We start from the raw sequence: 121,896 nt of genomic DNA, 5'->3' as shown, positions 1-121,896 counted from the left end.
TTTCTGAACCTTAATGTTCTCTTCTTGACAGACATTTACACAAAGAATTTCCAAGAATCAGACACTTGTACAGTTCACTGTTGCATATAAATGAAAAAATGTAGATAACACAAAATCGAATTGAAATCTGATCCAAAAAAAATATTAATGTTAACAAACATACATTGGTAAATTGTATTTAATTGCTCTTGATTTGATTGAAAATTAAAACAAATAAACTTTGATTCGATTCGTGTATTTTTTGTTGTTGAAAAAATACAAATTATAATATTTTTCTTGTTGTCATGTTTTTGTTTGTTTCATAAGTCATATGGCACCAAAACAGGAAAGATGATTATGGCTAGGCTCAGTTGTAACAAACTTAAAGCAGTATTGTTATGTCAGAAACGTAGTTTTGAGTAACTTATTAGTATACAAGTAAATTGACGTACACAAGTTTTACCAAAGTATGATCAACTAAACAGTGACTACTTAAAATGTTAACAATCACATTCTATTAAAAGTCAAAACACATTTCATAGGCTAAACTGTTGAAAATTCACAAAATTGATTTTTTGATTATGAAAAATAACCGTTAACTCTCAGTTATAAAAAATTTCAAAATAAATGTGCAAGAAATTCTTAACAAAAGGTAAATACTATATATCTATTTGTATATGCTCATAAGAAGATAAATGAAGATTTTTTTTTTTTTAAATAATGTTTATCTCTTAAAACCCACTTCAATTACCAAGGTTACACTTTACCAAGGTCATATTTTATCAAGATAACCTGAAGGATATAACGACCACGAGGATAACCGTTCTGAGGCTGACAGCGATATAGTGTTATACAAACAGCAAGGTGAAAACCATGACTGTCTAATGGGTCCAACACATGAGAGGTATCATTCCTTTATCTTAATGTCAAACCTTTCCCTGCTGATTATGTAATCAATCACTCATCCCTGGTTAGAAAACCTACGGGTTTAGTTCATTTTAAATGTTTTTTTAGACATTACGACATTTGTTTGTTTGAATACTACAATTATTGGTTGACTCACACGTGTGTCAGTTGTGTACCCGGGCTCCGTGTCAATATTTGTGTCAACAGGAACTACATTAATAAGATAAAGTCTTAGCTCGCACGCAAATCGGACGTTACCTCTTAAATGCATTAACCCAGCGGTGTAGCCGCTTGTCAACTGTAACGTGTTAGACACAGTGAAGTTATCGGCACAGCAGGTCGTTTTTATGACAACTCTACCACTTGAATATAATCTTAAACTCTTTAAAACCCAAAGACCATTATCTCACATAAACACAAGTTTAGAAGGAGTTTTCAAATCATTTCATCCACTTAAAACTAAACTGAATATTATATTAATTTCTTATCTGAAAATATCAAAAATCCAATTACATAAGAAATTTATTCTAAAACGAAAAAATCACTTGGTGAAAAAAAAACAACACAACAACATCCATATACATTACGTCATCACAATTTCTCCATCAATTTTGCAAATATTACTAGAAAAAACAATCATTTACATCTAGATATTGTTAACTATATCTGCCCTTTTTGTCTAAAACTTATGAACATCAACACAGAATCATATCAAACTTGGACCTGACTTTAAATGTAACATTTCACACTCTACATGCTTTTCAAAAAAAAAATATAAAAAATACCCAGTTACTCTATGTATTTAATACACAACACTAGCAATACATGGTATCCCATAGAAATCATTCATTCTTTTCAGTTTCTCTATTCAACCAAATTGTGAAACACTCGATTTATGTCAAATTACAACCGTAAAGTTTGTGTTTTATATGGCAACATGCAAACTTTTTGGCATATGAAAACACCAAAAAAACAACAACAAGAATCTTACTTGTGAGCAGCCACAAATCACTTTATGACCCTGATTAAGTTGAAAGTTATTATTAGTTAAGAAAAAAATCATCATTTGGAGACCAGTCTCCAAATAGACCACTGCAATTGGCTGAATTTAAATTTGTGTCAATAAACATCCAATCAGATGTCTAGAATTGGGACTGGTCTACAATTTCAAAGCATTTTTTTTACCCTTGAGGTAAATGAGCTATGGTTGAGTGAGAAACAAGCATTTTATTTTCTCTAGCATACATTATATACACTGGAGCCGCGATATAGCGCTCATCGGTATAGCGCTTATCTCAGTAGAACGCTCATATGCCTTGGCTCCCAAAAAAAAAATCGTATTTTTCGCCCATTATATTTTTTTTTCATGTATATCAATACCGCACCTTATCCACTATAACGCTTGTTCAATGTGTCAGTCGAGTGCAATAAACAGTCATAATTACGTCACTCATGATAAGAAGGTGTGAAGTCATACACAGGTAAGCGTTAATCCGCTCTTTTGTTCATTTTGAACTGTTGATCAGTCAGGTATCAAACTGTTAGCTAAGACATGCAAACACCGACGATTTAAGTAAATCACCCAAGCATACAATTAATTTTAAAAAGCATGCACTTTCGATCTATCTGCAAAAAAGTTGTTGAGGATGACTGATTTTTTTCACAAGAGACAGCAGGAAAGACGATTAATTTAGTCCCATCCACTAGGTATCAATTTTCATGACCACACATAACTCACGTTAACACCGCTGTTTTACTGGAAATTTATAAACATTCATTCGTGGTTTATATTTTTAATTCGTAAATTTCATGTTTATATTAAAGATATTCAGTAATGCTTTACAAAATAATTAATAATAATATATAAAAAAGCTTGGACTGATATCCATTGGAAGGTAAGTAAACAATCAATTCCACTAACAAGCGTTATATGTTTCGGCGGTGGGTGGGGTAATGCGATATTTTCGCTATAATTACAAAATGAGCGTTATAAAAAGTTACTCGTTACAGCGCTGTCTTGAGATCATGGACCCCAACATGAGCGCTATATCGCGGCTCCAGTGTATTGAGTAATGTTTCAATACAGATATACATCTGCACATTAATGAACAGTTTTAACTGGAACTACAGTATTTAACTCACGAAAAAAGTTGAATGTTTGCCATTTTGAAAATTTCTGTCACCTGTGCACAGATAAAATGATTTTAGGACCAACATACATACATGCCTGACCCGGCTGATTTACAACCAAGCTTTAAGTGTTCAGTAACAGTAAATAAATGCAAAATTTTAGAAATCCACCAATGACTTGGCTAGTTTATCGAAGTCCCACTTACTAATGTATTGACTGAACAGAATCTAAAATGACAAAGCCATGTTTAAACTAATAGACAATGTACTAAGAGAACTTGGTCGTGAGCGTACCACGGTTTTTCAACTCAACAATGTCGTAACCAATGATAACCATAGAGATAAAGTTACACCAGTGCCGAGTTTGTACCGTTACATGTGAATAAAATTATTTTGAAAAAAAAAAAAAAAAAAAAAAATGTGGCAGACGACATATTACAGATTATGAAAATGGTATGGTGAATGCACATGGTAAAGGGGAATGGTGGTGGACATGGATAAAATGACAGGGAACACATGATACTGAAAATTGTACTCAAGCACCTATGTGCAACTTTAATTTACGTTGCACGTGAAAAAAAAAACAGCATATTTATACCAAAACAAGTGTACTTTGTCAAGTGTACTTTGTCATGATAACACCCTGGCTAACCAGTATTAAATTCAAAAGCGCGCAATACCTTGCCTTTTGAAATATATAGATGAAATATCTAGGACCTTTTCACTAGTACGGGATTTCACAACAGCAAAGATAGAAGAAAAAAAACATTACATCACTGTACGAGATATCGAAAATAGCCACTTGTATCTATATAACACAACATTTGTACATAGTTGAGAACAGCAGAACTCTTCAAATAAACTTTCCTCCATTTTTTTTCTACATATCTTACAAAATTTTTGAACAACCTGCTGTATCTCTTCTGTTCCTTTAAATACAGCACTTTTTTTGTGTGTGTGTTTTCTACAATCCTCAAATCCAACTTCCCATCTTCATTCAGCTGCCACTAATTCACAGAGTGAGGTACTATTCACTGCTTTTCTCAGTAGATCTACTAAGAGAACGCAACTATTCACTCCATTTAATCTCCATTAAAGGGGAACAACTCCTCTATAGGTTCACAAATATGTTTAAAGCTAAGTAGCCGGTTCACATATAATTTTGAAGGAGATTTTTTTTTTTTGTACATCAATGGCATAAGAATTTTTACAGGAGGGGAAAATCCACTGGAATTTTGTACAACATAATGTGGAACACTTGATATATTTGTTTTCCCCACTAAAGTGCCATAACTCAGAATATAACTTCATACAGAGTTGCCTTTTTATCTCCAGAGCCTGTTACAATATATTTATCATCTGTTGAAATGTCACAACTTAACACTGAAGAAGACTCTTTTGACTGAAAGAAAAACAAAACAACACATTTAAGTTGAATTATATCAAATATTCATTATAAAAGGATCTTAAACATTTAGTTATATTATAACAATTTAGTACTATCCATAATATAACGATTTTAGGCCAAATATTCTAACAAAGTGGAAAGCAAATAAAAAGTTTCACGTTGACATTTTTCAAAATGTTTTAATAATGGCCTACATTAAAGTTTTTGATCAATGACAACAACGTCATTGCAACCATCATCATAGCTCTATTTTTTCTTTGGAACAGACAAGCTAAATGTTCTAAAATCAATAAATTGTATACAATTTTTAAGAAGCTTAAAGCATTTTTCCAAATGACAATTTATCCAAATGGTAAACATGATCAAAGCGTTTTAATAGCGTTCATTTTTTTACATATTAAATGAACAATTATCCAGGAAAAAAATGACAAGAATATTATACAAATGCAACATATTGGTTAAAAACTTGCCTGGTTAATGGGAATGTTTTACAGTTTCTGAGAATAATGTAAAACACGAATTTTTTGCACCTTGAGGATTTTTGCAACATAAATATTCTCTAATCAAATAATGAATATCATATAATTTAACAGAACTGAAAGTGTAAATGAGAAAATATTTAACCTCTCCTATAAGTCCAAAATATTAATTTTGCCAAAATATCTGATTTCACAGTAAAAATGTTTGATTATTTGCAAAATGTACAAAAACCTGTTTCATTTATTTTCATCAATAATTTTTTCTTATAACAGGGTTATTAAGTTATAATGAAACTGTTTGAAGGGAGGGGGTTCGAGCTTTACTGTTGGAGAAAGAACTCAGATGCCAGTACAAATTTTACTTAACCCTGAAGTCTGCTAGGACCTAAAGTGATCAGCCTTTGCCACCAGTAAAAGAGCGAGGCCGGCCTGCATCTCCATGGACCAAGCTCTAAAGTGTGGTAGCTTAATTTTTGCATTCTAATATTAAAATCCCTTTTAATTTTGAATGGGGTGCTACCCAAAATCCATAACAACAACAAATGTGACCATAGGACACTGATACTCCCTTGTTCCACTGTTTTGTCTTTCTACTGAACGACAGAGTGACAGTTCGACAGCATGACCCAAGGACATGGGCAAATCTATATTTGTGTTAAAGCATTGACCTATTATGCAAACTTGCTAGATAACTCCTAATAAAAACCTTAATAAAAGTCTATCAATTTTCTGCAAGCAATCTAGATGATACAACAAAAACCTAAAATAAGTCACGATAGTATTTACCTGAAATATGCTAGCTCCATACGGAGTTCGCCATGCGTTTAGCAAGTTGTCTTTACCCGTACTAACAAACCATTTACCACAGTAGGCAAACTTTAGAGAGAGTACGCAACTTTCATGTAGATGTAACTGATATTTATCTGGCTTTGTGTGGTGAAGTACCTCTACATTGCTACTCTCCATTCTGCAAAAACAAAAAAAGAAAATTAAAATTTATCGGCTTGTTCCGTTTCGTTTAAAATCATATTCATTCCAAGATATTTCTGGCTAGCTTTACCGGTGGACAGAGTTGAAAAAAATCCACATGACACTCATATTATGCATAGAATCTGCAGCAGAACAAAAAGATATGTGTGGTTTGCTCATCTGATAGGAAACGTGAAAAATCTATGAAGCAAAAGACTGCCATGATAAATATATTTTGTATGATTACATTAAAAATTTTACCGAAAGAAAATTTGAAACCTCATACAGGATGAGTGGCTCTGAAATTATTTTTTCTTTAACCTGCTGAATTTCTTAAATGGACTTTTCCAATTTCCATTTTGGAACAGTCCATGATCAATTTTAGGTATATCAAGGTGAAAATCTGAAGTTAGCCAGCCAACAGTATAGAGCCTGGTCAGACTGCACGGATGTGCAGGCTGGCCTGGCTCTATACTGGTGGCAAAGACTTATCATTTTCGCCTTCAGCTTGGTAAGGGTTAACTAACCCTGAGTGATGCCTTTCTCTGCCAATTATTCTAGGCTTCATAAGAGCAACCAATCATTACCTTCTGTCATCTAGTTTACAGAAAAACAAATGAGGTTCAAAAATTTGTTAAACTTAAAATGTCAAAATACAACATACCCAACTGCAAGCCATTCCCCTGTTGGACAATATCCAAGGGAGAAAATCTGTGAACTGAAATCATGCTGCTGGAGTTGTCTACCCTGTAACAGATTAAGCATCATCAAGTTTAGAAATATGTTAATTGGGCATTAAAGTACCCACAATTCACTGTGTTTTCATACTATGGAAAGACAGCTTGATTGACGAACAATGCAAATCTATAATATTATGCCTTCAACCCAAGAAATGTACACATAAAAAATACTGCTCTAAGCTGTAAAGGTTTTGTCATTTTCCATGCATTATATTTCAGGTCCAGGTTGGCAGCCTGGGTAGAACCGCCACTTTTTTTCCATCCCGACATGAAAGAATAAAACATCCCTATTTAAAATTCAGCCTGACAATGATGAGGAGCAAGTAATACCTTCACTTACAACTCAATCAACGAAGCGTATAAAGTAAAGTCTTTCGCATTCATTCTTTTTTTTTTTTAATTTTCATGATAGAAATTTCATTTTTCGACAGTTTTTTCAATTCAGAAAATAACTATATTAAACCTGTTGATCCTCTTATGCTGAAAACAAATTACTGTCACAAATGTTGAACAAACCTCTCTGAGATCCCATGATCGGACTGTATTATCAAGCCCACCCGTCCATAACTTGGTACCGTCTGGTGATATATCTATACAGCTGGCGCCATCTGTGTGACCTTGAAACTGCCTGACTAGTGTTTGGTTGTGGAGATCCCAGACGGCAATGTTACCATCGCTACAACAACTGAAGCACACTTTGGAATCGGGACTGATGGCGAGGGCGTAACATGCAGGAGCACTCGACGTAAGCTCTGCCTTGATTCTTGGGGTCGGCTGTAATACAAACACATTCATTATTATTATTTCTAAGTTCAATCTATATAACAATGTCTCGTTCATTCTATAAATGTACCTTTCCTGTATTACACAAAAAATAAAACAACAATAAACAAAGAAAATATATTCAATTTAAGTAACCTCAATCATCCTATGTCCATAAAAACTTGATAGTAACCAATTGAACTAACAACTAACTAACTATTTTTGATGAATATCAGAAGCATAAAAACTGGATAAATCAGCTTATTTTAGATCATCTTCAACATTAGGGGTTTGCTTTCTTTGCTTTGTTTGGTTTTACAGCGCAACAACACAATTTAGGTCATATGGTGCCGAAACAGGAAAGATGATTTTAGCTCGACCTCACGTGCTGGAGCTAAGAGATGCATAAACTCCAGTAATTCATACCCACTTAGTTGCCTCTTACATTCACACAGGGTTTGAACGGTGGCTGCAATTTTGGTGCCTCAAACCGTAAAGACAACCCCTCAGCCACAAGGGGCTCAACATAAGGATAATGACAACATCTGCATCGGTAAGCTTTGCTCATTCTGTATCTATATCACTTGTAAGCTTTAGTTTGCAATCAATGCAGACCAATGATTAGCCAGCACATCAGATGCCGGCCGATAATGGTCTGCACTGTTTGCTTATCAAGTCAGAATGTATTTTGAAATTTTCGCTGAAAATGATGAATGCTTTAATCAAGACTGAAAGATAGACATGTCCCTTTGAGATGTTAGGATTGGTAAGGGTTAATCAAACTATAGCATATAAAAAAAAATCCCATTTTCACTCCATCTGTGGCAAAGAAACTTTGCGCACAATGAGCATTTTTCCACATTATACAGATTAAAACATTGATATTTCTATAAAAACTGGGAGATTTTCAAACAGATTCTTTTATAACTAAGACAGGTATCGATGTGAATTCCTTAAAAAAACTCCATTGTCTAGCCTTATCAAATGAACATTCTCTTTTTTTCCATTTGATTTCATGAAAATATTGTCACGTCGGTCCTTTCTTCTTACAAAATTCTGATTTAATCTTAATCTACTTAAAAATTAGCACTCCGTCTTTAAAGGCAGCTGTTATCTTTGTATGAATGGGTTTTGACTTTTGTGAAAGAAACTCAAGAAAATCTGAAAAACTTTCAACATACATTAAACAGCTGTTCAAAATACAACAATTAAAACAGCCATGTAACATATGCATCATTATATAAAAAATCGTTTTGCATTTTAAAGGTATTTTAATGCATATTTAATACATGTGGGAAATGAGGTCATCAGAATATTTTCACAGTGAGAAAGAAAAAGAAACAATGATATGTTTAAGGCCTTCCAATAATTAATTTTTCTACAGGTCTTACTATAAATAAACAGAATCCATTGTCAAAGTTTAATACCACAAAATATGTACACAAGATAAAAATTTGAAGGCTTAAACTTCACAAGCAGGTCAATTTTTGAATTGCAAGGTCATCTTAAAAGTCAAAATTTATTTAATACAAAAACTACATGTAAAGTAAACTGGACAGCAAAAACTAAAACTGTAAGTCATGTTCATTCCAGAAGGCTAAGTTTCGCCACAATTTAAAATGTAGTTCCGGAGACGTTGTTTTAAGAAATTGTTGATAACAACGCACAACACTGGACGGACATCAGGCAATCACAAAAGCTCATCTCTGAGCAGAATATCGTCACCTTAGTGCAATAACTGGTAACTCCTATTTAATTTCGAAGTACTTAACCCATTACTGCACTAAGCTTACATTATGTTCAGGTGAGCAACAAGAGAACAGAAATGGTGTTAAAATTACCGCAGCTAGATCCCATATTGAGAGTGTGCTTGCCTCCCCGCCTACAACCAGGGTACGACCATCTTGTAATAATTTTATAGACCGGATATAATTATCTCTTTGCTGAAATAAAAACAAAAACAATTACACATAATTTCGGTGAATTAAAAACTTTTAATGAAAGTAAATGTGTTAGCTTGGCATCTAGTTCAAGTTGGGTGTATACAAATGCTTTCTCTGTTAAAATAACTTCTCACGTAAATTATTCCACCTTTCCAGATTATTAATAAATATGGGCAATTGCATTGCTAGAAACCATTGATGTGAGAATAACAACTTTACAGACTGGTGTTGATTAAAAAGTTCTGTTGGTTTCTGGTTTTTACTTTCTGCTTTTAACACAACTATGATCATGTCTCAGGATAACTAACCAGAAATTACCGATTTCTCCACAAGTAATTACTAATTCAACATGATTTTCTGACTAAGGAGTAACAAAAATACGACCATGATTAGACTGAGTGTCTGAGATCAATTTTAATAAAGTCCAAAATACAGATAGGATGGTCCCCTATGGTACCATTGTTCTTATTATTTCCAGCAAAATGTACAAATAAAAAGATCTTGTATTAACTATTTTATTGAGTTGTGTTTAACTGTCGCATCTTGACTTCAAAATACACATGTCATTCATAGAATAACTCTATGATTTAAATTAGAAACATCTATGATCAGTCAGCCATGTTTTGAACGGGAGCTTAAACAAAGAGTACTATGATACTGTGGTATGTAAATTGATGGCCCTTTTTGACTTCATTAGAATTTTTTTCAACAGAATATGATGTCACTACAGTTTCAGCAGACGACCTTTACATATCAGAACATGAAATTATCAGCTTAACTGGTAAATATGGGGTACAATAAAGAAGTATTCTCAACACACACGGGGAGCTTTAGATTTACCTATCATTGACAGAAAATTATTTGAAATGAAAATATTTCTAACAATTTTTATCCGAATTTAAAAAAGGAGCACCACTTTCATTTTCATGGTGAAAACAGTCGATTGGTGGTGTTCCGTGTGTAAAGAAACACATTTTCTGATTACATTGGAATGGGCAAGGACGCGGTACCTGCGGGGAGTACTATATATCAACAGAGTGTGTACTATCAAGCTGGTAACAATAAATATGGAAATACTTACAAGACAATCTAACTGTGAGATAGGGCTCTTGTTTCCTGGTTGACTGATATCCCATACTTTTACACAACCCTGTAAAACATAAAGAAAAATATTAACATTTTTACAATGAAAATAAAGGAACTGGATTAAATAAGTTTTTTAAAATAATAAGATATAAACCAAGTGCTTCGAAATTTAACATAATGTGTGTATCCAACTTGCTCCGTTCTGCAACTGAAATTGTTCCCTTGGTAAATAGGGCAGCCAATGATGGAAAATTTTGTATGCTTAATATCAACAGTATACCAACTCAATGGTTTGTACATTTGAATAAGTGTAATAAACCGTTATCATTGTGTATGTAAGCATATTTTATACATCACAAACACAGAATACCACAAGAAAGTATGTTTTCTTATTATCATATCTTATAGATTTCAGAAAATTAAATCCAGTATTCAAACTAGGCAAGAGAAAGGGAGTAAAGTAACTTTTTGCCTTTACACCAAGTAGAGTGATATTTTCACAAGACATGAAGAAATAGGTTTTATATTGAATCAATATTCTAAATTGTAAATCAATATTGTATCAATTATTGATTATAGATGATATATCGATATTGCACAAATTCAGCCAGTCAAGTTTTAAGAGACTTCAAATGATGATCTCGCCTACCTTTCCACCTGTATATACATGTCGTGTTGGATTACTGATGGTCACAGCACAAACAACTTCCCCGTGATTTAATGTATTTATTTGTCTAGCGTGTCGTGGTATACCAGGACCAATCAGAGCGTCCGGTGGGAACGGTACCGGCTGCATCTGTCCGTCTGCACTGACATGGAATGAGTAAGCTCTGAAATACATATTGCACACTCAACTATTAATTTAAATCTTTTTTTTTTTTTTTACTTTTAAGTTATCAAGGAAAGCTAAATCTTAATTGCAAAACACAGTGCAAAAGTTTGAAATAGATGTCTCAGGCACTCAACTAATAATTTAAATCTTTTCATTATTTTAGAAAAATTTTAAGCTATCGAGAATAGCTAAGTTTTAATTGTAAAAAATATATTGCCAAAGTTCATAAAAAAATTCTGTTATTAAACAAAATAATTGTACAGTTTCCATTAAAAAATGAAAAAATAAATAAAAAACATATCCACAATTATCACGGTTATATTTCAGTACTTAAAAGGTAGCTCTTTTCAGGCAGTTATTTGACTCCGAATATGAAGGTTGTGGTTTATAATAGTTTATAGAATAAACAGTTTATAGCCAAGGTTAAAGTTTTTTTTTAACTAAGAGACTACTTCTATTGTGTCAAATTAACTGTCATATTAATTGTTCAAAAACCATAGAAATATCTTCACTTTTCAGAAATAAATAAAACAGTATATTGTAAAATGACTCCTAGTTTAGCTAGAACTGACTGTTTCAAAATCAAACCTAAACGAAAGAAGAGGAATTTAGATGGCGCAACCATCTTTTTTTTTTTTTTAATTATGACCTTCAAGAGATGAAATTCCAATTTAATTGAATTTAAATTGTTGAAAACTGTAATTAAAAATGAGTTTTGCATATTAAGCAGAATCGCACAATAGAAAATCCGGCAAATTTGATCAAATACAAGCAATTACACAATTATCTCCCCCATATACAATTAGATATTGGAAACTGAATATGCATGCATTTTAACACTTTCCTTTCGAAACCCACACCATTTTACCTTTCAAAATATTTTTTTAAGGCAGGTAGCACAAATCTCTTTTTTCCACCCACTTCAAAAATGGACCCTTGTGAATTTTTGATTGTGTATAATTCAAGAAGAAGCTAAATTTCCCTGAGAATACTAATGACAAAGGGCTTTATTACTACAAACAAAAGAGAGGATAGGAGATAACAAACTTACGGTTTTCCTCCTGGAATGTTTCCGTTTAACGCAGGTCTTGTATGCGGATGAAAGTCCTGGAAACGGAAATTATATTTTAGTTTATACCAATTTATTATAGTTTGTGTTGGGAGCTATAAGCTTATTGACACACTCTCGGATCCGTTCCTGGAACCAAACCTGTACTTAGAAAAAATATTATATAACCACTTCTAAGAAATGAGTGTAAAGTTTCTTGCTCAGGGAAACAACAGCAGCTTGCCCTGACAGGGTTTGAACCCACTTGGCCAGCAATTCTTAGATTACTGAAGTGTTAAACACTCGGCCACTCCACCACTCGCCTATCATATTTTGATTACATTGTTTAAAATCATTCTCTTGAATTTCGCACAAAGCAATTAGGTAAAGTTAAAGCAAGGAAAAGGGTAATTTTTTCAACATAAATACTGACCACCTTTCTCTGTGAAATAAATGTACATCGACAAGTAAATTAATTTATTAAGGACATACAATGCTTTCATTTGTATTACTAGGCAGTTTATCAAACCCAATTGTGACATCATCCTGCTCTACTACTGGTATATATTATTTGTAAATGATTTTTCATATTTTGCAGTTTAAAACAATACATCTCACACAATATTTTCAATAAATGCAGAAGTCATTTCAACATAATAATGAATGCATTACAGATTATAAACATTGTTAATTTAATAGGGTAATAATTCATACCATAGGAGCTCTGGGATAGCTGCTGAGTGCATTAGGTGAGATGTTGTTAACATGAGACCCAGAGTACGCTGGACTCAAGTCCGATGGCATGCTTGGCCCTGATGATGGCATGAATGGGTAGCCTGCAGCTGAAATATACAAGAAAACAGACCTTGCAACACTAATTATATTTCGGCTTATAACCAACCGCAAGAATGATAATGTATGCAAAATGGGCAGGTTAATATATTTCTTGGATTATACACCTTCACGTGTAATTGTTCTTTAAATATTTGTGAATGAATGTGGTCCCTGAATTTGCTTACTTGGGGACCACTCACTTTCTCATCATGGCTGTGAGTTCAAATCCTAACGTCTTTCATCTGAGGAAGCTATCCAGCTAGCTGATAGGTGAGTGGTATATTTTTAGCTATCTCAAGAAAGCGTACAAATCATCATTACAAAGGGAAATCCATTGCAGATTATAAGCATCAAAAGTACTCTTGTTTAGGGCCGCAAAGGCTTATCATTTTGCAGGCTAAAGGTTAACAACAAGGCCAGGGAGGCCCTGCATCTACTACATGATATAATGTCATGACATACCTAGATGTGGTGGTTTAAGCACAGCTCCAGGCTTGAGAGGTGCTGAAGGTCCAGGTGTTGTACTTCCTGAACTTGTTGGAGTGCTGGATTTTGGAACAGGTGTGGCAGCTTTTTCACTCTGTAAATGATAGAATACAAGTATGAAAATGGAAAACAAATAGTCTGTTAAAACTAAACTTTAATGTGAAAACACCGTCGTTATCCCATTTAGGACTCAAACCCGGTCACCTTGCTCAAATGAATAGATAGGCATTATAGCAGAACCTTTGACATTGATCATTAACCCATTTAGGGCTCGAACCCACGGTCACTTGATTGTTATGAATAGGCAGGCATTCTAGTATAACCACTGACATTTGTAAGACAGCGTTTACTAAGAAAGTAATATTTTGATTTCGGTGCATAATAAGTGCCCTAGTAGTTTTATCACTTTATCAACTTTGCAATTTTTGCTCATTAACATGCTTAGAACATGGAGGCCAGATGACAGACATATGAAACAAACAAAATAGCTCACCCTTAAGCATAACATGCTCATCTCAGCTACCTACATTTGTATTTAGCAATTGTTTTGCACTTTTACTTCTCTACATTATGTTAATAGATACAAAAACAAACCATGATTTCTTTCAAAGCAATACTTTAGATATTTGTGAATATTTTTTTGTTTTGTTGTGAGCTATAGTTGCCATGGTTACCTCTTTATTATGTTTATTAGATGCTGATGATGAGTCACTCCGTGGGCTGGCACGATCACGGTCTCGCTCCTCTTTTTTATGGTTCTCAATCACCGATGTTTTCATCTTCTCACGAGGTGAAAGGTCACCATTCATAGGCGATGTGTTCTCCTAAAATTATTTCACAAGTCATTGCTTAAATGAGCCGTGTCACGACAAAACTAACATAGTGGTTTTGCGACCAGCATGGATCCAGACCAGCCTGCACATCCGCGCAGTCTGATCAGGATCCATGCTGTTCGCTATCAGTTTCTCTGCTTGTTATAGGGTTTGTAAGGGAACAGCATGGATTCTGATCAGACTGCGCGGATGCGCAGGCTGGTCTGGATCCATGCTGGTCTCAAAACCATTATGTTGGTTTTGTCATGATGCGGCTCAAATACAGATAAGAAAGTACAAAATAGTCTTATAATAAGTAATCTTTCTTCTTACAATCAGTGTACTAGAGTATATTACATCTGACTGGCCATCAAAACAATGCATCAAGTCACATAAACCTAAACAAAACCATTTTATGACCTGCCGCAATAACAGGTTTACCCCAAACAATATCAATCTGCAAACACGTGCACTCTTGCCAATACAGTCGGCATCGTACTTGCGTCCACCTTTATTAAGCGACTTTTAAGCGACTTTTTTATTAAGCGGCCGCATAAAATCCCTCCCGATGATTTTTACTATATAATTTAATTCCATTAAACGACGATTTTATATCGCGGCCAGCGGCCACTAAATGTCGGCCCAAATGTACAAAATTAAGTGTTAAAGTATCTATTAAACGGCCGTGACAAACAATCGTCCCTACGGGTATTCTCACCTGTGTAATCAGCGAGTAGGTTTGATGTGTACAAGCAAACAAACAAATATTTTTCATGGTCATTGGTCACAAATAATTGTAGTTTAAAAAATAATTGAATAACAATTGCAATCGTTTCAAAATCGGATTTTCCGATCGTAATATTTATTGTGACATATTTTGTCAGAGCAATAACGTATCACAACACCGCATTTGCATAGTTTTGTCATGTGCTCAGAGTGACCTCCCTTATCGAAAATGACGTCGGAACGAGCGAAAAAATGACAGACAACTAATAAGACCGGATAAATTGAATGAGGAAATCGTGCATGGAATTGAGTCTGAGTAAATAGCAAATGTCATCGTTTGTAGTCGAAATAAAATCATGAAACGTAATGGACTAAACATTACAGAAACGAGCTGAGGGTGTAGGTGCTCATCTGATGCTTTATAAAATACATGTAGTCTACCCAATTAAATATGACCCTTCGAAAAATAATCATAGATCTCTAAAAACCTTATTGAATTTGAAATCAGGGTAGTGTGAAAACTAATTGCTGAAAAATTCAAGAAGTTTAAAACTCATTGTATAAAAAATTATCTGGAGCTCTGGCTGATGATTCGAAAGTATGTTTAGCAGGAAATGTGTAAATATGCAAGACAATATGCTTTGTTTCATGGTCAAAATGACCTGTTAATAGTATTATGAGGGTAGATCACATTTGTACACAAATTTCTACTAAAAACAAACACATATTGATTACTTTTATAAAAAAAGGCATAAATGTAATTATAAAACTGTAATACATACATAATATTGTACAGTTTTTGTTTTTATAAAAAGATGTTATTATATCAATGACTTGTAATAAAAAAGTCTCGAATTTTCCAGAATTCTATTGAGAGACCACTTTATTAAGAGACCACTTTTTGGCAGTCCCTTGAGTGGTCTCTTAATACAATGTCGACTGTATACAAAATTTTTGATACTAAATTCTTAACATTTAAATATTAAAATCCCGAAATTTAACAATGGACTGTCCCAAAACCGAAGCAGGAACAATCCATTCATAGTAAGGATTTATACAACTAACAGCTTACGATTTCTTTCGTAACATGTCTACAATGTATCATTTTTATAGCACTATAATATCGTACTGGATCACCCAACTGACGGGAACAATGAGCCAAACTGATTACATCATCACACAAACACTTCTGTGTTAGTAACACATAGTGACTGTGATATGCAGATATAAGAAAAGTTTAACATGAAGTTAATTACCCCTTCCTTTCCGACATCCACCACGAGATCTGTGTCACTTTTCTCTCCATCACTCTCCTGAAACATGTACATAGCATATGTGTAATGAACGCTGCAACATATGTGTAAAAAAAAATACATAAATACATGTGTATATACAAACATGTAATAAACCTTTGAAATTGCATGTTATAAATACTGTGCATAACTATGCTTCTGTTATTATTCTGTAATACTCTTTATCAGTGAATGAAGACTATAGGTGCCCCTTTCAAGCATTATTTTTAGCACGCACAGGCACCTGTATAGAACCAACGGCCAATCGTGACCACACTGAACACCTTTCTCAAATGAAAGATTTCAAAGTCCCTGATGGGGTTCAAACCCACAATGATAATAGGCCAAGTGTTTGGAAGACTGCTACCTCAACCACTCAGCCACGATTGATCCATACATAAAATTGCATAGAACATTGTACACATAGAAGTTATATCTTGAAAAACCATTGTGCAATTTGATATACATCGTACACACGTTTTCATGTACAAATATTTATTCAAATGTACTCATCTTACACTACATGCATATTATTTGTGTAAATGATGTTTATTTGACAGTATATACAGATACCATATTGTAATTAATAGGTCTTCTGACATACAAATGCACACTTCAAACAATACATTAATTGTTCCGTGTTCAAATATACATCCGTACATGATGTTAGGCGGTGTTAACAACATAGCTATATATGCCATTAATTTTTTCTTAATTAATTGGACGTTTTTCTTTCTGTTAATATGTAGAACATCTTCTCTATCCTAGCTTGAATATGGCAAGAGATTTGAGCCTTCATAAAGCAAGTTCCTGGAGTAAAAGTGCAAATGTCATTTGAAGAAGAAAGGTTTTAACCCCCCACTAGGCTTGAACTCTGAATTCCTGGGGTTTAAAAAGAGACACATTTAACACTCTGCCAACACTGTTTGTTATTTTGCTTGGTATCTTACCAGTAATATTTACATTAAGTGGTTATTCAAGCTAACAATAAGAGATGCGATGGCCTGATGGTTTGCTTGCCTCTCAACCCAGGGACTGTAGGTTCGAGCCCTACTGCAGTGACAGCTATGATTCCTCATATGTCAAAACCACTTACAGTAGCAGACGAAAATTAGTGCTCCACGAATAATGATGATTTTGCAATATGTTTTAACTAAACAATTTGTGACCAAATATTCATCTAAACCTAGTCAACCACAATTTCTTTCAAGGCTTATGCTTTCATTTTTATTTACACTGAAATTTTTTCTATAACAATTCAACTTCAAGTTGAATCAGTTAGTGGTAAACAAACAATAATACATCATGTACTTTCATATATAACAAATAAACAATTTCGGATTTTAATACTTAAAGTACTGACTAATCAATACAAATATGCTAAAGTACATTTATATTGGGTTTTCAGTTGTTGTTTTTTATTTACTTAAAAAAAAAAACAACAAAAAACACAAATTATAAAACATGTCAACAATAATTGAATGGGTGGGGGGAGCAAAATTTAGAGGGAAAAAACACACACACAACAAAATCATCCTTTATATGCAATAGAGAAAGACGACCGATTCATTCAGAATAATTTCAGAAAGAAAATCATCTCTACATTACAAATTTCCATCAATGACTGTAATTAGAGAACAAAATGGTCGCTTATTTCTCGTTTTTTTAACCTCAAGTTTCCAATTTAAAATAAAATTGGAATACATTTAATAGCGTTTTTTTCATAATGGCGTAGCAATAAAAAAACCAACATGTTATCATTCTTCATTTCAAATTAGTTTGACTTTTAACCAAGAAGTTTTCTCTGGGAAAAAAAAAAACAAAGAAAGGAAAAAAACAATAAAGAAATCTACGCACAATCGAAAGTACAAATATCAAGTACTTTAAACAAAAACGACGGTTACACCTACTTTTTGTATCAAATACACAACACTAACAGCAGTTTTACGCTATATGCTCAAAATATGTAAATAAATTAAACCAATGAAGTGAAAAAAAACTCGGTATGTAAATCAAGTCGTGAATCATCAGACAGACAGTTCCCATCTGTTTAAAGCAACTGTTAAATATATCAGTCGTTCTGTTGTCAATATGCTTGGTTAAACATGCATACTGAGGTTAAATTACAAACACTTTTTTTATTTTCCACGATGAATATCCCGTTTTCACCAATTTACTACCTTGCGGCACTACTTTTTCTGTCAATACAGGTACTACTTTCCTGCCCATTGCAAATCCATATCACTGACCTCAATTTTGGGTTTTGTTGGGTTTTTTTTTTTTTGCTTTTTACACACAAATTTCTATAAAATCTTTCATAATTATTAACATCTACAATATCAAGCTTTCGCAATCTTAACCACAATTAAGAAAACTTATAATAATAATATGTCTGTGATTTAAAAAAAAATAAAAATTTTCATTACAAACTAACAGTTGAGGTAAAGTAAGACGGTAATGACAAAACCACTGAATGTCTCCTATTTTCAATTAGACAAATACTATTAAGGTATTCATTCTAAAATATAAATTTAAGCAATTTTTTCTTCTCTTTTTTCTTTTTGCTTATATATCTCCCCTTTTATTTAAATTAAATTGAGAAAACAAGGTAACCACCTCCTGTTTGTCTCAACAGTTATGTTCTTTTATCGAAACTTGCAAATTTTACCTTAATTCCTCTTTTCCACCTTTTTATTTCACGAATTCCTATTTACTAATTAACAAAAAAGCTTAATGTTAGAAAATTTGTACTTCTGCCCCAGAGAATTCAATGAAGTATGTTATTAGGTCGAGTGTTCAGTGGTGACACTTGCTTTGTTAAGTTTAGGTAGTATAACAACTTTCAAACTGTTACAAGCAGTGATAGGTACACCATGATTGCTTACTATTTCAGACATGCCAACACAACTACCAGGCTGTTCACTAGCCATGAAATCCTGAGGGTCATTTTGAAAAAGTTTTACCGACTTACTACAAGGTCAAATCCCCATGATTTTAACAAAATTTGACCCTCCAGTTAAAATCCTGAGGGTCAAATCAGGCCTTTTTGAAATTTGAAGGGTCGAGGAGTCATTTTAAGGGTCAAACGGACACCCTGACTACTACAGGTAGGACCTCAAACCTTCCATACATGTAAATTTAAGTTTAACGAGTGTCCCTCCACCCAATAACACACACACACAAAAAGGAGCTCTTGCTATCAAGTACAGATCCGACTTCATCACTTACTATTTCAGACATGCCAACACAATTACTACAGGAAGAACCTCAAACCTTTGATAGATGCAAATTTATGTTTAACGAGGGTCCTTCAGCCACACCCTCAGCCCACTAAAGTACACAAAAAAAAGCTTTTTCTATCAAGTACACTCCCTGACCGTCAATTATTGCCATGATTCTGTTGGCATAATTTGAAGATTGGCATAATTTGAACAAGTTATAAATAGATCCATAACTTTTATCTGTATTTTCTCTTAAAATTCAGCCCTGTTTTATCGTGTTCTAAGGTGTTTATGATATCTAAAATTAAGACAACACTGGCTTTTACCAGATGGTCCAAGATTTCAATACATCTGGTGATAATACGCCATCAGCAATTAGAATAGTTCGAGAATTCCGCACAATGGGAACAAAAATTGACAATCATTGCATTCTAAGGCAAGAGGTATTTTTGTTTTATTTTGGCGGAAGGGAGAAATGCCTAAAGGCTATAAAATGTGGGTCCCCCGTAATGTTTCTTGTCAGACAACCATCTAACCTGAGCTAGTAATTTCTTCTTATAACTGACAGTGATTTTCTAAAAGCATAAATAGTAAGGTTTCATTACATTTGCGAGAAATTAATGCAAAAAGTAGTTCCAATAAATTGGGTTTGAAAAAAAAAAAGTAGTTCCTGACAAAAAGAAGTGTTATATGTGTATGAATACCTGAATACCGAAAAAGTTGTTCGTGGTTTCATGCTATATTTATATAAGATTTCTTTCTTCATATCATTAATCAGTGGCCACCTTAATAAATATGTGGTTAACTTGCTTGTGGTTAGATCTTATGCGTGTAAGCACAGGCAATACTTTATCTAATGGTTTGTGGTAATTATATAAAATCAAATCAAGGATATATAAAATCTTTACAAGGAGTTATTTTAAGATTATTTTCCCCAACTGTTACACTTCTTAAAGTTTTTTAAGATATATTAATATGTTCAATTGATTCCTCTTAAATAGAAACTTACGGTGCCTTTCTCTTCCGGTCTTCGCTTTTTTGCCGGCTCGCCAGAGACATCTGGTGGTGAGTGACTTCTGGGCCGATACTTGTCCCGGTCAGCTGGTGAGGCAGATGATCTCTGAAAGGTAAATAAGTACATATTTACATATATTAGTTACATATTTGTAAAATGTTTCACTCTGATTTCCATAGCAACCATTCTAATCATCATTGTTTCTGCCGTTAATGTCAAACATTGTTGAGAAATTAAAGAAAAAAATCATATAAAATAATTTTGAGATCATGATGGCGAAACAAAAACTATTTATGACGAGAACAAATTAAAATCTAATACTACCCCCATGACACCTCAAAAACACCCAGAAGATCGTGCCACATGTACTTTCTTCTCTCGGGCATGGAGAAACAAGACCGTGTCATATTTTTCCAGCTTAGCCTTTCCTACTCTGTCTCCCTTGTCAATAACAAGTTATTTCTCCCATTCATTCATAATCCCAAACCTCCATGCATAATTCAGGAGCGGTGTTAAATTTCAATAGAGAGTTGCCTCCCTTGGACCACAGCTTGCGTTATTGGTAAAGTAATTATAGCCTCTCGCCAGACAGCCAGACCAGTATTTCAACATAAATCCCATCTAATGTGATATTGATTTTCTGTACAGTATAATCCCTGAGCAGCGTTTCTGCCAGCAGTGCTAGAGAAGTGTTTGCAGGGAGGAATTAGTAATGTCACACCAGCCTACATCGTAAGAATGGCAAGGGGAGGGAGAAAAAATCTCTGCGCCGCATACACTCCACATACAGAGAAGAAGGAAAAAAAAAAAATCTGTGCACACACAATCATCATAGGCAGGAGTTGGAACTGGATCAGTAGATACAGACAGTTTTAAACATGTGAAAGCATTCATGTCAATGAGTGTTTGTTTATCTATAAGACTTGAAAAAGATAGGTGTATGTAACTGGCAGATATGTAAATATTTATCTCAGCCTAGTGTTAAGATGAGGGATACAGTGCAAAAGTCCAGATCTTGATTTCTGACAGAAACTGAAGAGAAGAAAAAAAAATCCAGAGCATATGTGAAATACTGCAGTAAAAAAACTTGGAATATCTCCATAGATAATCTTTATACCACCTGAAACATCTGCTCAAAACATCATTGTTTTAAAATTTCAACCCCATATACACCCACTTAATGTGTAAAATGAATTGGTCCCATTTATGACTTTGATATTAGAACACTCAATCTTTCAGTTGAAAATACTATAAAAATTATGCATACAACAGCAGCAAGTCTGGTCATACTGTAGTATCAATTAGTGGGTCAGGCTGAAGTATCAAGTTGGGCCAGGCTGCAGTATCAAATGTGGTCAGACTATAGAATCAAGCATGGTTAGACTGCAGCATACAGTTGGGCCAGACTGCAGTATCGAAAGGAGTTGCAATATCAAATCTGGTCAGGCTGTAGTGTCGATTGTGGTCGGACTGAAGTATCAAGTATGGTCAGACTAAGTAATTTTGGTCAGGTCAGACTTTAGTATCAAGTCAGGTCAAACTGCAGTATCAAGGATGGTATGACTGCACAGATTTACCTCTTTCTATAAAGTGTAGTGAATTTAATTTTGTTTACCCTTGCCACTGGATAAATAACCATGGTCCAGCATCTATGACCGACATATGGCTTTAGACAAGTCACTACCTCCACTAGCACTATTGGTATTAATAATACAAGTACATGTACAGATTGAACAAGCATATTTCTGCCTTATCACAACATACCATCTCATCTTGATTTCATATTGCACTTCACAGCTAATTTCAGTCCCCAAACAAAACACGAATTTAATCAGCTGTTCAACACTACAGATCATTGACTGTATAAGAAATTAATTTTATTGATCATTAGATAAATGATTAATATTCACTTGCTTTTTTGAAATAAAAAACGAAAAAAAGTTATGTTATAATATAACACTACTCTTCCTAACAAACGTCAATCCATTCTTACAATACACTTTTAAAAATTTTCTCAATCAGAAAAAGCATAAGTTAAGAATTTGTAAGAAATACATATTTTTCAATACCCCCCCCCCCTTTGCCATCCTCTTAACCTCCCCCAACCCCTACAAAACCTTTCCAAATAAATAATAACACACCCTATCACCAGATGGTACAGTCTGAGACATTCTTTTTAAGAACCCCGTAAATAAAATAAGTATAATCACAAAAGCCATATAGCTGGTACAAGACAAACTTGCCAAAAACCTAAGCCCACTGGCTTTATAACGTGCTGTATGAAAAAACCATGTTCAAATTATTTTACCAGGCTAGATTTGTACCACATGCATATCCCATCAAAAACACAGAGATGTTTTCTAGCCTATAACATGTGATTAATTAAGAAAACAGATCTTGGCTCAGCTGAAGCTTCTGCTGCTATATGATCCTGCCTCCACTCACTGTCAATAATATGAGAGAAGAATTTGATAACCAATCAACTTACTGATAAAACACACTGGCACACACAGAGTGGGGTACCAGTCTGCAGTGGATAGCAGTCTATACTTTCCTGTTTCGTTTTATAAGTGGGTTTTTCAAATTTTTTACTGTTTTGCGGCTAGATAGAAAATCGAGAAATCTACTAAAAGGTTTCAAAGTTTGCTGCTTTTTTTTTTCTCTTTTTTTTTTTTTGGTCGAGTTTTTTTTTTTTTCGTTCTCCAGAAATGTAATATAAAGATAAGGTAAATTATATTTAGTCGTTAAAATTTATGAATAGAAACCAGTCAAGACAGCCGTTTCAAGAATAAACCAAAGTATTGTAGTGGGTAAAAATCGAATGTTGTTCTCAAAATAACATTTTTTTAGAAATTTTCGAAAAAAAACAACAAAAAAACTGTTTATTGTCATAATTATTGGTTTACAAATACAATTTCTAAGAGCAAGTTGGTAAAACATCATTTATCATTATAGTCAATAAATTGCACGTAATAAAAGGCTAATTTACATTCAAAAAGACTTCAACGGTCAGTTGGTCACTTGGTCAGTGCAAAATATACTCAACCCTTAACCTGCAGAATTTGAGTAAAAGTTTAACCCCAATTTGAAATTTGGAACAGTCCATTTCAAAATTAAAGAGAGATTATGTCAATATCAAAATATGAAAAATTGAGCTACCAACAGTATAGAGCCTGGTCAGACTGAACAGATGCACAGGCTACCCTGACCCTATAATGGTCACAAAGACAACTTAAATTTTTCCTTCAGCATGTTTTTAAACATTCATTAATGTGCAACTATCGATCAATTAAACCATTTAGCAAATTTTGCCATCAGATAAGTTCACGTCTACCATTTGTTCTGTATAGGGGGTACATATCAACTGAAAAACACTCGAAAGTATGAAAACAAGATGACAAATGGTCTGTTTCAAAGTCAACTTGTTGGGTATTTATTGGAACTGTGTACACAATTACAATATCAAACTAAACACTCCAGATATATTTACATTCTAGAACGTATTTCGAGTTCCTAAGAGGTTTCGTTTCTTTAATGTTCCTACTCCTATCTGAAGAATACAGAGACAAGTGGCTTTGTCAACATATGACTTGATAATACAAAACGAGAGGGGGGGGGGGGACCATTAGTCAACCAATTTGTGTACTGTTCCAAAAGGTTGTGCTTCAAGATATTCACATGTCAATTAAAATTTTCTTTTACAATTTAGTGAGACAAATTCAATAGTATCAAAGGTATGTAAAATTTGGCTGTTGTCACATACATTCCGTAATATTGGCATGTAAAAAATGTTCCCTGACAATAAAATCCTCAGTCACTCTTAGTGTCTGCTTACCTGTGCATTCAGGTCACTGACCACTAAATTACCATTAGCTTCTTCATTAGCAAGGAATTGTGAACGCTAATCAAATCTGGCACAAAATTATGCTACAGGAGCACCTTATAGACCAATGGAATGGTAAAATCTTGAACCAATTTCCAAACTGTCAAATACCACTATCAATAAAAAGGTCCATCCTCAAAACTAAATGGCTATGCAACATAAACATGTTACAAAAAACAAAAGGCTTGATTATGCTCAATACTCAGACAATGCTATAAAACTGCAATTGAAGAATGTCGAAAATTCTCACTTACAAAGATAAAAACAGAAGACATGCCTTGAAATAAGATTGGACCAGGAAAAAATACAAACAACTCTTACTAACGACCATTAACAACTTCCACATTTAACCTTTAAACCGACACTGTATCATAATAAAACAAATTTTTAGACCTTATCAAGTCATCATTGTTTACTTTACGATTTTTCAATTTTAATCATTTATTTGTTTTAAGTATCAACCATGTATCTAAACATTTATAGATTTCGCAACACTGACAGCTAGATTACGACCCGAGACTAGGTCACCCATGCGTGAAATAAAAAAACAGCCAAATAGTTATTGCAAGTTTTACAACAGTTATTTGAATGTTTGTGGTGATCTTTTATGTTCGCATACGATTATCCATGCAGGACTATCATCACCGTATCTGTACAACTGATCTGCCGTTCACTGTACCGTTAAATATTCCCTCAATTAATATTCCGTTTGATATACGACCAGAACGAAGAAGACATAAGCTTAGTTTTCAACGTACAAGTCACCTAACATATGTGGTAATTTTCATCCTATGAAATTATAAACCTATATCGGGATCAGTTTCTTAAGTATCAATGTAGGCAAAACAACACATGCGAATGACAATAAAAAATAGCTTAAAAATTGTTTATCTGTCTTGTCATTGTTCGCCTTTGGTAAAAAACAAGCTTGTGTTGACAATAATGGCAATTCTGACACAATTAGATCAAATCCACTCAACGCATCCTAATGTGTACAGTGTACGCACATAAAATTATGTTCCAAGCTAAAATAATTACAACTTGTATAACATCATGTAAACCTACATGTTCAAAGTTGAAAACAACATGGCCTGTATAATGTAAACCTGTATGTTCTTAGTTCAAATCAACACGGCCTGAATCATGTAAACCTTCATATCAACACAGCCTGAATCATGTAAATGCCTTAATGAAAACAACCTGTGTAACATTATGTAAACCTTCATGTTCTTAGATCAAACCAACACAGCCTGAATAACATTATGTAAACCTGTATGTTCTAAGCTGAAATCAACATGGCCTGTGTAACATTATATAAACCTATATGTTGAAACCTGACATCAACACGCCTGTATCACATCATGTAGACCTGTATGTTCTTAGTTCAGATCAACACGGCCTGTATCATGTTAACCTGTATGTTCTTAGTTCAGATCAACACGGCCTGTATCATGTTAACCTGTATGTTCTTAGTTCAGATCAACACGGCCTGTATCATGTAAACCTTATGTTCTTAGTTCAATGTATGACATCATGCAAACCTGTATGTTCTTAGTTCAAACTAACACAGCCTGTACATCATGTAAACCTGTATGTTCTTAGTTCAGATCAACACGGCCTGTATCATGTAAACCTTATGTTCTTAGTTCAATGTATGACATCATGTAAACCTGTATGTTCTTAGTTCAAACTAACACAGCCTGTACATCATGTAAACCTTATGTTCTTAGTTCAATGTATGACATCATGTAAACCTGTATGTTCTTAGTTCAAACTAACACAGCCTGTATAACGTCATGTTAACCTGAGAAATCAACTACTTTTTTAGCCTAGACCCTGAAATCAACTTCTATTCTCTATATAAAGTCTAGAACAACAGCGCCAATTGTTGTAACAACCGAAAAGCTCGAAATAAACATAGCACATGTCAACCAAGATAAGGAAGCCAACCGAGCCTTAATGTTTCCATAAATGTGCCTCAAATTCTAAATCATAGAGTACATTTTCAATTCATTACTCTTCGTATCACATTCAAATTATCAAAACCGAAAACTGTATTATCAAATGAACATAAATTTTATCATATCTCCAATTGAATCTACATCTTAAACAAATCTATTTGCTGTTTTCCCCCTATCTCTACACAGATGAGTTATAAATAAATATACTGAATAAAAAAATTCAGCAGTAGAAAAGTTACGCAAATTTTTTTTTATCTCCGTAGATTGATAATCAGAGACTCCCTGTAGGCCTAGCTCCATATAGAGGACATGGCCAAGTAAATTTTGACACTAGAATTCAAGTGTGTCAAACATTTAAGTAACGAAATTTCGATACTCGAATTTCAAGTGTTAAAGTACAAAAAATAAGACCATGACTTCATGCTTTTTGTGCAACTATTTTCTTTTAGGTCCTTATATATAACAATCAAGCTATTTCTGGACACTGATATGTCAATATGTATGTAGTCAGTACGTACAGTGTATATTGACTTATAGCAAATAATTCTTTTTAATTGACTTGGTTTTTAAATAACATAGACACAGTTCAAGACATATGGCAACTTTCCTGCGATTATGTTGGAGAAGGATCTACGTTGCCGTTCTGTACATGTCTGTCTGGTTGACATGGGACTGGAGGACCGCTTTCCTCTCTTAACCTAGTTGTATAACTTCATTACAGGTAAAGAATTGAACTTTCCTTGTAGGATTTAAACCTACCAGTAATAAGTGGCAAAAGTGACCCAAAAATCAACAACTTAAGCCACTCTGCAACCTATTAACTTAAACCCAGACTCATGGATGAGATCTCGAAAGCTGAGTTCGAGATTTTTAGTGGTATAAAAATGTATAGCAAAATTTTTTGATAAAGTGATATTTTTTACAACACTCCACTGGTCTTGACCTGTTACATTATGACTGTATTTTCGACGATAAGTATATTTGCAAATTACTTTAAACGGCTCTTCACTGAAAAATCTCCACTCAGACAAGTAACACACTATGAGCTTATTTTTATCATAAATACCTCGTAACTTTTATTAAATGCAACAACAGTTTATCAATTTCGCCGTGTTTTTATCGCCAAAGTTCCAGTACGGCAAACAACTCAAACAACAGATCGTAAATCACGACATTAAAAAAGGAAAGCAAATACGCACTGATCAATGTAATGTTTAAACAACCATTCATTACAGTGCTTTATCTCCTTCATGACAAAAACAGATAATTATACAGCTTTCACATATGCAAATAAATTTCATATAAATTTCTAATATTGATCTTTCGCCTGTGCGGCCAATATTCAAACACAGGAGATGTCGACTAATTCCTCTCTATTTGTATGAATCTTTACTATGTAAACATGATACCTTTACAGGGAAGAACAATCTAGTTATTTTATGTACATAAAGCTATGACTAAAGCCATGTCTATAAGAAGTAATCAATTGTTTGAAACCTCGTTTCGCCAACCAATAACGAGACGCTATATTCCACATAAAAACGGCCTTATAAACCGCTGCCTTCAAATGCCGATACTAAACTCCATTCCCCGCAACGTTCTCTACTGATATCTTTCCCTATCCAGAACTAATCTAACCGACAATACAGAATCATACCTTGCGAAACCATTTTCACGCAGGAAATATTTTACCTTTTTTCTTCCAGTTAAAGTGAAATTACATCGTCGAATCTCAAATATTATTGTATTACAATAATTGTATTGGTAAATTCACAATACAACAATAATTCCGATGTCGAATAGAAAGTTTTCAATTTCATTCATTATTCTACCATATTAGTGCATCATTTGCAGACAGGCATTATTTACGCACTTAATAATTTCTTATTAAATTATCCAAGGCAGAATAAGAATATAAATTCAAACTGCAGGCTAAGTTGTTCGTTTTTGTTTTTTATCACAACAGATTAGAGAAATACTTTTAAAGTACGAATTTTTAATGAAAATGGGAAATTCTAAGCACTGTTTTTAGAAAATTTTGCCATCAGGAATGGTATCCCCTTTACTATCTTAAGAAATGTTAAATCACTGTATCATATACAAGAATTGCCTCCGACTCCGGTCAATGACTTGAAAATATACCAACGTCACTGACCAATCGACTAACGCAGCAGCCGCAGCAGCGACAGACATGTTGTTGTTACAGTTGCTGAAGTCGTACGTAACCGTCTATTACAAACAAATAGAGAATTACATTAAGCATTATACACTCACGCGGAAAAAAAAAATCGTTCAATAAATTGTAACAAGTGGTGGTGTCCCCCCCCCCCAAAACCAATGCCTTTAATGACCAGCAACTTGAGAGTAATTAAACAACCAACAGAATGTAATCTTTTTCGTGTTTGTCCTGGGTAAATACAGACTAATGTTAAGTTTGCCTCTATATATTTATACAGGGAGTGTTCAAACATCGGCCTGTTTACCAGTCTCATAACAGATATTGCATACAGTGTTCATAGAACAAACTGCCATCTAAAATATTAACAGATACCCAATCAAACAGCTTTTCAGGCCTTATGATCTAATACACTCTCATCAAGAGTGGGCAATATCTCACGCGTTTTTCATACTTTATTAAAACAAACAGCGCAGTGTTGACTTACAGTCCCAGGGCGTCCTTTTACAAAAAGCAAACAAATATAATACAAGATATGTTTTTAATGAAACTTTTTTTTTGTAGGGTGGGAAAAGGGGGGGAAATTTTGAGTCAGATATAATATATTTATATATACATGGGGACTGGAACAATATGCAAGCACGGTTGGGTATAAGTTGGCCAGACATCAAATAGTCGAGGGGGTCGGGGGGAGTGGTGGTAATTAATGGTAATGTTGAGACAGATATGTAATATTTATATATACATGGGGACTGGGACAATGGGCATAGTGGAGGGTACAAGTTTGCCAGAAATCAAATAGTCGAGGTGGACTGGAGGAGTGACGAGGCGAGAGCATTCATGGTATAGTAGAAACAGTCATTAACAGGGCTTATGGTAGACAGAAATATCAAAAAGACAGCAGGCTTTAAAATATTCCAGTTCTATAAACAAAAATTTAACTATACAATTCATAACCAAAAAAAAATTACCAAAGAAAAAATGCCTTACTACTTTTATCTAAGCACAGAATGAAGACTATTTGATATACGTGTATGTATCAATTTTTTATTTTTTGCGGAAAATGAAGGAAATTGAATTAAAAGCATATACCAGATATTAAAACATGTTTGAAATGAAAAATACTGCAGTTTACATGGTTTTGAGAGGTAGTAGGTTTGTAGAGCAGGTGAGGGAGGCCCGGGGGTGCCAATCAACGCGCCGAACACCTATGGGTACCGTGGCATTGCTCAACACAATGGTATGTAGAAATAGAGGACATTTCCCTAAAAATTACCTGGCCAATTAACTCCTGACATGCCCAGAGTTTGTAGACCTGTATGTTGAAATAATGAAACTGACGAGTAAACAGTTAAGTATATTCTGGTCAGGCTATAAATAGAGTAGACAGTATGGCTGCTACAAGGTTAACCTTTAACCTGAATTTGTGCAATGGACTTGTCCCATAGTCCATTTAATATAGAGCCTGGTCAGACTGTACGGTTGTGCAGGCTGGCCCGGCTCTATACTGGTGACAAAGGGCTAATTATTAACAGATCCATATAGGTTAAAATATTTCAATCTATTCAATATTCTTAACAAGGTCTCACAGTGTATTCATATCTGTTTAAACAACCTATTATTGTAAAAAAAAAAAAAATTGACAAAAGAATATTTCTAAAACAGTTGTTTCATTCTTCAAATACTGGTAATATTAGTATGTTAGTTTAGGCAGCTAGTGTTGACACAATTAACACTATCGAAATGAACATCTCGAAGCAATTAAGGCAACAAAGTCCCTTGAGAATAATCTTCTGGTTATGTCATTAGACCCCAGTTTTTTTTTGCTGCCTTTACTTCTTCAAGTTCCTAGGTTTATATTTTCAAAAAAATCGAGAATTAAAAACATCAAAGCCTCGGCACTCATATCTGACATTAAACTGCACCACGCAAAGTCAACATAGAAATGAAAAATTCTTTCATTACACAAGACCGTATACCTAGCGAGGGCAGCCATTATATAAACAAGGTAAATAACGAGGAAAAGTCAATATTTGCACAGTTCTAGATTAAACAGGGTTAATATTTCACTATCAACAACCACATCTAAGTATATTTACATTTCACACCACAATAAGAATTGATCATGAAAATTGCGCCCAATAGACCGAGGCGTATATTTTATGAAACGCTCAAAAGCACATAACGCGTCAGTTCCGGATGAACATATTTCTGCCATACTTTTCACAGATTAGCAATTAAATCATAACATTACATGACACGTGACTAAATTTTTTTCGATTTTTCTTTTTCCCGATTTTTTTTTTTTCGATTTTTTTCGCTTGTTTATTGTTCACAGGTAATCTGTCTTTAATGATCTTTAACCTATCAACAGAGTTATTAAAATACTTATTTCTGGTAGACTTGTTCCAGTGATTTATCGAGCCTTATTCTTTATCAAATTATCTTATTACTCTTTCCTTCTTAAACCTTATTTCTTTCTTATTAGATTATCCCTCCCTTCCTCAATATCAAAAAAACATGAAAATAAAAAATTTTTTTTTTTTTTTTTTTTTTTTCTTAATATGCGATGCTTCATATATGTATATAACTCTTAATGTTTGTTATACCCTAATTTTAACCCTCAAAAAGTACCTTTCCACCATACTGAATTTATGACTTAAAAATTATATGGACAAGATTCTGCAGACCCCTTCAAAAAGGCATAATTTTTTTTTGTAAGTCTCAACTATCCAAATATTATGCCTCTTGTTTAACGAAACAGTTTTGCAAAAAATACAAAATGAAGCACACCATCAATCAATGATTTTAACTTTTAACCTGCTGGCAGCGATAGATTTGACCAATTGGGCCACAATAAAATCAACCAGCACTGTTGCACTATTTGTGCCAACAAATCATGGTCTGCACTGTTTCGCTATTCAGTTTGCATTTTTTGAAAATTTCCCTAGATTTCGAGATGGTTCTGTTCAGACTGAAATATGGGCCAGTCCATTAAAGATATTAAGCGCAGTAAGGCCCAATAATCATGTTTGCAAAAGTTTCAAGAAAAAAAATAAATCTCTTTTGAGTAATGTCCTCATTTAGACATTTCAAATTAACCACTACATATAACATGCTATATGTTAATAAGTAATCAAATTGCCCTATTAAACTTTCATTCCCATCTTCGAAATCTCTCCATCAAAATTTCTCTTCTTTTTTTTTATTGCGATATAAACGCGACGGGTCTCGCTTTCTATCATAATATTTATCGGCAATACCGTTGTAATCAACGTCCATACGACACAGTCAGGTGATCATATGGGAAAATCTATAGGACAAGAAAAAATTATGTAAATCAATTTAATCATTGATTTTGCCTATAATAAAATATCAAAGCGTTGAATCATTATATTGATCTGGGTTATCTATGTGTCCATTGAAACAGACATGACATGGAGCGATTAAAGGGGCATATTACCAGGGTGAGCTGAAAAAAAAAAAATTGAGGATTTTTCCGTTGACAAAGTAAAAAAATCTATCCGACTTAATGGAATGAGACCCACAGAGAATTGGTTTTCGATTTATTCGAATATAAGTGACTCGCAGAGTCTTGGTGTCTGACTATTGAATGAAAGGCGACTCACTGCACCTTGGGAGTTGCAGGTTCTATAGCAACTTACTGTATGCATGAATAGAGAGGAGCGGGATAAGGATGGGGTTGTCTGACTGAGCACCGCTGATATGAAGTGAAACCTCTCTGACACTTCGGTATCAACAAATGTTATTCTTTTTAGTAAAACTAGTAAAATGCAGCAAAACTTTCATTTATGACTCCCTCTGGAAAATTAGTAAACTGTCAAACTTTCTGTTGAAATTTTGCACCCCTGCAAGTAAAAAAAACCTCTGGAAATGCCCCAATTAAATTTTTTAATTCCTGGTGGCGGAAAGCCTCTCTGTACATTCACTCAGGCTAAAGGCGTTACATGGGTACAACTAATGACTTTCCTGGGAGATAATTCAATCTCCGTGATGGGATTTAAATCTGCAGTGATCAGTAGAAAACAATCATTAATTTATTGATCAACCATTAGTTATCAAAATAAATATTAAAATAATCACAATAAAAATTACTGTTAAACATCCCTTCCAGATTTTTACACCAATGCAATGCACTTTTTTTCAGGTCCAATGACCTCTATGTTTAAATTGAAAAAAAAATATTCAAGTGAATTGTTAGTGATTTAGGCAAAGGTTTTATTAATAACTGTTTTTTTTATTTCACTTGTTCGCATGTTAACTCGTTAATATTTATTTTTAAAGTTTTCATAAAAATGAGCACATGTGGTGTCGTGCTGCTTTAAATGTCCTTTACTAGTTAAGTTATGTTGTGTATTTCACCTATTGTAAGTGAATTACTTTTCATAAACCTATACCTCATTGAGTAAAGCTTGACTTCAAACCATAATTGCTGACTAATGAAAACATTTATTCTTAATAATGATAAAAAAACAGTTTAACTTGCACCTTAAGACATGTCCCTTCAGCACTACTTTTTATGTTACGAAAAAAATAATGATCTTCTTTATTTGTAAATTTCGTTTCAACCTGCTCACGACTAAAAAGCTTTCCATCATAGCACAAACAGTCACTATCTTCCTTTTTGTACAAAATAGTTTGAAAGGCCATTATCTCCGGAACTCATTCAACGGAAAAAAAAAAATAGATTGCTTTCAAAGTCGAGAGCAAACATTTTGACAAATAATGCAAAGCTATAGACAGAATTTGATACCCACAGATTTTTATACAACCAATACCAAGCACCTGGCATAAATTCACACATTCATAAATTCAGCGGTGTGTAAACAATCTTTTTCCTAACGTCTAAACATGCCATTCAAGTTTCAAAGTTTGCTCAATTTACTCTCAATATATGCACTCTGAAGTGTTCGTAAGTGTCCGTTTTAGAAAGTCTCCCCTAAAAGACGTTTTATGACAAGATTTACGTTATTAGCGCGAGAGAAAAAAATACGATTTTTCGAGAGGAGAAGTGATTAACATAACAATGTACCCACTGATCTGCGGAACAATAGATACTTGATACACAACATCGAGTTGCCTGGCAAACCCTCGCCTCCCACCTTTTAATAAATATTCATTATCTCCCTTTAGAGCTCTTCGACATAACTTGGTCCTTTATTTAACAAAATAATTTCATCTTACCACTTCACTTTAAACCAAAAACGATAACAAAACAAAAACATCTTAATTTTCAAAATCAGCTACGGTAAAAACTTTCTCTCCCACATTTTTTTTTTGCCACAAATTAATAAAAGCTGATTATAAAGTTTTCCATAAAAAAAATATAAACAAACAAATAAATCTAAAATCACAAAGTTAATTTGAACGTAACTAAATTACGAACATTCTGCACGCTTAAACAGGAGAGAAAACTACATCCGAGCCTGTACCGAAATAGACTTGAAACATCGGCTTCGTTGAAAAACAAAACAAAAAACCTTTCCAATAACTACTAAAAGGCAAGTATGCAGCGTGGGATCAAGCCATGCTATTAGAGATTAGAATTAATTCAGTAAAGGAGCTTATAACACTGTAGCTTTTCCCTATCAATGCACCCTCATTTTTCAGCATTACCGTAATCCCTCCGTTAATTCAATAAATATTGGTCGAGGTATTTACGGAAAGTTAATGCGGCCTTAATCACCTGACCATGACCAATCCAATCAATTGAAATGCTTCAAATCTCCTCTCGATCACCGAATTACAATGCATTAAATTTTTATCTTTTTTTTTTTTTGTCGTACAGCGTAATCCATTTTTAGACATTATCGTGTAATAAGACTTAATGTAACTCTTAATCTTGCCACTGTTCTTCTACAGCCATGCAGTCACTGACCATTACATTAACAGAGCATAGCTTTTCATTTGTATTTTCTTTTTGAAACAAATGTTGAATAACTTGTGGGACCATCAATGTTCTTAAAGTTTGTTGGATATCTGAATTTAAACTGACAGCATTCAGAATGTAGTGATCTGGAGTGAACAGCCATTAGTACTACTACCCAGCAGATACCCAAAAGTAATACGTTTTACCATTCTCCTATACTTTCTACCTATTTTCTGCCAAAATCATTCATACTTTCTACCAATTTGCTGCCAAAAACAGTCATACTTTCTACCCATTCGTACCAAAATCATTTGTACTTTCTACCCATTTGTTAAAAAAAAAAACATTAGTACTTTCTACCAACTTGCTTCAAAACTTTTGTATTTCTACCCATTTGCTGCACAAAAGCAACTATTTCAAGCAAAGTGTCTGAAATATTGCTGTTCAACACACACAGAGAAAAATTATCAACCTTATTAACATCGGAAACTGAACCTGACCATTCCCAGACTTCCGCTTTTAAACCAATTCATTCTCACAGGAAATGATTGAATGAATTCATCGCTAAAGACATTCAGAACCCCATCATAACTGTAACATAAATGTCTGTTTGGTTCTTACACCGATTTTAACACATGATTGGATAAATCTGTGCAATCAGTCGACTTAACTGGTTTTCTTGGACAACTAACCAGTAATTCACAAGTGATCCACTACAAATCCCACATCACATGCTTTTTGAATAAGCAAAAGGAGACAAATGACCATTAGACACAATGTCCGAGATCAACTGTTTTAGAGAAATTTCGCCGCACTCCAGGATCGAACCAGTGGCCCCTGGATTATAACTACGACACTATTCCCATTGAGCTAAGCGAGGTCAATCAAGATCACCTACCTATTTCAATAAACCAATGCAACAACAACAACTACTTCTTTCACCATGTTTTGTCCGTAATATTTAATCTTAAACTCCTTAAAACAAACAGACACTATCTTCATAATAAACAAACAAGTAGCCTGTTCGACACTCAGATATCACTGGGCTGTATAGGCAGAGATATCAGTACAGCATAAAGAATGAATGATAAAAAAACGAGTGTACTCACATGTTTGTCTTCACCTGTAAACAAAAAATAAAACATCATTAACTTTATGTACATATTACAGCCACCATTAATAGATGTACAACAATCTGTTGCACGTGCTAATAGGTTCATTTTACTAATCTTAATTATTACATAAAGACTTAACAACCATCATTTTTACATTCCCGTTTTTTCCTCGCAGCATGACATTGCATTTTAGATAGGGCCACTGACCTTAATGTATGCATCAGTCACATGAAAAACTTCACCCCTTTTCAGTGATTTTTATTTTCTTGTTTCAAAAACACAAAATTGGAATCAGAGTATATAAAATCCTGTTCCTCCAGCATCAAAAAACGTTGAAATTCCTTTAATGATTAAAATTCACGACAATGATTTACTATCTTACAATAATAAAAAAATCTTTTCCAAGAGTTCGCAATAAGAGAAAACATATTAACATGGAAATGAGAGATTAGTAAATAAAAGATAATGTAAGAACAAATATACACAACATGTTTTCATGCATCTATTCTAGCATCTAAGTTACAATCTAAACAGCCCCCCACTAGCGATGTTAACTAGCAAATTCAAATTTAAACATCCCCTGTCTTATTTACTATTCATGAAACCTCCTATCACGTTATATTGTAATACTGAACACAGAGTGGAATAGTAATAAGTAAAACTTCAGCAATTTAGGGTTAGTTTTGTCCAACTCTGTTAAAGTACAATTTTTATTACTGAAAACATAACTGGTTAGACTGTCAATGTCAAGGTCAAATGGAGACTTTTCAACCAAGGTGGACCCCAGATGCCGCCTTTGTATATTATTTCAGTCATGAGCAAGGAAAAGTGATTGGTTATTAATTGGGTTTCTGTATTAAAGGATTTGCATATTACACAGTTTGTGTATTACAGACTTTGTGCCTGACAGTGTTTGTGTCTTGCAGGCTCGGAGTATAACAGAATTTGTCTCTTGCAGGGTTTGTGTCTTGCAGTGTTTGTGTCTTGCAGGCTTTGAGTATTGCAGGGTTTGTGTCTTGCAGGGTTTGTATCATACAGTGTTTGAGTATTACAGGGTTTGTGTCTTGCAGGCTTTGAATATTCCAGGGTTTGTATCTTGCAGTGTTTGTGTCTTGCAGGGTTTGTATCTTGCAGGGTTTGTATCTTGCAGAGTTTGTGTCTTGCAGGGTTTGTATCTTGTAGGGTTTGTGTCAGACAGAGTTTGAGTATTACAGGGTTTGTGTTTTGCATGGTTTGTGTCTTGCAGTGTTTGTGTCAGGCAGAGTTTGAGTATTACAGGGTTTGTGTCTTGCATGGTTTGTATCTTGCAGTGTTTGTGTCAGGCAGAGTTTGAGTATTACAAAGTTTGAGTATTACAGTGTTTGTATCTAGCAGTGTTTATATCTTGCAGGCTTTGATTATTACAGGGTATGTCATACAGGGTTTGTGTCTTACGGGGTTTACCCAATTAGTTATCCCTCTAACAAAATGAGTCACACCGGTCACAATTAAAATATAATTTTAGGAATCATGTCTTCTAAAATACCATGTTATGAATGCCACTACAGTCCTACTTTTACAATATCAAATAATATCAAGGAGAGCATTAGCCTAATAGTTACAAGGATATAAAGCAATAAATATATAATAAAATTATTTTTCTATAAAATTTATAAACAGTAAATGGTTCCATAATCTTATAGTCGCTTCTTGAAAGAAGTCTTGTGTTCTTTAACACACATGAATACTGTACGTAAACATACAAAAATTTACGGAACAAAATATAATGCTGCTATCTTAAGTAGGGTTTTAACCCTTTAGTTATAATTTCCTGAATGTGCCATTTGTGTGTAAGGAAAGATACAAATGTTTTTTTTTACAAACAGGTGTTTTAGAAGTGCCGATATATATATATATTTTTTTTAATTAAAACAATAATTTTGTTAACTGCCACCAGCCGATATATTGCTTTATGCACTTGACCTCAAGGTTATAAAACATTTTAAGAGATTTGTCTCCGATCTTAGGATTTTCATTGGTCAGTACACATTCTGTGCAGGCCTCGGACATTGTAGGTTGATAATAAATTTACACATTTTCAGGCGTATTCTGCTCAACTGAGAGATTGCAGGTTTGAGCCATACTCTGGCCATGACCAAGTCTCCCTAAATGTCACAATGGTAGTAGTAATGATTTAGACTCAAAAATGATTTATATAATTTGTCGTTAGTTTCACAATCAAGCTTGAAATAAACTTAGCTTTATTTGGTTTGGTTTAACGGTGTTCACCAACACAATTTAGGTCATATGGCGCCAAAACAGGAAAGGCGAGTTTGACTTACCTACGGTGTTACAAACTTAAAGCAACACCAGGGTTCAAAACCACCTCACCTGCTGGAGCTAAGAGATGCATAGACTCCAGTAATTTGAACCCATTTAGTGGCCCTCTTACGATCACGCAGGGATTAACGGTGGCTGCAATTCTGATGCCTCAATCTTTAGAGACTACCCCTCAGCCACAAGCTGTTTTCAACTAAATAACATTATCAGTAATGCGCAAGGAAACGTGATAGAACAAGAAACATTAATTAAATCTTTCATTAAATCAATACATTCATATCTAATAAATTTAGTAAATGCTTGTTTAACTAAATTAGTACTCAGCTACAAGCACGCAAACATTAAAATATTAGCCATATCTATCATTGCAAAAAAAGGCAGCAAAAAACCACCACCATACATTCGATACGAAAACCCATCACCATTCCTAAACCTATTGTTCATGTTACTTCACAATACAGAACTCCTCTTTAACTTGAAAGAATTTTAAAGACACTGTAATCAAAACCGGACCTCTTTGAAGATTTGATTTAGTGTAAATCTTTAATTGGTGGAAACATTAGCATGTTCAACAAGCCTATATAAAGTCATTTAACTGGCAACAGCTTCAGAATCTTTTGTAAACGCTTGACTTCAAAGAAATACGGTTTTTTGATAATTGTGCTTTTTAACCCGTCTAATAAGAATACATTAATGAAGCTTGTAGTCTTGCACTGTTTGGATAAATAAGGACAAAATAGTGATTGCACGAGACTCAAAGTTCTCATTACTTGATAGAAAAACCCAACAATCAATATTTTTGTGTCAAAATAATACTTGTGAAACCTTATATGTTTACAAGTTTATATTTGGTCAATTAAATAGAAATATATTTTCTTATATCATAGGATGTTGCGTAATAATTTGATATGATACACCCCTAGTTTAAATACTACATCATTTCATTTCATTCATTCTTACACAGATAGCATTTCAAGGGTGATATCAACTATCTATAAACTATGGTAGTATAAACTATTATTACAGTATTGGCAATTTTAACTATGAATAAAATATCTTTATAGTTAATGACAGTATTGCAATGGTGATATGATATGGATAAACTATTGTTATTGCAATGATAATTTATTAAATACAGACGAAATATTATTAAAGTTAATAATAGTATTGTAATAGTGATATCAACTATGGATAAATTGATATCAACTATGGATAAACTGATGATAGTATTGAAATATTAATATCAACTATGGATAACCTGATACAATAGTATTGCAATATTGATATCAACTATGGATAAACTGATACAATAGTATTGCAATATTGATATCAACTATGGATAAACTGATGATAGAATTGAAATATTGATATCTACTATGGTTAAACTAATATGGTAGTATTGCAATATTGATATCAACTATGGATAAACTAATATGATAGTTCTGAAATATTGATATCTAATATGGATAAACTGATATGATAGTATTGAAATATTGATATCAACTATGGATAAACTGATATGATAGTATTGAAATATTGATATCAACTATGGATAAACTGATATGATAGTATTGAAATATTGATATCAACTAAGGATAAACTGATATGATAGTATTGAAATATTGATATCAACTATGGATAAACTGATATGATAGTATTGAAATATTGATATCAACTATGAATAAACTTATCAACTATGAATAAACTATCATTATTGCAAAAATAATATATTTATTACAGACAAACCATAATTAAAGCAATAGTGAAATCAAGTATGAATAATCTGATATGATTGTATTGCGATTTTGATATCAACTCTAGATAAACTAATATGATAGTATTGATATCAACTATGAATAAAATTCATCATGATAGAATTACAATTCACATGATGATAATATTGCAAAGCTGATATCAACTATGGATAAAATTGTTGATATTACCTATCAATCATTGATGCCTGGTGAGATAGCAACTCCACCTGCAGCAATCAACCCTAATGAATTAACATGAACAAAAGTGGCACAAGGAAATATAAAGCAGTAGAGGTGTTAGGGTGTTATTCTGGCCATCAGGTTAGTTTGTGAGCTAGATAAAATGGTGAACTATGTTGGTACTTAACTTCTGACCATGGGTACATGGACCTGCGAAGAGCCGACGACCCATTGGGTGAACCTAGACGGGATTAAACATAACATTTAGTAACAATCAGCTAATTTACTGAGCATAATGTTGTCTTTTCTATTAAACTGTCACACCGCTAGATATAGTTATGGCATAATTGCCCTTCCTTAAATAATTACGAAAACAAATATGCATAAATAATAAACAGGAGACTACAAAGGAATTAAGCTTACAGAAAATCAACATATTATTTACAGAAATTCAGGCATGCTTTCTCCGAACAAAAAATGTCATCATTTCAGCTAGAAATGCAGTGTCCAATGAGTGTATCATATTTAGCCCTTAAATCTACTGGAACCCGAAATTGGGCAGAGGGCCACCAGTATTGAGCCGGGCCAACCTGTACTTCCATGCAGTGTGACCAGGCTCTATACTGTTGGCTGAATAGCTTTGACAGTTTGAAAATGGAAAATGGACTAGTCCCTTACATGTATTTTCAGCAGCTCAAAGTTTATATAATGGTAATTCAAACAATTTTTCTTCTACAAATTTTTTTTTTATTAATTTTTTTTTTAATAACGTTATCTCAAATTAACTTTCTAGATTTTTATTTCATCGACTAAATATTCGAGATGCCTGTCCATGCATTTTTTTTTCAGCTAATGGGCAGGCACCAGAGTGGAACATATGACTCTCTGCACTGGTAGGCTTCCTAATAGGTTTTTTTTATAATGTTTTTAAAGGGTAAAAGCTGTATCTTATAAAATTTATCAACAGTAAAATTATATTGTTTCCATAATCTTAAGACCGATTCTCGAAAGAGTTGTAGCATAAAATGTCTCTTATTATTTCACAAACATGAATATTGTAAGTGAAAAGAAAAACATATTCTGAAACAAAATATTATGCTACTATTTCAAGTAGGGTTTTAACCATTTAGCAATGACTTTGTGCATGGGCCATTCCCTTATAAGGCGACATATAATTTTACTTTTCGTACAAGCATCCTTTTTAAAATTTAAACCATAATTTCTTAACCAGATATATTGCTTTATACACTTTACAAATCTTTACCTATTAAATGTGTGTAATAAGTTTACCTTGCTTTGAATTTGGAACAAATTGAAATTTCTGGGATTTCAATATCAAAATATAAAAGTCACTATATTGGTAGCATAGACTATATCATTTTTGGTTACAGGAAGATTAAGTGTTAAGGCATCTGAACTTACAGCAGTCACAGATACTGGGACGATATAGATATTGTAATTTTCCGTCTCATATGTTAACATGTTACTTTCGAAAATGAACACATTGCTTTGTAAAATTATTAACGCAGCTCATTATGTACGTTACATTATTATGTACATTACATTAATTGATTGAACCACAGATTTAAGACACACTGAGAAAAAGGCTTTGCGACTGTTCTGATTTAGTATACTTAACAAGCCTGTGTTGCCTCCGAAAAGCTCAGAAAGAATCAACAGGCTTATTTCTTGATGTATAATCAACAGCTTTTACCTTGTCGATAATAACATTTACAGTATTGTTAATTTGTATGAAACTGATCCCTTGTTATTTTAACAAATTTCTGAGAAAAAAATAATCTATCATTAAATTACAAATTTCTGAGAAAAAAATAATCTATCATTAAATTCATATTAGCAAGTCTATCCTATCAAAACATACTACAATTTGCTTTGTATCATATATTTTGTAACAGAATCAACTTTTTCTCTGTAACTTTTCAATGGAATTTAAAAAAAAAAAATTGTTTTGTTTTTTATTTTAAGGAATGAACACTTGGTCCCTTTTAAAGGGGAAAATTAATTAATACAAGTTATAACTGTGCTAATTCAGTTACACTTCAATTAAACTTATAAATTTTCGTTTTACATTTTCTGGTTTAAAAAAAAAACAACTGCATTTTCTTGTGCTTTAATTGTTAACAAAAATGCACAAGCAGAAATCATTTTAATAGAAATATGTCTATTCATCATTCATTTTTGCATGGACGCATTTTGCTCCATTAACAAGAAACCCTACTTTTAAGAAGAGGGGAATAGGGCCCAATTTTTTTTACCAAAAATGATACGTAACTTTTGAAAATATTTCACAAACATCATAGAAAGACTGAACACTGATGCCACTTCATGGTAACAACATTTCCTAGAGCTGATAAGATCCATTTTTAGAAAATATTAGATAGAAACGACAGATCTGTTGCCAGAGAACACTTCTCCTATGTAAGACCCCTCTAAAATGCCAAAGCAATCGCTAAGAAATGTTTTCCCTCATTCAGCCTAAAGTGTTCTTCTCCTTTCATAATTACAACATTTCAATATGCCCGAAAGATAGAAAGAAAAAAATGTTTGAATTAAGAAGGGGAAAAAAAACAACAACGGTTATATTCAATCAGCCAAGTTGAATGTTATTAAGGTAAAGTAAAACAATTTTAAATGAATTGGATAAATATCAAATTATTTTTTAAAGGTTCATCTTCGCATCATCTTAAATCCATTTTCTAAGTTCAAGGACTACTACAGTGATTGGTTTAAACCCCAATATCGGGAGGGAAGTACAAATGTACAATACAGACATGCTCTAGAGTTACGTTAAAATTTTTAAAAATAATAAAAAATAAAGAATCCTAAAAAAATTCCTAATTTATATCTATACTGGTTTCTGGCTTACCTTTGTCTTCTTTTAGAGAACTGACATGCTGTTGGGCATAGCCGGGTCCCAGAGCAAGGAGGCCCATTCCTGCTGCACTAGAAACAGGAAGCCCTGGGGGCTGTAATCCTGCTGGGTGTGGTCCCATAGGGATGGGTGGGGCATGTGCTGCATGTGGTAGATGCTGTGCCTGCATCTGTTGCTATGATTAACAGAAAACAGAAGAAAAAGATATAAAAAGATAAAGTTTCATAGAATTCAAAACAAAATCTTTAAACAATACTAAATGATAGCATGACTATTTGACTCAATGTCCGACATCAATTGTCATGGAGAAATTATGCCTTGCCCAAGGTTCAAAACAGCAACCCCAGAGATTATCAATCTGATGCTCTCCCTTTAGCTGACAGACATGTGTACAGTGGCATCAAAACAGTGACACCAATGGACACAGACAACTCAGTCAGTTAATATGCAATCTTTAAACTATGCAATCTTAAAACAATGATTGACCTTAATATTTGTGACCTTGACCCTAGTTACATCTGAATTTACAAAATCTGTACAAAGGTTTTCTCTCTTTGAAAGAAATATGTTACAGTAAACTAATCACAACCTGCTATAAATGTTTATGCTACAACTATCACATTCCCTCAGGAGTTACAGGAAACCTGTTCACATGTTGTGCCATGTAGTCGAGGCAGAGAATATCAGAAGGGAAATGTATTATACTTCTAATTTTTATTCCATTTTAAGAAGAGATTTCACTATCTACATGCATATATATATATCAAAGATACTATTTACCAATATATATGAAACGTGTATTTATTATTGCCACAGAATTTGACTGCCTGTAAAAATGAGAAATTTTACCAAGAAAATTTCATATGAACTTCAAAACAAGATAACATACCCCTATAATAGCATTCAGTTCTGTCATTGTTACTTGTTTGGCTCGTTCCACGGCCGCTGCCACCTGTTGTTGGTGCTGAAAGAAAAACATATGCGTGCATGTTCACATCATTGTGATAATATGGTAACTGTCCAATTTAACCTGCACCTTACTGGAATCCAAAGTCAGAAGCCTTTGCCACCAGTATAAAACGGGTACCGTATAGAACCGGACAGACCAGCTTTAACTTATCATCCTTATTTCCCTTAAACTGACAATGGAATGTTCCAAAAATGACGATATCTAAAAGGGACGACTAAAATTCGATTTTCCATTTCTTTAAAAGGATATAGCCTCAACATGGTGAGTGTCTTCTCTACATTAAAGGGTTATTTTTGGAGGGTGAGGAGTCCAAAACGGTAGAGACTAGAATAATATTTGGATTATTCCTAACCTATCAAATACATAGTACAAAGTAAGTACATATTTACACAAAAAGACAACCCTAGCAGACGATCCCATGGACTTCTTTGGGCTAAATATCACTCTTTTCTTTAGATTATTCTATTTGCCTTTCTCTGTGACTCTAGATTCCAGCACAGCGAGGACAATATTCTTTATAAGACTTGAATATTGTTAAATCAATACACCAGTAAAAGAGAGGGACCCTTGGGTACTTTATTATCAACAGTTTCATAAGAAAGCCGAGATGATGACTTCTGTTCATTTAACTGTTCCAGCATTTGTTATCATTGCCCCCCCCCCCCAGATTCACTGATTTTTCAAAATGGACTAGTCCTGCCCTGTAAATGGAACAGCCCAATGCTTATTTACAGGGGTATTAAGAAATGAAATGAGAGGGTAGACTTAAATGACTAGATTGTTTTACTAAGTGATGAAATGTAACAGTTCACTGACAAATAAAAGGGATGTTAAGAAATGAAATTGGTTCACTGCCATCATAAAGGGATGTTAAGTTATGACATTGGAACAGTTCCACTGCCAACTTAAAGGGACGTTAAGTTATGAAATTGGAACAGTTACATGCCAACCCTAAAGAAGTAAAGTTATTAACAAGAGCTGTCGGTAGGACAGCAACGCTCGACTATTCTTAGTGCTTGATAGTAAAAAAAAATGCTTGATACAGTTACCTCCTCCTGTTTACAGGTTGGGGTCATGATGGTTAACAAGTGTGCAAAGTTTCAAAGCCATATGTCAATGTGGACTTTGAAAATATTTGAACTATTACAAAAACTTTAACGTAAATTCTAAGTCGAAAAAGGGGCATAATTCTGTCAAAATGCTTGATAGCGTTACCTCCTCCTGTCTACAGGTTGGGGTCATGATGGTGAACAAGTGTGCAAAGTTTCAAAGCCATATGTCAATGGACTTTGAAAATATTTGAACTATTACAAAAACTTTAACGTAAATTCTAAGTCGAAAAAGGGGCATAATTCTGTCAAAATGCTTGATAGAGTTACCTCCTCCTGTCTACAGGTTGGGGTCATGATGGTGAACAAGTGTGCAAAGTTTCAAAGCCATATGTCAATGGACTTTGAAAATATTTGAACTATTACAAAAACTTTAACGTAAATTCTAAGTCGAAAAAGGGGCATAATTCTGTCAAAATGCTTGAAAGAGTTACCTCCTCCTGTCTACAGGTTGGGGTCATGATGGTGAAAAAGTATGCAAAGTTTCAAAGCCATATGAAAATGGACTTTGAAAATATTTGAACTATTACAAAAACTTTAACGTAAATTCTAAGTTGAAAAAGGGGCATAATTCTGTCAAAATGCTTGATAGAGTTACCTCCTCCTGTCTACAGGTTGGGGTCATGATGGTGAACAAGTGTGCAAAGTTTCAAAGCCATATGTCAATGGACTTTGAAAATATTTGAACTATTACAAAAACTTTAACGTAAATTCTAAGTCGAAAAAGGGGCATTATTCTGTCAAAATGCTTGAAAGAGTTACCTCCTCCTGTCTACAGGTTGGGGTCATGATGGTGAAAAGTGTGCAAAGTTTCAAAGCCATATGTCAATGGACTTTGAAAATATTTGAACTATTACAAAAACTTTAACGTAAATTCTAAGTCGAAAAAGGGGCATAATTCTGTCAAAATGCTTGATAGAGTTACCTCCTCCTGTCTACAGATTGGGGTCATGATGGTGAACAAGTGTGCAAAGTTTCAAAGCCATATGTCAATGGACTTTGAAAATATTTGAACTATTACAAAAACTTTAACATAAGTGGTTACGCCGACGCCGACGCTCGGGTGACTGCAATAGCTCTACTTATTCTTATCGAATAGTCGAGCTAAAAACTATAAATGAAAATTAAGCAGTTAATATTAAGATGGCACAGATGTGCCAGCTGGGCCAGCCTCTATGGGTCTGCCATTGTTGTCAAAGGCACTCGGGAGATTTAAACAAAAATAATATTTTTTCATACAAAAGAACATCAATATTGACATTGTGTTCAATCAAAAGGCAAAAAATCGTTTCAAACATGTTTCTGTTTTACACATTTCCCCCATGTAACCATACGTTTTGCATATCAAAGTACCATTAAAATTTAAACATTCCCCCCCAATTAATACTACTGAACGTAAATTATGAATTTATGAGACTAAAAATATTAAAGAATGAATAATAAGTGCAGTAGATTACAACTTGTTATTGTTTGCCGAGCTCGTATTGATTATGTAATGTTAAGTTACCTCTTGGGACAGGAACGGTATCACTTGAGCACAAATTGCATTTAATCTCTTCGCAATTTCAGTCTGAAATGACAAAAGAAAAACATTGTTTTACATCAGCTGTGCATATTTACAAGATGAAAAAAAACATAAAAATACTAGTACAAATTAATGTTTATGATTTTACAATGATATATATAGATAATTTTTTTCACTCAATCATACGGAGTGTCAGAATTTTGAGAGATACTATAAGGCATTTGGGTTTTGGGATGTTGTATGGTTGGCTGGTTGAGTTTTTGGACATTGCATGGTTGGGCAGTTGGGTTTTGGGACATTGAAGGGTTTAGTTTCGGGACATTATAAGGTGGATAATTGTGTTTTTTAGGGGGCTAGTGAGCAAATGAGTCATGAATCTTTAACAACAAAATCTCAGACTCAAATTACTTGAAACAGTGAGTTCAACACAACGCCCTTGTTGAACTACTTCACTAAAATAATATATAGCCATAGTCATACTGTGACTAAATTACCTCCTATTATCACAGTAACAGTTCAATTATAGTACTTATATTTACATTACAATTTTCATATCTATTTTGTTAACATTACATTAATTTCTATCGCTTGTATGCAACAAAATGACAAACATACAGGAAATGTTAAGAAATCTTTTAAAGAAAAGACCCATTCTATGCGATATTTATAAGCAGTTCTAAACTACCATTGGAGAAAACAATAAAACTGACGCTATGTTATAATTACATGATAACAATGACGATGATTTTATGTAAATTTTATTCATCTAATGACAAGACTTAATAATCTTATAATAGTCTGACTTTTAAAACTGCTTATTATAATGTCAAAATAAATTCACTCCCATAACATAACGTTTTTTTTATATTTCATAAAACCTTGTTTTTTTTTTACATTGCATGACAAATATGTACGCAGCTTGCTTTCTATATTTTGATGTTAAAAAAACTTTTACAAAGGAAAAAAATAGATTTCCACTCCATTTCTTACTACAGTTTACATGACACGGCAGGTAAAAAAATAACAAACAAAAAACAAAACAAAAAAAATCACGAACAAATTGAAAAGTACAAAAAAAATAGTATTTTCAAAACAACAGCATCATTCAACCATATTTCGATACTCTCGGAAGATCCAATAAAAGGATAATATTCCCTTGTACAAGAGTAAAAATCTTGGTATTGAATGTCAGGGCACGCTTTAACATTGCGACTCTCTATCCTTTGTCAGCGCTGCCGTCTTAAATTGATGCAATTAATTCTCTGACTATCGTCGTCATCGTAAAGCAAGCCCGACTCCGGCTAATCAGCTGGAAATCTAACACAAATGCATTACAATTTCTAATATGATTTGGATTTGAAATCAATAGTGAATCAAACTGGAAGAGAGATTTATTAATAGATATCTTTTCCCTGTTCCTTGATTCCAGCTACGTTTTTTTTTTCTCTTCTAAGATATCGCAGAGGTTGCTTTTTTTTTTCCGTATTCTTTTAAAAAGCAATGAAGAGACTTATCTATTGCGATTGATTTTGTGCGGAGGTTTTCTTTTATTCTCGATATATTTTAGGAAATGATTACGGAGTGAAATGAAGATATGCTATATGACCGATGATACAAATTAAACAGTCCAGTGCACAAATGATACTGCAGATGATGACGATTGTGAAGAGGCGATACTGACGACTAGACGCTCAAACTGTACCAATAATTAGTTTAAGTTAAAATAAACAGACAAACGTTATCTACAACACTTTTATTGCATCAAACTTGTTGTAACTCATTCAATGAAAAGTTGTGTCGGAAGATGTTTTGGCAACGTAACCAGATCTTTCTTTCTGAACATAAAAGTTTCTTAAAGAAAAGATGACGCACGTAACTACAGTAGATACCATAGAAAACTCGTATTTCAAACAAGCATAAAACTCATTTCCATCAAGTCAACCAATATCTCAGTGTTAATTCCCTCTGATGTAAGTGAGGAGTTTGCGCCAATCTCTCTGTCAGCAATGAACTTTTAATCAGCACAAGATTACAACCCTCTATAATATAAGACCTGGTCAACCATATAGTAACACCCTTGTTCAATAATCAATCAAAACGTATCAATCACTACGACTGATATTCCACGACCTTGAAAGGTCACGGAGAATCTGATAATATCCACAGACGTGTATGAAGTAATAAACTCTTCAGAGACAGCCGCAAGGAGAGACCAATAAGTTTGTTGAAGGAATAAAGAATACACAATTTTCCTCGCAATCACTAGAGGCATGACTGTCTATAGCAGAGAAATGGCAACTCATCCATCGGGAAATCACAATACATGCTCATCAAATTATGAATATTAATGAGTTCTGTGACAGGTTAAAGGTCATCAAAAGAATTCACGATTATTGTCTCGCTCGTTTGTCTCATAATAAATGGATTTCAACAGAAGCTGCAATATGCAGTTTATACTCTCGGCGAGCTTCCAATAAAAAAAGAAAAAAAATTTGAATGCCTTTAAAACAAAGTTTAATTTTTCTTTAAAGTGATATTTCTGTTTCAATTTTTTAAACAATGGGAGATTTTACGAGAGCTTTAAAAAAATACTTCAATTTTTCTTCCAGACAAAATCTTAAAATTTTATTAAAATAATTGAGGTTGCCATGGCAATTGTAAAAGATGTATTTATAGACAGATGGGCCCAAAAAGTTATATAGACAGATAAATCATGACCGGCAAATTTCGCTGTAGGTGAACGAAAAATGTAAACGAATTATAAAGAATAAAGTTCAAACAAAATTCTATTTTCACCAAGTAGAGTTTGCCACATTTTATTTAATTTACACATTTTTTTTCCAATGTCAAGATTACTCCTATTCAAATAACAGCTCAAATTTTCATATATTTCAAAAGCATTAAATTTCTAAAATAATCTACGACTGACCCTGTTTTCATGAAATGTTGATTAAACATCTTATCCAAACAAAGCTGGTATTCTTATTCCAAAATAAATATTTGGTGAACAAATAAAGATCAAATTGTTTTTCATTTGCCCAAGTCTAGGAGGCAATATTTTGCTTCGCCAATTGATCCTAAAATCTCCCATTGTGCTTGAAAGCCTATTTGCACAAGTACACGGCTAAACATAGAAATAAAACACTTGAGTATTTTATCACTAAAGGCTGCCATTTTGGACAGCCTGCAATCAATAATGGCCGTATGATTTCCTAATAAGACCGAAATTGCTTGTAAAACAAGCACACGAGAAAGTTACGGGAAGTTAAAATGACGAGTGTAAATACGGAAGCCAAATACTTTTTCGTCCCTGGTCTGCAAGTTCCATAGGCTATAATAATTCCGCGTTTTTGTTTAGTCAACAGGCACAGGTTAACAATACGTAAAGAATTATCAAATAAAATTTATGAGATAATAACAAAGGGTTGTTATCCAAGCTTTTCAAAATAATGGTCCTCATACAAAAACTACATGCCAGATGTATAAAATCTATCAGCATTACATCTTAATAATCTTCCTTACAGATAATCTTATAATATTCAACATTTTCACAGATTTTAACCACAACCTCGTTAAATTTCTATTATATACAGCCTTTACTTTGAACCAACATATTATTTGGTGGATTCAGCCTCAAAATACTTGAAATGAATCGCCAAGGTTCAGAGCTTGGTCAGACCCTGTCTGACTCTATTTTCACTAATGGTATAGGTTTTTTCAAATGTTCCGTCCAAAAATTTGATTTTAAGCTTTCTTACAAATATTTAAACAATACAGTTCCTTTTTTTTTAAAGGCATACACTCCACATTTGTATAATTAATTGATATAAAAAAAATTTGTTTTAAATATTTATTCTAAAGAGGCGTTGTTGATTTTTCTGTCCTATAATAAATTGACACATGCTTCCATCGATCAATGTGTTTTAATCCCCTTGTTAATTAATGCATCTAAAAAGATGCATATATACAATTTTTGCATGAAGTTGGTTAAAAGCCTCAAATTTAGCCGTGTTCAGTGGAGCTTCATGTTTTAAGATACAGATTTACGAGTCCTATTTACTTTTTCATGGTTCATTAACGTTTTCTATAAAACGGTTCATTAAGCCAGTCTATTCAACTGTTTTGCATTTGTAAGAATGGTTAAAACATTTTTAGATATGTATCTAGCAAGCAAGCTCGCACATGGCACGCCTAGTCAACTTTTTCTTATAATCCTTGAAAAAAAATTCTGAACCCACCACCATTTACTACTCCAGCCCAAGCCATGATTAATAAGTGTACATGTTACAATGAAAAGTCATGGCAACAACAATTTCCTTTTTCTGAAAACCTTCGATCATAAATCCTAATCATTCTGTTTGAGGAATTTCTAGATTAAACTAAACTCATTAACACCCTTGAAACATTAATGCCACGCTCAACAGCAACAGAGACTTGAAGGTATCAAGATGTTTTCAGCTTTTGGTTTCGGTAGGAATCTGTATTCCATTATAGCACACGTCTTCACTCCAGCACTGCTATAGTAATTAAATAATTGAATCATTTCGGAAAAGTCGGCCTGATGAGCTCATCAACCTGATTGGAATGGACACACTCGTTTATCCCTGCAATGCCAGAGGTTTTTTTCTACACCACTTTAATATTCTCTTCCTTATTGTTGTTGTTGGCTTTTTTTATCCTTCTCTTTTCAAGTCTTACATTCAATTCCAATTTTTCCTCATCGAATTGTCCTTGGGGATGGAGTCGTTTTTGAAGAGGCAGTGTCATAAACAGCTTAGGGTCATTGTGCTTTCCAGTTTTAATGAGTTTTTGTCTAAAATTTTACTGCTTCAAAGCAGACATATTTTTCATAAGCATTTAGAAAAAATATTTTTAACATTTCCGGAATTTGAAAGAGCTATAGTCTTGAAAACTCTAGAACATTCGTTATTAAAACAAAAGCCATGTAGGAAGTAAGTTCACAAACAGTACAATTTGGTCAAAATCAATGCTAGAATTGTCACCCCTTATTTTTTCATTTATAAGTACTAAAGTTCACAAGATCTAAAGATCTTTCCGGGCTGCAATCAGCACCAGAATATCTGGCTTACATGTATGGCTAGAGGGAAGCTGTTCAAGGTGGTAAGGAAACCCTTCTCCAGTCCTGATGCAAAATGAGTTATGCCTCAAAAATGTTTACTTAAGACTTGTTTGTACTTCTCTTACAAAACTCCCCATACCCTTCAGATTATAATATAATATCAGTCTATGCCTTTAAGCACGGTCAGACAATTTCTCCCATGTATAAATGCTTAATTAACTCCATATATTTTGCTTCCTCTCAAACTCTCACCAACTTTCAATTCCTTTGTCCAGAGATTTGGTTAGCATTAGTTAGCATTTTGCAGGCACTGAGGGTGAAATTAGTGTCAACACACTGTAACAGACTTTTCACATGCTTTCTATCTAATCACAGTATCTAATCAATATACAGACAAGTTTCTAATCAGAAGTCACAAGACCCTTCTGCATCTTCTGCACTCTCTAATTATCCTCCCCCATTAAATACCACTGAAAGGGAGGCTCCCACAAGGGGGCAGCACCCGAGTAGTTTCGAGCAGTTTCGCTCTAGCGGTAGTAAATGGTTGCGCCCAGTGGGGGCAAGACAATGATTGGATTACGGCTTGATCACATTAAACAAGGATTTCCTGTGCTACGGAAGCCAGCAGGGGGCAGCACCCACGTCATTCAACTTTTGAATGAAATTTCACACCCTCTTAACAGCAAGATTAGAGAGGTTTTTGGAGGGAAAAACATGACAGTAAATGGCTATATGTCCAGCTGCTGATTAATTGCCCATTCACAAGAGTCAGTCGCTCAACTGACCAGACATTTATTGATTTGTACAGTTTAGCAATTTATCACAAATACAGCCCAGATAAACCACTAATAAATTCTGTACCACACCACATTACATATGTGAACATTTAATTCTTGGTTTATGTCTATTTAGCCATGGTATATTCAGTATTAGTCAAGCCAATAGCATGTATTTGATTACTCAGTTGAATTTACCACAAAACCAAACATTCTTCTGTGTACTGAAATAATATTTTCTGTATGCACTGCAATAATATTTTCAGTGATGAATCTTCTTCTTTTTTTTTGCACTTAAAATTAATCTGAATAAAGTGCTTTTTTTCCCAAATGAAAAGCAATGTTTAAAAAATCAACAAAAATTGTGAAAATTTCCCAAAACCGCGTATAATTATGGCCCTTTATGAAAAATGCCATTAAAATAATTATGTGAACTTATAAATATCATTTTACCCATTTCAAACATTATCATTCCCAATTCAGTTATCTTTTATTTTCTTTTTGAAATTGCTTCCTCGTAACTATGAACATTTTAAAAGGATGATGAACATTTTAAAAGGATGTATAATAGCTTGCAAATATTTTAGGTCTTTTCTTCAGATATCATGAAATGTAAAGTAATACTAAAAAGCTTATTTTTCATCCGAATGATAGCGCCTACCAAGTCCAAAACAGGTTTCAAAGCCACCAGATGAGTCTCTCGTATATATTCTACAAACAAGTCACATTTTTTCTACTTGACCGTCCTAGCTGCTGCAAATTCTACTAGAAAATACTAGCCAGCAGAAAAATGGAATATTCTTTTGATCCTACCACCTGAGATAATGTAAAATAGGTCTACAGTTTCACAAATTTCATCACACTTGGTTAAATATTCCCATGTTCATGAAAAAACGGCCCTACTTTGTACTCATAACACACACGAGGGGTTACTCAGCGTTTTACAGTCATTATAAGCTTTTGACCTTGGAACAGTTTACAATAAGGACACAACTAACTTGAGACAATGTGCATGAAACGCCCTATACACTTTCCCCTTGCATCACACAATCGCAAATGACCAATTACAATGAGCGGCATTCAAAAACGTCGTAAAGTGTGGAAATGACAAGTTTTCTAAATAGTGAAATACTTCAACACTCTTCCGTTGTTTACGTAGAAGGTAATATAACACATAGATACTTAGCCGGCACTCAGCATCAGGAACCACGCGCTCAGTGACTTTTATACAACACTTGAGATAACTTCCCTCACAATACTTGTTCCGACACTTGAAACATCTTCAATCTTAATCAATCGTCGCAACTTCCTCGCATATTCTCCTGCATTTTTTTTCTTCTTCGTCCGATTTGAATATAAAAGTACAATATCTTCAACAACAACAAATACTGATTCATTATGTATTAGGAAGTTAAATAAACGTTTGTTCACCGCATTTTTATTCATTGGAACTTTCGTTTGTACCATTTCTCATGTTATAGTATATCAACCATTTTCCATTTTCTGTTTTTGTGTCTGATTTAACAGGAGGTATATTGTCTGCCAAGTGCTGCTTGTAACAGTTTTGGTTCACTTATTTATATGGCTACTCCCTCATCAAACTGCCAAATGTTCTATTTTGGTGTTTCCATCATACAGTAGTGACCCAGATTTGCTGCTATATGCTTCTAGCTGGTCTACTTCAACTTATCGTATGTAGACAGGTACCTTATTATGCTTCTAGCTGTTCCACTTAACTTATCAAATGTTGATAGGTACCTTATTATGCTTCTTGCAGTTTTACTTCTGTACACAGGTACCTTATATGGTTGTAGCAGTTTTACTTCTGTACACAGGTACCTTATATGGTTGTAGCAGTTTTACTTCTGTACACAGGTACCTTATATGGTTGTAGCAGTTTTACTCCTGTACATATGAAACCTTATATGGTTGTAGCAGTTTTACTCCTGTACATAGGTACCTTATATGGTTGTAGCAGTTTTACTTCTGTACACAGGTACCTTATATGGTTGTAGCAGTTTTACTTCTGTACACAGGTACTTTAGTCTTTATATGGTTGTAGCAGTTTTACTTCTGTACACAGGTACCTTATATGGTTGTAGCAGTTTTACTTCTGTACACAGGTACCTTATATGGTTGTAGCAGTTTTACTTCTGTACACAGGTACCTTATATGGTTGTAGCAGTTTTACTTCTATATGCAGGTACATTATTGCTTCTAGCAGTTCTTCTTTTATAGTCAGGCCAGCCAACACAATTTTTGTATTTTGATATTGAAATACCTTTATTTTCAAACCTTCTATTTCAAATTCAAAGCAAAGCAAGGCTGTTTCACAAATTCAGCAGGTAAACTGTTAAAATTTTCATGTATTTTTTTCCCCAGCATGTTTTATCAATGGAGCAAGTCAACGTTAACTGCTTTTATGCATTTCCGGAAATGTTGTTGCTGCGATTGTTGTTGTTGTTTGCTAGCTGGTTATGGAGTGGAAGGCGGTGGCGGACAAGTGTATTGGTTATTGATGATGATAACAGTGTTCTATACATGGCGGTTTTTTTTCTATCCGTTGGTAGCGTCAAATTGTAACATTCAGACATTCTGATACAGAAAGAACCAGTTGGACTAATAATTACGAACCCTTAATTAATGCTATCTCGTCGAAACCATACCTAAATTAAGCATATTAATTATTTATACAATAGATTTCCCATATTTATTCTAAACATTAATATAACATGAGCAACATAATATATATATTGTATATATGCATGGATTATTACGCAAATATGAGTATAAACATAACCTGCCCGCATTTTTATTTTCAAAGACGTGTTTTTTCTTCTTTTTTGGCAATAACCACATGCACACGAAATTCTAACCAAACCATTAATTTACATGTGACAACTTTTTTTTCATGGCATACACAATCTCTTTGTGGTTGCTTATTTTATACCACAGGAATGTCATGACTGGTGACTAAATTTTTTGCCTAAAATAACATTTTATTTTTCTTCTCTACAGCCTTGGACCCAGTAACACCTTTACATGGCTGACACTATCTGATTTGATTTACACTAGTCAATACTTTCCAGACATTCTATAATTGTCCATATGATATTCATCATGTAAATTCTGGAAAATTCACTTTTGTTGGACATTATTCAAAAGAACCAATTGCCCATAAGGGTTACCTTGACCTTTGACCTCAAAGTGGGTCTGGTAAGGTATATGCACCTGTGAAATTTGGGGCTGTAGTTGGACATGTTTCTGTGTAATGGTCAATGTTAAAAAAACTTTGATTGACAGACAGACAGACAGACAGATAGACAAAAACAATAATGTCATACAGATCTATCAATCAGGTGGTGGGGGGTGGGGATGAAAACCTCAGATCTACTACTGACCTTTGCTTAAATTTTAGGCAATCTTTTTTTACTAAATTTAAGGAGAAAACAAAAAAGACCTTTTCAAAACTTTTTAAAACAGTTTTCAATATCCATTTCTTGATCGAGGGTCACATAAATTCTTTACAATCTAAACTTGTTAAAACCTTTATTTAACTAAAATATTATTAAATAACCACCTCATGGTTGAGATACTTGAAAATTAAATCATATACGTACATAGATAAATCTACTAAATCAACAAAAGAACTAATTTGGTTTTTATACTGTAACACATTGATCCGGTTTAATGAATTGTAACTATCATTTTTCAATCTAACACATTACCACATAACCCATAGTTCAAATAGCGTTTCGCATCGATAATTTTAACGATTTTCCCTGTAATGACACACGGTGCATTGTCAACAACTATCACCACAAAAACACACTCGATCTGAAAAAACTCCTGCGGCAAACTTTCCGACTAATTGTATTGAAATTATAATGCACAGTTTACAATGGTAGACCGTAGAATCAGATAAATAACATCAATTATCAGTGTGCCCTCAGGTGTGACTGGACAAGCTAAAATAGAGGCAAGGTGACCAAATCGCTACTGGCCGTACTTTCTCAGTCTTTTTATCTTCCCCATATCACGGAGAGATGACAATATTAATTTGCCATGTCGGAATTCAGTGTTATTATACTGTGTACATTCGGTCACTCAGATTTTCACACATTAATATTTTGCCCCCACAAAACCAGTTTATTCTGTATTTATCTAGATTAGATTTTTTTTCTAATCAGAAATATTACATTGTTTGCCTTGTACATTTTTCTCACTTGTTAATTATGAACAATAACAAAGTTTTTTAAGTTTAGTACGTTCAAGCTCTACTGGGGTCACAAATGGATTTCCTGGTACAACATCAGTACTGGAAATTTAAATGAAGAGGAATAAAAAGTATAGTTAAAATAAGCAAAACCAAGCTTAGATAGATATACTGTTTAAATTTATAAAACTTGGTCAAAACAAAATGGAAATCTTTAAATTCATTGTTTCAAGAATGCTAACTTGTATTAATCACACATGAGGCTAATTAAGAAACAACTAATAATAATTGTGCATGGTCTATATTATACATCGTCTGAATGTGGTTTCATGTTTGTACTTGATGTAGGAACAAGTAAATGGTGTTTGATAAACCGCAAGTTTTCATGTCAGCTGGTATAAACACACAATCCTTTCAACAGTGTGTATGTACACCGTTACACGTGTTTCCACACAGACGAACTACATATTTATCCTATGTTTTCCTATTGCCGGACAGAGATCTTTACTAACAAGAGAGAGAAAAAAATTATGGATCAGTCATAATTTAATTGCCTATCGCAGCAGTTAGTAATTCAGCATGGATCTATTTTCAACTTGAAACGAGCAAGCTTTAACAAACGCAATCATGATTATACATTACAGTAAAGTTAACCTTTATGTACAGCGTCATTCTTCAAAGTTGACCAACTATTTCTTTTAACATAATTATTATCATAGAGATAGAAATAAAACCCTAAAGAACGTCCAAAATGGAAAAAAATGAAAATGTTGCAGGCATGGTTTAACTGAGCCTATTCGTGGTTGGTAATGGTAAATGAAAGGTACCACCCATGCCCCCTCAAGCATCAACCAATTACTATCTCTATTTCTACATACTGATTTCCACAGAACAGAAAAAGGCTTACCTGCTTATGCATCTCTACATTGAGTCCATAAGACATCTCGTAATACTGAAAATAACAACAAAAACAACACTTAGTCCATAAAAATAACAACATAAACAACACTCATACTTTTTTTTTTTAATTTTTATCATTCGTTTTTTTTTTCAACCATGCTATTTAATAAAAGGCAGAAGAGTTTAATGTTGATATAAGTATCATAGATAATAAGTTCAACAAAGACTCCAGGCTTTTATGTCGTAATTACAAGTAATTACCATGTGGTTAGGATTCCTAATTAACCACAACTTTCCATAATTACCTTCAAGTGTTTCTCCTACACTCGGCAATGGCAATACGTACTCCAAGACAATGTAATAACAGAGCATACACCACTAACATCATCGTTAAACAGAAATATTACATTTAATATTCATAAATAATTCCACCAGTCTATACTTGATATATAAAGAATCCAACATTTTATTTTAAACCTTGAGTTGGTTTACGTGTTAGCTTTTGTATACTGAAAACTGACTGAAAATTGAACAGTGCAGAACCTGACCAGACAGTTGCCAGCTAATTTTGGACTGCACTGAACGAATGGATATAATATGGGGCTGGCAGCAAGAAAATCATAAAATTGACCATCACGATGGGTACAAATTTATATAAATCTCTATCCATAAAGACTAAATGTAACTTAAAGCCATGGTATCGGGAAGGTTGAAATGAATGGATTACCACCATAACAAAGGCTAACTGGTCTTAACCCATTGCTTCATGAGCATTTTGTGAAAAATGGCTGTTTTCATTGAAAAGTCTCCCGTTACAAGTTCAAATTGCTATAATACTATAAAAACTGCTTCAACACTAATCAAACTTGGCACAAATGTTGACTGGACCATTGTCCTTGCAACAACATGCTCAGACTTAAATTTTCTGTTACCATGGCAACGAGGGGACATCTCAAAATTGCCAAAAATCACTATTTTGCGTTGATTTTTTCCATCAAAATTGATTTCAAAGTGCTGCAACTTATCAATGGATTGAGATAGAGTCAAATGCTTTTCAGCGTTGGTTACACGTTACCTTATGATCAATCTGGGTCATTTACAGCCTCTCACAAGTCCAAAATTTTTCTTGGCGATGAGGGGGACTCCGCCCCCTTCAAACCCCCCAAAACAGAAGGGGGCACATCCCCCTTCTGGCAACCCCCTGATGTATCTTTTGGTTGGGGGGCCGCGCCGAAAAAGAGGTCAATTTTTTTAACAACATTTCTCAAACAAAAACAAGTGTTTGGGGCCTAAATAAGGCATTTTTTCATCATTTGAGACAACAAAAAAGGGGGGGGGGGTGAAAAAGGCGTTAAAAGGCGTGTATATGAAGTAATGGGTTAAATACATCAAATAAGAACGATTTCGATAGGACTTATATTGGTTAGAACTTCATATATTCTTAATCCTTTCTTACATAATTCATGATGTGAAGAAACAGTGAGTTTAAGAGTCTTATATTTTCATTTTTTTCTATAAAGGTAAGTGAGAGAATGGTAAAATGGCGGGCAAATTGTTTACAAATATTCGAGACGATAATTGACTTCGATCCAAACATACCTGGTATGATAGTTAGCGTTAGCGCAACAATCACAGCCAAAAATATTAAAGCCTAATGGATTTTAAGATATTAAACCACCATCAAAGATCTCGCGAGATAGTTCTTCAAACTTGATCACACACAAGAATACCTGTCATTCACCACAAACACTGGAAAAAACCCGTCTGGTAACAAAGACACCGTTTTGATACCCGATACCTCCGCGTTCACAATAGGTCAAAACATTTAAATAAATATTTACAGGCTTTCTGACTCATTCATTCACACTCCAGTAAAGATGTCATGGCAAAAAAAAAAAAGTTTAAAAAAAAAAAAAAAACACTCGAAATTTTTTTTTCTCTCGGCTGTACAAGTGTAAACCAGATACTGAAATGTTGCTTTTAATAGAAGAGGTTGAAGGAGACGTTACTGCAGGAACTGGAAAACATTTTACAATAAACCTGTACATACACTAATCTCGCCCCCAATCTTACCACAAATTTATTATCCTTTATAAGCAAATAAGTGTTAAGAGATAAAATTACCATCAGAAATAATATGTTTCTTATTAATTTCATGTGAAAAGTATTAAGTGGTTGGTTGGATGATAAGAAAGATTTAATCAATTTGCACCGAGGGAAATTTAAGTATAAGTTTTCCACCAGAGCCTGCCTGTATATCTGTAACAAATTCCTAACACCTGCCACAGTTAGGTAACTTTAATTACTGATTTATGCAATACAGTTCACTGCCGATTCTAAAAATGATTACAATAAATGTAAAGGTCTTCATGGCAAACAAGTGAACTTTCACATTATGAAAATGAAAACAAATTAATATTTATACAGCAGTTAAACATTACAATCAACTTTTCCTTAGTATCGAAAGAATAATTACAACTTTTCAGGAATATCTTTTAGAAATACCACATAGTAAACAGGTTGACAGTTATTCTGCAACTGGAGCTTTCCTGGTTCAATGCAGAAACTGCAGGACAGGGCTACATCAGTCACAGTTAGTGCCAGGACAGGACCACATATTCAAGCCAGAACAAGTCCTCATCAATCCTAGCAAGTGCTTGGACAGGACCACATGTAGTGTAATGTTCATATAAAAGGACTTCTCACATGTATGAATCCAAGCACCTGACAGGATTTGAACCAACAGAGGTTAGAGGCAAGTGATGTGAAGCCTGTTTGATGTATGAATCCAAGCACCTGACAGGATTCGAATGAACAGAGGTTAGAGGCAATTGATGTGAAGCCTGTAGCCTTAACCACTTTCCACCAATGACTCCTCACTCCCTCGGGCCAGGTTAGAACCAGGACAGGACTGTAAAAATCGAAATCCCAATCCGCAACCTGATTGGACCACACAGCAAACATGTCCTTGTCAACAGATATCTATGAGCCATAGGTACAACATCTTAAAATCTGAGAAGTTACTGAATAACATTTAACTGATCTCCTAAAAATCTGAAATTTAATATTTTTTACAATAACATTTGGAGAAACACAGACAAACTACTGGCAAATTACCATCCTGGTGCCATAATTTGCCAAGAAAGACACATAATACCAACTCAGGGAAGAAGAAAAAAAACTTATCAATCTATGCCAGATTTGTAATCCCCCCAAAAAAACTCGTGCACTTAAAATTTTTCTAAATTCTAATTCTACGCGGATACTTGATGGAGAAGACAAAAATCAATGCAGGAAAATACACCACTCGACACTGAAGCGAAAGTCAAACAGTGGGAACTAGCGTCACTTAGTTCCACGTCGTAATAATAAAACTGTCCCAGCAGGTGACAGAAATAAGACTACCGCCAAACCTATTGGCTATAATGTTGATACTTTTTTTTTACTTGATTAAATAAAAAAAAAATTGTTAGTCCATCGATCTGTTGCTGGAGGGATTTTCAATTCGAAGAAGTTCTTGTATTTTTATTCTGTTGGTGTTTTTTTTTTTATTTTTTTTTTTTATTTTAGTCAAAATAACACAAATAACCCAGAAAGAAGACACCTATGAGGTTCTAGATTATATAGAAATGTTCTAATGTTTGGGGGCTCAAACTAAGATCTCGGGTATTAAAATGGTAAGAAACCGCCACAGAGCGAGCGTACACTGACAAAAATCCAGAGATTTGATATCAAGCTCAGAAAAATGTTTTTTATAACCAGACGATTGGGTTGTTGTACATTATTCAAGACACATGTCGGCACCTTTATAGAAATGCCTAAGTTCAGGCTGGCCTGGCTCTACGAAAAGCAGCACTGTCAGATCGACACCTGTCAGATAAGCCAATATTAAAGAAATCAAAAAGAGTAAAACAATTTAAGTAAGTTTACAAGAATGGTTAACTTTAACCGCTTACATTTCAATTCAATATATTTCACAAACAAATAATTTCCTAACAAAAATACCTCCCCCATAAACATTTTTACGGTTGTATCACTATTTTTTTAACTAATTTAACAGAAAACAACAAAAAAATCATACTTTCGTAACCACTTACTTTACTCTCATTCATCAGCAAAATTTCTATACTATGTTTAAATGTCAGCAAAAAAATCATCTTCTATTTTCGAGACAATTAATGTCTGCTTGTACTATCTTTGCTCTACTCTAACAACGTGAATTTTTTTTAAACACGCACGAAAAATTCACTCCAGTTTTGCTATAAATTTAATGTGTTAAAAAGAATATTATCATACCTAATAACTGTTTATAACAGAAAACATACAAGTAGGATATATAATAAATACGAAGATATTTTAATTTGATAATATAGAAACTTCCTTTACGAAACTAAAGTTCCATATAAGACTGCGAGGGTTTGAGAAAGCAGGGCAGGCAAAAGCTGATTTTGACTAACTTGTCCAATTTTATCAGATGCATTTCTTAACATGTCTGTATTATATTTAAATAGCAAATTATTAAAAATGTCCTCCTGTCCGTACAGGCTGTGGGAAACCCTGGGCAGTACGGACAATTGATTTCGCTGCCCCTGGAAAGATATCTGGCTCTAAGCTGAACACAAGACAGGTGTTGGTGGTCCTACCTACATACCGTACCCACTTGTCCCACAAATTACCCTTACCTTGCTGGAACCTGAAAGTGAAGAGCCTTTGCACAATCAGGCCAGCCTGCACATCTGCGCAGTGAGACCAGGCTGTCTACTGTTGGCTTACAAACTTCAGGTTTTTTATCGTTAAAACCGAGCAAAAATAGCTAAATAGTGAGACATACACGAGAGTCTTCAACCAACAGGATTCATCCTTAGTAAACTTCAGCAATCATTTTCTATGAGAAATATAGAAGTAGCACACTTACCATTACATAATGTCTTTGCATTTCTGTTTTCTCCTGGGCCAGTTTTTCACACTCCATCTTCAGACTGCAATAGAATTGTAATTATATTTTAAATCTCAATTATACCAATGCTGTGAATATGAGTGGCAAAAATGTCTTGTTTAAAATTCCAGAAGTGCAGAAAACAATGACTCCTTCTGCATTTCAATGTGCACAGGCCAAACTCTATTATATAATGTTATATACTGTTGAAAACTCAAGGATTAAAGATGTGTAATGAGCATGAGTGCAAGCCTTCATACAATTATTCAATTATTCTTTATTTCTACAATTATGATGTTGTTTTGGAAAACACCTTGTCACATGACTAACATGAGCTAAAAATAGCTATACTGTTGAAGGGCGACAAGAGCAACTTCGGATTCATAACATTATCACCTAACAGTAGTTGGTTTGTTTACCAATTGAATAGGGTTCATAATCAATCGATTATCAACTTCCTTAAACCCTCATCTCACGAAATATTCTAAATCAACTTGATCCATCTTTCAATCTCAACTAATCCATTCAGAATTTTTATTTCAAATTTCAAAGTATATATATACTGACTGAAATAACAAACACTGCAGACCATGATCTGAGGGCTGATATGTACAGACTGAATAGCGAACAGTGCAGACCATGACCTTGATGGCACAGTTGTGCCACAGCGGATGATCTTGGTCTTCAATGGTCACATGGGTAGATTGTCGCTGCCAGCAGGCTAAAGGTTGTAGTAGCAATGACAAATTTTAAGTTTACAGCAGGTCAAGTTGATTACAAAACTTTAGATGGTAAAAGGTTTAAAGTTATGTTATCTGATACCATGTTATCCACTATTAAATCTAGATATAGTTCTACTAAGGATGATCTAGACCTTGATCTAATTAAAACATTGTATGTTGTAAGATAGGTGACAAACAAGTCCTGGTTATATCTACATACCAATCTTCTTAATTAATCTAAAATTAAATCTAAGAATAAAGGCCATCTTAAGTCAGTCAAAAAAGAGTTGCAGGGCTTCTTTACATTATATAACACTGGCCTACAAAAGAGCCTCTTCCCAATTGAAATATATTCTTTAAAATCATGCAGATTTCCCAAAAAATCCAAACTTACACCAGGTTTTTTCCTTTCCCAAATTGGCAAGTATAATGACAATTTTTTCAAAATCATGAGGGAAAAAGCCTTGGGTCCATTATTGACAGCAGTTTTCAGAGGTGGTACATCAAAACTGGGTAGAAAATTGCTATGGGTGTCTAGGGCAGTTGTGTTGTTTATAAGACCTTTGGGTTCATTACTTACAGAAATTTCAAATCTTTAGGGAAGTTGTGTTATCTATCACACCTTTGGGTTCATTAATTTTCAGCAATTTCAAATCTTTAAGGAAGTTGTGTTGTTTATAAGACCTTTGGGTTCATTACTTACAGCAATTTCAATCTTCAGGGCAGTTGTGTTATTTGAAAGACCTTTGGGTTCATTACTTACAGCAATTTCAAATCTCTAGGGTAGTTGTACACTTACTTACAGCAATTTCAAATCTGCAGGAAAGTTTTGTTATTTATAAAATCTCTTCAGGTCCATTATTACTGACCGTATTTTCAAGTGTGACCTTGTTACTTAACTATTATTTATGGTTTTTTAAATAATATTATTCCATTAATTAAAAGTCAAAAAAGACTGCACACCTGTACAGGCATGTCATTATCTCTGCCAGAGCTTAAATAATATCTATACTCTATACACAGATTTACAAATAATAAATACTTTTCAAAACAAACTCCGATTACTGTATTCAATTTTGAGGCAACCTAAAAATATTTACGAATTCTTGAAATAAAAACATTAGAAAGCTGCAATCTGTCTGATCTGTATATAAAGATTTTACAAAGATTAACGTGACCGCGAAAAGATTTTGGTAATTAAACGTGATTAAAGCCCGCAACACAATACATAGATTTACACTCTTAGGAACATGGCCAACTATCAAAACTTCAGGCGTTCAAATGTCCTCAACTAAAAGGTTAAGTCAACTTAACATTATCTACTTAAAATATCTGCATTTTTTTTTATTTGGATAGGTATATTTTAAGCAGACAAGACTATATATAAACAGGTAAAAATCTGTACCATTGAACTCAAAACTGGCTTGATGGGAGGCAAACAGGTTATTTACCCCTAATTTTTGTGAAATAAATGTGCCATTGCTTTGAATTGGGAAAAGTCCATTTGTTTTAAAAGGGATTATGGTAACAAAATACAGTAGAACTTCGGTAAGTCGAAGTTGAAGGGACTTGCGTAAAAACTTCGACACATCGGGACTTCGACTCATGAATTGCTCTCAATTCCATGACAAAATTTCGACCCGTGACTAGTCCTAATTATAAGATCTATAACAAAACCCATTTTATATTTTCCATCATTATTCTGATATTTTACATTTTACAATGATAAATAAAGAATGTTAAGTAACTTTTTTCACGACTAATTATACGTATACAATAGAGTTACAAAAGGCGTAACAATACGAAAGGGCGATAACTAAACCAGCTTATAGTAAATATTACGCGTGTTATTCTCACGCGACACCGGGTCACGGATGCTTTCAAATGAAAGAAGTTCTTACCGTTTACTTTCAAATACCACTATGGCAATTAAAATAGTAACGATTAAAGCATTTTATCACACATTTTATCGCAAACAAAGGCCGTTTGAACACACGGCTGTGTAATTAACACCTGTCACACAAGTTGATTGGAAATCGTCTTCGCAGCCAGATAAGGTGTGAAAAATGTCTCGAGATCGAAGGTGTCAAAATAATCGAACAACTTCGACTTATTTGTGGTAAATTACACTAGATTTACTTTATATGGACCACGAAAAAACTTCGACACATCGAAAAATTCGACACATAAAATCTCGACTCATGAATAGGTTTTTATAAGGAATATATAGGGGGAAGAATCGGGACTTTCATTTTTCTTCGACACATCGAGAAAATCGACTAATCGAAGTTCGACTCATAGAAGTTCTACTGTATTTACCAAGTAGCCATTTACACTACAGAGACTAGGTAGACTACAAATGGCCTACTACTACTAGATAGTCAGAATATTACTATAAGGAAGAGAATTTTTAACCAAGATGTTCGCAAAGAAGTGCATGCTTCTTCAATTTCATTTGAGGAGCTTTTTTATAATCATTCTCAAAAGAACACGTGACGAAGCAAAGTCTTACGTTTCCTTCGAAAGAGTATCAATCTTTGTGCACATCTCTTTAACATTATATCATACTTGTGTGACAAACTTCTTTTATTCCATGACTGGTAAATATTTTATGCCTTTTGTCTCTGCTGGTAATATGTCTGTTCCTGAAGTACTGGCTAATTGTACACTTTGCCGTCTCGGGTTCTTTCCCTCGTGTACATTTTTGTGCATTCTAGCACATTCTTTTTCAAACTTACCCTCCATAGAGAACAAAGTCTGAGCTAGTAATGTGTGGCTCCATTACAAATTGTGTGCCATTCGGACAAACAGTGATCAGTCTAGTTTATCAAGCCTTACTTTATGCTTTGGAACATGTCTTTGGATCTTTCCTTTACCAGATTTTAACTTTTGAAAGGCTTGTCATTTGTTTTTACATGTCAAACCATTTGTAACAGCCTTTAAAATATGTCTACTTTAGCTCTTATCTTTTTTCTTACCTTTCGTGATAAAGAGCACAGTAATTATTCATCTTGAAAATGTCTCTGAGACATCACAAGTCAAGATCAAATAAATAAGGCTTGTTCCCATCACCATTGAAATTTCCAAAGTAAGGTCCTGTCCCATTCCCCCACCCAACATCAATTCGTTATCAGTTTTTCTTCTCAAAAAGCATCATACTTTTGAGTAATTTTTCTCTTTTTTGACTCAGAGATGGTTTTGCAATTATCTCATTGCATCAAGTTACCTTTTCATCATGAGCCATGTTCATCCCAGCTATGCTCTTGTATTCATTATATGCAAGTCAATAGTATTTACCAAACCCCCATCCCTAGGGGGATACTGGGGAAACGAGCTTTGTAATAACCTTTCTTCCCAACCCCATACTGTGTAGTCAATGGGGTGGTTTTGGCCCCCAAAAATGGCCCAAGACATGTCCTAATTGTAGCATTAATTAGGGCTTTAAGCAGATATTTTTCACCATCAAACTATCTCAGAAGGGTGAGGCATAAACCAGGTGAGGTAGTATCTGCTATGGTTATAAATGACTTTAATTAGGTCTAATGTTGATGTTCTTCATTTTGATATCAAACAATACTGAAACCTGTTGTCTTCACAAATTATGCCCCAAATCATGCTAATCTTTATGTTGACATCTTTGCTTACATCATGTCTGCCTTGACAATGTCGATATTCATACATCTGATATCAAAACTGTTCTGCAAGTCAATTGTCACAGAGAAATGTCCCTTTGCCGGAAGATCAAACCAACAACCCTGGTTTACGGGGTTTAACCCAATTCTCTCCCTACTGAGCTAAGCGGGCAGACATATGATATCAGCAATTTTTACAGATATCATCTTGTCTATAGTAGTACAGAGATTGTATATGTTGACATCGAGTATCACTGCAAGATTGTTATAACCTACGGTAAATATGTTGATATCAGTCAATGCAACATAAAGAGAATTTTTGAGCGCTTTAAAAAATCAGTTGAAGCAACATGGCAACAAGGCATCATATCCATGACTTGATATCAGCATTACCATATAAAATATTTCCATGAATATAAACCAGACTGCCTGCATACTGTTAGCATTTCCATATATCAATACAAACTTTTTGGCAATGTAATATTTGTGAATAACAAATTTGTACATGAACAGAATTGTTTAGAGGTCTCTAGATAACATAAATATTGGTTTTAGTCTGTGTCTCTCAACACATAGGGGGGTTTGGGGTTTAAATCCCTGCCCTGCTAAGGACACGATAGTAAATTTTTCATATTGTACCTTGACCTGATAAGTCCAAAATGCCAAGGGTGGCATGAGCTTAATACAGTCAATTATTAAAAAGCTTAATAGATATAAATTTAAACCTACTGAATAATATAATAAAATTTCAAAAACACTGGCCTTTCTTAATACCTAATGCAATAACAAACTTATTGGAAAACTATCATTTTGCCAATATTTTTGATAAACTCCTAGCATGACCGCTTCACAAAAATAATTATGCATAGACCAATAAAACCTATGATAACATTTCTGAAATATTTGACTGTGAAGTATAGAATTCACAGTGTAAAATTATGTCAATAATTCGTATCAGTAATAATCTGTCATTATCTTGATTTAGTCGTGACATGTAGGTGCGGGCACTTAAACTTCCAAAATTTTTATTATCCAGATTAGTATCAGATCGAGAGCTAGAAAAATAATATCATGATTCAGAGAGCTGTTTGCAGTTTTGTTACACATGAATAACAGAGGTAGTTTCTTCAGTAAATTGGAAAGCATTTAACAGCCATCTTTAATTTGCACATAAGTCAATGACCAATGACTTATAAACTTTTTTTTTTACCATTAGCAAACAACTGAACTATGGCCCTGGGTTTTACTGGGTGCCAATAAAGAAAGGGATAGCCAATTACTGAGTTATATACCTAAAAAAACTTCATGTAACTGTAAAATTTGTGCGTTGGTACATGGGAGAGTTACAAGAAGAGATTTTTTGATGGGCTTTATATCGAATCAACACTGTATGGGTTAGAATGGTAACTTTCAAGTTTCACTAGTAGAGAAAGGCTTCAGATGCAGCTGGACAGCTTCCCCGCATAAAAAAGCACAGTCTCTGACAAGATTCAACTGGCACAGTGGTGAAGGGCAAGTGATTTTAAGTCAATGACCTTAAAGGCTTGGCTATGGACACCCTCAAAAAGCACATACTCATTTAAATCTATAAGATAATCATTGTTTACTTTTACATTATTTATTACAATATTCAGTGTGGCAACTAGTAAAATAAAATTATGGGGAAACACTCTTTAGAAGTTGCCATATATAACCCAATATAACCCAATTGCTTTACATGCATAGAGATGCCATACAAAATAATCATTTACAATCTGTGTGAATCACTTTCAAAACTAGGTCACAGTGAGGTTGATCTTTCTACCACATTTTTGCATAAATTTTTAACAGTTCTTCAGTCATACACACTGTCGACAGCCACTTAACAGATCTTCTGAGGTCCAGAACCAGTATTAGCCAGTTGGTTTTGTTTTCTAAAATCAACATCATGAACCTATCCTTTCTGAGCCAAGCTAGGCAGATGGACTTAGAGACCTATGGTATATTTAACTGTTAATTAATACTTCCCTTATATTCCACAGCTGACATGTTTTAAGAACATTATTTATTCAGCAAAACAAAATTGACCTAAATCTCCTAGATGTTTTACAATGTCACCCTCACATAATCTTTTCTTAATTTTGGCACAGAATTGGTAAATAAATATCCATAAATAAGTACTATTTGATTTTCATTTGATGTGCATGCTTAGTCACTGAAATTGTGTTCACCATTGTGAAATACTATTCAGGAATTCTATTATTTATATAAAAATTAAGGAGCCATTGAGTTCAGCTTTGCTGACAAACACACATAAATGGTCAAATGTGTAAAACACTACCTGATTACTCATCTAGGGATTTGCAACTAATCAAACTAAATTTGCTATTACTTTTTTCAAGTCAGTTTCCACATACTGATGCATGTTAAGTAATAAGAATCACCCTTACTCTATTCCAGGAGCATCTCTCACTTAAATTACACAGCCAGTATCATAAAATTGTCAGACAGGTGACAGACTACATTTTTATTTCAGTGTATATTGGCCTGCCCCTATATCATTGGTTTTCAGATGTGCATGAGGTACCTATCTAATCACAAAAATGAATTTTGATACAATTCAAATCCTGACAATTTCATAAAAGTAACCAACTGTGCATAGTTAACCTAAATATCTTGACGCTTGTACAATGTATCCTTCAAAAAAGGGTCACAGAGGTCATATTTCCATGTAACATATGAGTCTGGACTACAAATCAAGGGGGTGCCTCATAGGTTTACCACATAAATTTGGCTTCTATTAAAATAAATGTATACAGAAATCTGAACTGCTCTATTTCCCACTGAAATGCTATATTACTGCAAGTGCGAGCCCTGGGACAGGCACATGCTGATACTCGCAAGACTTCAACCTCTACTATGCTTACCTGTGATACTGTGCCTGCAGGAAGCTGAACTCTTCTTTGATTCTATCACATGATTCCGCCACAGTAAATTTGAACGGCTGACCCGGCTGGTGCTGGGACTAAAGTGAAGAAAAATGTCAAAAGCTTGTACACATTAGTGGATTTAGTCTATAAATTAGCCAAAGAATTTGTACTCGATTAAAATATAAAAGGAACATTGTACTATATGAAAAATCAAGCAGATCTATATACATGTGTGATTATTTTATGTAGCGTTGATGTGAAGTACAGTGAACCACCTATACTCGACCTAAATCTCATGTAATAACCAGTTTTCATTTAATCATTTTAAGTCAGAAGATGTACACGCTGATAGCGCGGCTACAGCTGATACAAATCACACAGAAATATTCCCGAAATCTCTCAGGCACGGGACTCATCATTCGGTTTGTGTAAATCGACACGCATTGCGGGTAAAACGCAGTACACATTTGCATACAGTGAAATGTAGGCGGCCAGAACAAAGGAACTAAATTCATGAGCGGCTCTCACATGTAATAGTACTTACCGGGTGTCTGTTTGGATACATTCTGTCTGTCATCAACTAGCCTTTACAAAAATACACCAAACTAGAAGGAAATTATGCAAATATGAAGCATATACACTGTTTCTAAGCGCCAATTGCTTTACGAACTGGATGTACGGTGACCTTCGGGTAAATACTTCCAAAAAATCCGCCAATGGTTTGATAAAATTGCTAAACTCCACATTATCCGACAGGTAATCCAAAATACATGGTTATCATGCAAAAATAGATAATCCAAATGTGTTAATTCCGATAATTTAAGGGGAAAACAACACAGAATACTCGTCCATTTAGTGTGAGAAAACAGCACTTAAAACTATGCCACACACCGCTTCCAGCTACACGCAAGGTTGGGATAATTGGTCTTTGTAACGGCGTTTCTGATTGGTTCAAACGTAAACCCAATCAAACGAGCACCTGTCTCATTAGTATGTACACCAATTCGTAAATATGCACACTGTCAATATAAGCGACCAATCAAAATAAAATAGAATCCAAATTGCCATAATGCGTGCATATTTTACTGTTGTAGTTTAACGCTTCTTATCTGCACGAAAAATTCGATTAATGTGTAAGCAGAGCTACCGAAATGTACTGGATACACTTGATTAAGTAATAAAAAATTGTTTAAGTAATTAAATCAATTAAAAAAAACAACACTAATAAATAAAAAGAGGTTTTTTTGTCTCTCGTGTGACTATAACTAAATAACGGTTTTAAATGAACCAGAACTGTAGCTAAAATATCCCATTTCGCGATATTATTTGATATTAATGAGAAACAAAAAGCCGAACATAAAATAAATAAATAAAAAAGTGTTATTAAATTTACATTTATTGACTGAAAAAAGTGATAAGAAGATTAAATTAGTGAGTTTACAAATTGCATAATATTATTAAGATGATATTCAAGTTTTATTATTAATATTAATAATATTATTATTATTACAAATGATTTAATGAAAATAAATAAATAACTAAACAAAAATAATTGATTCCGTAGTGATTCTTGCTTCAAGATAAATATGCAAGTGCTCATGCAGATTTTGTTCTATATTCAGATTCTTCAGGACAATAGCATGCTTTCAGTTATCATCTGTTCTTCTATATATTTCTTTCATGTAATTAGTGAAGATATCAAGCAATTAAATTTTAAATAAAATTCTTAATTTGAGTTGTTTCATAAATATTTTCTTTTCCGTCAATAAGCCATTTCACGTGCAATGGTCAATATTCTTTTAAAAATGTATAATTCAATATTTTTCAGACGATCCTCATGTCGTTTTAATTTCAAACAGAACACTTTTATAATAATAATAATAATAATAATAATAATAATAATAATAATAATAATAATAATAATAATAATAATAATAATAATAATAATAATAATAATAATAATAATAATAATAATAATAACAAACTGCTTTAGTAGATGAAATCATTTTATTGCAAATATCATTAGAGTGAATTGGTCTACAATGGACACAGTTTCCAAAGGTCAGGGCCTACAGAAATATTTGACAGACCCTGCATAAGTATTCCAAATGTTGATAAAAATAAAGAAATATATCAGTTAGATCCTGGGTTACTGTGTATCAGTAATCAAGGTTGGACATTCTTATAAAATATTGCTTGAAAGAGAAAATGTTGAAAGTGATTTAGTATGAATCTTTTTATAAAAATAATAATTTGTTCTAGAAAAATTTCTTATCTGCTGTATAAATATAAGTAATATCAGATCTTGCCACCATTATCCATATATAATTTTTTCGCGGTTTGTTGTTATGCGTGATACTAAATACTATCAACGTAATTATTTTTTGTATTACAGGCATTCCATTATAGACCAATTCACTTTAAAGTATTAATTTTAACAGAACAGAACATTATTATTCATAATAAGAAATTGAACAATACATTGTACCTTTAAATTGAATGATGGATCAAAGGTATCATCTTAATGGTAGAATTCTGTAATCGCAATATTATAACACGAAATGCATAAATTGTTTGACTCAAACCAGTAGCATTGTAGAAATGCAGAGAAACTCATTTCCTTTACCTTGTCACAAAAAATATGAGAGATGCAAATTAAATTATTAATATACTCTACTTTTCTATTCTGCAATCTAATCTACAGTACAATTAGTATAATTACCATGCACCAGTCATTTGTTTCCCCGACCCCACCCGGGAAAAAGAGGAGGGTCCCGTCCCGTACGATTGGGACACTAGGATGACAAAATCCGATGATATCTTGGCGCCAAAACAAAACCACCACGTTGACACTGCTGTGTGTGGGGACGGCTGCAAGGCCTGCCCGAGGATGGGGCGGGGTAACGTATTGACTGGTACGTCAAAAACAGGCTTTTTTTCATGGCAGCATTAGCATATAGTTTTTATACTTGTAACAAAGTATATTATTTGCCATCGTCGGATACCCACGGTTGAATTACATTGTAAATGTTAAAGACCCATTATGCTTTAGAAATGCGTTTACTCTTATATCTCAAAAGCTTTTTATTTTTAGAGAATTTTAATGTTTCTCATTGGTCAGATATCTGAATCTGTTGCTTTTTGCCAATTAGTACAGTTATAGTGATAAAGTATTTTGTATGGAAGTCAAAATACCACACTGTTTACATTATGATACGTTTATAACAAATTATTTCACATTTATCTCTAATTTCTTCAGGTTACAAGCATGCTTACATACTTTAAAACCAGCAAAAAATCATATTTGCACTTTCTAAAGAAGTAAGATAATTTACATACGGAAAGGCTAAATCGAAAACACAAAGTAATTTTATATACGATTCCAAGCTGGCAAAGAGCGCCACGACGCAGCCATATTAATACGTGAAAGCATAAGTACCTCATTACAAAATTATTTTTTAAAATAAATTAGAAGTTCAACATGATAAATATTCTAAGGTTTAATGCATTTCTCAAATGTTGTCTACAAATAAAGGAGAGAGAAAAAAATCACAATATCATATTATTCACAAAAAGATATACAGTTACGGTAAAAAAACAGTGTAACAATGGGGGAAAACAACAATAAAAATTTTAATAAATGAATGTAACTTTTTACTAAACTGTTGGTAAATTCATTTAAAGGTTTTTTTATTATCATATAACAGGGTGGCGGTTAATTTACTGAAACTATTTACATTGCTTAAGAAATTTAACACCACCTTTAACACACTTTAATTATATCGTCAAATTTAAAACAATTTTGATCTTAAAACATGGGAAAATTTTAAAAAAAAAATACAAATAATTTTCATCTTCATTTTCTTGTACGTTACATTATTGACAAAAAAATTCATTTCGTTGTATTCTATTACGTGCGTATTATGCCGGCTAGTACATATTCTAATTCTATACATATGTTCTATCGTATATTATTTTGCAATAAACAGTTCTCAAATGGTGTCCCAAAGAGACTTGGGTTTTGGGTTTTTGATGTAACTGTGTGTAAAGTGTTAAAAGTACCTAATCAGTTTCTGACGGCGTCTGAGAAAATATTGACGTGACCCCCGTAGGGGGCCGAAACCACTTTACTATTTTGATACAAAAGGAACATTTTTTTGATAATTTGCAAGATGTTCCCAATTATCATTATTTTTTTATTTGACAAGTCAGGGATATATATACATGTAGTAGCGTATAATAGACCTTTTGGACAAATGAACGTCAATATAATGTTTCTGAAACGGAATATAAATCTACATAAAATACTCTAATCTATTAGAGCAAAGTAGCTCCGGCTTCACACGTCGTGGATACTTGTCGGAGTAAAAAGCACAACTCCCGGCGGAGCATGTTTCACTACCCCACATCTTATTCTTTCAGTCGGACCTGCTACTGCCCTGTCTTTTGCTTTAGAAAATAGCCACGCCATGACAAAACCAACATAATGGGTTTGCGACCAACATGGATCTAGACCAGCCTGCGCATCCGCGTAGTCTGATCAGGATCCATGCTGTTCGCTATCAGTTTCTCTACTTGTTACAGGGTTTGCAAGCGAACAGCATGGATCGCGGATGCGCAGGCTGGTCTGGATCCATGCTGGTCGCAAACGCATTATGTTGGTTTTGTCGTGACGCGGCTCAAATAGATTGAAACACTTTCTTTAGATAATTATACATTAACTATACATATAATATAATAAAACCATCCCCAAATGACGCAGAAAATCTAAAAACGATTTTTCACTAATTTCGTCTTTTTTCCGATTATCACGTGCAATTCATAAGATATTTATAATGCCCTGATTTCTTTAACTGTACAATAATCAATAAATTAGCTTAAGATAGGGAAGAAAAAATCATTGGTCAATATTTCCACTTTAGTCCAAAGCGTTTAAACATAACGAATATAAAGAAATCTTGTCAAAGAAACAGTCAAAGGTGAACAGTAAATATGGCTGTCAAATTTGCGCGCGAAAATAGAGATATTTGACAAATTGTCATAATCACTTATCGTCATTTTCCACTTATTTAGCAATTAATAGCACACAGTTCATGTTGGATATATGTTTTCAGAGGGAAGCGATGTCGAATATTATTTTGAGAGAGTGTGAGCAAAAATATCCCAAAATAGACAAAAGGAGCAAAACAGCCAGTCGCGAAAATTGTACTTTTTTTCGCGCGAAAATTTGAATTTCAATGTTTGACGAATAGTTAGTGTTTTATCTTCTGTTGTCAATGTTTTTAAGGTCGAAAGAAGATAAATATCTCGTCTGTTATTTACTTATATATTTAAATTTGATTTGCATTGCTCTATTTAGATGTATAATTCATTGAAAATGTCATAATGCAAGTAACACCCATTCACTGTAAGCTCTAAGGCTATTTCGTTCTCTTCCTAGTTACTCATGAAATTGTAGACGTTACACTTCGCTTTATTAAATATATCCATTTCAACATTATAATTCTGGCTAAAGTTCAAGTGACATGGAACGTTGTTAATACGTTTATGTAAGTTTATCTCACGCAGAGAAACACAAGTTATTTAACTTTGAAAGACTTATATGCAAAGTTATGAACAATCGATACTCATGCATTAGAATCAAAGTACCGAAGTACAGTTGGACTGCCTTGACAGTAAACAATGGCATTATCCGGAAAATATGTTTATTAGCTATGGTCATTTCATTGTGGTTTTATTTTGCTTTATTTAAGTTTATTTCATTATCTCAGTATGCATATAGATACATAAACACAGGGGGAAAATCCTAAATAACTATCAAACCATGACATTCATTCAAAAAGTTTAATTATAAATACATATTTGTCTTGTTCGCTACCACATTTATTTGATTATTAAATTCTGTATCAAGGTGAAAGAAAAACCGGTAATCAACATAGAAAAAACTGGTTCTGAACTATCAACATAAAAATGAAATGAGCCGTGTCACGACAAAACCAACATAATGGGTTTGCGACCAGCATGGATCTTGCTTACCAACTCTATTACAAGTAGAGAAACTGATAGCGAACAGCATGGATCCTGATCAGACTGCGCGGATGCACAGTCTGGTCTGGATCCATGCTGGTCGCAAACCCATTATGTTGGTTTTGTCGTGACGCGGCTCAAATTGTCTGCAAATATCGTCTGTCAATGGTCTGTGATATTGGCTCACGTCCACTTTAAATACTGTTTATGATTTATTTGAACCATGTTCTCCTTTGGCTCATGAAGTTTTGAGTATCATTACATATTTCTATCGTTGATTGATCTTCATTATGCCTCCGAAATGCTATCATTTTATTTCTCAAAATCTTTTTTTAACAGCCTCCAAAGAATACTCATTTATCACATAGATTAACTACCTGTTACTTCTTTTCCTCGGTTGACAATGGGTATAATTATAGTATGGAAGTCAAACTACTACTTTTTTAAATGTTAATACATTTACGACACGTTCCTGCATATTTAGCAAATCTTTTCTTCAGATGTACAACGTCTAATACGCTCTCAGTCCATTATTTAACATTTTTGTACGCAATATTGACATTGATTTCTGAGGCATATGATTGTGCCTTTAAAGTTGCACGCCGTCATATTTGTTTTAATGAAAACATAAAACAAAAATGTTCCTATGAGAAAGTTGCAAGTGTCATCAAGTGTACAATTCAAATCATTTAATAAATCACTCAGTACTGACTATCCACACACATATGCACAAAAAAAACGTCTTAAATTGACAAAATATACAGAAATTTCTGTAAATGGATATAATTCTGGCCTGTCATATTTTGTGTAATGCATTTAAAATTTTGCATAGACTGTGAATGTAGCCATTACACATCAGGAGGCGAGCCGCTTTAAAGGCCAAAAAATACTGATGAAGCCCATTTAGTTCAGAATATATTTATTGTATTTTCATCAAGTAATAAGCATAAAGATACTTTACACTCGTTGTTCAGAGGAATAGATTATAAACTTATACCTTTTTTACACAATCGAAGTGTAACAAATTCTGTAAAATAACAATACATGTATTATGTATATAAATTCCAGTGACCGTATGCCAACTTTTGACCGTATGAACAATTTCTACATTTACCTAACTCGACAGGGTTGACTGCACACAAAGCATCGAACCCTTGCGTTAATTATAAGAACGGTTTAAAATAACATCTGAAAAGTTATATCTCATATTTGTTGATATGCTATAATTCATTCAATCTGTTGCCAAATTAATTATTTCTATGTATGAAAACATGCTAATGATGAATATAATGACAAAGCTAATGCAAGCATGCGTTAAAGTCATTCGATGCAATTTACTGAATAAAATATGCTAGCATAAATTCCTAACATTCGCTTCATGTTTATTTATTACAATTTTTAATCCTGTAAACATCAAGCGAATTAAAACTCGGAGTTGCCGACGTTGTTATTTGCAACTCGATTCCGTTTGAAGCCGAAAGACAGACGTGCCGTGTACAAACCTTTGACAGGCACCGAACGTGTGTTAAGGAGGCAGGTAAAACGCTATGTTGATGTTTAAACTCATTCGGCAAGAATAGCACTTAAAGCTTTATGCTGAATACCAGCTCATTCATTTTCATATCAATTTTCGGATCATCAAAGAAACTGCTTTTTCATGAGAGGCTGTTATCCAATCAGATTTAAACTCGCTTGAGTGGTGCTCTGGCGGTAATTACCTCTCTAATTTTATAATGGAATTCACGTGAACGTGTCAAATTTCTTTAGCGGTTGTTAATGAATTCTTTGCCAGCCGAGATAACTGTAGTTTAAACTTACGTTGTGCATTGGTCCAGACTTTACACCTTCTTTACCAATACGGTTAAAGCACGTGCACATTGGCGGGGCTTTTTACAAGCGGAGGTGTGGCCTAGTTCGGAAGGTGGAACTTAAGTTCATTAACATTCACAAACGGGCGTATTCAGTTTGGTGTAGACTGACGTATGTATCACATGCTTTAATAATAATAATTGAACGATATCCTCGTGCAGTTCCATAGAGAATTTAATCAGCTGTGATCTTCAAATGCAGGATAATTCTTTTCTTTACATCAACAATTTCAATCGGCATATAGAGGCTTTTTATTATTAAGTATATTTAATGAGGTCATGACAGAGATATAGTAGCTTTACGTTCACGGTAGTTACTCGGAGCTTTTTTCTTCCTTTCTTCTAGTTGTTAATGTAATTATTTAAACGATGTCTGTTATTTTTATGTCTATGCAGCATTTGCTCTCCTCTCAACAAGACCTTCTTTATAAATCACGTCATACAGTTTAGGGGAAAAAAGCAACACCTTGTCGTCTGCTACTTTACTAAATTTACACAGGCCTATACCAAGAACTTATTTTATTACATGTATTTAAAAAATCGCCTTTTAAGAATACGGCACATGTCCATAAAAAGAACTGCACATAATATGTAGCATATGCGCACAAATGGTGCGTGACGCTTTCTATTTCATGTATTCTCAATTTATAATAATTGTTTGATCTAAAACTTTTGATGCAAAAGATATCTCTTTAAATGATTGATTTTTTTGTATAATCGACGATCGTGCACAATCGTAATTGCTCAATTAAAACGGGTTTACTTTTTAACACTTAACCTGAATTTCTTAAATGGACTTGTCCACAGTCCATTTTGGTACATGACCATTATCAATTTTAGGAATATCAAGGTTATTATTTATAGCTATAGAGCTAAAAATATGACAGTTCTAATAATAATAATAATAATAATGATCATAATAATAATAATAAATGTTTATCACGATTGAAACATACCCATTTGAGCCTGACTTTTTTAAAGAACGTATATCCAAAATTGAAAACAAATCAATAAATTCACAACAATCTATACTGTAAATAAATAAATAAATAAATGAATGAATGAATGAATGAATGAATGAATGAATGAATGAATGAATACAAATGTAAATTGATTTTGATTTCTGGTTTTGTTAAATATTACAAAATTAACTGGAATCATATGCATATTATTTCCTCATCACCTTTTTTTAAGTTCAATGACTGAGTGAATGCCTCCAGTGATTGCTCAGCAAAGTTAGCAAGGCATTTCTCAGTTTCGTACAAATAAAGTTTTTACTTGTATCAACAATTTTCGAGCCTTAAAGTGCAAGCGGGCACATTTAAGGATGTCCCCTTGAGATAACCGGAGCAGGTTAACATGAAATTAAAAAAAACAACAACAAAAAACAACAACAACAACAACAAAACCTCTATGCCTGCTAGCGGATACAGTTTATCATGTCACCAGTGCATGAAATATGCCACCAGTGCAGACGACAATCAGCCTCCTGACCACGGCCTGCGCAGTTCGCTATTCAGTATACATATTTTGATAAATTCCCTCTAAATGATGAATGGTTTTGTCCAGATTGAAAGATGAACAATTGAAAATATTTTGTTTTCTGTTTAAGAATTAAATAAATTTTCATAAAAATGAGAAAGAATCTGGCGAGCTGCCTCTAATAATAATAATAATAATAATAATAATGATGATGATGATGATGATGATGATGATGATGATGATGATGATGATGATGATGAAAGTAATGATGATGATGATAATAATGATGATGATGATAAAAGTGATGATGATGATGATGATAATTATAATAGTAATGATGATGATAATAATAATTATCATTAAAATAATGATGATGGTGGTGATGATGTTGATGCTGATGACGATATTTATGATAATAATAATAATAATTATATTGATGCTGATGATGATGGTGGATACAACAGTTTTGCAAGTATTTCATGAGCCCTGCCTAATCATACAATACAAACAGATACAGCGTATGTTATCACGTGAAATGTATCATTTTCTAAACAGGAATAGAGGGAAAAAAAACTCTGCGAGAACACTGAATGTCCCTTTAATTAATCGATACCATTCAACAATGAGCATACGCCGTTGTAAACGCACCTGTAACGATTACCGTGAGTTGTCTTGGAAGCGCATTACTGCTGCTATTGTTATGCTAATTGGCACACTGCCCTCGTTCCGCTGCATTAACGCAGACTCTCGTGTCAGACAGGTTACCTCGAGACCTGTTCTCATTATCCGCCAGTTGCCAACCCAAGCAACACTTCGATTACCCTCATTAAAATATTTTTGCAGGAATTCCTATTTCCAAACGTTTCCGATTCCTGTTGTCTTTTTGGTGTTTAATATATACTGATGACGTACAAAAAATGGTATGCAGACGGTATTGCTTCTTGTTGCATGATTCATATAACAGATTAAGCAATTGACTATACATTGATATATCACCTTCCACAATGTAAAAGTTTATTGAAAAGTAGCTACTTGAAACCTACTATGGCATTACGCTTTGGAAACAACATCCTTGTTATTAAACAATTCATAGGTGTACGCCAAACTGAGGAAACTGGTCATCGCAAATGGTGTTTTAGAACAGAACATAAATTCATACAGTGTCGCAAGGGATATAGATGAAATACCCGAAATAAGGCGGTATGGGCGACAAGAAGTTAAGGTTACAATCTTAATAACCAATTCATAAGGTTAATACTTGTAAGTGTTGAAAACGGAGTACCTCTCAAGCCGGTGCTAGGGGGCGTGAGGGGTGTTACACTTTTGCATTTTCCCTCATGTACAGACTCAATCAAAACGGGTCTGCAATTTTCATGTAATTTATGCTTCCGAGTCCAAATTTTTATTGAAGTCGCTCGAAGTCTTCCGAATGATTAAAGTAGTAGAACCATCATCTATTTTATATGGAAATGCTGCTCAGTCAAATCGACATTGTAAGGACCACATAGCGACTTTCTGACTTACTTTTGGGTAGAGAACGACCGTTGAATTCATTTAATAGATATTTTGTAAGGTAGAAATAAAAGAGGGAAAGTATGTTATCTTACCTGGTTTCACAGAAATGTTCTCCAACTAATTGAAAAGATTTTTTCCAAGTTTTTCACTATAAACTTCACCACTGAGTAAATCATTTTAAACAAAAGGTTCAAAGTATTAAGCCTATGACACACTTGCAAACCATGTTTACATATACAATTTGCTAAGGTGTACACAAATGATAAAAAACTGGATAAAAGAAAATTTCAATGACAAAAAATGTTAGTTGGGGACTCGGAGTTCTGTTAAACGATACAGCCGGTGATAGGGAACTGGGGTCTGGGCGTTGACGGTAGCTTGCAATTACATGTAGAGCAACATGCATCATTTTCACACCGTATTACCGGCGCCAGTGATGGCAGATCACTGCAGTGATGGCAGATAGCTGAAATTTACCGCTCGGTACAGGTAGGTTATAAATTTGGTTGGTATTATTATATTACACAAATACGGCCCATTTCATTGCTATGAAACTATTGTCCATTGACTGGAGATACTATTAGGTAATTTTGGACTCGTTTTTCCTGTTTTTAGACTATTTTGAGCAGGTTAAAAGTGACAGCTTCGGAAAAATCCGTGAAAATGTCTGTTTTTTGTTCAAAATATCTCAAGTTTTAACTAAATGGCAGGATTTCGTGTTATTAATATAGACGTTCATCCATTGGGGTCACGCAAGCCAAATATCTACCCCGTGAGTCTTTTCTTGAAAGTTTTACAGACGTTCAATCTGGTCCGGTCGAAGAAAAAATGCTGCCGTTGTAGGCAGATACTTATTTTAAATGCTGCCGTCGATGGCAGAAATACCATGAAAGTGGCTAACATTCTGACAGAAAATCAAGGTCAATCTTTTATCAATTCCTCTTTTCTTTGCGCCCTTTTAGTCGGAATTGAGACGTTAAACTATCATTTCTAATATTTTCTCAAGGAAGAAAGGTTATAAATGCGGTATGTGCATCGAAAAAGCGTTTTAGCAACACGCAGATACAATACAAAATGTGATGATTCAGTACGGCCAAATTACACTATAAATAGAGCAATTAAGATGAAGAAATTCAGTTTTCTATATTCATGCATGTGTGCTTGATCTGTTGTGTCTGTCAGTTACATGCATACAATACCATATGTATCTTAAGTTTAGCAGCGCATAATTCACTGCCTTTTCAAGACATAACGCCATTTGCATATTACAGCTGTAACTTCAGTAAGTGGATATTCATTTGCTTGCATATGACATTATTTTTTTCGAGGTTCATCGCTTTATGACATATAAAGCCTTAAATTTACTTAGTCGGCGCTAATGCTGCAAAATATAAGTTACTAAATCGAGGTAATTTAGGGGAGATTATTAACCTTGCAACTTACAAGATCTGTGGACATCAGTGTATCATACAACAATGTATGTTAATGTAAAATAGACATTAAGATAATATTATCGACAGTTCAAATATTTTCCTATATTATCAAGTTCTTGGACAACACGACAACGTGGATTCATTTCTTTAAATTTTCATGTTTGAAATCGCGTTGTAGTTTGCCTTAATTTGAACTACATTTACTATGCTAAAATATTAACAACAGTACTAACAGTAAGGTGTACATACAACGCGATTTCAAACATGAAAATTTAAAGAAATGAATCCACGTTGTCGTGTTTTTAAAAAAACTTGATAATATAGGAAAATATTTGAACTGTCGATAATATTATATTAATCTCCATTTTACATTAACATACATTGTTTTATGATACATAGATGTCCACAGATCTTGTAAGTTGCAAGGTTAATAGTCTCCCCTTTACTAGTATTACCTCGATTTAGTAACTTATATTCTGCAGCATATATATTAGCGCCGACTAAGTAAATTTCAGATTTTATATGTCATAAAGCGATGAACATTATTTCCTCGAGAAAAATAATGCCATATGCAAGCAAATGAATATCCACTTACTGAAGTTACAGCTGTAATATGCAAATGGCGTTATGTCTTGAAAAGGCAGTGAATTATGCGCTGCTAAACTTAAGATACATATGGTATTGTATGCATGTAACTGACAGACACAACAGATCAAGCACACATGCATGAATATAGAAAACTGAATTTCTTCATCTTAATTGCTCTATTTATAGTGCAATTTGGTCGTACTGAATCATCACATTTTGTATTGTATCTGCGTGTTGCTAAAAAACTTTTTCGATGCACATACCTCAGAAAATATTAGAAATGATAGTTTAACGTCTCAATTCCGACTAAAAGGGCGCAAAGAATAAAGGAATTGATAAAAGAGTGACCTTGATTTTCTGTCAGAATGTTAGCCACTTTCATGGTATTTCTGCCATCGACGGCAGCATTTAAAATAAGTATCTGCCTACAACGGCAGCATTTTTTCTTCGACCGGACCAGATTGAACGTCTGTAAATTTTTCAAGAAAAGACTCACGGGGTAGATATTTGCCTTGCGTGACCCCAAATGATGAACGTCTATATTAATAACACGAAATCCTGCCATTTAGTTAAAACTTGAGATATTTTGAACAAAAAACAGACATTTTCACGGATTTTTCCGAAGCTGTCACTTTTATCCAGCTCAAAATAGTCTAAAAACAGGAAAAAAACGAGTCCAAAATTACCTTACAGTATCTCCAGTCAAGGGACAATAGTTTCATAGCAATGAAATGGGCCGTATTTGTGTAAAATAATAATACCAACCAAATTTATAACCTACCTGTATCGAGCGGTAAATTTCAGCTATCTGCCATCACTGCAGTGATCTGCCATCACTGCCGCCGGTAATACGGTGTGATTTTCGAATGAAGTTCTTTAGAGATTTCGCTTACCATATTTTGTACATCATAGAAAATATCAATATTTCATGCATATACATGTATGTACAAAGGCTATTTCCACCAGCTTTGTAATATGTATGGAAAAAATATATAACGGTCTATGCTATTAACCGATTTAGAAACAGAAACCATACACTATAAGGTTTCTAATTGCCTTCCCATCGAGAAACCTATGCCATACATTAGCATCGAAGGAAATTACAATCTGCAATAGTCTGTCTCATTTTGCAAGCGTCTGCAGTAATGATATCAGCGAAGCAATATATGTCATTTCAGCTGTATATTACAAAATCACAGCATTTTTCCGTCCCATTCTTTGTTATTTTGTATAATTTCGGAAGTGATAACTTGGCGCTTGCAGTGAGAGCCAAACAAGAGCATTTAAGTATGGTGTACGTCATTAGAGCGAAAAAGTAATCTTTACACACCATACAGTAAGGGTAATCGAAGAGAATGAAAGCGAAAATGTAAGTAAGATTTTTGTACGACACCTAAAGAGTGACAATCTATCTTACTACAGAGCTGAACATCCTGTCTGAAGCCCGTCTAAGTGGCAGTAGGTAAGTTAAATAGGAGAAAAGCTGCAGTAAAGCTCGCAAAGGATGATACATTACAAGAAGGACTGACCCAGCTAGAGCAATGTGTTTTGAAGCTCGCGTTAAATAAGAGCAAAGTTAATATTATAGAAATATACAATGGGTGACAACAAATCACCCAGAACATAAAAGATCTGGAAGGACAGCAACGTTGGTGTTGAGGAGTGAAAATAATCATGTGTGACGTATTGTGCTGAGAAAGCAAAAGTAATTTGTCAGAAAGCACCAAGCAAATGTTAATACATAATACATGTTAAGACTGAAGACTCGTTGATTTGAATCTTTATAAAACATTGTGTAAGTGATGATGTGCACATAAGTTTTTTTTTCAGTTTCAAAATATAAAATATTGCAATGTTGCACCTGTAAGCATACTTTGCGATTGTCAAACTCTCTCAACCATATACAACAGTAACAAATCAAAAGAAACTTCTCGGGCTTTTCCGTCAAACTTCCGATTAGTGACCATTATAGTCTATTTTGCGAAGTTTGTCGAAATTGTAAAAACAACGCATAAACTTAACAAGCCCGTAACGAATATTTGTTCTGTTTTTTTTTTTGGGGGGGGGAGGGGGGACTGGTTATCCATGTCTGCAAAACAAAATATTTTTAAGCATATAACAAATTTCATGACATTATATCAAATAACAGTTTGACTTTCCTTTATAAGTACTAGTTGTTTTGTTGTTGTTGTTGACATTTTGCTTGCTTTCTTCGAACCAGTTTATAATGATTCACAGTAAGTCAAGGCAAAAAATATAATCTCAACAAAACAAACTAACAATAGAACAGTTAGTGGTGTGTTTTTGAAAATGGTTGTCTGTAGTTTTATGCTCAGCAGCTGATAAAAGAGATCGCATAACCACCAGTTCATGTAACAACAGAGGTGATGCCAGTCTCCAATGGCAAAGCCTTTGAAAATTCCAGGCAATTTATAATGTGGTTAATAAATCATGCTCGCTGTTCTATTGAGTGGCAATGCTCTTTTGTAATTGCTAGGAAAATGTGTTACGTATATAATGTTACACAATATAGATTTGTTTTGATACGTTACGTGCATATAATGTTACATAATATAAATTTGTTTTTGATTTAAATTCGTACCAAAATACCAGTTTCACAGTATATGGTAAAACACATAATTAAATATTGCCTACTCACGTTTCTGTTTGTAAGATATTGTTGCGTTTTTCCACTTACCGTTTCTATCAGCCATTTATATGAATTGGTATTTGTAGAAAATAGTGTAAAATTAAAAAAGTAAGCAAATAAATGATCTAAGAATGTTTACACTTACCACATAATTGGTGTGGTAAAATCAATTCAAGTTCATCAAAAGGTTTTAACTCTTAACCTCCTTATGGTTTAGAAAGGCCAGCTTACACGTCCATGTAGTCGGACCAGAATCTATACTTTTGGTAGCTCAATTTTAGTATTTTGCTATGTAAATCAAAAAAACTTTTAATGGATGGTTCCAAATTCAAAGCAGGGCGAATCCATTACAAAAGTTCAGTAAGTTAGAAATCCAGTAAAGGTTAAACATGTTCGACGTAGCAAGTTGTTAAACGGACTTCACTGAGGTTTTTTGACATGAAGGGACAGAAATTTTTTTTTTTCAAGATTTTTTATAACTAGATGTTTGTGTACAAAATCTCAGATCATTCGCTCACTTCGTTTCCCAGAAAAAAAAATTAATTTTATTGTGCCAATTGACCCCAAAAATGAAAAGCGTTGAAACGCTTTTCACTCAAATCGGTCAAAAATCGCATAAAAATCGATTATCAAATTAATACCGTTTATATTTATATATCATTTATTGCTTGGTTTTCAAATTTAAGTGTATCAGTTGATTTCAAAATTTATTTGTTTAGGCTATTGGACCTCAGTGGAGTTCCTTTAAACAGTACTCATGACATGTGAGATACATTAGAAGGGCTCAAGCCAATGACCCCGGGTAAAGAAGCAGGCAGTCCCCATTTTTAGACACTAAAATTCAAATAAGGTACGACATGCCAAAAGATTGTAACTTACAAAAACTTTCTGTCTGTTCTTACACTGTTATACGAATGAGGTTCCTACTTATATCAGCGTAGCATCCTAAATACTTCTATATACATGCAATTTGCCTATTTTTGTATGAAATAAATACAGGAGTTTCCATAAGCTGTTAATCCAATGACTTATAGATAGAAAACAAGCATATGGAAATCTTATAAAAACTAGCCTTTGGTGAAATTTTTAACCGCCAAGATGATACTGTTTGATTCTTAGAGACATTTTAAATACTGCAGTAGCTGCAGTTGTAATGCACCCGTTGCACTTTCAAAAAAAAATCCGTTGGAGACTTTAAATATCACCACGTGTTACACATGGCATATCGATCATTTGGAAAACCCAATAAATTATCCATAAATTAATTAAATGTCCCTTAACTTGTTTAAATGCTTAAATATAGTGAACTTAATGCCGGTTTATGAACATGATCTATTGAACCATCTACATAATGGTCTGTAGATGATAGCCTATAGTTTGACCAACCCAGCCTGCGGATGTTTCCAAATTCAAAATTTTACCATTTCATCTTAACCGTTGTTCAAATTCTGCAGGGCTAGTGGACGTGGACGGTATCTTGCACTCTCCGGCATCTCTTGCACTCTTACCCTAAGCTACAACATTTTCAATTTAGCTTTTTTGGGGCGTTCTTATAAACTTGTTTTTTTTTTATTTTTTTTTTAATTAGAATATAAATTTTTAGTTAAAAGCTGGGACAAAAAAAAATACATTAACTCCTTTTCGCCATTACCTATTCTTTTTTGTCCCGCAAGACTGTATGATATTCCTAGCATGTATAGTCTCCATGTATTGACCTATGTTTGATCCGATGATGAATCATGCTTTCAATTGATACCGTCTTAGATTTATATTTTTATATATAATTATTTAGTGGTAAAATAAGTCAATTAGATAATTACTGTTGCGTTAATTATTGAGACACATATGTACTCCTATATTATACTCTATAATCATTTTCTATGATACAAATAGGTAATTTTTCAAATTGCTGTACAAGGTCTACGCTTTTAAACATAGTTATCGTGTTTACTCTACACCTTTCCGCTTAATCTTTACACATTACGTCATATTTTTAAATAAAAACATTCCGGGTCAAAGGTTAATGTGTATTCACGCGAGACTTCTCAGGCCTAGGGCAACATTTCTGGCATCTTATTTTATAACGACCTTGCATGTTAATGGCCCCAGCTCGCTTTGTGTCTATTCATGTACAAATCTTCTATCCGACCATAAATCGATCGCGTCTGTTTCAATTGAATCGATTACTATAATTTGAGAGCTATTGCACGATTGGTTGATTCGTTAGTTCTGCCAGTAACCACTCACAGTCGGTAGAGTAAACGAACCTGTTATTGGATTAAATAGTGTAAACAAAGTCAACCAATCATAATCATTCACGTGCGAACACGCCCATTGTTAACACGAAACTCGATATGACTGACAACCTAGAGCTATGTTAGGTTTATATCTAAAATGAATAGCGAAAGAGTATAAGGATTCCGTGGTGTAGTGGTTATCACATCCGCTTAACACGCGGAAGGTCCTGGGTTCAAGCCCCAGCGGAATCATCTTTTATTTTTTTTCGTTTTTTTATATTTAATTTTTTTCCTGTGCTGCCTCGGTATAAATACATTTTCTCTTTGTTTTTTTGTATCTTTTTTGTAAAAAGTCACAAAATAGCTATATCCAAATCAATAAAATTTCATAGTACCCTATTGTTTTACCCACAAAGATCTGAGTCCACATTTGTCTTATGTATGGCAGTAAAGGCTTATGGTACTTGCAAGATTTATTGGGTGGGGTGGGCTTTAAGTTCAACATCTGGTAAATGAGTACAAAGTATTTGTTTTGGTAACATATTTATGAAACTGATCCATAAACACAAAAAATATTTATGGGCTCTGCCCTGATGAATTGACTAGTTAGCAGCTGTAATGGAAGAATTTGATGTCCAGCCAGGATACCAGGAACACAATAAGGACTCTCTCTCTCTCTGTATTTTGGGGAGGGACATTTAAAGTCGTTTTTCCTTGAAAGGGGCAACTTCAGGCAATACTTGCTGCACATATACATACAAGCGTTATGCTAGAAGCTTTATTGAATACAATGGTTAAACTGTTATTACATTGAGCAGATAGTTCAATTAACTACCACTTGAACAATGTAACAATGCAATGTAAGGGAAATCTGAGTGACAACTAGCAAAAAGAAACACTTTTTTTTCGGCTAGTAAAGGGAATGGTGCCTAATGTCAGTATTAATACTAATAGTCCACCAAGAGCATCCAAAACAAGAGTTGTCTGAAAGACAACAGTCTAAACGATTCTCAGTGTTTGGTAGGAAGAAAAGGGCATATAACTCTGTTAGAAGGTAACTCAGAGTAAATGGACCTGGGCCCATCATGTTAGATAATCACAGAGAAAAAGTATTTTCCTTTCGCTAGCTCTGGAGATATCAGACTGACAGCAACACTGAAGCTGGGGTGAGTACAATAGCTCTCAGTATTCTTCAAATAGTCAAACCAACTGGGAGCATAATCAAATGATTCAATTCCTAGATTATGGGGCCATCCCTGGAACATGATCAAATACTGAAGCATAATCCAATACAAACTTAACAGTTACCAGTTTAAAGGGTATGGTTCAAAACTAGGAGCATTATTTAATCTAATACCAGGAACATGAGCCAATAACTGAAGTATGTCACCATCAAATAATGGGAGCATAATCCAATATCGGGAAAACGATCCAATACATAGAGTATGATCCAATACCAAGAACATGATCCAATACCAAGAGCATGATCTAATACAAGGTGTACGATCCAACACCAAGAATATGATCCAATACCAAGAACATGATCCAATACCAAGAGCATGATCTAATACAAGGAGTAATACTGTATGATCCAATACCAACAACATGATCAATACCAAGAACATGATGTCATACCAAGAACATGATCCAATAACTGGAGTATGTCATGATCAAATAATGGAGTAAAATCCAATACAAGGGAAATAATACTGTACCAGGAATATGATTCATACAAGGAGTATAATCCAATATAAGGAACATGATTCAATATAAGAAACATGATCCAATATAAGGAACATGATCCAATACAAATAAACATGATTCAAAACAAGGAACATGATCCAATACAAGGAACATGATCTAATATAAGGAACATGATCTAATACAAGGAACAGGATCCAATACCACAGATGCAAGTGATTCAATGTCTTAAAGAAAACTTCATATCTGGTAAACCCATCTATTCCCTGTACTTGCAAGAATGATTCAAGTTAATTTTAATAAGCTTGCAATAAATTAACAGTGTTGATAAGTAACAAGTGCTTCAGCTCGCAATAAACCATACACACTGAATTATATAGACTCGCAATAAATGATACAGTGATTCCATGTACCCATTGTGAACTTGGGTTAATATCTTAATATGGATTAGGGGCTGAGGTACACCCAATATTTCATATTTCAATGGTTGAACTTTATATTTCTTTTCAGTTGCAAGCCTAGTTGTAACTTCAAGTCATTGATAAGGTCATAGTAGCTTTGAAATATAGCATTGCTATGATAAAAAAACTTTTATAATTGCAAGAAGAAAAGAGAAAACCTGTTATATTTTCATCCTCAAGGGATTGTTCGGCATTCAGTGTTCAGGTGTCCCCTCCGCCTCCAGCCTGCATAGACTAATGGTTTAATTTTCCTCCTGGCTTCTTGTTGCTGGGTCATGTGGGAGTTGCGTTCATTGAATGCCTTCTTTCTTTGTTGATCTTGTTTATCATATTTAATGAGGCTAGACCAAAAGGAATCAACCAATGGGACCAATTGCAACTGTGATGTCATGTGTTGATCCAGAAATGGGGGTTGGATGGCCATAAACTCATCTGAGATATGGTCATTATGTATAAAATATGACATTACTTCAAGGTCTGGATAAGTGATAAACATGCAAATTAAAATTTCACTCGATCATGACTCCACCCCCCTACTTCCATCCTCCCCCGGAATAAACACCCTCTGAAAGCCTCCCAGTTATGGTCAGTTTTGATTGCTTGAGCATAACATGCAGATGTACATGAAATATGCATTACTCCTCGCCCAAATTTGTTTACCCTATCTGGTAAAAAATCCTGGATCCACACCTGGATCTCATGCAACCTGACTATTGTAGCCTGTAGTAAATTACCTTAGAGCTTGACATATTCAAGAACAAGCAGCAGGAATTGTCACAAAATCAAGTTTTTAGCAAATTATAATAGGTTGAAATTAATCTAGAAATACCAGATACCTTACACATTGGTGAGTTTGTTTGTTTGAGTCACACCAACACAGTATAGGTCATATGGCGACGTTCCAGCTTTACTGGTGGAGGAAGACCTCAGGTGCCCTTCCTTGCATTTATATATTTCAAGCACGATCAGGCAGGCACCTGAGTAGAACCATCGACATTCCATGAGCTATAGCTAGATAGCTTCCTCACATGATACACTGGAGAGTATTCATCTATAATGGTACATGTATGTGTAAATAAAGTCTATAGACCCAGTCATGTGTCAGCTATGGGCAATTGGTGACAACAGTTCTGAGAGAGTTTGGTTGTAATGCAGGTGGACTTGCACACAGAAGAATATTTCTCTATATAGTACATAACTACATTTGTATGTCAAATAATGAATAAATTATAAAACCTGAACAATATGCACCCTGGTATTTTGTGACAATACTTCTGGGAAAGTTTGGCTGAAATTTCATTAAAAATGTATGAGGAGTTGCCCACAGAAAATATTGTTAACTATTCTGCTCCCCACCGGCCTGTAGGCAGAAAACCTTGTTTAAAAGGACAACATATTTATCAGAAAGTATACTGACCAAACTTTTTTGCATTGTTTAAGAATATATATCATACCCTGATCTGAATGTTTTAATGACAAGTTTTACTTTTTCTTTGTACTAAAGAAAAGGTTCCATTGGTAGATTGTATTCAGGGGTAAGGGGGGGGGGAGCATTTAATACAGATTTTATGGTATATAGATGAATTTGTAGACAGACAGACAAACAAACAGACAATCTAAAGGCAATACAATTACAATGTATCTTCAAACTATTATCAGTGCTAAAACTAGATAACTTATTGTTATTCTAAAACTGAACTTATCCAGTCTAAGGTAGATAATTATTGATTCTATTGAAACTCACTTAAATTTGGAGAGAATGGCCCGAGATGACACTTGTAAGGGAAATGTAGGGATAGGCTGTTAAAACATCTGCCTTTCTTATCAGTAAAATAACTGTGTCGACAACTGAACATAAAATGTTGACCTATTCGGTCAATATTGACTGTGACAAATATTTGATGTGTAAGTGTTTACTCAATGATATGATAGGTTTAACATTGCAGAAAAGAATTGCCTCTTCTCTAGTGCAAGGGGTAATAAGATAAACTGCTTGATCTAAAGTCCACTCCAAACAAGGTACTGATAGTGTAATCTATAAATAGCATGAGAATAATTACCTGGGGGCGGAGCTAAAACAAGTGCCCTCCTAAAAAGAAATGAGGTTGAAAACAATACATTGACCGAAGGTTTCTGCCAACAAAGAACCGTTGTAAGGTTTGCCCCCGTAATGTTTGCCTTTAAGTTCTTTCAAAAAAACTTGAACTTTAGCTCAGTCTGTCGAAGGATATGTCAGCAAAAGTTTTAAGTGTACAGAATAGAGCAGAGGCATGCATGAACCTAATTGTTTCCCTTTGTAAACACACACACACATGAGCCGCGCCATGACAAAACCAACATAATGGGTTTGCGACCAGCATGGATCCAGACCAGCCTGCGCAGTCTGATTCAGATCCATGCTGTTCGCTTACAAACCCTATAACAAGCAGAGAAACTGATAGCGAACAGCATGGATCCGGATCAGTCTGCGCAGGCTGGTCTGGATCCATGCTGGTCGCCAACCCATTATGTTGGTTTTGTCATGGCGCGGCTCAAATGTATTTAACAAACACTTTAAAAATGCTGTTGTCTTCTTCAAAATTTAACATTAACAGATGTCATACAAATACCAACTATTGTAGCAAAAATTTTTTTTTTCCAAAAATAAATTTCTATGTATCTGCTTTGAATTTGGGACAGTCCAGTAGAATTTTAAGGGAATACAAACAAAAAGTGAGCTGCCAACAGTATATAGGTTGATCAGATTGCAGGGACTTGCAAGCTATACTGCCTCCATACTAGTGACAAAGGCAAAGCACTTTCAGTCCAGCAGGTTGAGGGTTAATATGCACTTAAATCACACGCCTAGTTATGCCCATGTCATTTTTTGCCACACCCTCATCCCTAGAAATACATGCCTATCATTTGTAGCCACACCCCCATCCCTAGAAATATGCAAGTGATAGCTCAGAAATTTATCTTCCTCTTATCCCTGAACTTCTCCCTTTCAGGGCAGTGAATTTTTTTGGGGAAATTTAATTCTTTGAGGGTGGTTATTTAATGCAGGGGATTTTGGTTTCCCCTTCTTAAACCCGGGACTTTCATATTTTTTCCCTCCTAAAATTTCAAAAAACTTTCATACATGTGTACTCCTAGTCAGGACTTTCATACAGGACTACTCCTAAAGTGGGGACTTTCATATATGTTTACTCCTTAAGTCAGGACTTTCATATATGTTTACTCCTAAAGTCGGAACTTTCATATGTTTACTCAAAAAGTCAAGACTCTTTTCCTATATGTTTACTCCTGAAGACAAAGATTTTAAAACCTGAAAAGTCAAAGTCCCTGTTATTCTCAAAGGGTTGGGCATCTGTCACCAAAGTCACCTGCAAATTGTACTGATTTAGTAGGGGTGTATCAATTTGGCTAAACACACCCATATTTTGATAGAACGCAATACCTTCAACCCGTATTGCAATGCAACTTGCAATACATCGAGGGTTGGTAAATACAATATAAAACTAAAGTTATTATTTACCATGGAATATATCTAAGATACTGCATTGCAATATACTGGTATATTATTAGTTATAATATTTTTTTGACATGTTATATGACCCTTTATAAATTGCTGTTCATAAATAAAGCCCAAGCTGCTAGGCAAGGGTTATATTATAAAAAAACATTTAAAAATGGTCAAATTTTTAAAAAAATGTTTAGGAAATTTATAAATTTAATTTTTAAAACATGTTTTTGCAAAAATTCCTTTTTTTGAGAAAAAAATGAAATGGGCTTATAAATTTATTTTGAGCCCTGTTTTATTTTTTTATTAAAACTATGTAAAAAATTTGAAATTTTCCCAAAAAAAAGTGATGTTTCAAATGTTTTTTGTATTGGCAATAGTTAAAACGGAATATTCTAGCATCCCTTACAATGGGGAAGGGTAAAAAAAATAAATGAAAAAATTTTTATAACCTTTGACAATCTGAATTTTCATTTTTCATAATCACAAAATTTCTTAAATATCATCAACAATATACAAGTATATGAAATATGCTAATTCAGTACATGGATTTAACATAATTCTTAAAAACATTAGGTATTCTACAAAAAACGAAACAAGAGCTGTCCTGTAAGACACCACGATCAACGACAGTAAGAAAATGGGCATGACGCTGCAAAAACCTAACTCAGAGTTATAGGACCTGGGTCTGTCTTGTTGGAGAATCACAGAGAACAAGTTTATTAAGTTCCAACCCCTTCCCTTCAGTTGTTTTACAGATACTAACTCACAGGCAAATCTTAACTGAGGTACCGTCAGCAAAGGGAAACCAACATTAGACTGAGTGCAACAGCTCTCCCTATTATTCTTATAGTTGAGTAAAACATGATCTGTATAGCACAAAAAGTAATGTCAAAGAAATAGCAATTATAATAATAGTACAACACAAATCATTATCTTTATATTTGTTTCGCATGCAAACACCCCTGCAGTCTGCGAAAAATAGACAAAGCCCGAGCCCCAGTCTAGTAAAATTCCCTTCGGGCTAGCATAAAATGTAGGGTGAGTAGTCCAACAGTCTAGCATTGTTTTGAGATCCGAAAAAAATACATACACAATGACTGAGGGAAATTTCCAAAATAATCTATATATAGCATTTACACCCCTTGTATTTATTATGACCAAGAGGGATATGCATATTGAATTTTTTCTAGTAAGCTACAATGTCATAAGCTACATGTAAATAAAATTATTTGACCCTGTCTAAGAATATCAGAAATAAATGTTAATCAAGTGATATCACTTTGCATTATTTTCTCCATACTTAATTAAATTTAAAAAACCTGGCCACAACTTTTGTTAGAGTTTTCGGGCTAGTTAAAATTGGTGCGGGCTATATGATATTTTGTTGGACAAAGCCCGAATGTCTATGACCACAAAAAGTTTTTCATGCAGACTGTCCCTGTTTCAATTCTAATAAATAAAACCTCTAACAACTGTGTTAAGTGAATCCACTCTCTGTGGTTTATAGAATAGTGTTTACGTAGTGCCAGTATTTGCTTCTAAATTGGCAGTGGAGTGTCAAAAAACTTTGTAGGGCAAGCTTGCGAAAATTTGGAAATATTTGTAAAACATTAAAATGTTCTTGTCGTGTAATGACTTGAAATATTGTAAATGTTTTGTTGGATTTTCAGTCATAAAGACACTGTAATGGGCCGTATAATGTCTTTCCAGCTTAAATGGTGGAGGAAGACCTCAGGTGTCCCTCCCTGCAGTACTTTAGGCACATGTGTGCACCTAAATAGAACCACCAACCTTCTGTAAGCACGCTGGATAATTTCTTCGCAATAAAGAATACAAAGTCCATGACAGAATTTGAACCCAGAGCCTTGAAGGGCATGTGATTTGATGATGAAGACCGTAACCACTAGGCCAAGTAGACCCCTTCAAAATGAACAGCATGGTGTGCTAGAGAAGTTCAACAGTGTAATAACTTGAAAATGTAACAAAGATGAGTAATATTGCATATTGTGCTAGGGTAATTTAGCACAACTTGGTTGACAGAGCTGATGAACACATGATGGTTTTTTTTTACATCTGTATAGCATAAATAACTATACAAAATATAACTACAATGCAGTAATTGGTATGAATGATATCTCAGTTATAATACTAAGGTTTTAATGTTATAGTTTATAATGCTGAAGACATATCAAACCAATAGACCGGGATCCGAGGTTATTCAGAAATTCTCTAAGCTCCAACTCAGATCTCAGGTATTTGATTGGTCAGACACAGACCCAGAATGTACTCTGACCAATGAAAACTCTGAGATTTGATTTGCAACAGACCTGAGATGAAAGTTTTATAACTTCGAGGTTGGTTTTATTCCTTTAACACCATGACAATTATCCATCAAAAAGTCATATCTAAACACTGTGCACAGCACAGAAACATATCCAACTGTAAATCAGACATCCAGTCCAAATTCCATTCGGTTACATGACTAACTATGTTCTTCCCCGTACACTTTTCAATATAGCTATTGCTTAAGGTTGCCTTACTGCACTGTTTTCCCGTCCAAAAATTTCTAACATCGGCCAATATCATATTAAATCGGTCATTTTCGGAAAGTTATTTTTCACAATCTTTGGTATTTAATAATTTCTAACCATTTATAACTGGAATTTAGTACATAGTGATTTATTCCAGATACTTTTATTACATGCTTTGATGAATACTTTTTGTAAAATTACGGTAGATGATGAGTGATTGTAAATAATCTAATGCCCAAGATTTTGAAAAAATAATGTTTTGGAAATAAGTGATTTGCTATGATATTGGCCGATGTAAAATTTTTTTGGCGGGAAAGCATTACAGTAAGACTACCTTAAAAACAACACCAGTCTGTCGAAACACTGCTGAGGTAAAACTTACTCCCAAATACAATGAATGTTTCTTTCAACAGCAATAATTGCAGATAATCTCTTTTTAAATCACCAACAGATATTTAATTCCAAGAATCGTTATTGTCTACAAATGTCATGGTAAGGATCTGTTGTACGTAGATCTCGCCATGTTGGAGGAAGACCGTTTAAATAGTGTTTACCACATTTCTGACAAGGAGCCGAGAACAAAGTCCTATATCTTTGAAACCAATGCTGAAAAACAAAAAAAATGTTATATTGTAACTGATATAAATTCAATATTCTCTTCAATTAAAAGACAATGATATAATATTGAGATTTGTCCTGCTACACTTGCAAACAACATCTTTATCAGACCAACCTCTTTCATACGATACAAGCTTTTTACTGCTAGGACTGAGGTTAGCATCTTCAGAACTTTCAAATCTGAGGATCAAAATCCATCATACTATCTAAGCTAGCTAGATCATTTCTTCATAACAAAATTCAAATTTGAAATAATGGGAAGGAGTTAATGGTAAAAGTCTCTGCCTCTCAATCCAAGGATAATGGGTTTGAGTCCTACTAACGTAACATCCATTTTCCCCCATATAACACCAATATTAATTAGATCATGGAAGCTGGCTCAAGAGTGATTAAAATAAGTTACAAGGTTTCTTTACAATACATTTAACTTGTAAATAATGTTCTCAAGTGTAACACTTACCATGAATGACGTAAGAGACAACTCCGCGTTATGAGGGGTGTAGAAATGTAACGTTGCCGCAGTAGCACTCTCTGTTACCTGAATAAAAAACATAAGTTGATAACATATAATTATCATCACAATATACTGCCAGTGAGTTAACACTCAGATAGTCACCAAATCATGGGCTTGCTGTAAAAAGATTGTAACTCTTATGACATAAAGAACAAGTTACAACCATTTAGCACCAATACCATGAAATGACCATAATAGTACTGTATGCTTTTAAAACTTGAACAAGCAGGAATAATGTACATATTTATGAATTCTTTCTTGTCGTTATCTACAGAAATCAAACCATATCTACCAAAAAATAGTTAACACAAAATATTACCTTTTGAAAAACTTTGTACTTTGATTTCGACCACAGTTCAAGCTGAAATAAACAATGTGATATAAATTAGAATACGAGGGATGTTCATTATTAAATGAAAATAGTCTTGTAAATAAAAAACCTCTTCATGAAACTACACCATCAGAAAATACAAACCTAGAGTAACATATTTGGCACCAAATATAATAATGATGTCATGCAAAACATGATGTCACTTTCTGTTAGGTTTAAAATTGACATCTACAGATTTTACATTTTCTCAAGGCTGCAGCTTGGAGATGAATTGAAGAAAATTCATTATGATTTATTTTGTTGTATATACAGACCTCGTACATAGTACATTTACTATTTGTTCTTATAAATACTAAGCTTTAGAGATACAACAAAAATAGCATCAAAGAAGATCTACTGTTTTTATTGCTAACTATATTATCCATTGTTTATCTTACACAAACAGACAAAAACAACCATGGACAATGGGTTCTGCATGCCATCTCAACAAGACTTGACATTATTACTCATGTACAGACTCAAATCAAACCGACTTCTGTAATTTTTTTATGTAATTTTGTTGTGATCAATGCTTCCCAGGGATCACACTTTATCCAGATTTTTTTTTGTCATTTAATCTGCTGAATTTCTTAAACATACTTGTCCACCTTCCATTTTTGGAACTGTCCATTATCAATTTTTGGGATATATAGATGATAATTTGAAGGTGGTCTGTCAACAGGTAAGAATCCATTCATTCCGTTCGATGTGCAAAGGCGGCAAAGGCTACACATATTTGGCTCCAGCAGGTTAAGAATTAGAACCAAATTCTCTATTTTTTAACGAACTGTAATAATTATCGATTTTACCATGCCAAATATGTATTATTTGTTATCATTCTCCAAATATTTATATTTTAAACTATCTCATCCGGTGGTCCACTTAACCAGCTTTCCTGGATAACTAACTAGCTTTCCTGGATAACTAACCAGCTTTCCTGGATAACTAACCAGTAAACATCAATTTCTCCATAAGGAACCAACTTCAAATACCACAAGATTTCTGTATCAGATGTAAGAGACAAATGACTATTAGACTCAAGTTGTCCTTAACTCCTATATAAATGGTCATGGAGGAATTTTGCTCCTCCAAAGTATCAAACCAGTGACTCCTGAATTTTACGTCCAGTGCTCTTTATATTAAGTTAAAGGGGGAGACTTCAAAAATTAGTGAGCTGATAAAAAATTGTCCAAATTCAAAGGGTCAAGAAATTAAAGAGGGGATACAAAATTTCAAACAGACTGCCAATCAAAACATAACATGATATCCCCTCAGGGATATTAACCTCACCCAACCTCCCCCCAACCCCTCCCCCTCCCAAAAACAAACCAGACCTTAGATCCATCCGGATTTTCCTCTGTAAATCCTCGCACATTCACCCACTCAATCATCATGCCTCGCAGCGCCACCTGGGCTTTCAATATGTGACTTAACGTTATCTAAAAATAGAAATATTTGCTCATCATCATATAAAAACATACAACCATATGTAGTATAACTACTACTACTACCTGATATGTTCTAAAACTACATTATCTAGATTTGACACTCGTTTGATCCAGTATTTTAGTCACGGTGTTACCAAGGCAACATATAAATAATAAATATTTAAACTTATTTACTTACTGCAATTATCTAATAAATCCCTGTCATGTATATTTGTCATTTATGTGACTGAATAAAAAGATGATGGATTTTTTCCCCACCATTTGAAAGCAAACAAGAAGAATCAGTGCTTGATACTATGGAACAAATTACAGTACTTTAAAGTAAATGTACATTGTAAATACCTGAAGAAATAAAAAAAGTTACAGAAATAAATAATAATTTCTCAGAAAAATTCAAGGAGATAACTCTGAGAATATTAATGCTAGAATTATGGAATTTGTCACATATAATGTGCGTGATAATAAGTTACAAATATTTGGAGTTATTCCTTTATGAATTAAATGGAAAAAAAATTTAACCAGAAATCTGAATGCTGACTTGTGTGGGACAGCAGTCCATATTGTTTGTATAGTATGTATAACTAAAGATGTTTGGGGTAGGCAGTTTAAAAAGTGTAGGTAGGAAGGAGGTGGTGGGTTGCCTGAAAAGGAGAGTGAAACTCCTGGAGTTCTCTCGACCTGTTATAATCTATAGTACCCGTAACGGTAACCAGTCACTTTTCTACACATCAGGCCATTATTAAAACATTTTTATCATATTTTTTATTATAACTTCTAATAACAATCACCTCCAGCAAGGCTAAAATTTATACTAAATAACTAAGCCTGAAAACTTAGAGGCAAATATACACACCTGCAATACAGCATGGCTACCAAGTGGGCGTGTCAGCTGTATTGATAAACCACCCCCTCTCTGATTCAAACGTGCAACAAAATTCTCAATTACACTGAAATAAATGAAAGTTAACATTCAAAGATAAGTCTGATGATGATTACAGTAACAAATACGGATATTAACTTCAAATTTCCAATAATACTCATGCAGTAATGTCATTGTTTATATAAAAAAAAAAAAAAAATTGTGTCACACCAACAATGTTAAGGTCTTAAAATCGTGTTTAGCTTTAATGGCTGAAGAGCCCTCTCATGCATTAATGCATTATTTCTTGAACTAGTGGACACCAGAGTAGAACCACCGACCTTCCATAAGCTAGACACAAAGCTTTATTACATGGAAGAATGAAGTCTCTAGTCTTATTGCATTTGAACCAACAGCATTGAAGGCCAAGTGATTTGAAGATTGCAGTCTTAAACACTCGGCCATTGTGAGTTTGGTGACCGTCCTAAAATGGTTTTGAATCAAATTGTGACAAGATATGCTAACCTTGGACCATGAGCATGACCTGTAGGAGGAACTCTTTTCATTTTTTTCGCCTGTGCTGCACCCATCTGTTGGGTCCTTTTTATTTTGACGTGTGCATCTAGTAACGAGGCCCCGTATCCAGCCAGATCTGATACCTGAAATTAATACCTCTTTTTGTATTACATTTTATTCAATTGTCCTATAATCCTTAAACAATATGATTTATTAACATACTTAACTTAGAATCAGAGGAATTAATGGATTAATCAGTAAATCTATCATTCCTTTTATTTTTAATCTATTGAATACCAGGGGAGGCAATTTGTATCATATCTTGAAAAAGGTTCACCATTAATGCTCACTTGCCCCTCACCTCTGTGGGTTCGAATCCCGACAGGGACTTTGGATTCTTTCATGTGAGGAAGCTATCCAGCTAGCTTACGGAACGTCGGTGGTTCTACTCGGGTACCCGTTCGTGCCTGAAATAATGCACGGAAGGGCACCTGAGGTCTTCCTCCACCAGTAAAGCTGGAACGTCGCGATATGACCTTTACTGTGTCGATGTGACTTAAAACCCAAAACAAACAAAAAAAACCATTAATGCTCTCCCTTTTGCCAAAAAACCCTACAATTAAACAAAGGAAAGCAACAACAACGGACAGCAACGCTCGACTATTCTTAGTGCTTGATAGTAAAAAAAATGCTTGATACAGTTACCTCCTCCTGTTTACAGGTTGGGGTCATGATGTTGAACAAGTGTGCAAAGTTTCAAAGCCATAAGTCAATGGACTTTGAAAATATTTGAACTATTACAAAAACTTTAACGTAAATTCTAAGTCGAAAAAGGGGCATAATTCTGTCAAAATGCTTGATAGAGTTACCTCCTCCTGTCTACAGGTTGGGGTCATGATGGTGAACAAGTGTGCAAAGTTTCAAAGCCATATGTCTATGGACTTTGAAAATATTTGAACTATTACAAAAACTTTAACATAAGTGGTTACGCCGACGCTCGGGTGACTGCAATAGCTCTACTTATTCTTATCGAATAGTCGAGCTAATAAGTAATGAGATTGAATATTTGTGCATCAGCTGTTCCTTCTTCATATAGGAAACCTGTGTTGTTAGGCTGGATATGGCATATCAAGTTAAGTTTGGGCAGATATCTGAGTATATCAACTGTCATATTAGCTATTTGTACAATGAATGATAATGCATTTCCACCTGTGTGGGAATTGTGGAAGGAACCTGGAAATAGTGGTAACTTGTAGGGTCTTTAAGAATAGATGTAAGCCATGAAGAAACAAGGGTGCCATAGTCACAAAATACGCCCGTTTACGAAAAAGCTTTAGATGGAGATGGGGGCATTATGGATAAGTGTTATCTAGCAAGCAAGTTTTTATTCTTGGCACTGTGTTGTTAAATGAACCTTAAAACAAATCAATAGGGAAGATATGCACAGAATGTGTGACCTTGACCTTGGTCGCAGGGACCTGAATTTTATGCACGGCACTCAGCCTCACAATGATGAACATTTGTGCCAAATTATTATTGAAATCCCTCTATGCATGTAGAAGTTTTGCTCCAGACAAGTGTTTTTCTATGAGCTCTAACTGTGACCTTCACCTTTGACCTAGAGACTTGGTTTATGTGCAGGGCACTACGTCTCATGGTGGTGAACAATTCTATAAAAGTAACATTAAAATTCCTCCATGCATGTAGAAAATATGCTCCGGACAACATCTGGATATTTAATCATCTCCAGTGACCTTGACCTTGCAAATATTAACCTAAATTAAATGTGTAACACCTGTAGTCATGATAGTTACCATTTGTGCTACAATCCATCAATAAATGATGACTAAATGGTCCCTATAACCATCTTCAAATTTTTATCTGAACTTTGACCTCTATGTGTAACCTGACTTTGGTCGCAGGGATCTGATTTTGCATGCGACACTCAGCCTCACAATGTTGAACATTTGTGCCAAGTTATATTGAAAACCCCCTATGAATGTAGAAGTTTTTGCTCCGGACAAAGCGTTTTTTTCAATGAGCTCTAAATGTGACCTTGACCTTTGACCTGGAGACCTGGATCATGCATGGAGCAATACATATCAGGGTGGTGTGAGCATTTCCATAAAGTATTTTATAAAAATTCTTCCATACATGTAGGAGATATGCTCCAGACAAAATCTGGGATATTTCACCATCTTTAGTGACCTTGACCTTGCATATATTGACCTAAAGTACATGTGTCACAGCCGTAGTCATTATAATGACCATTTGTGTTACAATCCCTCAATAAATGATGATTAAATCGTCCCTATACACATCTTCATATTTTTATCTTTTTTTAAACGGGCGTATAAAAAGTACATGTAATTTAATAACTAAAAAATTCTGATTTAAGATTTTATTCTAGGGAAATACATTTCATTACAATTCTTAATCTTTGAATGAGCTGAACTGATATTTACTTTGAAAATTAAATATAATTAAATTTTCTATGAGAAAGTATTTACATTTGATAAGGTAATTACTGTATGATCTTTATGAACAAATACCAAGTCTACAGAACACCATAGTTATCACAGTTAAGTATCTTGACCAATGAATGAAACATGTGTAAATAAATGTTACATTCTTTACAACATACTCAAGTCCAAGAAAGAGGATCATTTCATGCCCTTTGATTAAATTCTATTTTTAGAAAATAGATCAAGGGGAGTAATTGTGTAAGTCATTTATGAACAAAGTAATAACTTTGTTGTCTCCCTTTGATTAAATTCTATTTACAAAATCTGGATATTTTCATCATCTTTAGTGACCTTGACCTTGTATATATTGACCTAAATTATATGTATCACAGCCATAGTCTTTATAATGACCATTTGTGTTTACAATCCCTCAATAAATGATGACTAAATGGTCCATATACACATCTTCATATTTTTATCTGAACTTTGACCTCTATGTGTGACCTTGACCTTGGCCGCAAGGACCTGAATCTTGCATGCGACACTCCGCCTCACAATGGTGAACATTTGTGCCAAGTAATATTGAAATCCCTCTATACATGTGGAAGTTTTGCTCCGGACAAGCATTTTTCAATGAGCTCTAAGTGTGACCTTGACCTTTGACCTAGAGACTGGTTCATGTGCGCGACACTGCTCCTCATAGTGGTGAACAATTTATATGAATGTTTCAATTTTAAAATTTTCGCCTCAGTACATGTAGGAAGATAATGCCTCCGGACAAATTGGAACGCGGCCGCCTGCCCGCCCGCCATTCCCCTAATAACGGTCCCGTTTTTCAAACGGCGTAAATAAAATGAAAAGGCATTACATTACAAAACCTGGGATTCCTGCATGCACATTACAAATCTGGATTCCAACAATTTTAAAAATTACAGTCCCTTAGGATTTCTATAAACATTAGTAATGGTTCTTTCATAAACATAAATGTCTGTTTTCATTCCTCAATTTTCCTCATAAACATACAGTCTGATTCCCTCAATAAACATTACAGTCTGGAAAGGATTCCCCTCATTAACAATCAGCCTAAAATTCCTGATTAACATTAAAGCCTAAATTCCTGATTAACATAAAAGCCTAAATTCCTGATTATCATTAAAGCCTAAATTCCTGATTAACATTACAGTATAGATTCCTGATTTACATTACAGTACAGATTCCTAATAACATTTCAGTATAGATTCCTAATTAACATTACAGCATAGATTCCTGATTAACATTACAGCCAAGATTCCTCAGTAACATAAGATTCTGGATTCTTCATTAACATTAGAGTCTGGATTACTCATTAACACTACAATATGGATTCTCATTAATATTACAGTCTGGATTCATCATTAACATTCTAGAGTCCTCATTAATGACAGTCTGGACTTGGAAATAAACATTGTCTTGTTTTATTATTTAACACAACATAGGATTGTGTACTATTTAAAGATCCTACAAATACCTTTTCACTTGGCTGATGGGAATTTGTTCAAGGTAAAGAAAAAGACATATAAGCCGCGTCACGACAAAACCAACGTAGTGCAATTGCCACAAGCATGGATCCAGACCAGCCTGCGCATAATCGCGCAGTCTGATCTGAATCCATGCTGTTTCCGCTGTCAGTTTCTCCACTTGTAATAGAGTTAGTAAGGAACAAGCATGGATGTTTTCCTGATCAGACTGCGGCGGATGCGGCAGGCTGGTCTGGATCCATGCTGGTCGCAAACGCACTATGTTGGTTTTGTCATGGCACAGCTCATATTTTTTCATGGATATGGGAAATAAGGATACATTTCAAATGAGCTCTTGTTTGTTTGTAAGAAACCTACAACATTGTGTGTACTTGATTAATCTTCAAAATGCTATTTCTCACCTTGTTTGACCATTTGTATGCTTGGAAAATCTGTGAGTATACTGGTGACTTGTCAATTGCTGGATCAATACTCAAATATATACTGTTAGGTGTAACAGAGGAGAGTGACTGCAGGCCACCACAAGCTTTTTCCAGTTCACTGACATGGAAAAAAACAATGAAAAATACAAACTTATAACTAATCAACATGGCAACTATTTAAAAAAATTAGCACATTTCTTTAATGTAAATGCTCAATTATCAATGAACATACTGCATAAACTTAAAGTAAATTACATGTAAGTATTCACTTTAAATTGTCGTTTTTCAAAAAAAAAATAATATTAATAAAAAAAATAAAATAAACAAATAACACTTTAATAATGTAAAGCTAAAACATTGGTTTCTTTGGCTGCACTGTCACAAGCATTATGACCATATATTTGCATGTCCAGGCCTCTTGATTGTGTCCATTCAAGTCTAAATATTGAGAGTAAAAGTAAAATAAGTAAATCGAAATTCTATGTTGAAATCAGAGATAATCTTAAAAATATCTGGCAATGGGATAGAGTAAATTTATGAACCTAAACAACTGAAGAGGTTTTAATTTGATTTGAAGGCTGTCAAATTTGCATTTCATGAATTGTGAGTAACTTTCACATAAAAAAAAAAAAGATATCACAATTAGGGCCGGATCAATATACCAGTAAATCGGTATTTATCGATTTTCCGTTTTTCAATACGGTAAGGTTATGGGGTTTTAGCTATACCGATACAAAGGGAGACAACCTAATAAATGTGTATATTATAAAACATGATGGCTATACATTAAAACTATCGTCTTTAAAGTAAATGTTAAGAAGGCCCTCAGCAAATATTTTGAAAAGACTGCAGTGACTAGTTCAGGTGGAAACAACGAATATGTCAATTCACAAAATTGATCCCCGGCCACTTCAATCTCCTATTTCTAACACTGGTAAAAAAAATACCTTCAGGTCGGCAGTAGTTTTTATTAGACCAAACAGTTACTTGTAATTTAATCAAAACACATATCGTTAACTTACGTAAATCCTACAAATTTATTGATTTTTCAAGATGTAGTGTGCTAACTAAATAAATGTGACTGCACGAAGATGTAGCCAAACACCCGTTTTCGCGGTACGTTACAGATTACGACACCTAAATGAAGTTCAAACATCATTACGTGATATTTCTATTTTATTGTTATTTTACCGGTTTAAGATAGAATAAAAACATGATTTGTTTAGAAAAATATAACAATGTTCCATTTCTATCTCAGCGTATATATTTCAAATTTTTACAAAAAATTTATTTTATTTTTATAAAAATTCATAATTTAGAACAGTTGACTTGTAGACAGTACTAGACTCCTGCCATAATAAATTGGTGATGGTTTAATTATTTTCTGCGCTAACTTTTCGTAGTATTTACATAATTATATTTTTGCATTGAATTATTTCTACAAAGCATTTTAATTTTCTTTTCAAAATAATTGTTTTTATCTAAAAAAGAGGCCATCATGTCATTTTTTTTAAAAAGAGTATCTCAAATGTACTAATTAAGGTACCATTGCACCTGCTATATATTATTTTAAAAATCATTAACCCAAAATCCCAAAAACTAAAACAATATACAAAAGTAAAAAAATTCAATAAAATTTCACCGGGGATGGTTTTGAAATTTTTAAATTTTTACTTTTAAAAAACTAAATAACAAAAAGAAGTATCATTTTTTACCTTTTATCGTCAATACGTATTGTGGGAATTTGTTGGTCTTTTTATCGCAATACGTAAACGAATCGGAAATTTTTTGGGGCAAAAACCCAGCCCAATCACAATTTTTTATTTCAAATTTCATTCCACTCTGGGGCTTCCCTGTATTTAATTTAAAGAAAATTTAATGCTTATGGATTACCCTTTTAATTTTAAAGTATTGTTTTTATTTAAAACATAATGCTTACTGTATTTAACGGGTAAAGCATTTTCCAGATTGCGACTTTTCCCCTTTGGGAAATTGGGTTTTAATGTACCCATTAAAAAGTCACATTGTTAAAAACTGGGAAGCGGAGACCTTTAAACTAGGGCTGAAAAAAATTTAAACAAAAAAAAAAAACAACCACAAAAAAAACTTCATTTACTTTTTCCCAAAAAACAAAAGGGGAATTTAAAATCGTACAAACCCAAAACAGGCTAGGGGGGTTTTTTTTTTTTTTTTTTTTTTTTTTTTTTGTTTTTTTTTTTTTTTTTTTTTTTTTTTTTGGGGGGCTATAGACTACACCCTGTATATTTAAAAGGAAACCAAAATTTAAAAAAAAAACAACCAAAAAAATATATTTTTTTCCTTTTTTTAAGGGCTATCATTTAAATTTTCGTGTGTCATATCTTGGTTTGGGGAGCTGACATTTTCAATGTGAACCTTTTTGATATAAGGGGGCGGGAACAATCCATAACGGAAAAAATCAAAAACTTTTTTGAATATTTTTTAAAATCTTTTGAGATGTTCTGATGAAAAAAGAATGTGATGCATTTAAATTAAACCCCATGAAGCCTTTAAAACAAAAAAATGTTAAATAAAATTTTAAAAAACATTTTTTTTCCCAGCTTTTGCCTAAAATTTTATTAAATTTTTTTTTTGACAAAATTTTTTTTACAATAAAAATTTATGCGTTATCAAAAATTCTGTTTACCCAAATCATTGTTTTTCATCTTTAAAAAGTGATCGTGAAAATTTTTTAAGGGTTTTTTTTTTCATTCCCTTTTCGTTACTGAAAAAAACCTTTCCCCCAGATTTTTGGAAATTTTCAACACTGGCCCGCAAAATTTTTCTCAGTTTTTTGTTTTGAATAATTTTTTATTCTGTCTTTTTTTTCAAAAAATTTTTTTTGTTTTAAAAACCCCCGGGCCGAGATTCTAGCTTTGTTGTTGTTGTTTTTTTTATAGCTGTTATATCATTATTGAAAAAAAGAAAAAATAAAAATTTAAAATTTCATAAATATATAAAATTTATTATTGAAAATTTTGATTATTTTTTCTTAAATTTTATCTTTTGATCAGTTTGGGTTTACCGGTTTAAATTATAAAACTTTTTCGTTTTAATCACAAAATTTTTTTATTGATTTGCGCTTTTCTTTTTAAAAAATTTAAAAAAGCCGTATTATAACCCTTAAAAGTTAAAAAGGCGTTTTCCACAAAACCGTAAAACCAAATTTATGGGGCTCGGCCGGGGGAATTTTTTTGTACTATTTTTCTAAAAGTAAATCAGTTAAATTTTTTTAGGCTTAAATTTTGGAAAACCACTGTTCTTGGGGAATTTATATACTTTCTAACTTTAAAAATTTTAACCAAATATCTAAAATCCTTTTTAAAGGGCCCAAAATTTTAATAGGTTAGCCATCTACCTTTTTTTAGAAAAACTTCATTTTTGTTTGGGAAAAACTGTTTTAAAAATTTACCACTTTAAAATCTCCAAACTCCCCACAGTGATTTTCCTCTTTGGGAAAAAATTTTTAATCAAATGCATTTACAGAATCACAAAGATGATGGGAAAAAACACCCTGACGTAACGTCGAAATTCAAATGTAAATATCGACCGTACATAGAAAAATCTACGTCATTTTCTTCTTCTGTTTATTTTAACTTTTTATTAACGTCCGTTATATTTATCAAAAAATTGAGCAAAAATTATACAAAATAAATGAAAATAAAAATTAATAAAGCTAAAAAATATTAAATATTCAAAATATTATATTTCAATGTTTCACTGTTTGTGATGCCCAGAGATCTCTGTACTGATAAGGGGAGATCACTGCGTTATAAGTGTAACGTTGACCTTTTTACCTTTATGCGGATACTGCACAATGGCTTACAGTACATAACCGTTTTTTATGCCCAAGTTAAAAAAAAAACTTCCCCATGCAGTTTATAAGTTTAATGTGAATGAATGCCAAGATATAAATGTGGACTTTTTTATATTCGTGAATCTCGTTAAAGTTTATACCCTATATTATCGGTCTTATATGTGCACGTTTGGTTGTTGCGTCGGTACATCGTTTCCTAATTCAAGCTGTTTTAAACTTAAAGGGCGTACGCAAAAACCTTACAGACGGATCGACCGGCATTTGGAATTTATGTGTTTTTTTTTATCTTTTCGTTGCACATTCCCATCCTCATAAACCAGTGAAAATATCATCTTACAACCGACGGTTTCTGTGGTTTCCTTTCTTTTTTACCAATGTTATGGACGGAATGAAGCCCGTTAACACTTGGATGTTCGCATGAACAGATAGTCAGAAAGACAGACAGATGCCATTTCTATAATCCCATCCCTTAGTTACGACAGTGGACAGATGACTAATAAGGCAAAGGTTCAAAGCTAATTCAGCAGAATTATCAAAAAAGTTACATTTTTGAAGAAAGCATTAGATGTTACAACCAAATAGTAAGCGTTCAAACATTAGAGAAAATTCTATTGTGTGTAATGGAGGAGTGCAAAGAACCAAATTTGTAATGCTTAAAATGTCATTGTGTAAGAGCGTGAGATACTAATTAACAAAAATTTACGCTATAACATATATGAGGGGTGTGTGGATGAGTGTGAGTGCGTCGCTGTTTTATCCGGAAACATGTAGCTGTTAATTTATTTTATGATTCTTATACTTTTGAATAGTCTATCTTTTTGGATTTTTACGATTATTGAAGGCCTTGTTGAATAAGATTTCATATATGTGTATCTGAGGTTAATTATTGTCTTAAAAAGGTGATACCGTTCGCTAATAAATAATTTATTTATTATTATATTTTACAATAGTTGTTACTATGTGAAATGTAAGCAATGTTTTTAACTGAAAACTAATTTATTTATCTCAGGTATTATAAAAAAAGTTAGTTTACTATCTCGAACAGGAAGTAAAAATAGTACATGTACATGTACCCTGTGGTACATGTATGCGCATGCGCTTAAATGCAGTCTTGTTGTGAATTAAATAAATGTTTTAAAAACAGATAACATGCATAAAAGTGATTCATTAAACAAATAAACAGTGCATTATTTTAACAAGATTTTACAAGTACGCTTTATATGAGCAAAATTTTACAACAAATGATTTGGATGTGAAATTTCAACCCAACTTTCCCTCTTCAACTTTCGATTTCAAAAAGACACGCTACCCTAGAGGTAAGTTAATTTTCTTCATAACGAGTCTGTGCACAGGTAAAAAGCAATAATGATGGTAACGATGAAGACAACGACGTGAGAGTGGTGTGGGCATAATCATAAAAATGTATAAAACAGTGAGGGTACGAGAAGTGAGTGTGTGAGAAGAAAATATAGAAGTGAGTATGATGGTATGGATACTTAAATAATTTTAACAAACGATATCAATTCAAAATTACATGAAGTATCTCTAAACTTTACATACATATCTGATACCAAACATGAGGATTTTGAATGTTTCAGAATTTGAATATCAAAATCAGTATGTCAAATACATATGTATTTTATTTGTAACACTGTTAGAACTTATTATTATTGCAGAGCCAAAACTTGAACTTAACCAACAGGAAGTCAATCTATGCAATGGCATCAGGTACAGGAACTTCGGATCCTGAGATAAAGGAAACTTATTACCGTATATAATCTTCAAGATTTGCTTGTAAAGAAGAACAGCATCGTTAAAAGCGTCTTTTTGGATCACTATATACCTCCGATTATCCGGCTCAAAAAAGCTATCTTTGCACAGGGCAAACATTGGAAGCTAACACTTAACGGATAAAGAATCAAATTCATCCTTAGAAGGTTAATTACACAATTATCGGCGAGTCGCGTGCGAGGTCAAAACATGCCGATAAGATCTTCCGATGAATTCGAGCATTCGTTGCTTGTTTACCTGCTGAGAACCATTTGTGGTCTGAACGGAAATTCGCAATGGTGGAATGAGAAAGACAACAACAACATACACGACACGGTCCATGATGAAGAGGCTGACATAACGAGAATCAGAAACACTAGAAATGAGGTCAGTGTTGAAAATCTCAGCGTATAGTTTTTTCTTACATTTAATTAAGTTATTATTAACTTAATTATTTTTCTCATACAGCCCTGTTTCTGTCAAACTCATGCAAAACTTCTGTTTATTAGATGTAATAAAACCTTTCCATAATTATGGAAACGCATGATACTCAAAGGATTTTACAGGTATTACTTTCATTACATTTTGACTTTTTACAAAACTACGGTTTTTGGTAATGTGATACATGTATTTTATTTAAAGGTTTTGCTCAATAAAAACAATGCAATCAACACAAACACAATGTTGCATGGTGAATAGTACTTATTAAGTATTTGTGATATTGTTTGTATAATGTCACGTTTTATTCAAGGTAGAAGGTTTCAAGCCAAAAGTAATATGAACTTATTTAGGAAAATAAGTTAAACATTTTTTTTTAAATAATTGTAATTAAAAAAAAAAAAGGTTGGAACCCCAAAACCCGTTAAAAAACAAAAGTTCCCCCTTTAAAATAATTTTTTCTATTATGTTTTATTATTGCAAAACTTTTGAGAGTCGATCATATACAGTGAATCTGCAATCTTTCACAGCCTTTGTTGTACTCTTGGTGAATCCTCCGATGCAAACGACAAACGCTGCGGCCGTGGCACAGTCATGGGTGCGCCGTTCTGTCATTGGTGCGGGTTATAGGAGTCTTTGATGATTTTAATTTCTTTAACAAGTTGAAGATTAATATTAAATACGCCTGGCCCAGTTCTGGAAAGAAGCATGGTGGAGTGAATTTTAGTTTAAATTTGCTGTTTTGATCCAGTTGGTGCTTAACATCTATTAATCAAAAGCTATTTTGGTTTTTCGATGGGAAAACAACAGCTAAATAAAGACATTTCAGTTATCTTACCGGTAATAGGTCCATGAAATGATTTCGTTTCAACGACTAAAAAAAACCCGGATTGTGTTTTTCACCGTTTTGCATCTGAGGGATCTCTGCTTTTTTATTCCAAATCTTGGTTTTGATAATTATTTTCTTCACCACCAAAAATTTTCCCGATTTGTCAATTGAACAAAATTTACTACCTTTTCGAGCGCTAGAAATGCGCCTCTCTTTAGAAGGGGAGTTTTTATCAATGTGGGGATTTACTCGAAAAAAGTAGGTTTTTTTTCACATATCCTTTAAAAATTACAATAGATTTCAAAAATGACAAAAACCACAAATAAGTTCAATATAATATTTTGATTTTTATTCATTTTGAACCCCTCATTTTTTTGCAAATTTTCATTTTCCGGGGGTTTTTTTTTTTCCAGAATAAATTCAAATTGTAAAAAAAAACCCAACTGGGAAAATTTTTTTAAAGCTTTTTCACCAAATGGGTTATCAGTTGCTTTAAATAAGGGAAATTTGGATTTCTTTTTAATTCGGGAATTTTTTGTTTTAAACGCTTTTCATTTTCAAATGAAACTGTTTTTTCAATCGTTCCTCGGCCTTTTTCAAAACGTGCTGATTTAAAAACCGAAAATTTGGGCCTTTTGAGCAAACGGTTTATAATTGCCCCTTTGGTGATTTACTTAAGGGCCCCCACTAGGTTTTAAAAGCCTAAAAAACAAAAACTTTCAAAAAATTCCCAAAACAAAATTTGACCTGGGCATTTAAAACAAAATTTAAATTAAGAAAAGATATTTAAAGGGAAATATGTTTTTAAAATAAAAAAAAAATTTCTTTATTTTTTACTTAAAAAATTGCCTCTTTTTTGAAATACATGTTTTTTAAATCTGTTTTCAATGCTTTTCACAAAACATCGAAATCCCCATGTCAGTTTTTTAAAGTTGCAAAAAATTAAAATTCTGGGAATACTGGGTAAACAACAAAAAAAACAACATTGTCTTGATTTTTTCTTTTTTTTTTTCTTTGTTTTAAATTACCAATTTTTTTTAAAGGGGTTATGCCCCTTTTGCGTCAAAATGTGGTTATTAAAGGGCCAGAAACAGCGCTTTCGATCAAATTTAAAAAAGAAAAAAATTGGTCTAACCCAAAAATGATCAGTTTAAGAAGAATTTTTTTTTTTGTTTTTAAAAATTTGAATTTTTGGGGATTTTAAACCCAAAATACTCTTTTCCTTTTTTAAATTATTTTTTTTTTTTAATTTTAAAAGAATTTTTAAAAACAGATATTTGAAAGGGTTTTTTTCCCGTGTTACGTAAAGGGTTTTAATTCGACTGTTGGGGTATTTACGCACAAAAACACAATTATTACGCTTTTTTAATATTTAAAAATTTATTTGTGAGGGCCCTATAAATCACTGAAAAAACCCGCTAACAAAAGCTTCTTTTTCACGAAAAAAATACACGTTTTTTTTTTTAAATTTGCTAAAAAAAAATGTGCCGTTCACCTATTCTTTACTGTTTTTTTTTTTGCAAAAAATACAAAACTTTTCCGGGAAGATTAAATGACAAACCATTATGTAAACATTTTTTTTGAAAAAAGCGAAAAAAAGTTTTTTAACAGGATAAAAAGATCTTATTTCCCCTCGGTTTACCCTGGTAAAGGGGGTTAAAACTACAATGGTTTGCGGTTGCTCTACCCAACGACCAAAATGGTAATTGTGTATTTTTACCCCAACCCTTCTGACTGGCGTATACTTGATTTTCCCAGAAAGGCCGACACTGTAAAATAGACGAAAATTTTTTGGGGAAAAAAGGGTTTCCCCTTAACCCCAAAAAAAGGGGTGTTGGGAAGCCTGTTCGGGCCAAAAATTGAAAGGCAGCAAAAAAGGGATTTTTTCGTTGCTTATAAATCAGGGAAACCCTCATATTTCAAAAAGAAAAGAAAAATGTCTTTTTTCCCCGGGTTGTTTAAAGAGAAAAAAGGGCCCTTATTTCTTCTTAAATCTTCAAAGGGACAATCTTTTAAAAAGCCCCAACATTCTTAATTTTTTTCCAAAAAAAACAAAATTTAAAACTTTTCCAAAAAAAGAAATTTTTGCATTAAAGTCCCAAAAAAAACCCCCAAAAGGGCCAAAAACACATTTTTGAAAACTTTTTTTTGGGTTTCCACAATTGCATTTTTTTTTTGTTAGAAAATGCGAGTTTTAAAAAAACCCGGACCCAAAATTCTTTAAAAAACCCGGCCCGTCTTTTTCTTTAAAAATTTTTTAAAAGAACTTTAAAAAGGGCAAAGGGGAAAGAAAAGTTCTTTGGCATTAGTTGCTTTTCTGGGTGAAAAAAAAAAAGGCTTTTGTTCGCTTGATGATTTGAAAAACCCCAAAACCACAGTTTCAACCCTTTTAAAAACGGGTGCTTTGTTTTCAAATTGATTTGAAAAAAAATTCAAAGGAATTTTGTTAAATTTTCCCCATTGAAAAATGGGGGCCCGATTTTCTCGTTTTTAAAACGAAACACAAATGAATATTGTTAAAGCCCCCAACAAAATTTGGGAGAATGGGGGAAAAATTGTAAAGGAAAAAAGAAAGGGAAGAAAACCTGTAAAAGGGTTTCCCCGGGGGAAACCTTTTTGGGAGGGGCGGTTTTTTTGTCCCCGAAAAGAAAGAAGTTGTTTTTATTTTTTGGGGTTAAAAAAAGGAAAATTTTTTGTCTTCCCCACAAAAATTTTAAAAACTTTGTTTTTGCGGGAGTTTTTGAACAAAAAGTGTCTGGAAACTAGATTTAAGTTTTTTAAAAAAGCTTAAAAGGAGGGGGCAGAGAGTAATTTTTTTCCCCAAAATTTTTGGTTTTGGTTTTTTTTTGGGTTTTCATAAAAACAAAAAAGCTTTCCGCTCACCCGGGGTTTGTGAATATATTCTTGGGTTAAATTGTTGACGGGGAAAGGCTTGTTACAGACTTTTTTTCCGCCCCAGTTATGTCTATAAATTGGATTTTTTTCTTGACTAGGGTTTTTCCCCCTTGGAGAAACCACCATGTGCCTAAATGGATATCCCGTGGCTGATTTAGGTCATAAATTTTTTGCGAAAATTTCCCCCAAAAAAAAAGGGGTAAAGGGAAAAAAGAACACTTAACCCTCCCGTATCTTATTATTTTGAAATTTACATTCCAATAAAAAAGGGTTCTCCAGTTTCTTTAAAAATGGAGCTAAAGTTTTTTGGAAAGACCCTTTTACTTTCGCGACAAAAAATGTTGGGAAATTTTGAAATGGTTCTGAAAACGTGGAGATGAATTTGTTAACGACAGAGGACGCTATCAAGGGAAATTTCCCCCAACTTATTTCCCTGCACGAAAGGTAAAAAAGGACCCTGTCTTTTTATGTTTAAAAGTTTGGTTGAAAACCCTGGAGTTCAGAAATTATTTCGGAAAAATGGAGGGGCCCCCCTAAAAGGGAATACTGTTAAAAAAATACAATTAAAGGGGGAACATAAAAAAACCCCCCGATAAAAAAATTGGGGCTTGGCCCCACCCCCCCGAATGAAAGAGGGTGGAAAATTTCAAAAAAAAAAGGGCCCCTTGCATTCCGTTGCCTTGGAACCCCTTTTAAAAATCCTTTCCAAAGAGGGCTTTTTTCCATTTAAAGGGGAAAAAACACTTTAAATTCCCAAAACTTATAGAGGCCAAGGTTCCCGATACCATCCGTTTCCCCCAATAAAGAAAGGGAAAAATTAAAATTGTGAAAAACCTTTTCCCCTCTGTCAAACAAAAACCCAAAAAACACTTCCATATCACATTTTGGAACAAAGTCAAATGATCAAGGGAATGCCATTTTTTTATTTTGCAAATAAGGAAAAATGAAAAACCTTTTAGAGGCTTTTGGATACATAGAAGGAAAAACCCTAATATTCAAGACTTTTATTGGACGAACCCCTTTAAATTTTTTGCAATCAGGGAAAAAAAAGGGAAAGTTTTAAAAAAAAATGATTGCTTTAACGAAGACAGAAAACCCCCAAAACCACAAAAAAAAGGCTATACGCCATTCATGCGAAATTTCAAAAGGATTCAACATTTATCGCAAAAGAGTTATTAAGCATTCTGAGAAAATTTGTTTTAAAGCCCGTTAGGGAAAAACACACTTCATTTTTGGGGTTTTCCCAAAATTTAAAAATTGTATAAATTAAAAATCTTCTTGGGAATGGAGTATGTAAAAAATGAAAATTTAAAAGGGGGGATAGGGTTTTTCCATCTTTTAAAAAGGGCGAAAAATTTCCCAAAATGTTTAAAACGGAAAAAAATATAAAAAAAAGCAAAATTCTTCTAGCCCAAGGGGGAAATTCAAGATTTTCCCCAAAATTAAAAATTTTAAAGAAAAAAAATTTGGAATATTTATTAAAATTATTAAAAAACCAACTGGATCCATTTTTTTCGAGAAAAATTTATTAAAACATAGCCCAAAAGTGTTTCCCCAAAATAAAATTTAACACCGCAACAGCCCTTTAAAGGATAAAATTCTGACGACAATCTAACAAAAACGGGCCAAACGTTTTTTTTTTGGAATGATGTGAGGGAAAAATTTGATGATATTGACGTTTTGTAATGTTAATGTTAGGGACGACCCCGAGGGTGATGTGAATGATGTGCCCCGACGACGTTTGTTTGTTTGATGATAGAAAAATAAATGTTTGATGATTTACGCTGAATGCGTGATGCAGATGTTATATAAAATGATTTTGAAATTGATTTCTTCAAATTGGGATAATAACCCCATACGACGATGATAGCAAATTATTTTTGCCCAAAAAAAACATCATTGGGGGAAAAGATTTCGACCCAAATATCTAGCGAAAACATTTCACAGAAAACCATCAGCCAAAAAATAAAAGATTAGATATTTTTACATGGATTAGAAATAAAAAAGTTTTTGAAAGATAAATTAACCCAAAAAAAAAGGAAAAGTCCCGGTGCCCCCTTTAAGCTCTAAATCTACTTTAACAAAGGTTTTTGGAAAATTCTCAAATTTTTTTGTTTTGTTGTTTTTTTGTTTCATTGTACTTTTTTTCCCCAAACAGTTTTCTTCATTTTGCGGGTAGACCCCTAACCATCTTTTTTGGAAAATTACCCGTACAATACCTTCCCCCGTCCAAAGTACCAAGCATTTTCCCGGGGGTCAAACCCACGCCAGAGGGGGAAGGGAAATTAAAGAAGTCATCGACTCTAACCCCTCGCCCACCGGGGGCGGTTTTAAGTCTGGAACGTTTTTTAAATTTTAAAAAAATTGAACACCAAATATATTTTTTTAAAAAATATTTTTTACTTAAATTTTTGGTGCAAAAGATATATTTTGCTATTAATTTAAAGGCAGAAGACTATAAAACCCAAAAATTTTCTCTTTTATATGTGTTTTTTAAACATGGGTTTATTTTTAGGAGTTTTCAAAAAGGGCTTTTTAAAAAAAAATTTTATTTATTTTGCAGGGACTTTAAGTTTATTGAATTTAAAGTGTGATTTCACGGGGAAAATTCGTGTAGTGTTTCTATTGCACGTTCCCAAAACGTTTTTAATATCGGAGTCCTTTGGCAAAAAACCCAAAGGACACATTGTAAAAAGAAGTGCTGAAAAACCTTTTTAAATTTTTTTACCAATATTTTTAAATTCGGGAATTCGGCTTAAAAAACATGTCAAAAAACTAGTTTTTACGAGTACTTTTACAAAAACTCATGTTTCCTTTTCTAACAATGAACTTTTTATTCTTTTTTTACCCTAAGGTTTTTAAACCCTTTTAGACTACATAACAGTTTCATATGAAAAATTTTAGGGAAACTTGTTTTTGATTTTTGGGTTTTTTGTAAAACCCAGAAGTAGCTAAAGAATTTAAAAGCGAACATTTTTATTGTCCCTGCTGACCTTTTTACTTTTGGAAAAAACGTAAAAAAAAAGCGACATCTATTTTTAGGGAAAAACCAAAAATAGACCCAAAGAGTTCGTGAAAAATGATATTAAACCCAAAATTTTTTCATATAAACTTTTTTTCAATTTGGTTCAAAAAATTCGGGTTTTAAAACCTTTCACTCATGAAATTTTTCCTTATGTATACATATATCAGTTTACTTTAAATTTTTTAAAATTAAACATTTCATTTTTAAAAATGCTTTTAGAAAAAATTTTAAAATTTGTCCTGAATTTTCTACTATTTTTTTAAAATTAAAATAAACAAAAAAGCGGAGTATTTTTTTTTGTTTTTTTTCTTTAATGTTTTTAAACTTTAAATGTTTTTGGGAATTTACTTTTTTTAATTTTTTCCCTTAAAAGTCATGGTTTTCAACTTGTACACAAGCCCCAAAAGGGGTTGCCTTTTTTTCACCCTAAAAAACAATGTTTTTAAAAAGTAGGGAAAAAAATCGGGTGCGTTTTGGACATAAAATATTGGATCAACTTTGGGTTTTTTTTTTTTGTTTCCCTATATGGCTTTTCCCTTTAAAAATTCGGGGAAAAATCCTTTTAACAAATTTTTAAATGGAGGGAAAACACCCCCCGGTTTTAATTTTAATGTTGGCCTGGGGGAAAATTTTTGAAAAAAGTCCCCAAGAAAAAAAAATTCTTAAAATTTTTACATTTCCGGGAAAAGGGGACCCTTTTGTCGGCTATCCCATGACCCATAAGGGACTAGGGGGGAGGAGCTTGAGAGGGGAAAAATCTTTTCTAAAAGTTTTTTAAAACATTTTTTTAATTTATGAAAAATTTTTTGCCCAAACCCAAAACCAAAAATTAGATGATTAAGTTTTAAAGATTTTAAAACCCTTTAAAGGGAAAATTTTTGAGTTAACTTCATTGTTTTTAGCTTCCTGTTTTTAAAGGTTTCATAGGAAACCCACTCCTTCATCAATTTCATGAGAACTTTTTTTAATATGTTAAATCAATAAAAGGGATTAAAACCTTTTTTTTAGAGGGTTCAGCCCAAGTGCTGGAATTAAAATAAAGCCGCGTCCCCAAAAAACCAAACCTAAGGGCGTTGGCGACCAGTTGGGTTTCCCAACCGCCTGCGCATCCCCGCGTCTGTCGGGAACCCATCCGTTCGTTTAAAAAACCCTTTACTAAAGTAAAAAAAACTATAGCAAAACAGCATGGATCCTGTCGGGACTGAAAGGGAATGCCCCGGGGGTCTGCCCAAATGCTGTTTCGAAAACCCCTTTTAATTTGGTATTGTTCTGACGGGCTCAAATTTTTCTAAACAAAGCTGTAGATATCCTTGGGGTTCCCGGGGTTTTCCCCTTGACGCGAAATAAAGGGAATTTTGGAAAATTTAAAACCTTTCAAATTTTACAATTTTAATGACGACTGAAGAAGTTTTTTTAAAAATCTTTTTTTGGCTTTCGAAGTGACTTTGCGGTGCTAAAAAATTTTGGGTTTTAAATGTTTGTTTTCAAAAATGGGAAAAATTTTAAAATTTTCCCTTCATTTGGGAAAGGGTTTTTGAAAGTTGAGCCCGATCAGCCCGACCCCCAAATTTGGCCATTTTGGATATTTAAAGCCTTAAGGAAAACCATATTTTTAAAAAAAAATTTTGGGGTTTCCGTGCGATTTTGGCGTTGTTTAATATTTCCACCCGTCCCCGAACTTTTTTTGGATTCGGCCCTTACTTCTGACTTTTTCAGTTTCGTGGAGAAAACTTTTTTTCTTTTTTCCCCCTGTTTTTTGTTGACTGTTCCTTCACTTTTTTGTTGGAATTTTTTTAAAATTGGGAATTTTCCCTTCCCCCAATTCCTGTCGTATTTTTTAAAAATTTAAAGTAGAATTGCTGGCTTAAAACAAAACCTGCTTTTTTTGATTAACAAGTTTTTTTTCCCGCTCGGGGGGTGAAATTTTGTCGGGTCACTGATTCTAGAAATGTACTTTTGTTTTTTTTTTTTGGTTTAGGGTTTGAATTTGGCCTGAAAAAGGACAGGCCTTCGGGTTTCCCCCCTGGTTTAATTAATCGACCGGTTTGGAGAAATCCGTTTGACTACCCCCCTGGGGGAATTTCATTATTTCAAAGCTTTTAAAATCATTTCAAGTGAAGGAACTTGTCTCAGAAAACCCTTTTTCAGGCCCCCTTTTAATGAGGGTTTGGCCCGGTAGGGTTCGGTAAGTTTATTCAAAACCCCAAAAAGTTTCCCCGACGTTTTCTGTTTTTTTTTCGAGGGCCCCGGGGTCCGTGACCCGTTATATTGTTTCCAAAATCCGGGGCCTTTTTACTGTTGGACGTTTGCATTGGTTTCACCGTTAATGATCTTTTGGTCGTTCTGTATGGCCCGGGCTTCCCGGAAACCCTTTTCCATGTTCCCACTGGATCCCAAAATTCTTTTTTTTCAGGGCAAAATATAAAAAAGTCCCGATGAAAAGCGTTTTATGAAAAACCATGGCCCACCATTGTAAGGGGCCCCCATTTAAAAATTTAAAACCCTATATTTGGGCAACCCAAAAAAACACGTAAAGACAAAGGGGGATTCCCGCCTTTCATTTTGATTTTTTAAAATCGTAAGCAATGGATAATTCCCCAAAAATTTAAGGGTGAAAACCCAAAATAGCTCCACTTCTTTTGAAAGGGAAATTTGTCCCGGGACCTGTAATTACCTGATATTAATTGCGCGCGGTATATGTCTATTGAAGTTTTAAATTTGGGGTTCTTTTAAAAAGGCATTCAGTGAAAAACATTAAAGATAGTTTTTTAAGTGGGCACCCTGAATGGGCCCTTTCTTACTTTTAAAAATTGGGCAATGGCCATCAAAGTTTCGAAACTAAAAATCACGAGGCCTGAGACATTACATTTTTTCTCCCTTTTTACCCAAAAACACATTCCTTTTGCGAAAAAAACTAAAAAACACCCCTTTCCCCCCCACTTTTCCCCGGGGATTTTTATATTCGATTAAAACCTTTTTAAGTGTTGCCCAATAACCTTAATTTTTTTGGTGTTAAGCGACTTTTTTTGTTGCTGTCTGTTAATTTTTTTCCAAAATTCAAGCTTTTTTTAAATTGGGGGCCCCTTTTACGAAAAAACCCTTTACATAAAACCTTGGGTTTTTCGCATAAACCCGAAATTCAAAAAGGGCCCGGGCCCCCAGATTCCAAAATTTTTTAAAATCCCATCCCTTATTACGACAGTGGCCCGATGAAAAAAGGGAAAAGGGTTCCAAGTTTAATTCCATGACGGAATTTTAAAAAAGTATCATTTAAAAGCCATTAAATGTACAAAAAAATAATTTTAAAAATCTTTTAAAAATTCTATTCGTGTGTAAGGGGGAAGGGATTGCTTTAAAAGCCCTTTTTAAAACAAAAACAAATTTTAACAAAAAAAAATTTTACTTTCTTTTAAAAATAAAATTTATGTAATCTCGCTTTTAAGGCGGTAAAAAATGTGCTTTTTTTTTTTCTATGATTTCTTTTTTATTTTTTTTTTACGTCTTTTCTTTTAAATTTTTACAAATTAACTAAAGCCTTGTTGAAAAAAAAGATTTTGATTTATTTTTTTAAATTTTTGGGGTTTTTTTAAATTTTTATTGTTTTTTAAGGGGGATCCTTCTTTAAAAAAAATAAAATTTTTATTATATTTATATTTTTAAAAATTGAAATTAAAAAATTTTTTTAATGGGGGAAAATTTAAATTTTTTAAATCTCAGGTATTAAAAAAAAACGAACGGGGAAAAAGAAAAAATAAGTACATGCACATTTTTACCCTAAAAAAATGTAATTTTTTTACTGTTTTGGGGGTCGTTTAAATTTGCGCTTGTTGGTTGATAAAATTTTTTAAAAACAATAACTTTGTTTAAAAGTGTTCTTAAAAAAATAAACATTTTGCATTATTTTAAAAAATTTTTAAAATTTACGCTTTATTTGGAAAAATTTTCCCAAAAAAATGATTTGGATGTAAATTTAAACCCAACTTTCCCTTTTTAAAACTTTCTTTTTTAAAAAAGGGACACCCCTCCCAGGGGGAAAAAGAAAAATTTTTCAAAAATAAACAAATTTCCTTCCCAAAAGGAAAAAAACCCAATAATGATGGAAACGTGAAACAACGCCCGAAGATGATAATGATAAAAATTATAAATAAAAAATACCTTTGAATGCTTGTAAAAGGGAAAAATATAAAGAAAAATGATAGATACTTAAAAAAATTTTTAAAAAACTTAAAAATTTTCAAATACAGAAGGATTTTTAAAAGGGGTTTAAACTACATTTTCTGATCCCAAAACTTGAGGTTTTTTGAATTTTTTCAAAATTTAAATATAAAAATCAGTATTCAAAAAATTTATGTTTTTTTAAATTGAACATTTTTGGGAAACTTATTTTTTGCGACCCCAAAATTTAATTTAAAACCTGGGAAAGTAAATCTATGAAAATGGCATCGGGGGTAAAAAGGAAAATTTCCCGGAAACCTAAAGAAAAAGGAAAACTTATTTACCTAACTTAAAATTTTTCCCTTGTTCGGGAAAGGGAAACGGGCTTTTTAAAAAAGCGTTTTATCCCCCTAAAATACCCCCAAGGGGCCAAAAAGGTTTATCTTCCCACAGGAAAAACTTTTAAAAAAACAACTTAAAAACCGGGGAAAAGAGATAAAAATTGCCTCCTTAAAAGTAAATACGAAAAACTCTACCCTAGTAAAAACTGCCTTTACCAAACCCCGGTAAATTTCGACTTTCGTTGTTTGTTTACCTGCTGGAACCAT

The 121,896-nt window shown here is 33.6% G+C and overlaps 2 protein-coding genes and 1 non-coding gene across 3 annotated transcripts; 1 reads left to right on the top strand and 2 right to left on the bottom strand.

Annotated features, from left to right (window-relative positions):
- Nucleotides 1-2,951: 2,951 nt before the first annotated feature.
- Nucleotides 2,952-70,540, bottom strand: LOC132744386 (transducin-like enhancer protein 3-B). The gene is made up of 21 exons (XM_060733103.1): nt 70,159-70,540; nt 69,612-69,709; nt 62,331-62,394; nt 57,423-57,467; nt 46,426-46,488; nt 43,729-43,803; nt 42,834-43,014; nt 35,688-35,701; nt 20,663-20,773; nt 16,397-16,453; nt 14,277-14,426; nt 13,579-13,696; nt 12,997-13,124; nt 12,286-12,341; nt 11,052-11,232; nt 10,398-10,466; nt 9,215-9,316; nt 7,128-7,385; nt 6,536-6,618; nt 5,689-5,869; nt 2,952-4,417 (listed from the first exon to the last, which is right to left on the bottom strand). The coding sequence occupies exons 1-21, from the start codon at nt 70,189-70,191 to the stop codon at nt 4,310-4,312; spliced, it is 2,175 nt and encodes a 724-aa protein (XP_060589086.1). The 5' UTR covers nt 70,192-70,540; the 3' UTR covers nt 2,952-4,309.
- A 17,053-nt stretch (nt 70,541-87,593) lies between these two features.
- Nucleotides 87,594-87,666, top strand: Trnav-aac (transfer RNA valine (anticodon AAC)). Its single transcript has one exon. It is a non-coding gene; the product is annotated as a tRNA-Val (tRNA).
- A 5,917-nt stretch (nt 87,667-93,583) lies between these two features.
- On the bottom strand, nt 93,584-104,524 carry LOC132744385 (mediator of RNA polymerase II transcription subunit 27-A-like). Its single transcript, XM_060733102.1, has 7 exons — nt 104,321-104,524; nt 99,947-100,080; nt 99,416-99,509; nt 98,449-98,553; nt 97,064-97,105; nt 96,691-96,768; nt 93,584-96,218 (listed from the first exon to the last, which is right to left on the bottom strand). The coding sequence occupies exons 1-7, from the start codon at nt 104,507-104,509 to the stop codon at nt 96,084-96,086; spliced, it is 777 nt and encodes a 258-aa protein (XP_060589085.1). The 5' UTR covers nt 104,510-104,524; the 3' UTR covers nt 93,584-96,083.
- Between the last annotated feature and the right edge of the window lie 17,372 nt (nt 104,525-121,896).

The sequence above is a fragment of the Ruditapes philippinarum genome, unplaced genomic scaffold (assembly GCF_026571515.1).
Source record: "Ruditapes philippinarum isolate M1 unplaced genomic scaffold, ASM2657151v2 ctg390_1_1_1_1, whole genome shotgun sequence".
NCBI classification, from domain to species: Eukaryota; Metazoa; Mollusca; class Bivalvia; order Venerida; family Veneridae; genus Ruditapes; species Ruditapes philippinarum.
The sequence above is the reverse complement of the archived record's forward strand: the minus strand, read 5'-3'. Positions and strand labels throughout refer to the sequence as shown.

Bases quoted from the DNA above. Each gene is read 5' to 3' on its own strand.
- LOC132744386 (XM_060733103.1), bottom strand. From the start codon at position 70,191: ATGACAGACAGAATGTATCCAAACAGACACCCG. The intron at 57,468-62,330 runs GTAAGTGTGCTA...TGTTATTTTCAG, and splicing joins TGCAAAGACATTATGTAATG to TATTACGAGATGTCTTATGG. The intron at 7,386-9,214 runs GTAATTTTAACA...TTTGTATTACAG, and splicing joins CAATATGGGATCTAGCTGCG to CCGACCCCAAGAATCAAGGC.
- LOC132744385 (XM_060733102.1), bottom strand. From the start codon at position 104,509: ATGTTGATTAGTTATAAGTTTGTATTTTTCATTGTTTTTTTCCATGTC. The intron at 100,081-104,320 runs GTGAGAAATAGC...TATTAATTTCAG, and splicing joins CATACAAATGGTCAAACAAG to GTATCAGATCTGGCTGGATA. The intron at 99,510-99,946 runs GTTAGCATATCT...CATTTATTTCAG, and splicing joins GGTCATGCTCATGGTCCAAG to TGTAATTGAGAATTTTGTTG.